Raw genomic sequence first — 144,179 nt, forward strand, 5'->3', positions numbered from 1 at the left:
AAACAATAGGTTATACACCATCGTATGTCATCTGCATATCATCTTATGTCAAGCGGTAGAGCAGAAGTAGCAGTAAAGGACACTAAACGATTGTTAATGGAAAACGTTGGTGTAAATCAGGGTTTCCCAAAGTTGGCGGTATCGTCCCACTGGGGGCGATTTATATCAGTCGGGGGGTAATAACTAGTAAAGGGGTGAAAAGGGGGCGATTTTAAATTTTTTGGCAGTCATAAAACTTTTATTTTAGCTTGCTATTTTACTAATTGTAGCTTGTTATCGAATATTTGATCCTGAGGTAAAAATCAAAACAGAAAAGTTTATTTTGTTTACGTAAAATAAATACAAAAAAAAATTTAAGCGCTTAGGACTATTATTTTCAAGTAAATTACATACTTTTATTCATATCATTTCTCATTTAACAACTAAATAGGTCATAGATGAATAGAAACTCTCTCATCATTTCATAACCTGATATATATGATATATATTTGGGATCATAAATTGTTTTTAAAAATTTTGTTATTATTATTATTATTATTATTAAGTTTATTGTCCAACGAAGGACCTAGGCAGCAAAACCTAAGCCACTTAAACTGAAAGACACTAACATAAAAAGAAAAAACAAATTACAGTGGTTAAATAAACATAAACATAAAACTTATACAAGGCAGAAACTGAATAAATTAAAACTTTCACAACCAAATATTCAACAATTCCAAAGTCACCAATCTCCAATTATACGTTCCAAAGCAACAAATCCCTGTAACAAGCATTTCTGTCAAATCTTCAGAAGCTGTCTTCATCTTGCAGAACATTCATCTCAGCTACTATTTGCCACTCGTTATGACGGCAAATACAGTCAAAAATCACTTCAAAAATTTGGCAGCAACAGTTCACAAATCTAGCTTAGGAATCAACTGAATATCCAATAATTTCAAAATCTAAAGCCCAAAGCACATTAACAACAGCCCTTCCAAAAAATCAAAGTTGAAAAGTACCTAAAATCTATAAAGGGAAGGTGTAACTTACAGATTAAACTACCAATAAACTACATACCACACACCAAATTAATGGCTAAAGAGATGAACAAAACTAATCACTTATAAATTTTACTGGTAAATATTTTATTTAAATCAAATCTTTTTAAGTTTAATCGAAAATGTTTAAGATTTTTGCACGATACTAGTTCATTTGAAAGTTTGTTCCACATTTTTACCGAACGATAGAAAAAAGATTTGTGCTAACCAACATAGTTGAAATGATATTTGCATGTATATTTTCTATTATTACCTCTGAGTGAGTAATTATTTTCATAAGGTTTAAAGAAAGTTTGAGAATCAATAGTAGTTTCATTGTTAATCAGTTTAAAAAAAGTAATTAGTGCAAATTCAAGTCTTCTGTACTCTAAAGTTTTTATATTAAGCTTTGTTAGTCTGTCTATGTAAGACGTATATGAAATGTTGCACCGATTCAAGATTAATCTCGTAAATTTTCTTTGAATAGATTCTAGTTGGTTGATGTCTTTTATAGAATATGGAGACCATAAAGGTGTGTTGTATTCCATCTTAGGACGGATGTAAACTAGGTACAGTTTCTTAAGAATTACCAAATCCGTAGATATAAAGCTTTTTAGAACTTGAAAAGATAAAATTGATGCAGTACGGTAAATAAAGTTAATATGATGGTTCCATTTTAAATTATCTGAAATATAAATTCCAAGGTCTTTAAATACCTCAGTTTTAGGTAAGATTGCATTGTTTATTTTAAAATCAAACGCTGGAATAGGTGTACTTTTGCGAATATTCAAAACATGAAATTTGCTGGGATTTAGGTTTAATCTCCTTTCTTTTAACCAATGATAGATTTTATCTAAAGATTTTTGTAAAACTAAGTTAGATTGGCTAAATATTTTTGTGTCGTCTGCAAAAAGCTTAATGTTGCTATTAGAGTCAACCTCTAAGGCTATATCATTTATACAAGTTATAAATAACAGTGGACCTATAACCCCTCCTTGCGGAACTCCACTAAAAATTGGTAAGGATTCTGAGAACGTGTTACCGATAACTACTCTTTGTGTTCTTTCCTAAAGAAATTCTTTGAACCATTCAACTAGATTTCTATTAATTTTGTATTGAGATAAAGTTTTAATTAACTTAAAATGAGAGACAGAGTCAAACGCTTTCTGAATGTCTGTATAAATTACATTGATAGATTTATTGGTAAAAAAAGATACTAACCATGAATGAAGGCAATCCAATAATTGAATACATAAAGTTCGTTTAGGAAGAAAACCAAATTATGTCGGAGAAATAAGATTATTTAAGAAAAGATGATTAAGTATTTTTAATGAAATTATATGTTCAAAAGATCTGCAAAAGCTACTAGTTAGTGAAATTGGTCTATAGTTTAATGGATTATTTTTGTTTCCTTTTTTGAATATTGGTATAATATAAGATATTTTCCATTGCCTTAGTATAAAAGATATTGCTAAAGCGCAATTAAAAATTAACGAGATTGGGAAAATGAGAGAGCTAATAGTTCGTTTTAAAAAATACGAAGGTATATTTTCTATTATATTATCTATTCTATATTATCTATTATAAACTATCACTTATGATATTTCCAATTGTTTTTTGAAAAGTCACCTAGTTAGACCAAAAAATAAAACTATACTAAAGTCATTTTTTAATAGAATAAAAAAGTTGTTGTAATTAATTAAGATATATTTTGTAAGTTATGGTTTTAAAATCAATACTTAGTTTTTGAGCTTCCACTACTAAGTTAAAAAAAGTAACTTTTGATTATCATGATATTCACATGTTAATCAAATATTTTAAGTATAGGTAGTGCGGGTAGCTGTCAAATTTTCACGAGCGTAGAAAGTTTCACGAAAATACTATTGAACGAAGACACTTTTGTACGAGCAGAAAATTTTGCACGGATATATTTTTGAACGGGTTGATTTCTTTTTCTTTTTTTTTATTAGTCTTAATTATTATTTTCTTTAATTAATTTTTTTTTTCTTTTTTTTTTCTTTTTTTTTTTGCTCTCGTGCAAAAATGTATCTTGTACAAAATTTACCATTGGTGCAAAATTTTCTTTGTCAAATATTTTGTTTCCTCGTGCAATTTTGTGCCCTCGTGCAAATTTGTCTTTATGAAAAAGCACCTTCGTGCAATTTTGTGCACTTGTGCAATTTAGTCCCCTCGTGCAATTTAGTAACCTCGTGAAATTTCGTTTTCGTACAATTTTGGCCCGTTCCCAGGTAGTGTATATGCAAATTTGTAATTATATATGTATTTGATAATCACAATAATTTAAGTATATTGTGCGGCTTAAACAAGTTACTTAGCATTAATTACTAAATGTCCAAAATTTGTTATATCAGAGGTTGTTATAATGTCAGGTTTCAGTTTAAATTTCAGATGGGTAACGTTCGTTCCAGATCCAATCAAATTTCGGCCCGCTAAGTAACTTGAAAACTACTTGTGCAAAACAAATAAAATTTAGCTTTTTGATGCTTAATATTTTTAAATACGCTTTCAATTTGGTTTTTAGTTCAAAATAGCACTTCTTAGATCACAATAATACTAGATAATTTATTAAAATTTTGCTCGAGTTTTTAAACAACGCAGCCCGCAAGTACATTTTTTTAACAAGTCGACACGATAAAGGTTTTTTTAATAAATATAATCTGCTGACAAAAAAAGTTATCAACCACTAATCTAGAGGGTTCATTAGTTTCAAAACAATTCATTTGAACATAATTGATTACAAAATATATAAGACTTTTTAATAATTAAGTATTTTTAAACACTTTACCAGGCTTATAATAAAATAACTGCAAATTATTTTCTCAAGTCCTGTAAATTACTCTGAACACAGCCCAAAAGTGCGTGCCTAAGAAGTAGCAGTCTTTACATTTCAAACACAACTTTTTTGGCTCAGAAGTCCGTACTGAAGAAAAAAATTACTGTATGAAATCATGGGGGGCAATTTTTTTCCAAATTTCAGAAAAGGGGCGATTTATTAAATGAGTTTGGGAAATCCTGGTTTAAACTTTAGTTTGTTTTAACATTTTTATTTAATTGTAAACGAAGTTAATTGTAACTTATTATTGTTTTTATTGATTTTTAGACCTAAAAACTTGGTTTAAATTATTACAAGTTGTTTTGAAATAGTTTTATTTTGCTAGGTAAATGTATCGTTTAATATGTGTTGTTTATGGGAAATATGTATAAGTATTTACCTAGTTTTAATTATATTATGTTTTATAAGCTTTATCATTCTTGTAATTAGCTCGTGAATAAAATTAACCAAGAAAGATATTTATTTCATCAAATATCTTGGTGCCTATTTATTAGTTATGTGTTTATTCTTTCAAATAATTTTTTTTATATAACTTTGATAAAAATCTATAACTAGATAAACAGTAATAAAAATTGTAAGTATGCACCATCTATATACATTGAAACATGATCTTTATCGTACGCCACACGTAAGTTTTGGCTTTGATAGACTTTTGCTCACGTTATATGCATTATCTAATAACTTAAGTCAATAAACAATTTAAAACTAAAAATTAAACGTTTATTTTTTTTTCAAATTGTACTTATACGGCTGCTTATACACTTTTCAGGTTTTTATTTTGACTAAGTGCTGTGTAATCTAAGTACTGTCTAATCAATTTTAATGTCCTGGACATGACGTTAAACTGTTCTGGTGTATTGACTCGATAACCGAAAGGTTTTTTCGTGCACCAAGTCTTTAGACCAAACTTTTTGAGAGTTTTTTGTCGTTCAATGAACAATGAACAACTAATATATATACATATATATATGTGAAGAATAATTCCTTGTCAATTTAGTTTGGTAATTTATTAACAATGTAAAATATGAAACGAAAACAAGTAAAACTATAAACACTAAAAATGAGCTATAGTCTAATTATTCTACATCCCCTCCAGCTCATTTAAGATAATTACAAGTTCAAGGCAATGACATAGTTCGTCAAGAGGGGATTTAAACAAGTAACAAAAATAGTTTACTAAGATGAAACTAAATTTTATACATTAACAAAGCTCAATTGACTTAAATAAAAAAAAAATCTTTAAACAAGGGATTTATTTGAAGAAAAACAAAACTGCAATAAAACGCAGTAAATTAATCCAAAACAATTCAAATTCATGCAATTCCACGCTGAATCCTTCCTGGCTCAGCAATCATCATAAAAAGCAGCAACTGAACACTCAGCACCAACTTTTGTATAAACAGGAACTTCACTTACGGTATTTTCTACTTTGGAGTACTCCACTTTCAAGCTTCCTTGGCGCATTGAAGTCTTTTAACCTACGCAAAGCAAGTGGCACCTTATTTTTTTGGGAACTATAGGAGCAGGAATGTACTCTTCCTCAACCTCTTCATGATCCGCTTCAACCTCACTGGTTTTACCAGTATTGGCACCGTTGGAATCTTCTGTAATCTTTACAGAAGAATCAGGACGTTGATGACTAACACTGCACTCATGTGAGCTTGGTAGATTACCGCTCCAACCATGGAAAGTTTTTCCTACAATGCTTGTTGAGGCTGGGTTGTACATCCTTAAAAACTTTCTGTTCCTCCGAGTAAGTCTCCGTAAACCATCAACTCCGACTACATACTGATCATGTGGAAGCACCTCCATTACCACTCCGCTTCTGTCCCATTTACGTGGATGAGTGCCACTCTGGTTCTGTAGTAGACACCTACTGCCAACATAGAGAGGTCGCAAATCCCTGGCTCTCTGGTTAAGTAGTTCGGAATTCTTAACAAATCTTGTACGGAGCGCCTCTTCTTTAAGCTTCCATGCTTTTCTCCACATGGGTCGCACATTAGGATTGGAGAATTTGTCAAGCTTGTTCAAAAATGAGAAACTATCTCGCTGCTGACGTCAATATATGATCTCGGCTGGAGACACTTGACAATCGCTATCAAGAGTATTTCTCAGATGCAGCATCGCACTTAAAAACTTGTCATTGTTTAGACTTCCTGATGCGTCAACATTTGATTTTAGCAACCTTTTTGCCTGTTTGACGGCTACTTCCGCTCTACCGTTTGATCTTGGATAGTAGGCTGAAGATATTTGATGCGTAACATCCCAGGTTTTAAGGAATTCCTTTGTTGCACTGGACGTAAATTCCGGTCCACCTTCACTTGATATTTCCTCGGGTACTCCAAACCTGGAAAACAAATCTCGGAGGCACTTAATCAACCCACGCGAACCTGCCTGAGAGGTTCCGCTGGGTGTGGAAAATATTTCTGACCAACCCGACAACCTGTCACCAACTACCAAAAAATTGTTTCCGGCAAACAGGAAGAAATCCGCAAACATTTTTTCAAAAGGGTTTGTAGGAGGATCAGATGCTTCTTGTGGCAATGATGGTTGAGAAGGTGAATTGCGGTTGCAGCTTTGACAATTGGCCCGAATTGATTCAATGTCTTGTGTAATACCAGGCCAGAAGACAATCTGTTGGGCACGATTATGCATTGATGTGACTCCTTGGAGCGCCGAATGTAACTTATTGAGGACCCGATATCGTAAACTGACGGAGATTACTACTCTGTCCTTATAAAGTATAACTCCATCACTTAAGTACAATACATCATCGTATCTAAAATACGCTGACAAAGGTTCATTATGTTTCAAGCTTCGACTTTCTTCAATACACCTGGATACTCTTGAAAACACTTTGTCATTTAGTGTCTCCTCTACAATTTCCTCCCAAGTGATTGCCATTGAATGGCATACTTAATTACTCAATGAAGCAATTAGAAGTGATTCGTCAGTCAAATCGCTATCATGTAAATTCACTTCATTAATCAAGCTTGGATAACGTGATGTAGCATCTGCCGCTAGATTAGCTTTACCTGGCATGTAATGCACTTGAAAAAGCCATGGCAATGTACGTTGTTTGAGCCTAAAAATGCGCGTGTTGTGAATTTCGTTTAAGGTGCGATCACCAAAAACCTTTACCAGTGGTTTATGATCCGTAACAACCACAAGGTCTTTGCAGCCCTTAGTGAAATACTTTGTCTGTTCTAATGACCAAGCAATAGCAAGCGACTCCCCTTCTATGGCAGCATAATTCTTTTCTGCCCCATTCAAAAACCTTGAACCTGCAAGCGTCACTTTCCAGCCGGTGGTGCAGCAATCTGGTAACCGGCTGTTGCATTTGCAGTGTTTCTGCATAAGGAAGTAGCCCAATCCTTGCTTTGACCAGTCTGGTATAAGACAAGTCAGTTTCCCAAGATCAAAAATTTGAACACCGCTCTTTATTGCGTCAATGATTATCTCTTTTGATTTATTAAATGATTGGTTTAATTTTTCTGTCCACATAAACTTACATTTTGGACTGAGAAAATCTCTAAACGGTGCCATGACTTTACGAAGTTTGGCATAATTTGCGACTTGATTTATCAGACCAAACCAGCTACGTATATCTGAGGCAGACTTTGGGGTTGGGAAATTTCGAATGGAATCCAGATATTTGGGCAAAGGTTCTATACGTTCATCAGAAATTCTAAATCCAGCGAAATCAACGGACTTTTGACAAAACTGGAACTTTTTGGGATTTAGAATGATGCCTGCATTGCCAACTTTTGACAGAAAATCCATTTTTCGCCACCAGTGACACTCTAATTCTGAATAAAAAAAAATAGTGTCATCAACACATCTCTCCTTTCTTTCAAAATCAGATAAAATAGCTGCAAACTGCGATTGTAACCATCACCAGATGATACAAAGCCTTGAGGAGCTCTAGTATATCGGAACCTGCCAAACGGAGTGATAAATGTAGTGAGGTGTTTATCACTTTATCTCAGTGGAACTCCATGATACCCGTTCCATGCATCTGTTAAAGTCTTGAACGTTCCCTTTGGAATTCTGCGCGCTAGTTTAAACGGAGTATCTGTAGCGCACGTCTCCCTCTTGCAATACTTGTTAAGTGGTGAGAGATCCACTGTCCTCCTAGGTGACCCATCCTGTTTCCTGGTGATCGCCATGCGGTGACACCAGCTTACAGGTTCACCAAATGGGACACGTTCCAAGACACCCAACCTCACATCTCGAATGAGATGGGCTTCAATTTGCTTCTGCCAACGAATTGGCACGTGAGCTGGTGTATGACAAGCACGTGGTTTAGCATCATTCTCCAAATGTATATTAAGTGGAGGCCAACTCATTTACTGGAGTAATTTATGTGGACATACATTAAACGTTGAAGCTGCGTACCTTTGTAAGAGCCAATCACGCATTTTGCTCACGTTTGTATTTGTTGCCTCAAACGGAAGTTTGTTTGGTCGGTCCGGCACTTTACTCCTTGGCGAGCAATCACAGGTCACATCTTTATGCGAGTCCAGTCTATTCTAATCATTTTCATATGAACTTACAGCAACTTCAGAATGCTGATGAGGCAGTTGAGACCTAATGGAGGGAAAATCCTTATTAATAATCAGGAGGTCAACCATGGTTTCATACGAGAGAAAGAATCCATTCACTGAATCGCTTACATAAACAATTCCATCACATCTGATAACCTCTTTCTTTGGAGACATTCCGCTAAAAGTAGCTTTGAAAGCCCCTAGAATGTTAATAGGAATTTTATTGGCAGCCCGAATTGTGATGGATACAGGCATTAAATCCTTCTTACAAAAACCAACCTCCTGAAAGCTTTTCCACCTCCAAAGGTTCCACTGTGCTCCAGTATCAGCTAAAGAACTTACCCATGCAAACTTGTTTGTGCCATGTCTAGCAATCTTGACTGATGCACGGGGATGATCAGTCGTTGCCTTGACTTTACGCAAAGAGTTCTTCCTGAATATGGTGTTATTCAAAATGATTCTTTTGCTTGCGTGTAGTGACATTATTTGGGTATCTTGTTGCATAAAAACAGAATTATTAGCTTGGATTTGAACAGCATTAACCTTTTTTGATTGACTACGCCAACAAGATAGACAATATCTTAAAGGCTTTTCATTTCAGTTACCTATTTCGTTGAAAGGATAGAAAAGCTTTTTATAGTTCTGGCAAGGAACATGTTAGGACTCATCTCCTATGTTGACGTTCTGACGTTTAAAGGAAGAGACTGCAGATATAGTCCGCGAATTTTCAGTTGCATGGCGTCCCATTTCTTTACTTTCAATAAAGGAAATTATATCAAATGATGACCTGGATAAGATATCTTCAGTACTAAGAACTTCTCTTCTTATGTCATCGTTCCCAACGCCAGCGAGCATCACGTCTTTTATTGCTTCTTCTGTGTAGCTCGTCACATTGCTTTTCCCACAGTCACACTCACTGACTGTAGTGAAATTGCAGGTTTCTGCTTTGCTTCGTACACGTGTGGCAAACGTTCTAAACGGTTCATCATGGTCCTGATTTAGGTTCATAAGTTCTGCTCTCTTTAACCAATAGCAACTTTTATGATTGCAATCGACTCCATCAGTTTAGGAACGTAACTTTCTGATTTGGCCATCAGTCGAGGATCACTTGCTAACATAAGATCGCCAAGCTTGTCCTGCGCACACTGAAAAAGCTGTATGCTTGCATTTTTGTTGCTTATATTTGAACCAATCTTAAATACCTCCCACCTTCGAATGAAAGCAAACCATGTCTCTTGGCTGATCCCCCGGTCAACCTTTGGTCGAATCAATTGAGGTGCATTTGGCATTACTCCATTATTGGATAACCCAGAATCTTGCTGATGCTCCACTTTGTAGAGGTTGAGAAGGCTACTCACTACATCACCGGATAGATCTGGCGTCTGGAACTCGCATCCACGGATTGGGCACTTTACAACAACCATTTTACTTTTCTCAAATTGTTAATAAGATTTTACATGAAGAATAACTCCTTGTCAATTTAGTTTAGTAATTTATTAACAATGTAAAATCTGAAAAGAAAACAAGTATAAATATAAACACTAAAAATGAGCTATAGTCTAATTATTCTACAATATGTAGCTGTAGACCTGTTAATTCACTGAGTAGACCTTACAACATAGACCTTAAAATAAAACTACTCTGACTCTAAAACTCATACTTTTTGCCTTTTCTTAGTTAATTACAAACGTATGATAGTCGCAAGAGACCGTTATATTTAAAAAAGGAAAACTTAGAGACGCTATGCTGTACGTACAGCAGAGTCTTGGTTCGTTGTCCACTCTAAAAACATGATCAAGCCAACCATGTATATAATTTTTAGACCAGTACATCTCAACTTTTAGTCGTCAATATTTTTTTATTGCAAACGATAAAAGTACGGTAGATATACATTTGTGAAAGTGGTGTTAGTTTTTTTTTTCCAAAGTATTGCTAACAAAACAAACACAGACAAATTAAGTGTTGACTTTATTAGAAAATTAGCTTTTGATTGTTATAGAGCGATGCAAACATTCCAAAAAAAAATCTAACCTTTTTAACGTTGTAAAGTTAACTTACATAACAAAAAAGACAAATTTCAAATAAATTCAAAGTTTTCTAGTTTGTTTACAATAAAAAAAATTCAACAAGGCAACTTTTTACTCCAACTTTTTGTGAGACTTTTAATTTATACATTCTTAGCGCTTTGTATAAATTTTAAGAGTTAAGCTACGTTCAAAATGTTATTGACGACTATTAAATATAAAATTTAGTTATTTTCATTTATTATATAACAAAAGTTTTTTAGTATTTCCTTCTGTTACATTAACACTGAAAGTTAGACTTGTTGTTATCTTTTAGCAATAAAATAACTTATTTATATAAAAATAGTTATTTGGCTTTAACACATGCACTTTGTTTAACTAGTTTTGATTTATAACTTTAATCGGCAGCCTGATATCTAATTTGTACAAAACAAAAAATTTAATTGGTACTACCTTACTATCATTAATAACTTATACTCTAGCCGCTTATTAGGTAAGTTAAGTTTGTTGCCAATTGTAAATTTATTTTTAAAACAGAACTTTTGTGAATAAAGCTTCAAATTTATTTTTTTAAGGTTTTACGCATAAAGGTTTAAATATAATTACTATAGTTTTTGAAACCGCTTGTATAAAATTTAAACTATTAAAACTTTGCTCAAAAGTCAGACAGAACTATTGTGTAGTTGATTTATAAAAGTACATAATTTGTTTTGATCAAGAATTGTTGACCGAGAGATAAGTTGCATATCAAAACTAAAAAAATCGGCTCGGCTTTTAGCTCTGAGTAAGTTTTCTACTTTTTTGTTCATTATTCAAAAATTAATTAGTATTCTGATGAATTATTTTATAAAACAAACTGTATAGCTTTTAAAAAAATGTTATAGATTTACTTTTTGTATATTTATTTTTCTATAAGTAAAGAGCCCTTCATATTTTAAGCATCTTTTTGAACTCAAACTAAAAGCTTTACTAATTGTTGCTCTTAAAACTAAGTAAAATAATATTTTTTCGTTTTTAATATAAATAAAGTTGTTAGTTGCAAAAGAATGTAACTTGATTTAAGATATTTTACTTATTAATGCATTTTCAAGGTTTATAATAATACTATTAATTTTGGTTTTTCTGTTAAAATATGAATCTTAAATATTTCTGAATAACTCTTGGTAAGCTAAAGTTAAGATAAATATTTGTGATAACTATGAAATTGGTGTTGCCTGATATTGTAGGTAGCTATCCGCGATTAGGCTTTAAAAACTCTTTGAATTAAAAACACGAATCGAAACCCAAAGGTTAACACATTTACAAAATTTATAGTTATAATTTTTTATAAACTTTTATGAAACGTTGTGATGCAGATCTAGTTTGGTGACCCCTGGTGTACAACAACAATAATTGTAACCAAAAATTTGAATAAAATTTAATGATTTTTCTTGATCTGTTTTCAAGACAATCAAAACTTACTGTAGTACCTGTGTAGCTGTTATTGTTATTTCTTTTTTTAGATTAAAAATGCCTTGTTCTAAAATAAAGAGCAATGAAATTGTATGTTTTTCATTGTTTTATTATCCTAAAAGATATGAACTTAAAAAAATTCCTATTGTAACCCTTTTTATTATTGCTTTGAATGTATTTGTTTTTATTAACTCACAATCTTCAATTTACTTGAGAAGAGTTTGTATTGATATAAATCAGACTTGGAATATTAATGAGTATTGGTAAGGTTTTTTAAAGTTTTTTATTTAATAAACAAAGTAATTTTAACTTTTTGACTTAATGTAAGAGTTTAAAGACTGTTTCTAATCCACACTTATTGTAAAATAATAATCAACGAATTAATAATGTTTCAACTTTGTTTACGAGAAAAATTTTAATTAGTAGAGGTGACAATAAATAACACTGTAAGGTTTGAGAAAATTTTTGAAACTACTTAAAATATTATTATTATTTGTTTAATATGTAGTTATGTTAAAACTGCTGAAAAATTAAACAATTAAGAATAAGAGATAACATTTATAAAGTTTTTTATGTTGCTATGCTCTTTAGATCTGAGTCTTGCCACTGCTCATATAGTATCTGTATAATTATCTTTTTACCATTTTAGTTTTACTTTATAGTTTTTACTTTTTTCATACTCCTTAAGGATCCTACTGAACTTTTTAACTTTGATATCCTTTTCCTTTTTTAAAAACTGTGAATATAAAAACCTTACAGTGTTAAACCTTAAAAACCTGAAAACGGAATTTTAAACATTTTTTACATATAAAGTATAAAGATTTTGATTTGACACAAAAATCTACCATATGAATAAAAAAAATTGTCATCATCAAAATTATTTTTATCAAAAAACACATTTGAAGTAGCTCTACAGTATCTTTTCAATATTTTTATACTAGTTAACACAGTTTTTTACCTTAAACTTAATATTAAACTAAAAATAGACCCAAAAACAAGTAGTACTTTTAAAAACCTGGAAGAAATTTTGAAAACTTGGAGAAAAGTTGCCATAAGTCAGTGGCAACCCTGTATACACAATAAAAAAAGGTAATTAAAAGTTACAGCTGAAGTAGCTTAAAAAATATACTTTAAAATTAAAGCTTTATAAATAATCACAAGGTTGCTACACACTCATTATACTTGACAACTCAGAGACAGTTTACAAAAACTAAGGATGACTCAAATTAGTTTGTTGTCTTTTTATAAAAAACTCCAGATAATTTTAAGATTTATTTAAAACCTGACTAGTGTTTTTTCTCAATATTAAATGAGATTTAGTTGTTCTAGTTTCAATATTATGATGTTTTATATCCAAATTTTGTTCAAAAACTTGATTTTTATTGATTTTGAAAAGTTAAAGTTTGTTATGAAATAATAGTTTAAGAATTTTTAAAGTATTTTAAAAGACTCAGGACAGTTTTAGGACACAAAAGAAAGTTTCTGGTCACTCATCATTAATAATAATTACAAGTACTTTTCATTTGAACCACTTGTAACTAATTATAAACTTTTTTAACTAAAAACGCATGGTTCTCATTGACATAGAAATACACAAAATATTTTATATTATCATCAAATTTTAATACTCCGAAAGCAAAGAATTTTTGGTTAACAGCAAGTCTTTTATTTAGTTGTTTTGTATATTGTTGCTTCTTCAATCTTTTAAATTAAAATTGTTTAATATATAATCCATTATGTCAAGTTTGTGACTAGGTGTGAGGTGTTTCTAACAAAAAGTTCTATCTAAACTAAAGTGATAAAGTTTCTTATTTGAAAAGATGTTATAAAAAAAATTAAAAACAAAACTTAAAGGTATTTTTTTTATAAACTTGCATATAAACTATAAAAAAGCCTTATGTGTTTTTATGAATTATAATGGAAAACTTTGATAATTTATTTAGTAGAAAGTATTTTTTTGCAATATACTAATCAGTAAAATATAGTTTTAAACTTTATTAACCTTTCAAACAGTTTGTTGTTATAAAAATATATAATAAAGTGATTGAATATTACATAACAAAAAAAGCAAAATCACAGCCAAGTTTTGAATAATTTTATAAATCATTAAGTCCTTAAAGTTTCAAAAAATTTAATACTTATTTATGAATTTAAACAAATTATAGTTTTGATTTCAGGAGATCAATTACATCTCAAATCCATCATATCCATGATTTTCATTTGTATTACAACATAGTGTCATTTTCATTGAAAGGGGTTAACGTAGAGAAAAAGCTGAAATCTTATTACTTTGCTTATTTACTGGCTGTTTTTGCTGTACTAACCAGCTCAGTAACTTTAGCTTTGGATGCTTTGTTCTTTCAGGCATTTGGTACCAATTACAATCAGCAGTGTGTAATTGGGTTTTCAGGTAAAGTTAAATAAATGTTTTAATATTTACTATTTATACTTTTAAAATATATAGATTTGTTTTTTTATTGGATTTTTTTTTGTATTTATTTCATACTAGTCTAATTTAATGTTATATGTTGTATAAGTTAACTTAAAATTTTTTACATAATTGTAGGGGTGGTTTGGCTTGTTTTTAAGAAATTTATCTTATTTTGTTCATCATTGCTATCAAAAACTTTTTACTGCTTAACAAAACACAAATAAAATTTTGAAGAATAAGCAATCAAAGATAGTAAGTTCAATAGACTCCTTATTGGAGGCATAAACAAAAAAGGCAATTAGAAATATAATAAAAAACTTAAAATAAATAATACAGTTTAAAAGGAATAAACTTTTAAGAAATCATCAAAAAAATATATATATAGAGATTTATTTTTGATAAATTAGTCGTGGAGGTTAAGGACGCAAAGGAGTCAAACATTTTTATAACAAAATTTAACATTGAAAAAAATAAAATGAGAAAGTTATATATTATAAGATACTTTTCACAAAAAAAAAAAGAACTTTTAGATGTAGTCAGTTGTTCAAATGTATAAACAAAGTTTATCATTGCAGATTTTCTTAGAGTTTTAAAAAATATACTAAAAATCTTACTTATCCTTCATTTTTTAATCAATAAACCTTAAAATTCTAAAAAATTAGGAAATAATTTTTATAAAATAAATCTTTTGTTTTTTTTGTTTCAAAAAAAAAAAACAATACAATTGATAAATATTAAGTGAAAACTAAACTGAGAAAGTTTACACTTACAACATTTGCTTCAATATTGTATGTGAAGATAATTCTTTATGTAAAATTATTTTTTAAATTTTTACCTAAATCATTTTATAAGGAACCTGTTCAACTCTCAGACTTTGTAACCTCATATCTCAAAAGTTAGTTTAATTATTACATAATGATAAAAAGCAACTGCTAGCAAAGTTAAATAACTTAAAAAATAAAGATTAACAAGTAAAAAGTGCCTAATTGCCTTAATTTAACTTTTATGTAAAAATGTTTGTATGAAGCTCATAAAATACAGCAAAATCAATTAAGGCCATAGGGGGGAAAGACACTTTTTTCCGCATTTAACTTTGGCTTTTATATGAAAGCTTTAAGTACAAACTACAAGCTAGTTTTTATAGAATTCAAAAATATCATTTAACTTTTGAGATATTTTATTTTTTGTAAAAAGTTTCCTATACAAACATATGGACCGCACCGCAAAAATTTTTTCTGGTCAATTTTCTCAAAAATTTTAAAAATCACTTAAAATCTATCTCTTTCTTCATTTTTCAAGCAATCTTCTTCAAATTTTCAGGAAATGTACCTTATATAAAAAGAAAAAACTCTACTTATGAATTTTTAAAATTTTTAAATTTGAAATTTTATGAAAAGAATTAAAATAAAAAGTCTTTTTTTTTCAAAAAAAAATATTTACTTGAAATATTTCAAATTTTAAAGAAATGTTTTTTGTAATTGTGTAAAGATTAGACTGTGAAAGTTTGAAGAAAATTGCCTGAAAAAATGTAGGAGGAGATAGATTTTAAATAAAATAGTCTTTTTTTGCTGTTTTAGTTTTCCCTTCCCTTAGAAAACTTATTATGCGGCTCGACTTTGACTGGTCATATCTCAAAAAGTAATTTTAATTTTTTAAAACGATAAAAAGTATTTTGAAGCTTATAATAAACTTTTTAAAATAACATCAACTTGTAAAAAACATGGCTTATCCCTCCCTATGGCCTTAAATTAAAATACAAATGTTTATGAAATGTATAAAGCAGTTATAAAGTAGTTATAGTGTGTTTGGTTACTTACTATTATTCATACAAATGACTTGAATAATTGTATTTTGATAGATTTCAAATTAAAATAATACATATTTGAGCTTAAACACAATAAAAAAATACATACAATGGTTTTTGGCACGTTTTTTACCTAAACTATTGTCTTTTATGACAAGTTATTATGGAAGGTATAATATATTTTAGGTATTATATTTGCCCTTGAAGTTTTGGCAACTGAATCAAAGACTTTCAAGACAAACAATGTTACTTTCTTAAGAACGAATGTAATTCATTCCTGTTGGCTAGAGTTGATATTAATTCAGGTGAGATTTTAAACCGTTAAACTTTGTTTGAAAAGGGTAGTTAATAAATATAGTAGATTTTAAATTGACTGAGTAATAAAATAACTTTTTTTAAGTATAAATGTAAAGCTGACAACTAGCAAACAATAAAACTATCTTACTAAACCAGTTACGATATTAGTAAGTTGTATGCTGAATTAGAAAGAGTCAACGTCTGAGCAAGTTCACTACATATTTAATAAATTTTTATTTCTATTATTTATACCCTTGAAATGCACAGTAATTTACTTTTTATTTTCCTTACAGTGATTATAAACAGTGATTGTTTTTGACAGTTATCTATAAGTGTCACAATATTATCTTCTACTTTTTCTCTTCTGTAAGGTATGAGATAAATGGATTTTTATTGTAAAGATAAGTTACTAGGTATATTTTATACTTTCAGCTCACATGATCACAATTTTTAAAAGATTAAGGTGCTTTGTATTATGTGCTTAAATTTTAAAAAGGAAGTTCTGTTAAGCGCATGAAGGATCCAACATTTTTTTTTGCATATTTTATTAATGGCTCTTAATGAAAGCCCTAAGTACTAACTTTATAATAAAAATATCAATTTTTAAGATGTAGTTATTTTTGTAAAAGATTCCGCCAAGAACTGTTATTTTTTCAGCGTCACTTTGCTTTGAAATTTTAAAATTTACCAAGTATTATCTACATTTCTATTTTTTGAACTAAAGAGCCCAAATGTTCTTGCAATATTTAGATCTTTTGGAAATCTATGGGAATAAAATTTTATGACTAAAAGATAAGATTTTTTTGATTACTTTTAAAATTATAGAATAAAATATTTTAAAATTTCAGCCAATATGTTTTTATAAAATTAGGTTGTGAAAATTTTGAAATAAATGCTTAAAAATTGAAGCAGATAAATTTTTAGTAAAACTATAACTTTCAGTTTATAACTTTGTATAACAATGTTTTTATACAAAGGCGTTGTCAATAGTATTAAAAACATTATAAAGCTAATTTTAGCAATGAAAGTAGCTTTTGTAAATAAAGAAAAATAGAGTGTTTAACAGTTGTAAAATATTTATACTTGTTAAATTGTTTGTGCTTAGTAGAATAACTTTAATGCACCTATACATGTTCACTAGGGTGTTAAAAAAGTTGAATTTTTTTAATTTTCATATCTACTACTTTCTATATTGTTGACTGTCATAAAAAATTTTCATGCAAAGTTTGAGGTGATTTTAAGAAACTTTTAGGCAGACTTTCCTAGATTTTTGAAAAACAAATCTAATATAAACTGTATGAGACCTAAAAAATGCAAACATTTAGTTTTTTATTTTGAAAAAGTTTTACATGTGGTGATAATAACAAAAACACCTCATGCAAATTTTAGACAATTAAAAAAATTCTAAAGAAAATTTATTTGATTTTCTGCAGTTTTTATTTTTTTATTTTAAGTCTAAAAAAAAGAATCTACATTTATATGTGAAAAATGTTTGAGCTAAAAACTTAAGGGTCGTATTTTTAGGCCCATACAGTTTATAGTGGGGTTGTTTTCCAAAAATCTGACCAAGTCTCCCAAAAAGCTTCTTAAAAACACCTTAATTTTGCACGTGGTGTTTTTAAGATGTTTTATGAATATACGAAATTGTAGAGCTGAAAACTTAAAAATCTGTTTTTTTTATAAGCACCCTTATGTGAACTATTTGAGAAACTTTGGTTTAAGTAAGCATTAGTGATAAATGTTTTTTACTCTGCTAATTTTACACTGTTATTTAGTATTACGCTTTATTATTTTTTTCCAAATATGTTAATATCGCAAAAGCTTGATATTTTACTAATTCATTATTCGATAAAATAATAATCACCTTTTGATTGTATCTATTTGATACATTTTTTCATAACAGCATCCTAAATCCAATATTTTGTAAAACACAGTTTTATTTTGCTCTTGAATTTTCATATGTTTTAGCTTTTTATCAAAAACACCAACGTTTTTGTTTATTTCTTTAGTTATATGTATGTATATTTAGAATTAATAACAATAAGATATCTACTTAAGATATCTTTAATTCTTAAATTTCAAAGGAAAAAAATATTTAGATACTATTCCCCCAAGTTTCACTAGCTGGTAATCTTGCTGGTATAATAGTTGGACTTGCATACACGAAAGGACTTTTGAGTATCTTGTGTAATGAATTCCAGCCATTAAGTTAGTAATGTTTCAATACTTTTTTTTTTGTAAAATTAAATTACTTAAATCAGATGTTTCAAAACTACAAACAAAAGTATAAGTAAAAAAATATTGATTAGCTGTTTAGTTAGATACATTTAATATAACAGGTTAACTTAGATACTTGTACTGATTAATATTTGTTTTTCGTAGACCAGGGTTTCCCAAGTCAGGCCAATTCACAAAATTAGGAGGCCACAAGCTGCAAAGGTCCTATGCGTATTTAAGGGTACTTTTGTAACTTATACTGTGTATTACGGGAAAATTTTAAATTTAAGGGGTTAATAGCTGTAAAAGGAGGAAAGGGGCATGAGGCCTTCATTTAAAACTTACACTAAATATTCTTGAGTTAATGATGAAGAGTAAAATAAAATAAGGTCCTAGGCGTATTAAAGACTTTTTTTAAGAAATCTTACTATAAACTTAATTAACCATAGCTTTTTTTATTGCTTCAAAGGAGGCCATGACACAAAAAAGTTTGGAAAAACCTGTCCTAGACTATTAGTATTTTTTTTTTTAATTTCTAACTCTGTGTTTTATTTAAGGTAAACTTGAGACTACAAAGATATTTCAAAGTTCTGATACAAACAATGAGTTAGTTTTTGTTTATTGTTTTAAAACTGTTTAATAATAGTTTAAACTGATGAACTTACTGTAAATGAAAATCAGAATATTTAATATCTAGAAATCATAAGTACATAAAACAAGTTAGACACAATTTTTCTTAAAAAGTTCTTTAGTGTGTTATTATAATTTTAGAATGCTTTTACTAACTTTTTTAGAATGAATAAAGTTGAGTATTTTGATCTCGAACTATAGAATTAAAACTTTAATGGTATTTATTGCAAGCTTTTTTTAGTTACGAGAGAAACTAAAGCTTCTCTTGATGGACAATCGTTTATTTAGTTTTATTGAGTTATAGTTTCAAAGATCTTTAATATCAAATTAAGTAACACCCTATTAGATCTATTTTTTTTTATATATTTACTATTTATAATTACCGAATTAGCTGCTTAAATGAAAAAAAATAAAATTAAAAGTTCATACAACAAGTTTTACCATCATCAGTGAAAATAATGATTACAATTTTTTTTTCATTAAAGACTAAACAAATTTGCTTTATAAAATTTTATTCAAGCTAAAAACTACACATAATTGACATGTTTTTCTTTATACTATACTTTTAGTGTTTAAGTTTATAGTTATACAGTTTTAAGATTATAAAAGCTTAATTGAGTCGTAGTAAAGCTATTTTCAAAGTCTAATTCTAAATTAAGTTTACCTCTTTTATGAGGCTGCTGTTTATAAATTTTTAAATAAGTATCACACTTAAAGTTTTTGCAAAACAATTAAAGCTTAAAATGTAACAAGATCGATTCTCGGTTTTACAAAAATTTTCAATTAAAAATAAAAATTGCAATTTTTATTTACACCTCCCATATCCCTTATAATGTCATAATAAGTTTGATTGTATGAAGTGTTTTGTTAATGTCTGAAAATGTGTTGTTGGTTTTTCTAATTACAGGGTTACCACTTTACCTGGAAAAATCTGGAATTTGACAATTTAGACTAAAATAACCTGGAAAAACCTGGAATTTGAGAAATTTTGAAAAAAACCTTGAAATTTGATGAAAAAACCTGGAATTTTTAATAACTTTAACATTTTCAGTTGTAAAATTTTGATTTGACACAAAAAATCTATCATTTAATTAAGATTTTTTGTCATCATCAAAAAATTTTTTTGTTAAAAAACACGTATAAAGTAACTTAACATATTTTTTCAATGCTTTTATTCTATTTAACACATTTTCTTTAATAGAAATTAACTTACAACTAAAAATAGACCCAAAAATGTGTACTTTTATAAACCTGGAAGAAATTTGGAAAACCTGGAAAAAAAAATTTGAATAAATGAGTGGCAACCCTGTTAATAGTTACTTAGTACTTTTTTAAAATTTAATTTTTATAAACTCTTATTTATCTGACTCCATTTAAAGCTTTTTATTACATTTAACTAATAAAAAAAAATTTTAATGGAAAGAGACATAACAATGGGTTTAAAATAAATTATTTTTTGATAGATTAGAAGTTATATCGAAAAAAATAATTTAATTATAATACTTTAAACATTAAAAGTTGGTACTACAATGGAATAGAATATGTTGAAGGTAAAAGTGAAGTTCTTGCATACGAGCTTGCTTCTGATGATGCTATGGGCAGAAATCAAGATTTTTACAACTAGGCTTTTTTATAACACTTAGTTTAACCATAAATGTTATAAAATTGTTTACTATATAAAAGAGGTACTTCTAATGTACAAAAATTAACTTACTATATTACTGCAGTTGTTTATAGTTAAGCATTTTAAAAGTGTACTTAAGTTTTTTTACTACCAGTTCAGATTTTTTTCAATCTTTGTCAGACAAATATTTTTTTTTTTAACTGAGTTTTAAGAAATTAATAACAAAAATGTACTTAACATATTATTTTTTCATAACATTAAAACTATTCTCTTATTTTCTTTCAACAATTTTTTTTGATTTTATACATTATACTTTAACTAAATTTCTTCAAACAAGTATAAGAAATTTTGGTAGTTGCAGATATGTCTTCTGAATTTTTTATTATTTCTTAACTATATTTCGTTTAGATAGAACTATGCGTTTATTGCACTGTGATAATTATTTTAAATTGACTTACTTGAATTTCGTTGGAATTAAAGTAAAATACAATTTCATTTTATTATGGTTTACTAGAGTTGAATAGTTTACCAAGAAAATAGACAAGTTAGCTTTCATTTAGATTTAATCGTTTTAACTATATTGTTTAGTTTATTTTTATTTTTTAATTACTTGGTTGTTCTCTTTTTTCAACTTCCAACTAGTTAAATTAAAAAGTTTGACTTCATATCCTATTATTATATCCTATCGGTCAACGTGCGATTTTTCTTTAACTTCCATTAGGTATATATAATTTTGAGTTAATATGATAGTTGATATGAGATTATATATAATTTCAATCCAAAAAAACGTTATTTAAAGTTTATTATACTTTTGTTTATGAAAATCATGATTTATATTAAACTTTATAATTTCTTTTGTAGGTTAGAAATTAAAAGCTAAAGCGTTTTCGATTTTTCGTAGTAACGGTTATTTTCGCCTATAAGTTGAAGCTAAAGAATTAACTATTATATTTCGTTTTTCATCATTTCTAACTTTTACGTTATTAACATTAGGTACAAATCTAAGTTCCAGAAATAATTTCTAAATTGAGATTTTTTTACCAGTATTTGTTTCGGCTATCATCAACAAAGGTAAGATGTTCGCTCGAGCCATCAATAAAAAATATGTTCATTGTATATTAAAATCAAGATCTAAAAGAACCAAATAATTTTATTACCTAATACAGTAACCTCTCGCTTATTTACGCACATTGTGTCCACAAAAAAAGTGCGTAAAGATACGAGAGGTACTAAATATACTTACTATAATGGATGTTTCTTGATATTGCTTCTAGCTAAAAGCAGACTGGGGACTTTTCATTTTTAACAATTTGTTTACTTTATTTATGAACATGAAAATAAAAGATAAAACTATACATATTTTAAAATATTTAAATCTATATAAAATAATAATAATTCTAAAAAGTTTACTAATTTTAATAATAAAATGATTTTATCTTTAATTGTATGTGACTTATTTGGTACTTAACATTTCTATTCTACTTAGCAAATTCAATTTGTTATTAAGCACTTGTTTACAATTAAGAAATGGTGTGGTGTCTAATTATTTTTTTTTTTTTATATAGCCTTTAAAAAAAATATGCATTTTGTGTTTTAATCTGATATACTCAGGTATAATTAAATGTTTATCAATTAGTAAAGGAACATAAGTTTACAAAGTCTAAAGATATAGAGAGGTGAGTTAGCATTTAAAAATATATTTCAAATTAAAAATATACAATAAACCAAATTTGTGCAATAAAAAAAAACTGTACTTTTTGATTTTTTTAGAATTCTAAAATGCGTAACCAAACGAGAGTGCGTAACGTCACGAGTGCGTAAAGATGCGAGAGGTAACTGTACGTAAAATTAAAAGTTAGAACGATATTGAGGAAGTAATGTATCAAGTAAAAAACTACAAGTTAGAATTTTTTGTTCCTTGCATTTAAACTTAGTCATTAATGCAAAGAATGGCAGCTCAACAACATGTTTCTTGCGGATACTTTATGAAGAATGATAAATACTTAAAAATTACGTAACTGTTTAAAGTTTTTTCCACTTCTAAAAAATTATTACGTTAAATATACTAACATCATTGCATTAAATTTGCCTTTTTATCGTAGAAAAATTTATTGTTTAGTAAAAGCTATTGATGAAAACAGATAGGAATTTATTAACCTTTTAATTGAAGAAATGAATTTTTAGATGCACAAAAAAACAGATTTCAAACAGTCTAAAAACACATTTGACGATCGATTTTGCTATTTTTTTTTGAAAGTGTTATAGTTTCTGCAACTTTGCACAACAATAGCAACTAATATGTTGAATTGCGTGACACAACTTTTTTGACAATAATCAATTGATTGTCAATATCATAAAAAATAAAGTTCCATCGAACTTGTTAACAGTTACAATTTTGTTACCAACTGAGGTAAAGTTGCAAATTTCATACTTGTACAAGCTGACCGAAGTCATAAGTGGAGATTTCAGCAAAACAAACTTGTTAGAACGCGAATCGCTTAACAGTGTCAGTAAGGTAACCGCCAAATGAAAATAGTTTGTTCTTTATTGAAACTAGTTTTTGTCATCTTCTTTGAACCATATGTTTGATCACAAATCAGCAATGTAGTCATATGCCTCAACAGTGTTTAATGATCCCCCATTATAACCACCAAAAACAACAATTCTTCCTTCAAACACTGCACATGATGGATTTAATCTTGCGTGGTTCATACTAGCAACCTCTCTCCATGTACTGCTTGTTGTATCGAACTCACCACGAGAACTTTCTAACCCTCTGAAACAGAAGACCTTACCTATAAAAGAACACGCACAAAAGTCTCTACGCTCATAATACTCATAGTAGCTACAGTATTCTATCCATTAGTGGAAATTGAATATTTTTTAACAGTTACTACTGGGTTGTATGCCACCAAATACGTAGATTTTAGCTTGTATGCAACACTTTTGGAATATCTTCTATCATGTTTAATTTGTGAAAAAGAAATTACGCTAGAAAAACTGTTGGTATTTATAGTAAACGCGTCTTTGGAAACATTATCTGTAGTTCAACCTCCGCTAAACTAAGTTCATCTTGAGCACAGTACCTACTTGTAGTTGTTGACACATAGTCTTTCTTATTTCTAACAACTTTTCGAACAACTTCAAAACATTTGTCATCCTCATTTAAAAACGACTTTTGACTAACAATATAATCTAGTACACGAACTGATAATAATGGTAAACATACCTTACTCAATAGATCTTTTGCATGCTTGCTACGTTCATTAAATTTATAACACAACCATACTTTTGCAGCATTGAATGTTTGAATTGAATCTATGAACAACACAGAGCTTGCTAATATTTTTCACGTATATTAAGTCTAGTTCTAGATGTATTTAGAATCAGGAATAATTGGGAAGCAACGCTGCTCGATAACACTAAGAGATAATTCCAAGAGCTTAAGATACTTTGTGATAAGGAATAAACCGTCGTATAATTTTTACTATTAGAATCATTCTCTACATTTTATATTATACCATTAATATTTTAAATAATAATTATTGTCTAAATATTGGATTTAAACACTAAAAAAAAACAACGTTGTAAAAAAAAATACCTGTATGAAATCTCAGTTTAAATGTTAAATTTCTACTTGTACGACCAAACTTGAATGTTGTACCTTGTATAACGTAAATGAAAAATAACTAAAATTTAACATTGCTTTAAAAAATAACCAACTTTATCTACTTTAATTATAATAAGCTTTACATTATACTTTTGTTTATAAAAGTTCGAACTATGTGATGAACATTAACCTCGTTAGCAACTGTTTATTTTTACATTAAAAAGAGTAAATAATTTAATAAATAACATTTACTCATATTAACGCCATTAAGCTACAAAGAAAGCTATACTTTTTTTTCAAGTTGTTCTGAAGATATAAAAGTTTTTCGCCAGTTTTTGAAATCGATTTCACTTTTGTTCTGCAAGTTACTAACTTATAAAAATAATCTTTCAGAATAAACAGAAGATGGTGGTACCAAAGGATACCTTCTTGCAAACCTTGCAAGATGTGTGTATTTTTTCTTTTCTGGCTCTACACACACATATGTTATTTTCTGAAAACAGTGAATTTTAAATTATCAATTTAAGCGTGTGAATGAAACAGGGTGTTGAAGAGGATTCTAAGAACAACATACAATCTTTAATGCTAAATGCATTGCCGTGCAGAAATGTTTGTCGAACAATTGCTGTCTCTTAAAGTTATAGTAACCAAATATTAAATGAGCTGTATTTGTAGAGTTTTTACACTATTTAATATAATAAATTAGAATGAAATAGTTAAATTGAAGTTTTAAAACTTTTAACAAATTGAAAAACATTAAAAATTAAATATATGTTTTAAAGTAATTATTCTAAGTTTATAAACAGAACTAAATTTTAGAGTCAGTAGAAGAATCTAATCTGCAAAAAACTATAATTTAACAATTCACTATTTTTAATATAATGATTGTAAGTACCTTTATTTTACGACAAACGATTGAATTAATCAAACTTTAATTACTCTTTTTCGCTTGACTAGTTTTGTATATATAAAATATTCAAAACACAATGTTTTAAGTTTATAAAACTGAAAGAAGCTGATCGCGGAAAACAAAGTCTTACCAAACTAACGTGAACCGAATCTCATTTAGGATCTGACCGAATCCGGACCTTTTTTAAATTTAAGACCCGGATCCGAATCGTTTTATAAATTAGGATTCGGCCGGATCCGGATCCAAGCGAAAAATTACCGTATCCGGTAGATCACTTCTATTCTAACTATTTCTATAATTTAAAGACTTTTGTGTTTAAAGTTTACCGTATTTTAAAGAACAAAAAATGTAAAAACATGATAAAAAAGTTTAAAGTAGAAAACGTTTTTACTGTTAAAAAAAGTAATACTTTTTCATTGTTAGCCTTAAAAGTATTAATGTGCTTTTAATATTGAATGTTAAACAAATTGAAATTGTAATTTACTACCTCTGTAAAAGCTGATTGTATAAACAGACTCCAAAAATTGTTTAAAGTTCATCAAAGATAATTAATTTTATTATATAAGTGTTCTATTCTTAATTTCCGACGATTTAACAAAGTACTATTTAAGTGTAAGAATTTATTTATTTTGCAGCATACATCTGTACAAAAGTTTAAATTAAGACAAGTCCGTAGCCGAGTTTAGAAATTTGTCAAAGTTATTTAAAAAAGCTCCTACTGTATCATAAAAAAAAGTTTTGAATTAATATATCCCATTTTAAAAGTTTAAGTTAACTGGTTATTTTAAAGATCGAACAAAAGCAAGCATCTGTGTATATTATGTTCTGTAAAAAACTAAAAATTAAAAACAATAACAAAATTTATATATATAAATCTACAAGACTTTAACTGCTTATAAAGTTTAGTTTTATTTTAGTTTTTTATAAATATTAAGAAATACCATGTATAAAATAACTTTGCTGCTTCAAACTTTTAGTTTATTTTTTTGATTATACACCTTACTTTGCTTTGTGTCAACAATTTGATGTGAAGTGTTTTGATTAAGTTGAAAAACAAAAATATTATCTCTAGTTTTTGTACAATCTGAATTACTACAAAGTAATTTTTTTAGAACAGTTACATATGCCGTTTTCTTTGTATTACATTCAGGAGATAAAATTTCATCTAATGAAACTTTATTGACTTTTAAACTAATTTTATGCATTTTCAATTAAATACCTGAAATTTTAGTTTGATAATTAAAAAAATGATAATGAAAACAACTTGTTCTAAAAAGTACAATTTTATTTATTTTTTAACCTATGGAAATTTTTTACAATGTTAAGAATGAAAAAATTAAACTATTTGCTTGTTGCGTGTACAAAAATAAACAAATATATTTCAACTTATCTAGAACTTTTTATTTTGTTTGTTATACTTTTTTTTCTATATTTAAAAATAAATAGTGTTTTTTCATATAAGGTTGAGTAGCTTAAAAACAACACATGGAAGTATTTTATAGAAGAAAACTTAAAAAGTGTAAGAACAAAATTATTCATAAGTAAAAAATAAGACTGGAAAAACTGAGTCTACACTTTAGATTCTTTTTTAAAATTGTGCTATTAAAATAAACTTACATTCTACTTGAAGTATAAATTAAAAACTAAATAAGTCTAAAAGTGAATAATTAATAAAAAAAAACCTACTTAATATGAAACGATAATTGGTATACCCGTTTTGAAGAGAACAATTGAATTGCTACACAATAACCAAACCACTATTTGAAACACAACTTAAGCATGATTTGTTAACTATGATTAAGAAAACTTTTAACAAGCAACTGAATATACTTAAAATGTCAAACTCGAAAAAAATAACAGTAAAATAACAGTTAATAACACAACAACTTGGTTACCTCGTATGTAAACTCTTTAGTTGAGACCTACTAAACAATAACAATTTAACAACATAGTTGAGATACTATGTTTGGTTTGCTAATTCTAAATAAAACTAAGTAATAGATTAATAAAAGTATTATATGCTTAGTATGTTAATGATTCAGTGGTAATCTACTAAACAATAACTTATTAGTAATAACAGAGTTCCGACTAAAATTTAAAAAAAAGAAAAACGCATGGAAAAATAGCAAAATTCTAGGAAATTATCAAAGTTTTTTGAGTAATAGATAGCTTAGGAGAACAACTATACTGAGCTACTCTTCATTCTACTTTTCACATATACAAAATATCAAATTCTACGTCAATACTACTGTAATTTTATCATCAAAGTTCTTAAGCTTACATTTATAGACTTAGATGTTTCACAGTTTTTATGTCTTTTTTATGTACGTTGTAGCTTAAAATAAAAAAAATGCTATGGACAGTATTAAACTACGTGCAGGAGTAGTATTCTATTAGAATTAGATTAATATTATAGTTAGAATATTAAAAGAGACATTATAAAGAGCTTTTAACAAGCCTAATTTAATTTCTAGCAAATTAAAAATCTATATACTTTTATGCAGTTTTTAGTTATTTAATTTTGTATATCAATATAGTGAAATAAAAAAAACTAACCTGCAAAGTTTCATATTTAAACAAAAAAAAAAGAGCAAGTATTAGTCATTGGTAGACTTACTAAATTATAAACACATCTATGCTAAACTTAAAAAAACTACTAATTGAGAAGTATTAACAAGTGATATCTAACTTTACTCTTGTAAACCTAAAATAATAAACTTATATACTCAAAAGTTAAAGATAGAATGCTAAACAAATAGTAGCGGATAAACCATAATAATTTAAGTTTTCTAAAAACTTCTTTTTTCCTTAACTTAAAATAAAATAAACAAATTCTAATTGACAACCTACTATAAATTTAGCATACTTTAATTTCTAGAAAAAAACGTTTTTATTTAATGTTCTAACATAAGGAGCTATCTACTGAGTAAAATTACCTCTTTTTACGTCTTAAATACTTTACAATTTGTTCTTTAAATTCTTTACCTAATATCTAAAACTAAAATAAATCTAAATAAAAATACTTTTAAATAGCCTACTTAGTTTGTTTTAATTTTAAAACTTTTCTATTTTTAAACTATAACTCTTAAAAACAAATCAAGTTTATAAAGCACAATAAAGTATCGGTTAAAAAGGTAATGTCTTTAGAGAAATCAAGGGATTTTCACAAATTTTCCACTCTTTCTAGGGAATTATAGGGATTTTTCAGATTATTGCAAATTTTTAAGGATCTCTCTAGGGAAGTGGAAACCTTGCAATGTGTTTAAGATATTACAATTGGTAAATGATAATAATAAAACACAGCCATCCAATAACCAAATAGAAACTATAACTATTTTGAGAAACACTCGCACTGTAATCAGCAAACTAGTTTATAAGTAAGGTACATACTATACTTGTTATGATTCGATTTGAACAAGATTTAGTGTTAATACTTAATGTTTTAAATTGTTTGTGTTTGGTTTGTCTTGAAATTGATTAGCGAGGATGTCCAAGAAGCTGTCAGGTAGTACAAAATGAGACTTTAAGTCATGGATCCAACTTTTTCCCAGCCATATTCAATGGACACCTTTATATTTGATCATAAATTTAAAGGAAATTTAGTTATGCTCACTCAAAAGACAAGTAATTTATAACAAACTCATATTTATAGAATGAAGTAAGCATTTACTGTTGTGTTTAGGTTTTTGTTTATTATGATACTCTATTTTAATGTTGATCAAAGTATTATGAAGTTATAAATATAATTTGTTTCAGTTACAAAGTTTCAATGTATAATTTACGACTGTTGTCATTTATTAGTTGTGTTTAATAGCAAAAAATTAAATACTATTAAATTTTTGGTTCTGTTTTTTTTTCAACTAGTGCTCCTTGTTTACTTAAAAAATTATTAAGCTTTTTTAATTTAATAACTGATTTATAGACGAGGCTGAAGTTTGATAGAAATTCATATTTACTAAATTCATACACTTTCTAATTTTTTTTTAATTATGACATCCTTTGTTGTTTACGCTATTGAAGTCGCCCTAATTAAATTAAAACAATAAAACCTTAAAATATTTGTCTATTATGCATAGAACTACAGATCCTGAAAGTCTCAACGATTAACTTAGGAAACTAAAGTAGTTATAGCGTATCGAAATTATGTATTAAAAAAATCAAAAAAATAACCAAGTTTTCGAAAAGTTCAACTACACCGATTATTCGATACGCTATTGAAGTCGCCCTAATTATTATAAACCAATGAAACCTTGAAAAATGTGTCTATTATGCGTAGAACTACAGATCCTGAAAGTCTCAACGATTAACTTTGAAAACTAAAGTAGTTATAGCGTATCGAAATTATGTATTAAAAAAATCAAAAAAATAAGCAAATTTTCGAAAAGTTCAACTACACCGATTATTCGATACGCTATTGAAGTCGCCCTAATTATTATAAACCAATGAAACCTTGAAAAATGTGTCTATTATGCGTAGAACTACAGATCCTGAAAGTCTCAACGATTAACTTTGAAAACTAAAGTAGTTATAGCGTATCGAAATTATGTATTAAAAAAATCAAAAAAATAACAAAGTTTTCGAAAAGTTCAACTACACCGATTATTCGATACGCTATTGAAGTCGCCCTAATTATTATAAACCAATGAAACCTTGAAAAATGTGTCTATTATGCGTAGAACTACTTTAGTTTTCAAAGTTAATCGTTGAGACTCTCAGGATCTGTAGTTCTACGCATAATAGACACATTTTTCAAGGTTTCATTGGTTTATAATAATTAGGGCGACTTCAATAGCGTATCGAATAATCGGTGTAGTTGAACTTTTCGAAAACTTGGTTATTTTTTTGATTTTTTTAATACATAATTTAGATACGCTATAACTACTTTAGTTTTCAAAGTTAATCGTTGAGACTTTCAGGATCTGTAGTTCTACGCATAATAGACACATTTTTCAAGGTTTCATTGGTTTATAATAATTAGGGCGACTTCAATAGCGTAGACAACAAAGGATGTCTATAATTTAAAAAAATTAGAAAGTATATGAATTTAGTAAATATGAATTTCTATCAAACTGCAGCCTCGTGATTTATAGACATTACTAGAGTGACAGTTCTACTAAATTTTTGTATCTGATTTCTTAATTATCTTAACTTTTAAATAACTTTATTTAAAACTAGACATTTTTTGATTCAGCAGTTCAAAACCTACTCAGGATAGTACAAATTTCGTTGAAAAATTCAAGCTAGTTTGGATGACTCAAATCTTTTTGTTTAAACAATGTCCTTTTGTTATTTTTTTAGTGGTTTTTACTATCTTAGCTTGATTTACAGTAATTTTGTTCAGTTTTTAACTCTTTTTTAAAAACTTTTTCTGAAAACAGTCTAGTTTTTGGTCACTGAAGCTAGCTTTTTTTTCTAAAAACTGTTCCTAAGTTTTTAATCCAAAGAAATTATTTAGGGATGTTAAAATAGACCTAAAAGCATTTGTAATGTTAAAGCCAGTATTAGTTCCTAAAAACCTCTGGCTAGTAGTTAAAAACCTAAGAATAAAACTAAATGTAGTTTTTATTTTTCCACACTATTAGTAAAATTGAGGCTGAGTTTTGCTAGCTTGAATATTATTCTTAAATCTCAGGCTATTTTTTATAACTTAAAAGTTTTTTACATATAACTATTTGTCTTTTAAAAATCAAGTCTTTTTTTAATTATAAATAGTTTTTTAAACATTTAAGCTTGATTGACTCATAATTTTCAATTTTATTTCAAATTATTTTAGGTATAATTGTCTTATAAACTGTAGCTAGTTAAAAGTAATTCAGGCTAACTAATTTGCCTCTAAGAAAGGAAACCCTGTTTATTGATAATAATGTGAATAAGAATGTGTTTATCTTTTAAAACAGGAATGTCATTACCTTATGCTAGTTTAAAGTTATAAATAACTAGGCTTATTAAATTCAATTATTTAGTTTTTATTTTTGACACTGCTGAATTTTTATTTAAATTTAAATTTTTTTTTATCTTAATGATGCTTTCTTAACTTGATTTATTTTGATAGATTCCTGCTCCATCAATAAATTTCTATTTTTTATTTTCTAATAAAACCCAATTATAAGAATAAACATATATTTTTTTGGTTGCTACTGTATATAATTTAAGCAACCTGAGCTATAATTACGTTTCTATAGTTAGCTGAATATTTGCAACCTTAAATTCATATTTATATCCTAGGGCACCAAACCTTAAATTGAGGTTGTATAGTTTAAATACTTCATATATGTGTTCTTGTAAGTCGCCTAAACCTTAACTTGAAATTATAATTGAAAAAAATAAATTTCTGAATAATTAACACTTCAAGACAAAAAACCTGTATTAACTGTCTAGTTACGTATATCCTAGTGCACCAAACCTTAAATTGAGGTTGTATAGTTTTAATACTTTATATATGTGTTCTTGTAAGTTGTCTGAACCTTAACTTGAAATTAGAATTTAAAAAAAAAGCATTTCTGACGTCATAATCGACACTAGAAGACAAAAAACCCGTAAAAACAGTCTAGTAACATACATCCTAGGGCACCAAACCTTAAATTGAGGTTGTATAGTTTTAAATACTTCATATATGTGTTCTTGTAAGTCGTCTGAACCTTAACTGTGAAATGTTTTTTTTTTAATTTAAAGTTAAGGTTTAGACGACTTACAAGAACACATATATGAAGTATTAAAACTATACAACCTCAATATAAGGTTTGGTGCCCTAGGATATAAATATGAATTTAAGGTTGCACGTATTCAGCTAACTATAGAAACGTCCTATAATTAAGCTTTGTTAATGGATAATTTAAATAAACTTCTATAGCCATGCTTTGGTATTGGTATATTCAGGGTTTGTGCGCGCCAGGCTAAGTCAGGCTAAATCAGTTTTTTTGAAAAAAGTTGAAAAACGTCAGGCTAAATCAGTTTTTTTAATTAAAAATTTGAGAATCTTAGTTTTTCTCAGTTCAAATGCTTGAAAATTTTTGATTAAAAAAAATCAGAATTCTTTTAAAGATCAAATTGAAATGTGAATTTATTTATTTATAAATAAAGATTTAGTCATTAAAGACAAAATCAGTAAGTATTTGTAAATATAAATGCTTAAGACCTGTTGTTGAATCTCTAAAAAAGTTTAAGAGTCTTCATTATTTTGTTTTGAGTAGATTATATATGTCATAATTATGAAAATTCATAAAAAAATACAATTTAAACATTACAGTTTAGTTCAACAACTTAGTTGTTTGTTTGAATTTTATACGTCAGCTATATTTTTCAGAGCTTAGTTAGTTGAACTGTATTAATTTCTAATTTAAAGGCTTTATAGCAAACACTTTTTAGATTGAAACTCTTAGCAGTTTATTCATATATTTTACTGTTTTTTTAAAGTTATTAGAGATATTCACAACACTAAAACTTAGCTTTAAGATATAAGTACTAAGTTTTGTGGGAGTACAAATTTTAGGTACAACTCATTTTTCTTTACAAGAACAAAACATTAAAGGTTTTTTTTATTTAAGTGTAAGCTTTAAATCTGATACGACGTCAACAATCACTGTACTTATTAAGAATTTAGGATTTATAATTATGGTTGAATTTTAAGTATTAGTCAAAATACAAGAATAAACCATTTTGCTTATTTTAATACTCGTGTAAACGTTTCTTTTTAAATTTTAATAAAACACAACGATTCACATCTTTTTATTTTAAAAATATGTTATAATGTTTTTACTTAGTGCTTAATTAAATTGAACAATTGTGTTTAGTAGTATATAGTAAATTTTTTCAGTAGTAATAGATTAGATATAACACTTATTTTAAAACTTATCACTGAATTTGTTATGTTAAGGGCATAGGGGGGATAAATCACCTTTTGACAATTTAGTCTTGTTTTATTGATTTGTAACTAAGCTATGAGTTGCTTTTTGCAGATTTTTAAAGCTCAAAATATTTTTGAGATAAAGCTGGTTGAAGTCGGAAACTACAATAGTACTAATTAAGACCTCCCAATACCTAATTTGACCTCTAAAGGGGATTTTCCTTACTTTGAAAAAATGTCAGGCTAAATTGTTCTCAGTCAGCCTAAATGAAAAAAATTTCGCGCACAAACCCTGTATATTTGTAATTTGATTTTGGGCTGATTGTTGGTAGTTTTACTGGGTGTGGGCAGAGGTGGCTTGGTTTTGGTTTCTTTAATTTGGGATTTGGTGTTATTGTTTTGTCTCCATTGATAATGTGGCTAAAGATAGGTTTGTTTAGTTTTTATTTTACTTAACTTAATTCTTATATCAATTCATGAGTTAGATGAATAGAGTTTTTTATTTTAAAGAGGTACAATATTATATTTAACTATCTATAATAATTCGAAATTTATTTACTTGTTAGATTATTAACATTATTAAAAAAACAGCTGATAAGTCCACCAGACAAGTAATAAAAATTTTTAAGTATGTACAGTATTATTTGATAGCATATTTATTTTTATTGTGATTTTTTTTGACTAATTTATTTTTCTCTTGACCCATAATTAAGTTTACTTTATAAGTTAAGATTACTTTTTAACTTTTTTTTATGTAAAGTTTATTAGATATTTATTAAGTTTTTTTCAAAGTCTATTTGTACATTAATAAGTATGATTTCTTTTTACGTAGATATTTACATTGCCTTAAGTTTTTACAACAATTATAGTTATGAGAATTAGCAATCATAATTGAGCTATAACATAAAGTACTAAATATTTAATTTTTTTTTAATACATTTAAGCACATACAAAGAAAATTTACAATATTTTTTTAAGTTTAGTAGGATTTACAGTTTTTGTATTATACTTATTTTTTTCAGATATATTTAGACCTTTTAATGTAATTAAGTACCATTTAACTACAAGACAAACAATTTTTTTCATTATAAACTTTATTAAAACTTAAGCGCTTTCGGAATGATCAAATTCCCTTATCAAAATACTAAACACTCTCTAGTTAAACTAACACAAAATAAATTGAGTGAAATTATATCATTTGTAAAAAACACAACTAATTAAAACGACAAGTAATTAACAAAAATGGATTTTTATAAACAATTAAAACAAAATGGATTATTTAAATACATTAATAGTTACTCTTGATCCTTTATCAGGACCAAGCTGATTATTCAAATTTGGCTGTAATTTTTTAATAAGTAGAGCTTCTGAAGATAATAATTCATTATACGAAGTGCACGTTTTAATAACTTTGAAACAATTATAAATATTTTTACAATTAGTACAAAATACACAGTTTTCAATATGTTTAAACACCGCACTGTTGGTTGGGGTCACATGTTCTTTAATTCTGACGAAAAGTTGTCTTTCTGTCTCACCGATGTACTGGTTGTTCAGATCTCCTGGACACATAAATTTATAGACAACACAACTTTGATACAAGCTACTTATTGAATCTTTTAGGGAGAAATATTTCCCTACTTTTTCTGATCTATAAGTAATGCGTACTTTTACCCCGATGCTTTCAAATACTGCTTTTATGTTCTTGGCGAATTTCTCTGACGTCTTTTTAACATATGGTATAGTAAAGAATTGTTTCTTATCATCTTTATTTTCAATTAATTCTGTCTCAAAGGTGTCTTTCTTTTGTATTTGTTCATCGATAAACTTGGCCGGAAATGAGTTTTTCATCAACAGCTCTTTTACCTTTTGCCACTCGTTATTTTGTAAATCTTTTGTAACGAGATTTTTGATTCTGTGATTCAGGTTTTTTACTAAATTTCTCTTCCACGACTGTGGTACACACGAGTTAAAATTCATGAGCACGCCCGTGTTTGTTGGTTTTCTGAATATTGATGTTATAAACTTGTTGTTTTTTATTGTCACCTGTGTATCGAGATATGGTAGTTTACCTTCTTGGCAAGTCTGGATTAATCCAGACTTGCCAAGAAGGTAAACTACCATATCTCGATACACAGGTGACAATAAAAAACAACAAGTTTATAACATCAATATTCAGAAAACCAACAAACACGGGCGTGCTCATGAATTTTAACTCGTGTGTACCACAGTCGTGGAAGAGAAATTTAGTAAAAAACCTGAATCACAGAATCAAAAATCTCGTTACAAAAGATTTACAAAATAACGAGTGGCAAAAGGTAAAAGAGCTGTTGATGAAAAACTCATTTCCGGCCAAGTTTATCGATGAACAAATACAAAAGAAAGACACCTTTGAGACAGAATTAATTGAAAATAAAGATGATAAGAAACAATTCTTTACTATACCATATGTTAAAAAGACGTCAGAGAAATTCGCCAAGAACATAAAAGCAGTATTTGAAAGCATCGGGGTAAAAGTACGCATTACTTATAGATCAGAAAAAGTAGGGAAATATTTCTCCCTAAAAGATTCAATAAGTAGCTTGTATCAAAGTTGTGTTGTCTATAAATTTATGTGTCCAGGAGATCTGAACAACCAGTACATCGGTGAGACAGAAAGACAACTTTTCGTCAGAATTAAAGAACATGTGACCCCAACCAACAGTGCGGTGTTTAAACATATTGAAAACTGTGTATTTTGTACTAATTGTAAAAATATTTATAATTGTTTCAAAGTTATTAAAACGTGCACTTCGTATAATGAATTATTATCTTCAGAAGCTCTACTTATTAAAAAATTACAGCCAAATTTGAATAATCAGCTTGGTCCTGATAAAGGATCAAGAGTAACTATTAATGTATTTAAATAATCCATTTTGTTTTAATTGTTTATAAAAATCCATTTTTGTTAATTACTTGTCGTTTTAATTAGTTGTGTTTTTTACAAATGATATAATTTCACTCAATTTATTTTGTGTTAGTTTAACTAGAGAGTGTTTAGTATTTTGATAAGGGAATTTGATCATTCCGAAAGCGCTTAAGTTTTAATAAAGTTTATAATGAAAAAAATTGTTTGTCTTGTAGTTAAATGGTACTTACTTATTTTTTTCTTATTTGTATATTGTAAGATAAGGTATATGTTTTTATTTTTCACAGCATTTTTACCACTTCTCCCTTTTTATGTTGTTATAAACTTTATGTTGCATTTTTCATGGTTGTTCTTGTAAAAAGAGCAACAAAAAAAATGTGAATGTACATGATCGTAAAATTTGAAATTTAAGGGAGGAGACGGTGTGGTGCCCATGGTATACTATGGTTTCCATTGTCAATATTGGCAGAAATGAGTATAAAAAAATATTTTGTTTTGACTTAATTTAAATAATAGTACTCATTAAAAAAATGTTAATATTGATTTTTCATTAATCTTAAATTTTTTTTATTGTTTTAATTAAAATGCTCAAAATTTTTTATAAGATGGTTGGTGTGAGGCTTGATAACCAAAAGGTCTTTCTCCACACCAATCAATTGATCATAGTTGTGAACGTTCACATTTTTCTTTCTTATAATTCTCAGTTTTAAAGTTTTTTATGGTTAAGTAAATGTTTTAAATGATAAATAAACATTAGATAAGTAAAATTATAGTAGAATTTACATATTTACTAGATATAAATGTAATCATAATTCTGAAATCTACAGCAAAAAAAATAATAATATGAGTAAATTAAAGATTGGAATAATTGGAGGTACTGGTATGTTAAAAATGAACCTGTTTCAGCTTGTAGAAGAGGTTGAGATTGAAACTCCTTTTGGTAAGCCATCAAGGTCTCTTGTTTGTGGAAAATTAGATGATGTTGACTGTGTTATATTATCTCGCCATGGAAATAACCACTCTTTAAATCCTAGTAATGTGAACTATAGAGCAAATATTTTTGCTCTCAAAAAAGTTGGCTGTGATGTTATTTTAGCCACAACTGCATGTGGTTCACTAGTTGAAGAAGCAAAGCCAGGTGATTTTGTGATTGTAGATCAGTTTATTGATCGAACTACCAAAAGAGCTTGTACTTTTTATGATGGTACTTATGAAGAAATGACAGGTGTGTGTCATATTCCCTGTAACAAACCATTTTCAGAAGTATTGATGAATATTTTACATGAGTCGTGTAACAGTACAAATGTAGTAAGTCACAATGGAGGGACTGTTATAACAATTGAAGGACCCAGGTTTTCTTCTTATGCTGAAAGTTTAATGTTTAAGTCTTGGGGAGCAAAAGTTATCAATATGACTGCTGTACCTGAAGTTGTACTAGCAAATGAAGTTGGAATACCTTATGCTTCAATTGCTATGGTGACAGATTATGATTGTTGGAGAAATGACGAGGAAGCTGTAGATGTTGCAAAAGTAATGGCAACAATGAATGCTAATAGAGAAAATGCTTTAAAAGTAATTTTAAAAGCTGTTAGTTATATAAAAGAAAAACCGGACAAAGTTTTATTAGCCATTGAAAATGCAAAGCAAGTTGCTCAGACTTCCATATTCTAAAAAACTTTAATTCTATTAGAAAAAATAAATTTAGTAAATTTGATAATGTTTTATATTGTAATGGGTTATTCTCAACATGTCTGTTGAAAATATTTTTATTTTGTGCTAGCAACTTTTTCAAAAGCTTTTTTTTTGCTTTAGACTATTATAAAGTTTAGCTTTTAATATTATAATTATATTATAAAGTTCTATTAAAACTTTTATTAAATTTAAATTAATAATAGTTGTACTTTAAAGAAAACATATGTGTTTGCTAAATAAAGATTTAAGTTCTGATGAAGAGGTCTCGTTCAAGCTATAAACCGATTCAATCTAACACAATGAACAACAAAAAACATGACCAGAAATATAAACTTTTTCTTATGTTTTCAGGTTGAATTTAGAATTTAGACTTAGTAATTATATGCCTAATATTTTTCCTCAGTTTACTTTATGCTTTCTTTTTAGTTTTTGAAACTTGTCAAAAATGTATATTATTTTAAACCAGATAATATGTTTAATTATAATTACTGAATAATAGTTACTGAATAACTAAAAATATTTCAAAAGTGTTACTGCATATTGCCATTTAAATAGTTATAAACATTTGTCTCCAACATTCAATTAATAAATGTTAAGGCCATATTGGGTAAAGCACTTTTTTACATTTTGATCTTATTTTAAAGATCTCTAACTTAGCTAGCAGTTGCTTTTTTACCATTTTGTAAGATTCAAATAAATGTTAGAGTGATGATCTTATAGCTCAATAGGTTCCTTAAGAAAGGACTAAAGTAAAATGACCAAAAAAGACTATCTCATTAAAATTCTAACTTCTAGAGGTTTTCGTTATGAAACTTTATCAGTCTAATCTTAACTTAATAATAAAAAATTGTATATGGGATGAAAAAAAAAATTGGCTAAAAATACATTTTTTATAAAATAAAAAAAATTAAATTTGTATTTTATTCATTGTTTGATATCTACAATAAGATTTTTTTCCGATTAATACGAAAAACGTTTCCTGAAAATTTAAGGATTATTATTTTTTTTAAATAAAGGAGAACAAAGATTTCAGTAAATTTTTCAAAAAGTTCTTCTTTATTATACATTTGTATCTGAAACTTTTAACACAACCGACTATATATCAAAAAATAATATATCTTTTTTATGCTGTGATTACTATCCTTAGTATATAATTTTAGTTTTAATACATAAGGCTCTATGTTAGTTTTTAGTTAAAAAAATGGTGGAGCTCCCTGTGGCAATAACTTATTTCCTAAAAATTAACAAGGTTAATAAGCTAATAAATTATTTTTTTTAGCAGGTTTACTATTGTGCATCTTATTTGCTGTGTTATTTGGAAATGTTTTTGATTTGTCATCAAAAGAAGATGAAGAAAGAACAGTTGTTGCAATTGTGACAAAGGTATGTTATGCTTTTATTTATACTTCTACTGACTGGTTTTTTCTTTGTTGCTTTTAATAACAGTGTAATTTTTTGATAAGTTAGGATGGTTAAAAGTTCTTAAAATAAATAAGCTATTGAAATAAATCTCCAATTTAATATTCTATGTTTTAGGTATTTTATTGTTTTGTGTTAGTACTCTAAGAACCTTGTTATTAAATTATTTAAATGTTTTACAAAATTTAATATTTTCTATTTTTAATTTTAAATTCTATTTTAGGAAGTATTTAGATACTAATTCAATTTATATAAAAACATAATTTATCAAAAATTAAGGTTATTTTCTATGTCTTATTGTAGTTATTTTGTTGTAGTATTTTTGAATTTTTGAGTTAAATTAAACTTATTACTAATAATTTATTTTATGTAGTAGAGTAAAAAGTTTTAATTAATTTTTTTTAAAATAGACCATAACGGGTAAGGAACTTTAACTTGTTGAGTTGATTTTATTTTGAAGATCTTTTACTTAGCAATCAGTTGCTTTTTCCAATTTGTAAAATTAAACTTATTTTGAGATATGTAGGTAAGCTAGCTCTTTACTCTATAAATTGAGCAATTTTTTACAGTCATCACAAAAGGCAAGACTCTAAGCGTAGGTTGAGATATGTAGGTAGGTACAAAGTCAAAGAGTTCAATAGGTTTCTAAAGGAAGGACCAAAAAAAACTATTTCATTAAATTTCTATTTTTTCCTACAGTTCTTAAACAGCTGTTCTCACACTTTCTTAGTCTAAGCTTAACTTACTACCAAACAATCGTGTAGTAGAATTTTTTAAATTTGAATAAAAAATTATTATTAAAACAAATATAAATGCTTATTATTTTATTTTGGACATCAAGTTCTTAAGTTTTTTTTTCAATTATTTCAATATGTTTTTTCTTTTAAATTAAGGAACATTTTCTGCAAAACTTTATATTATTTGAATAATTGTTATAAAAATTTTAGTAAACTTTTTTAAATTCTGAGAAAATTGGCAATAAAAATTACTTCTTCATAAGTTCGTATTGAAAGCTTTTTACATCATTGATTTTAATTTAAAAGCTTTTTTCTAACTGTGTGAAATTTTTTTTATAGTATATTATTTTAGCTTTTAAGGCCAATATTGACTTTCGCAAAATAAAATGTTGGAATGTTTTATGCCTAAAATTCCTAATAAAAAGGTATTGGTATAAAAACAGTGATGCAAAGCAGAAATTTCTTTATAAAAGACATGTTTTGTTACATTGTTGAAAATAGTTGTTATGTGTATGTATTCTTATATACGTAAGTCGTTAATTTTATCTTAGTTATCAAGTTTTTAAATAATTTTCAGTAAATTTATATAAAATTTATATTTTTTTAAAGGTTAGTTCGCTTTAAATGAACATTTTTTTTAAATATCCTAATCATATAAATGAATACATACACATTAAAAAAAAATTCAAAATTTTATTAGTTTTTGAGATGTTAAAGAATTTGAATTGACTGAGTTTTAAATATTATGTAATCATCTAAAATATATATTTTCTGTATAATAAATCTTTTTTTTAATATATGAATTATCGAACATATTGTAAAACTGCTCAAATAGCATAAATGACTTATAAAAAACAATCAATAAAAAAAAATTTGAGAAACTTTTGTTTCGCTAAAAAACATTTTTACGATAATATCATTCAGGGTTGCCACTTTACCTGAATCCTGGAAAAACCTGGAATTTGACAATTTAGGCAAAAATAACCTGGAAAAACCTGGATTTTAAGAAATTTTGAAAAAAACCTGGAATTTTGAACAAAAAACCCGGAAAAACCGGGAATTTTTAAGAATTTTTTGCATGTTCAGTAGTAAAATTTTGGTTTGACTCAAAAAATTTATCATATAGATAAAAAAAATTGTCATCACCAAAAATTTTTTTATTAAAAAACTTATTTTAAGTAGCTTTACAGCATCTTTTCATTCTTTTTATACTGTTTAACACTGTTTCTTACCTTAAATTTAACTTTAAACTAAAAATAAACCCAAAAATGTGTACTTTTAGAAACCTGGAAGAAATTTGAAAAACCTGGAAAAAATTTTGAAAAAATGAGTGGCAACCCTGATCATTCCAACCAAATATAAAGGTTTATATTCCTTTTAGATAATGTGGTATGATACTGCGAAACAAATAAAAAAATATTTTTTTAAAAACAACCTTTTTATACCGAACGTAGATTCAAGCAAAATTGTTTATTATTGGAAATGAAACTTCCTATTTTATTGTTTATTCATTTAAAGTAGTTATACAACAAGTGTTATTATGGTAAAAAACAGTTCTTTAAATAAACTAGGGTTTAGTAAGAATTTTAGAAATATAAAAGTTAAAATAATTTTCAATTAAGCTAAAACATCAGAATTTTTTATGAAGGTATTTTAAAAATAATATTAACAACACTCTTTATTATTCATTTGGCTTATAATACTTAGTTTATAAATATAACTAATAGAAATTTTCATGAAAAACTTATGTTGAGAAAAATATACTTGCAACATGTTATTTTAACTTATAAGCTTTTTTTTTTGGTTTTTATTAAAAGACAACTCATATTAACTGTTTTACAACGAAATACGATACTTAGAAGTTTAAAATAATTTTTATCTTAAAGTATAATATTTTTAAAGGAAAACTGGAAGGCCCAAGAGCTTTCAAATCCAAAACTACAACTGCTCAGCGATCGCATCTCAGTTGAGCGCTTAAAACAAGTTCTTGGACAAATTTTAATTCCTAGAGTTCCTGGCTCAACTAACATTACTATAGTTGCTGCTGTGAGTTTAATATTAGAAGTTTACTATTTAAGTGTTTCTAATAGTTTTAAAATTAAATTTTATTAATATGTAAACCAGTTTTTGTTTTACAGAATATAGTAAGCCATTTACAAGATCTTGGCTGGAAACTAACACAAGATAAGTTTGTTGATAATCCTCCGGCTCCATACAATCAACGAGAATTCAGAAATATAATCGCAACTCACAATCATAAATCTAGCAGAAGATTGATTCTTGCTTGTCATTATGACTCTAAAGTAAATTTTTTCCAACTTAAAAACTTTAAGTATTTAAATGTCCATCAAAATTTAAAATGCTACGAATAAAGTTTTGTTATCATGAGATTAAATAAATTAAAAAAAATATCGTCCTAAGTTTTAAAAATACTATTAAGTTTGATATTTTTTGTTTACGTCAAATAAGTTTTATTCCACACATGATTGTATTTGCCTAATTTTTATAGGTCACTCCTGAAGGATTTTTAGGTGCTACGGACTCTGCTGTTCCGTGTTCAATAATGATAGAGGTTGCTTATGCATTGAACAAGACTTTAAATTTATTGAAGCAGCAGGTTAATTTCTAGCTTTTTAATCTTTAGCAAGAAATTTATATTATAAAATATTCTCATAACTATAATTAAATGTAGTATAAAAGCTTTAGAAGAATGCGTATTATTTATTTGAACCATTACGAACTAAACCAAAATTTATTTTAGTTATCCTATCATTAGCTTGTTGATTTGTTTTAAGTTAAATGAACGTTTAGATAAATGTTTCATTAAATAAACAATAATGGTTCTAAATTTTTTAGGTTTAGTAAGAATTTTTTTTTGTCTACTAGTAAGTAGTTTTTCTAAATTGAATTATAATCAAATTGTGTATCTACTAAAAAAAGCTATTGAGATAAAATTTTTTTTTTTTGATGAGTCGTTCTAAGATTGATTTGCTACTTTGTAATATTTTAAGAATTTTTTTAGAAGTGTGTATTTTATCAAAACCAAAACCTAAAAACTGTATTTTTAAGTAAATTTTACTTTGTGACGCTAATAAAATTGACAACATTTTGCCTATATTTTAACATATTGAAGGTGTCTTTTGTTTTTTAAGCTTATATAATTTTTTTGAATAACATTGAACTTGATTTTATTATATAAATACAATACATGTTATTTAAAGTATTGCTAAATATATAAAAATAAGAAGAAGTCAAAAAACTTTTATTTTAACTTTTATTTTTTGTTTGAGGGGCTTTCAAAACCTTTGACAGCAAGCAAGTAAAATAATAAGTAAAAGAAGCTATTATATTACTTGGTTGCTGACGAAGGATTTGAAAGTATTTTAAGAAAAGATAAGTTAAACTATAAGCTTTGTTTGTTTTTTGACGTATAATTTTTATATATTTAGTAGATGATAAAGATTTTAGATACTTAAATATTGTAACATTGTTACCTTTTACTTATAGCAACAAAGCTCTAGTAAAATTCATGATATAACATTGCAACTGTTGTTTTTGGATGGAGAAGAAGCTTTTGTTAATTGGTCACCAACTGATTCATTATATGGAGCTAGACATTTAGCAGAAAAATGGCGAAGAACTAATAAACTGAAAAGTATTGTAAGGAAGTTATGAAAAATTATAATCTTATTTAAAAAGCTATTGGTTCTGTATGTATATCTAAAATATTTCTTTTTCATAACTTAAATTGACAATTTTTATCATTGTTTATTTTCTTTTAAAAACTAGTTGTAAATAAAAGTACTTGGTTTTTTACATTAAATTTACTTATCATTTCTTTAATAGTGTTAACTATTAAATTTATAGGACCTGTTCATCTTACTTGATCTTATAGGAACCTCAAATACAGTGTTTAGAGACTTTCATGCAACTAAAACAAGATGGTTCTCTCATGCAGAACAAACTGGTTTGTAAAACTTTATTATATATTTTTGTTGCATTGAGAACAATCATTTTTCGATTAATATAATTTTAACTTACTTAGTTTCTAAACCTTTCAACACGAACTAACTAGTTTTTAACTTTTATTCATTTTCAAGGATTTTATTTTTCCATGATCATAACAGGGTTGCCATAAAACCTAGAAAAATCTGTAATTTTCTAAAAAATCATGGAAAAACCTCGAGATATACAATAATAGTAAACTTTAGCATTTTTAAACTAAACTAATTGTATTTTAAAAAAAATTCTTGTAGGTATGACATAAATTTTTGTTGATTTTGTGTGTGACTGGAAAAGTACCGGAGTAAACAAGAGAGTCGTCATTTTTGGTTTTGTATTTTTTTACCACTTAAAATTAAAAGAAAAAAAGATAATGTTCGAAAACACACTTAGAGAAATAAACAAATTACTATGTTGTACTTGTAATATATACATTAAATACCACAAAGTAAGTTATGTAATGAACATTAAACACAAAACTCTACACAGTTTTAACACAACAACTTTATAATAGAAGACAATCTCAATTATCTATTGTAAAACAGTTATTACAACATTTTTTAATATCCATAAGAATTTTTAGATAGTAAACTGTTGTTTTACGGCTTGCACAACTAATCACCAATAGTCTACAGAAAGACCAGCTCTGTGTAGTGGGTTTGAAGAATAGAAATTTTTAAATATAAATTTAACTTATATGTTACGCAAAGGTCTTAAAACCCACTAATATACTTAATTCTTCTTTAAAAAATATGTATTTAAATATATATTAGTTATTGTAAATTTTAAATTTTTTTAAAATTAAGTAGCTTAATAACTATGAAAACAAAAATAACAAATTAAAACTAACAAAAATTTTAATTAAATTTTATAGCTGTTTGTATTATAATAATAACAAATTATACAGTATCCTTCTTTTATTACACTGACATATGTTTCTGTGTGTTAAACGAGTCTATACACTTCAACTGAGCTCTGTAGAAAATAAATACTGTAAGAAAAGAATATAAGCTAAAGTAGGTATAAACAGGTGTCCATTGAAATGAAATAATTGCTACAGATTTTTATAGGTTAAAAGTTGATTGAATACTTAATGTTAAAACCGACTGTTATAAAACTATATAATGTTTATAATTATTAAGCCTAAATTAAATAAATTGAAGTAAAAATACAAAATAAGATAACGAATCATAATACAAACTACTTACATGAGATTGAAGGAAGTACTAGTTCTAAATATTTACCGGAAACTAATCATTGAAAAAAATGTATCTAATAATAACGTCACAATATATATGAACATTAGGACTAGCTAGTTATTTTATATTACAAGATTAAATAATTTATTCCTTATGATTGGAAAAAGTAGTAGAGCGCTTCAATTAAAAAAAGTAATATGTAATCTATAGTGAATAAAAAGTAAAACAACAAGCATTAATTATTGAATTAATATATAAACAACAGTAAAGGCAATAAAAGCCACTCAAACTTGGTATAATGTATATTTTATTTATTGAATGTTTATAATGGTTAAATCTAAATTATAACAAAACTAAAGTTAGATACAATTAAAAAGCAGATTGAGTTTAAATAAAAAAGTTAAAAAAGTTTAAAGTTAGCCGATAAATATTTAGAATAAGTACTTCCTTCAATCTCATGTAAGTAGTTTATATTATTATTTGTTATCTTATTTTGTATTTTCACTTTAATTTATTTAATTTAGACTTAATGATTAAAATATTATATAGTTTTATAACAGTCGGTTTTAACACTAAGTTTTTTATCTATAATTAACTTATAAAAATCTATAGCAATTACTTTATAATTAATGGACATATGTATATACAGTGCTTATTCACTTATCCGGACGTTCACTTATCCGGACAGTTTCGGTCAGAAGAAAATTCAAAAAAGTTTCAGTAGTAAACACAAAAATTAATTCAAAAAGTTTCACAAATTTTTAAATTCCATAAGTTTTCTGCTGAAAAATGTGAAAAAACTATAAAACAAACTTCTATTTTGTCTTATTTTAGTTAAACTTCCAAATAAAAACTAGTTTGTTAGGAGTGCTATGTTTCCGTTAAATTGACTTTAAACTTAATCAAAGTATCTCGTTTTTTTTTTTTTAATTTAAAGAGTTATGTTTACATTATTTTTTGATTTAAAAGATAATTTTAATCTATATTTTCTCTTAAACAAAAATTGATCTTTTTTAAAAACTAATAGTTAGGGCAGGTGGAATTACAAATGATGAATTTTACTTGTTTGACTCTAAAAAAACGTATATAGTTGCAGAGGATTAGTAAGTCTGATGTTTTTCTACCTTAGAAAAAAATAATTAACCTTAAGTTTAGCTTTTATTATTTATCAATTTGTTATATATTACTCACAATTACTATGTATTTGTTTCTACCATAGCATTTTTATTATGCATTGCATTATATGCAGGAGTTCTATTATTATATGAAAAAATGTTTTTTTGGTACGGAATTTTAGTTATCTGGACATGTTTACAGAAAAATCTTGCCCAATGTGTCCGGATAAGTGAATAAGCACTGTACCTTCTTTAGCTTCTATTCTTTCCTTACAGTATTTATTTTTTACAGAGCTCAGTTGAAGTGTGTTGTCTCGTTTAACACACAGAAACATATGTCAGTGTAATAAAAGAAGGATACTGTATATTTTGTTTTTATTATATATTCCAGTGAACTTGTTTCGCTCGGATCTTTTTTAACAAACGCTTAATTTATATTTTGAATCATTGTTTATAATGTATTAATATTAGGCTTATAAACTAGTGTAAGATTGTTTTTGAAAAATATGATTTAGATTGTTAATACAGGCTGCATTAAAAAAAAAATTCAAATAAGTTTATAAATATTATTGTTTTATCAAAAAAAAATCTTTAAAATATTAACTTACAACTAAAAATGTTAAAAAAAGTATGTACTTTCAAAAACCTGGAGAAAATCTAAAAGATGTGGAATAAATCCAAAAAACCTAAAAATAAACTCAGAAAACCTATGGCAAACCGGTAAAAAGAAAAACTAGATGATATATAAGTAAAGAATATTTTATTTAAAATATGTTTAAGGGTAACAGTTTAGTCCTAAAACCAGGTTGTTAAACATTTTATAGAAAATATAAAATTATTTTACACATGAATATCAAGAAGTACAAAATGATATTTAACTTAAACTAACAATTTTTTTTTTGAAATAAAAATTATATTAAATTTAAGTCATAAATACATACCCCTCCATGCCTTACAATAATATTAATAAATTTTATACAGAAAAAAGAATGACAAATGCAGGAATATTAAAAAAGCATGATGCTTTGTTCAAATCAGACACGAGATATAACTGGTATCAAATTGAAGATGATCATATTCCATTTTTAAAACAAGGTGAACTTTTTTGTTTAGTTTCAATATCCTTAGTTTTTATTGTTAAAAACATAACATGATGTTTTGCTATAAATAAATAAGCAACAGCAAGGAATGTTTCTGTTTATTAAAGTTTTAATTTTAAAATATTAATCTGTTAGTAAAGGTGTTTTGACAAACTTTAAAAAAATTTATGAATTGTTCTAATTCATATTATTTTATTCGTCTTAAAAATTTAAGTAAATGACAGTTCAAATTCTGACAATTCTAATTTTAATAATAAGTATTTTAGAGACCATATCTCAAAACATAATATTTATTTGTAAAATAAAGTTTATTTTTATGTAGGTCTTACTAATGTCTATTTTTTTATTTTTTGCAGAACTTTAGAAATTTTTTTGTTCTAATATTAGTATATTTTATTTTTGAGTTAAAATTGTTATCGTAATCAATGCTTATATAAATTTATAAACATTAAGTTATGTTATTTGTTTTACTAAAGTAAAATACTTTAAATAAAGTAGTAATTATTTTATATTTGGCTTTAAATACTACATATTGTATATAAAATAAAAGCTTGTTAAATATAACAATTATATCTTTTTATAATGTAGAAATTTAAAAAGTAATAATGTATCTAGATATTTTTGCTAAATTTTTAGTTTATTAAACTGTCTTATGTTGTTTTAAACTCAATTTATAAAATATATATATAGATAAAGAAGTTGAAAGTTTAGTAAAACTATAACTTTTTTTATAGTGTTTATAGATTTGAAGAAAGTGCTGTCAATTTTAAGGTTATTCTGTTATAATTAAAAATGTAGTATATTATTAAGTTTGTCAAGTTGAAGTAAATCAGAAAAGTTATTTATTATTATCTTTAAACAAAACTTAAAATATCTACAAATTAAAGTTGGTCGAGCATATTTAATTAAACTTTATCTTGAATATTTCTTGAGTTATTTAAGAATAATGACTTTAATTAGATGTTCTTACATTGATAATTTAGTACATGTGTATCACTACTCAACAGTTTTCGCCAACTAAATTTTATTTACACTCATAATTTGTTTACCTTGAATTTTAAAGTTCTTTTGACATAAAAATTTGACGTTTTTTAGTTGTTTGCAAACAGAAAATGTGAAACAAAGGTATGTCTGTAAGTCATTTACGAAGTATAGTAGATTAACATCAGGTCCAATATAGTAATAAATATCGCTGGAGGCCCAAGTTTTACAGCTTTAATCGTTATTAATGCTAATTTTTAGAAGTTATTGCTTTAAATTACAAATGTTTATTTGTTTAGAATTGGCTACTTGTCAGTAATGTATTACTATAAAAATATAAGCTACTAAAAAATAATTTAACTTTTTTGTTTAATTTTTTTTAATACGATTTAAGACTATAAAGTATACTTTAAGTTAGGAATTACTAAATGTTCTGCATTTAGTTTTTTTTATCTTCTATAAAAATAACTACAAACAACTAGATAAAATATACTATACACAAATTAAATTTCGTAATAAAATTAACCAAAAGCAAAATGTTTACAATGTTTTGCTAATATTATTTTTACTATGTTTTCAAGAAAAAAAATCTCTATCACCAAAATTTTTTACCTAAAATCTACTATTTTCTATTAGTTTTTTAAATAACGTTTCAATATAAAGTGCTGTTAAAATTGCTATTTTCAGATAACGAATATACATTTGTTTAACATTTTTTTTAATATACAATATACATACTACTTGTAATAAAATAAATTTGTTTTACCTTAAATTCAAGTATTTCAGTATCATGTGTTTTAATTCGTTTTAGTAAACTATACATAACAAGAACTTTTTAAGTTTACTTAGATGACAAGCAGATAATAATGACGATTATAAGTACATTAAATAAAGTTGTAATACTTAAAAAAAATTACTGTAAAATAACCATTTAACAGGTGTACCAATATTTCACATGATAAGCGTTCCATTTTCAAGAGTGTGGCATACAATGGATGACAACTATGATGCGCTCGATTTCGATAGAATTGAGCTTACAACTAAAATAGTTACTAACTTTGTAGCTGAGTATTTGCATCTTTCCTCTTACATATAGAGGTATGCAGTTTTAATTATAAATTTTATTGTTGTTTGGTGTATACCTGTTGAATATTTCTTTACCCATCTGGTGTTACAAATTGTACAGCATTGATGTACTTTATTTCGATAAAACTTTATTTTCTTAAAACTTTTTCAGTTTTAGAACTTTATGAAATTGTTTAGTAAAAACTAATTATTTTAAATTAACTTACTTAATTGCTTTTTTAAATAAAAATATTATCTTACAAGAATACAGAAATCGATCAAAAATTATCCATGTAAGCCAAAACAATTTAGACTAAGTAAATTGAACTGTTTTTATAAAATTTAAAAAGTTGATGTCCGAAAAACATTTTTTAAATTTATTTATAAATGTGCAAGAAAACTTAAATAATAAGATATATACCTATCAGTTATATAACAAAAATAAAAATTAGAATACAATTACCGTTTACATAAGTATTTATAAATTGTTAAAAGGAAAATTACATAACTAGTCGAAAATTCTTAGGTGTGGGTAATACCGGGTATTACAACTAACTAAACCGGGTATTACCCACACGCTAAGAATTTTAGACTAGTTATGTATATTTTCCTTTTAACTTATGTAAGCGGTAATTGTATTCTAATTTTTAATTTTGTTTTATAACTGATAGGTATATAATCTTTATAAATATTTTAAATTTAAAATTTAGAATAAACTACTAATGGTTTTAATTTAGTAAAAAGTAAATGTTGTGATGCTGTTCTGATAAGAATAAATTGAATTAATTCAATTCTACAAATTTATCTAATTGACTTTTGTACTTTTCTCAATGTATTGGTTTTTGATTTGATTTTATAATTTTAAGTAGTATTGTACTCAATCGGTACTATTATATTCCTTTTGGTAAATAGTTTTTGCTGAATAATAGCACAAGATTACAAAAAAGTCTATGAACGTATATTTTAATAGTTACGTAAAAAAAATATTCTAGTTATTTTTATAAATCATTCCCGAAATAATTTTTTAGCTTGCCAAATAGTTTGCTTCTATTTATTAATATCGTAAAAGGATTATACATAGAGGTTAGATAGCAATACTTTTAAAAGGTGCATTTTGGTACCTTTTGAGTAAGGTGTGAATTGTATGCTTTATACTAACTTAAAAAGTAATAGCTTTCTTACTATGTCCTATAAAGTACTAAAAAAGTGTTTTGATTTAAGTATTTTTAGATATATAGAGTGTTTCTGTAGTTAAAAAATTGTAATCATATATATTCGTAGTATTCTCATCAACGTATAAAAATTATTTAAATAGTATATATTTAAAAAACTTGTAGTATATTAGTTGTAGTATTTTTCTCTTATCTTCGAAAGTCTTATTTGCACATTTTTATCTATAAATAGTAATAATCATACAGTAAGAAACTTATTATTCTACATTAAAACATGTAAAACCTTTAAACATTAACATTTTCAAGCGAAGTATTTATTTTATCTTCAGTATCATTCGTATAAATGTTGTTATATTTAACTGTTATGTGCAATTATTAAACTTTAGCAAAATGCCTTTGTTGTTTTTATTTTATTTAGTGAAATTTATTATGTTAATCAAAAAAGTTTAAAACTCAGCACTAAATTTGTTGTAGCGTTTAAATGAATTCGGTAAATTCAGACATATTAAAACCGAAGTAACTCTATCTAGTTTTTTAGCTGACTTTTCTACGCATAATACAAAACAATCCTAAATTAAAAGTTATATTAAATACAGTTTTTTGTGCTAACTACAGCAAACTTTAAAAAAATGCAGGTTAATACTTTTGATATGTTAATATACATTAAAACAGCAGTATCTAGTTTAGTAATAAAAAAATAATCATAATTTCACTACTAAACAATTTTTTTATGAATTATACTTTAAGAACAAAGACTTCATCAGTTTTTAATTAGAAAAAAATGCAGTTTAATTATCGAAAAACTGTTTAATTGAGTTTACATAAAAGTTCATTAATCCCTGTATTGCTGTAATTATTTTTGAAGATTTCCTGTTTGATAGAACTTAATTATAAATAATGAGTTTGAATTAAACTAAAGGTCAATTCGTAATGCTTATTAAAAGTCAAATTAACTTGAGTAAAACTTGAGGAAATTACTAAATTATGGTTTTAATCATGCAGTACATCTAAGGATACAACTAACTTAAAGTGATGGTTTGTATTATTTTGTTTATAAGAGCGGGGATTTTTTTTGTCGGTGGGCTTAATTTTAAAAAATAAGCTGTTTGCGGGCCGAGTGTATTTTAAAAAGGTGCCGCCTAATTGAAAGCAAGGCTGAAAAAATAATAATAATATGATCTTTTAATCTCCACTACTGTATAAAGAAAAAAATAAGAGCAGATTCCGAACTAGTTGTTATAAAAATCTTAAGTTTATTTACTTTTGTAAGTTCTATCTAAAACATACTTTGTTTGCTAGAAATTTCTGCTTAGTAATTTAACGCTTGCCCACTATACTACTACTACGATTGACTACTGTTTAAATTACTAAAAATATATATTTCATGCACCACTTAAGTAGCTCAATATGAGCTTATTTTTAATACACAAAAAATTAAGACCATCTTAGCTTTTTTTAGATCGGACTTAATATTTTTATTGCCCACCTGGCACGCCCTCTTTTATTAGTTATCGCATTTTTAGAAGTTAATTATCCCATTTAGTTTTTCACTTTTAATTATTTATTTTTTTAGCAAAAGGGGCAATATTGTCCTGGTTTATACCAATGGTTTTCAAATATTTCAAAAATTGTTCAAAGTAAATTACTTTAAAAAAGTTCTGCTCACTACACGGGATAAATTTACATATTATTATTAAAGTTTATTGACAAACGAAGGACCTAGGCATTAAAACCTAAGTCACTTAAACTGAAAGACACTAACTTAAAAAGAAAGAAAAAAAAAAACAAATTACAGTGATTAAATAAACATATAACTTATACAAGGCACAAACTTAATAAACTAAAACTTTCACAACCAAAATATTCAACGATTCCAAAAGCACCAATCTCCAAAAATACATTCCAAAGCAACAAATCCCTGAAACAAGCATCTCCTGTCAAAATTCTTCAGAACTGGCTCGAAACTATATAAAAACACTATTTTTATTCTTTGAGTGTTTTAATTGTTTGAACGGGTTAAAAATGTAAACTTATGCTATAACTAGTTTTTATAAAAAAAACGTTATTTACAAAAAAAAATAACCTTAATAAATGTTTTGTGAGCAGTAAGTAATTTATATGCACACTAATGTGTGGAGGTACACACTGTGAAAAAAACCACTAGTTTAGATACCTTAAAAATTCAACTCTTTTTTTAAGCTTTTTATGAATAAATGGTAACAATTATTTTAAATTTTCATTTAGCTTTGAGAAGCCCTCTCGAACATTCAAAAAAGACAAATATAATTTGATATAGGGGTCAGCGGGTATTTGGTGACGGTGGGCCAAATTTCGAAAATAAAATATTTGCGGGCCGCAGTTTTAGGTTTTACTCGTCATAACAGACCCGAAATATCTAATGTAAGTATAAAACTTGTACCGAAGACATTTTTTTGGTTTTCCATTTAAAACCTTAAATACTAATGTAAGTTTCAAAATATATTTTCGCGGGCCAAACTTGCATGTTCACGGGCTGCAGGTTTTACCATCACGGGCCGCATTTAAAACAAAAACATGTTTGCGATGTCTTGTGCAATTAAAGCATATTACACAGCAGTATAAATTTTTGTTCTTTAAAAAGTTACTTTCGTGCTTTTCCTGAACTCTATTTCTATAGATAGAACTAAATTTTCTTTTCTAACAAATAGATTTAGTTCTCTTTTTTTGGCTATCAACATAAATTTTAAAGAGTGTCCGGTATAAACTTAATAAAAAAAAATTTACCTAAAAATCAAATAAGTAAGCTATAAAAACTATTCGATGCTTTTTTTCTAAGAATTCAACTATTTCGTATTACTAAAAGTTTGTACCTACTAAAACAAAAAAAAATTAATTTAATTAAAACGTTTTTTATATTATGCACATAAGAGTATCATTAAACAAACTTTTTACACCTTAAGTTGTTCTTACTATGTTTTAGAAACTTGTTTTAACATATGTTAACCTAACACAGCGCTTTTTTTTCGTTCAATAAACATGAAGTACTTGCGAAAAATCGAACTAAAATGTATGATACTGATATTTTGATATTAAAAACTGATATTAAAACCTTTACGGTTATTTTTTTTCTACAGAATATTAAACTACTTTATAGTTATTACTCTTGTTTTTGCAAAATCTAATTTTAGTAGCTTCTTTGTTACTATTTAAAAAAAATTATGTGTTTTTTTTTTCATAGTTATCAAAATTTTTAACATAACATATATACTAACAAATAAAAATTAACTTTAACAATGAAATATTTTAAGTAACATAATTTTTTCCTCTACAAGTTAGTACCAGTGAACAAAACTTTTTAATGGTTTACTATGTACAGCTCTTGTAAAGTTTTTGAGCTATATTGATTTAAATTCTGCTAACAACTAGAGATGCAGAACATTCATAGTTTCTATATACAAAGAAAAGATAGTTGATCCATAATAGTTGATTTATGAAAATTTAATCTTTAATTTAGAAACTATAACTACTTAATACATGATCATGATAAAATATCCTTTTTTGTCGAAAGAAACCGGAAAAAACTACATATTTAAGATATGTTGTATTAAGGCTTTAAATTCTAAAAATCTAAACAAACAGTGCTTTAGAAAAGCAAAGCAGCTGTTTTTTTAATTTTGTTTAATTAATAACGTTTGCAGCGCATAAAATGTGAACAGCTCTACGAATTCTGTAATAAAACTGCAACGCATATTACAAAAAGGTGAACAATAGTAGTTGATTTAAATTCTAAAAATAACACCCAATTAAAATATTTTTAGTAGTAAAGGTTTATGAAAACATAAGTATAATAAAAATATAAATAAATAAAGTATTTGAAATATCATATTGTAAAGTATCAACATTTTAAGGAATAATTTTAAAATACTGAAAATATGACAAAAATATTGTACACAGCAATTAGTTCATTATACTAGAATACCCGAGGAAATTTTTTAATAAGACTTTACAAACAATAGGATGAGGCAAATTAGTACTGTGTGAAAATAAATAATATAAGCTAAACTTTAGATTACAAAGTAAGGTTCCGAACACAGCTTAGAGTCGTTTAACAGGAGAATGACTTTAGGATATGTTTGACACCAATAAAATTTTAAAGATCATCAAAAAAAAAACTGTTTGTTTTTCATATTACGTGAGAAGTTTTTTTTAAGGTATGGGAAAACGGATTTTAGTATAGTTTGTTAAAATCTAACACATCACAAGTAGTGCATAAGTAAATTGTCAATTGTGTATTATAAAAATATGAAGTTACAGAGAAAATAAAGTTTTACTATTTATAACAAATGAAGAAACTTTTTAGAAGAAAAAACGGTTCCTTTTTGACAAAAGCATGATTTGTATAAGCTTTTATTAAATTGTACACAGTTTAATAGACAACAGATACAATTAAACTTAAAATATTGTATATTTTACATTATATAAAATCTTTAGTGTGCATATGTTGTGATTTTAAATTTAGTTTATTGTGGTTTTATTTTAAATCTACGTAAAAGTTTGAACCAAAAACAAATACAGTATGCGTTCTTTAATGTAAAAGGTTTTTTAATGGCTGTTCAACTAATCATGACAACTTAAATTTTTAGTATTTTTACTGTAAATAAGTTACAGTATATATATTTAATTGTGTTATATAAATAAAACAAATAGTTTTTATAATTTAAAATTTATTAAGGTATCCCTCATGTTCAGTTTTTTTAATTAATAAAAAACTATAAGCGTAAAATAGAGGTCGGCAGCCTTTTTTAAGATGCGGGCTGATTTTCTGTAAAATTTTGCTCACCAGCTGTAGTCTATACAAAAAGTCATATAATCAAACCTATAATTTTTAAAAGCACACAAACTTTATAAAACAATAACAATAAACAAAAGGTTCCTTTGTACACCAGGTCCTTAGACCAAACTATTTGAGAGCTTTTTTCTTTCATCGTTCAATAAACAATAAAGCACTAGCAAATAGGATTCGTACTAATTATAGCCTAATTGTTAATTTTTAGCGCTAAAGCTTTTTTCGACTAAAATAGCTATAAAGTATCTAGCGGGTAAATTAATTAAAAAAAGTTTAGTTTTATGACATGACTTTGTTGCTGTATAGTTTGTTTATTCTAAAGGTTGTAATAAATCTTTTGTTTGTAATACTTTAATAACAGTAATAGTAGTCCTAAGACTTACTTTTATTTACTTAATTTACATTATTTTCTTAGTAAATGCTTAGTTACTGATTTTTAATTGGTTTTGAATTACAAACCATATAAAGTATTAGTAAGTTTTTAAGTCGACGATTCAGATTTATTCAAAAAAGTCTTTCGCGGGACTATGCTTTTTAAAGAAGTCTTTGCAGGTTTTGTTTTTTTTTTAATAATTAAGTTCCTTACAGGTGAGTTTGAAATGATCATTAAATGCAATAATTCGTTCTAAAAATAAAATTTAAGGGTGTTTTTAAAATATTTATTAAAAAAACTGATTTGTTCTGCAAAAGCTGTTTTTAAGCTAAAATATGTCACTGCAATTCGCTTACCCCTAACTTAGACAATTTTATAAACAATTATTTTACACAATTTTTTTTGCATGCTTTTTTATAATCTCTTTTAAAATATTCATAGACTACATAAAATTTTTTATACTTTATTTGGAACGAAACGTTTTTAGTTAAATTAAGTATAGTTTGAACTTTATTATTTAAAGACATTATTTTTTAATCTGACAACTAAACATTTACCACAAAGCTGAGTTTTATTACTAACATTTTGAGGATTATACTTACAGTTTATAATCAGTCTCCTTACTTTCATCTTTTTTTAATGAATAAAGCAAAAAATGATGCAGTTTATAAATTCTAAATATATTTAGACGAAATGTCAAAATTATTTGCTATCTAAAACGTAGGTTTTAAATTTAGTTTTTGTTGTTATAGAACACTGTTTGTATGGGTGGAAAATATTTCACTTTCTTTTGTTATCTTCGTAGTAAAACTTCACTACATTGTAAAACAAAACTACTTTGTATAGCAAAGGTTTATAAAGGTCAAGATTTACATAATGGAATTTTTATCTATAGCTTTTTTCATTTTTATTAAAAACGATTAATTACTTTGTAAAAAATATAAAACTTTTGAACTTAAATTTATTACCTTATTATTATATACTTATCTATAAATAAAATTCAAAAGTAATTATACTTTTTACAATGTGAGTAATAAATATATAATTTTTTACTGTTATTTAATTATTTATAATAATTTTGGCTTATATTTCAGTAAATATACATATTCATTTTCTTATCTTATCTTAAATTTCTGTGCCGTATTTAGTTTTTTACAAAACTCCGTGGAACTGTGTTTATTGTTTTACAGAAAGAAACATGTAATATTTAAATAAAGAAAAGTAAAAGTTGTCGTTATTAATATAGGGATAGATTCACTAGTTTAAATTTTAGACAATTCTAAAACAACTTTAAACAAAAATTTAAAACAGACTTGTTTTTGAAACACAACTATAAATAACTGGTATACTATCAAAATCCGTCCGCGTTCAAAAACTACTCATTTTTTCTTTACTTATAAATCTATTTTATATTTTTACTCAATTTTTATATTTATTTTACACTATCACTGTTACCCCTAACCCTTGGTCGGTAAGCGGTTCTCGAAATTGACTGGGTGGATTTTGAAGGTGTCCCAAATAACCATACTTATATCAAATACTATTTTTATAATTTGAAAATTTTTATTTATTGAGACACATGTAGTAATGAAAAAATTAGGTAGTAAAATTGTCTTCTCAATCACATATTCACCTTTAAACTAAACATTAAAACTAATAACCATAAAAAATATAAACAATTAAAAGTACTGCAGAGTACAAACTCTAACATAATACAAAAAAAATAAACTATTTTTTTCGCTTCATTTGTAGAAATTATATTGAAGAATTTTTTTAAATAAACAAATATAACAACTGCTTTGTTTTATAAAATAAATAAACTGTTACAAAAATTGATTTGGATTAGCCTTGGGATCTTTTTGGTTCCTGAATCTAACTGCCAACCAAACTCCTAGCATCTGAGAAAAATAAATTAAGTAAAGTAAATCATTTTTTGTATTACGAACTTAGTAACAAAACTTATTAAAAATTTAATTAAGATTAGCCATTAAACAACTTTTGTAGACTAGCTGAACGAATCTAGCCTTTACTTAATGTTTCGAAGTCTTTACAAACGATGCATAAAGAATTATATGCATAAAATATATCAAAAATAAATTCGTCATTAATGTCAACTAGTTATCAAGTTAAATTACCAATGTCTATTATACTTGTAAACCAACAGTCAAGTAAAATTGCAACAACAAGAGATTGTTAGGTATTATTCTCTTAAGTCAAGAAAAACTGTTATATACAAATTTAGGGAGAATAAACATATTTTTAAATTCTAAGACTACTCGCCTTACATTGGAAAACCAAGTACTGAATATAAAAAGAAACTAGAAAAACTATTAAACAATTATATTGAAGACTTCAAAGTTATTTAAGACTTAATTCTAAAAGTGTGTTATCAATTTGTAAAGATCTATTTAGTAATTGTGATAGTTTTTATTCGAAGGTAATGTAAACATTTATTAAAAAGAAAGAAAAATGCGTTTCACCTATAAAGGTAAAAACTAAATTTTGCATTATAATTAAAAGAGAGAACATAACTAAGTTCATTTTTGCTTAAGGTTTTTGATTAAAAATTATAGTTATTAATTATCAAGTTTTATATGTTACTTTAATACTTTTAAATTTATTAGTTTGTAAATAGTGAACTACAAAAAACTTTCTACTGCATTTTCAATTCTGTGCATTGAATGCTAATTCTAAATAAACTTAAATTTTTATTTATTTCAAGAGAAATTGTATGCTTTTAGTTAGTACTTCACTAACTAAATATTAATGCTTATAGGTTCTTTTAAATTTTTTAGTTTTGTTAGTTTGCAAATTGTGAACAATTAATAAATATATTTTTTAATTTTGAATATTGAAACTAATTTTGATTTAACTTCATTTTTTTGTTTGTAGTAAAAGTTAGTTGTTTCAGATAAATGTTTCTTGACACTATATATAAATTTTAAAAGGTTATTTTACATTTTTTAATAATTTTAGTTTGCAAGTTAAGACATGTTATACAAATTTTTCTCTTATTGCAAATTATCTACATTAAAATCTTAGTCTGACTAAACTTTGCTTTTTAGTTTTTTATAAGTAATTGATAATATTTAGATATTTTAAAAGACCTTTACATTTTTTATACAAGGTTTTTTCATACTAGATTTTATTACTTTTAGGATGCTTTAAATTTTTTTTATTAAGTCTGAATAAACATTACGTTTTACTTTGCTATTTATATAAAAGGTTTTAAATGTTTTACATAAGTATTTTTTTAAATAGATTTTAATAAACTCGTTATTTATTATTAAATTACTTGCACAAAGTATTTTTTTCATAAAAAAAAAAGTTTTTTATTACTAGTTAGTTAAATGTTAATTTTAAGTTAGTAAAATTATTTTTGAGCAAATACAAAAACTATCTTGGATTCTAAACCTAAAAAAAGTAGCTAAAGTTGTAAAGAAAGAGTTATGATATATACAATTATAAGATATTGTTTTTTAAATATAATTATTTTATTATAATTGATTTAAGATTTATTTAAACTAATTTATCAATATTTTCTTCTTAAAATTAGCCTATTTCTTCATATTACCTTTATGATTTTTTATCTAAAGTTTCAAACAAGGGAGTTTGTTAACTTGATAATGTCAATCTGCAGCACACCCTAACAAAAAGACCACACGACGCCACTGACTAATATTAGTTAGATTTTAAACTAAAAGTTTTAACAGTACAGAGGGTTGCCAAATGTTTTTTGAAATTTCCTTCAGGTTATTAAAAGTACCCATTTTCGGGTCTATTTTTAGTTTAAAGTGAAGTTTAAGGTAAGAAACTGTGTTAATAAGTATAAAAACATTGAAAAGATACTGTAAAGCTTATTAAAATGTGTGTTTTAATAAAAAAAATTTGATGATGACATAAAAATATATCTATATGATATCACAGATGTTCTTGTGCTAAAACTTTATTTCAACTAACGGCGTTTCACTGCTCTCAAATAAATTTAAGAACAGATCTACGGAGTCTATAAAATGTTAACACACATTAGAAAAAAAGCAGAAAAAAGCATGTATAAAAAATGTAAAGGTCTTTTAAAATATCTAAATATTATCAATTACTTATAAAAAACTAAAAAGCAAAGTTTAGTCAGACTAAGATTTTAATGTAGATAATTTGCAATAAGAGAAAAATTTGTATAACATGTCTTAACTTGCAAACTAAAATTATTAAAAAATGTAAAATAACCTTTTAAAATTTATATATAGTGTCAAGAAACATTTATCTGAAACAACTAACTTTTACTACAAACAAAAAAATGAAGTTAAATCAAAATTAGTTTCAATATTCAAAATTAAAAAATATATTTATTAATTGTTCACAATTTGCAAACTAACAAAACTAAAAAATGTAAAAGAACCTATAAGCATTAATATTTAGTTAGTGAAGTACTAACTAAAAGCATACAATTTCTCTTGAAATAAATAAAAATTTAAGATTTAGTATCCTAAGCTACTCGTAGTTAAGTCACGCAAGTCATTTTAAGACCAAAGTATTTAAGGCCATAGGGGGTAAGCCTTGCTTTTTACAAGTTAATCTTATTTTATAGACAGGGTTGCCACTCATCTTTTCAAATTTTTTTCAGGGTTTTCCAAATTTCTTCCAGGTTTTTAAAAGTACAGTGCTTCCTCGCTAATCCGGCCAAGTTTGGCAAGATTTTTTTGAAAATACGGCCGGATTTGCCTTTGGCCGGATAAGAACAAAATATCGCAAAAATACGTTCCTGACGAAACCAAATGTAAAGGGCGCTGTCTAGCTTGTCAAAGACGCCTCCCTCTACTTTTTTTTGCCGTTTTAACAGCTCCAATTAGTCCCAGCTCCTCCTTTTCGGCTTTAAACTTTTTGAACTTTTCTTCGCCTCTCAAAATGTCATTTAAAGTTGACTTACCAATGTTAAACTGGGTCATTATAACAGCTTTAGGCACATTATTGTTTGCCATTTCGCAAGCTTCTAACTTGTTTTCAATTGTTAGTTGAACGTGTTTTTGTTTCTTTGCTGTCTTATCCATTTTTTAACCAGATATTTTGATTGTAGTATATTAAAGTGCAACTTGCATAGCAAAGACAGAAAACTTGCAAATGAATAATAAACAAGTTTGTTACAACTGAGCGGGAAAGGTATGAAAAAATACTTAAGGTTATACAAATGATACTTTATTATGACGAAACAATATATTGCTTGCATACTTATATAAAGTAAATTGAATACTTTTTCGAAGTAAAATGAAATTAAACGCTAAAAACGCTAAAGTAAATAAGTCGACTTCTCGACTAAAACCGGCCGGATTAGCGAGGAACCGGATAAGCGAGGACCGGATTAGCGAGGAAGCACTGTACATATTTTTGGGTCTATTTTTAGTTTTAAGTTAATTCCTATTTGAGAAACTGCGTTAAATAATGTAAAAATATTTAAAAGATGCAAATTATTAAAAATTCCAGGTTTTTCCAGGTTTTTTCAAAATTTCTCAAATTCCAGGTTTCCAGGTAAAATGGCAACCCTGTATAGAGTTTTTTCTAAGCTTCAAGATGATTTTTATCGTTTTAAAAAATTGGAATTACTTTTTTAGATATGTCCAGTCAAAGTCGGGTCGCATAATAGGTTCTTTATGGGAAGGGAAAACTAAAACAGCAAAAAAAAAGACTTTTTTTCTAAATCTATCTCCTCCTACATTTTTCAAGCAATCTTCTTTAAACTTTCTCAGTCTAATCTTTATACATTAAGAAAAAAACGTTACTTTGGACTTTAAAAAAATTTCAGTAAATTTTTTTTTTTTGATAAAACAAAAGATTAAAAAAGACTTTTATTTTTTTCATAAAGTTTTTATTTTTTTTAACTATTAAAATTCATAATAACGTTTTTTTATTTAAAATAAGGAATATTTTCAAAAATTTAAAGAAGATTGCTTGAAAAATAAAGAAGGAGATAGATTTTTAGTGATTTTTAAAATTTCTGAGAAAATTGACCTCAAAAAATTTTCAGTCCATACGTTTATATCGGAAACTTTTTAGAAAAAATAAAATATCTCAAAAGTTAAATGATACTTTTGAATTCTATAAAAACTGGCTTGTAGTTTGTACTTAAAGCTTTCATATAAAGGCCAAAGTCAATTTTTGTAAAAAAAAGTGTTTTACCCCCCATGGCCTTAAGCAGTATTCTCCTAATAATACCCCTGTAAGCAACACACCCGCGTGTTCTACAACCAGACAAGGGTAAAGTAAAATCTAAGTGTTGTTATTAGTCAACCGGATTTAACTAAAAATTAACAAAATCTAAATCAACTATTTTCAACCATTTAAAATTGAGACAAGAAAAATAGTTTACTTAAACAATATTAAAAAACTTAAATAGAAAAGAGGTTTTAAAAATTTGCTATTTGTAGCTAAAAAATCTTAAGTAAATAGATTTGAATTTAAAAAAGATAAATAGTTTTACCTCAGTAAAGCTGAAAAATAGACCAATTCCACCAGTAGTTTCTAAAACACTACTGCTGACTGCAGGAACGACATCAGAACAGTAACTGCAAGTTTTATGAATCGGTGACATTGTAGTTGAGTTTGCAGTTTGTAATGGTGGAAAGCAGTCGTTGTTCTTAAAAAATATTAGCATTTGAACCGGATGAAACATAAATTTATAAACAACTAGTGAGTATTAAAATTAAGCTAACAAAAATAACTGTTAAAGCATACTGTTTATTATTATTATCACTATTTACAAAAAGAAATTCTAATTAAAATACAGTTGTACAAATAAAACTATAATAAAAAAAACGTTTGGTTGATATTAATTTTTAACTATTACTCCGCTAACTTATAGATTTTTAATAAAAACATTAAATTCTACCTCAGCATTTAAAAATAATAAAATAAATTAAAAGAAAAAAAATCAAGCACTGATAAGTTTTAAGTAATTAAAAACTCAAACAAAGTACTTTAATTAATTGTTACTTTAAAAAATGCAAAAAATACTTTATTTAATGACACAAAAAATAATTATTTCAAAAAAAATTCATGCAAGCTAACAAAAACTTACAGTCAAGCATAAGTTATAATTTGCATGTGCGTTTTCTGAAGAGTTGACAGATTTGAAATCCCAGCCACAGCACTTAAAATTTGATTCAGCATTTTTGAGAATTGTTGAGTACGATGATTTATTTTGTTCAATGTTCCATTGAGTTTTTATGGCAGTGTTCTGAAAAGCATATTAATGGTTTAAAAACATTTATATATTTAATAAAAAATATATTACTGCTCTTGAACTGTAACTTTAAAAATACTTACTTTTAATAAAATTTTCTTTGCTGAAAAACTATTTAAATATCATAGATTTAGGTGCTTATAAATATGGAAACCTTTGAGTTTTCAGCAAATTTTTTAATTTAATTTGGCAAGTTTAACAAAAATACCCTGAGCAAAATTTTAGATGATTTGAAGAAACTTTCACCTTGGCAGCACTCAATTTACTGAAAACCACCCAAATGCAAACTGTATGGGACCGAAAAATGCAAGCTTAGACTTTTTAGCTGGACTATTTTACACGTGGCAATTATCACAAAAACACATTGTGCACAACTTAAGACAATTTAAAGAAAGTTTTATGAAAGCACTTCTGGTTTTAATTTAATTTTTATCACTTCTTGTAGTTTTATTAAATTCCCAGTTTTTTTAATCAAGAAGTTCTTTAATAAAACTTTCTTTATTTTTTTTCTTAAATTGTGCACAATATGTTTTTGTGATAATTGCCACATGTAAAAATCCAGCTAAATACTTTAGGTAATACTTTTTGAGTCCCATACAGTTTGCATTTGAGTGGTTTTCAGAAAATTAAATGGTGCCAAGGTGAAATTTTCTTCAAATATTTTAAAATTTTGCACAGAGTATTTTTGTGATATATGCAAATTGTAAAAAAAAAGTTGAAAACTAAAAGGTTGCCATATTTATAAGCACCCTATTACATATACAAAAGTAGTATAATATTTGAATTGTATATCAAAAACTGGAAAAATACAACTATTATAAAACATAAATATTTTCAAAAATGCAACTAACAACTTGTTCTTCAGTGACAGAGAGACATGCAATAGAGACGCAAAACTGAATAATGAAGAGAAGAAAGAGAATAACGATGTACTAATGCCAGAACACAAAGTTAAGGAAATTATATGTAAATAAATTATTTATAATTTGTTATAAATATTAATAATTATAACTTAAAATCATAAACAAAAAAAAAATATTTTTCAAAATAATATAACAAATAATAAATAAAAGCTTTTCATGATTTTATTTCAAAATTTTATTTAATAAATATATAGTCTAGTATACCATCAATTACAGGCTAATGTAAAAAAAGGCTATGACTGTTTTTACCATATTGTATGCTAATTGTTTAGCATACATAACAATGTATTTATAGATATAAATTTGTCCTTGATACCAATAGAATGTAGTTGTTTCACATTACTTTTAGAATACTAAGAAATTTAAAGTATAAATTAAGTTTCATTATAATAAACACTAAATAATAGATTTCATTAATTATTACAATAAAATATACAATTTCTAAATATTTCATAAAACTACATATTGCTGTTATATTTAAGGGCATAGGGGGTCCGACATTTTTTTACTAAAAATAACATTGAATTATATATAAAAGCTTGAAGTAAAAACTACAAATCTCATTTAACTTTAAACAATAACCTGAGATATTGTATTTTTCATAAAAAGTTTCCGATACAAAATTTTCTTGGAAATTTGAAAAATTACTAAAAATATATCTTCTCCTTCATTTTTCAGCTAAAGAGCTTGAAATTTCAGGAAACGTTTCTCTTATAGTTTAATTATTTTATAAGACTTTAAATGTTGTCATTTAAAAAAAATATTTAAAAATTTTAGACAAAAAAAAATAGTTGTTTTTTTTAATAAAAATATTATCTTTGAAAATAAAAACAAACTTCCTGCATTAATTTTTTTTTAAATCTAATCATATACTTTCTGTGAAAATTTAAAGAAGATTGGTTAAAAAATGACGGAGTAAATATATTTTCAGTAAAATGGTCTTTTTTTTTGCGTTTTTGGTTTGCACCTTCCATTATGAACCTTGAGGTCACCAACTTTGATGACTTATATCTCAAAATTTACTTTGAACTTTTTTAAAAATAAGCTGTTAAAAATTTCTGATAGCTTAGATAAAACTCTATAAAATAAGATCAACTTGTAAAAATCAAGGTGAACCCCCCCTTTGGATTTAAACAATATGTGCAAATTGTAAACTTAGTTATTACTTGAGCATGAAAACACCTGGTAAATTTTTAATAAACTAAATTTTATCTAACTCAAATAATTAATAAGTTTCTTTAGTACACTGGTAATAGTTTGATTTTTTTAATACAAACATTTCTAAATTAACTATCAAAAGGATACGAAAAACAGCAGGACTTGATGATGTTTTATAGCTGCAAATATTCCCAAAAAGGAGATCAAGAGCAAAAAAAGGCCAGAAGCAATGATACCTGAAAACATAAAATAACTTGTTTGTGTAAAAAGTACTACTTTAGGAAGTTATAAAAAGACAGTAACTTTGTGTACTAGTAGCATAAATATTACTACAACAGTTTTAATTTATTTTTTAAGTTAAGTAACATATGTACTATTTAAATTTTTTTACAGTTAATGCAATTGTTAAAAATAAAGGTTCAAAGTCTTTAAATTTTCCTTTTTTGCAATTTAATTATTTTAAATACTAATCTCACACTTTTAAAACAACTATCTGGCAGATTCATTTTATCAACACAAGGTATGAAATCTTCCAAAAATACAAACATAAAAAAATATTAACATATTTCATACTTAGATTTTAAAATTTTTAAACTCATTTATCTTTACAAACTCAGCTGACCTTTAACTATTTTAACTACTATAAATAACTTGAAAATAAAAAGTATGCGTTAATGAGATTAAAAAACTAGTCAAAAATGTTTGCAATTCGTGCTTATATTATTTAGCTTTTTGTTAATTTAATTAATAATTTTATTTTCTGTAATCAATTTATTATAATATTTAACTACTAAATACAACTTGAAACAAAAAAACTTGCACAACAAAATTTACAACCCAGGCAAAATATTTGTAAATCTTTCTTGTGTTATACTTCCTACTTACTAATAACAAAAAAAAATTACAAGAGCTTACTAAGAAATTAATGATTTTAACAGATTTATATAGATATAGATAGCATTTAAATATAGGTTGGTGTCACGTTTGCACAAAAGGTCATTTTTGCACAACGAAACTTTTGAATGAGTTGTTACTTCTAAACGAGTTGTCCTATTAGCACAAATTTTCATTTTAGCACAAGCACACAGTGGGCTGAAAACAGGATTCACACGGCCATTAATTATGATAAAATAATTTTGCTGAGGAGAAAATTATATTAAGTTTTACACATAGTAGACAAAACTTTATTTCTTTGTTTCAAAATTGGTTCTGTTATTTTCTGCTTCAAGTATTTAAGAAGTTATGTAAGTTTAAAGGCAACCAATTTTGCCTTTTACAGTTTAAAAAATATTCCAATTTTTTTCATAGTTTTTGTCAAAAATTACTTGCATAAAGTTACAGAAAAAAACCTGTAAGGCTTGTTTAGATAAACTTTTTTATTACTATTTGGTGTAACTTAAATTGAAAAATACAATAAGTTATTTAAAAACTAAAAAAAAATTAAAACTTTATTTTGTTTTTAAAAATATATGTTTTTTTTCATAAAAAAGCAAATAGGCATCAGAATATTGCTTGTATAAATCTAAAAAGTATTATATTTCTAAATAACTTTTTAGGGGTACAAAATTTAAATAATAAATGGCAACAAATACACTGCGTTTTTTTATTAAGCATAAAAATTTCAAAACACAATTATCAACTACTGTTGAGTTTAACAAAGCTATAAAATATAATATTAATTAATAACTATTAACATGTATAAAAGCTATATAATGGATACGTCATAATGAGTTTAAATAAAAAATGTAGAATAAGTTTAGATAAGAATTTAGTAAAAATTAGATACTAAAACTTTTAAACATTAGTAAGTAAAAGAAAACTTTTTATTTAAGTTTTCTAACTTACTTATGCTTAAAAGTCTTGTGTTTATATTTAATACTGTTCACTGTGAAGCAGTCTATTTGCAGGTATTCATTTCGATCCTAACCATAACTTTAATCCTAATCCAAATTCTAGCCCTGACCCTAACTCTAAGCCTAACCCTAACACAAAAATGACCCGTTCTATTGAAGTATAGCTACAAACGAGAAATAACTTAGGCAAACCATTGGCTAAAGTAAACTTTTCTATCTTAGTAATTTGACTGCACTATTTAGCTTTAAATTAGTTAATCTGCAGCTTATGTATAGTATGACTTATGTATTTACATAAAAATTGTAAATTATTTTATAAGTATTCTTTATAAAGTAAAAATATAATACAATAATCACTAATCAAATTTTTATAATTATACTGAGACGCAATAATTAACTCAAAGCATCAAACTTGCTGTAGATTACTGAAATGGCATTCATCAATTGAAATCTATTTAAAACTACTAGCTCAGCTATTGTCAAGTGAAGAAAAAGAGAGTATTCTAAGAACAAAAAAAGGTTAAATAAAAATTAAAAATAACAACTCATTAACAACTAAAAAATAAACGAAATAAGATTATTTAAAGTTTAGATCTTTAAAATTGACTGATTACTGACTTAGTATAAACACTTATTTTCTTTCATAATATACAGGGTTGCTAAATGTATTTGGCAAATTTTCTCCAGGTATTCAAAATTTCCTCCAGGTTTTTAAAAGTGCACAGTTTTGGGTCTATTTTTAGTTTAAAATTAAGTTTAAGTTAACAAACTATGTTAAATAGTATAAAAACATAGAAAAGATCCTCTAAAGCTACTTTAAATGTGTATAAAAAAAATTGATGACAACAAAAAAAAAAAAATTTATATGATAGATTTTTGAGTCAAATTGAAGTTTTACTACTTAACATGTTAAAATTGTTAAAAATTCCAGATTTATCAGGTTTTTTTTCAAAACTTCTCAAATTCCAGGTTTTTCCAGGTTTAAGGTTTTTTGGCAACCCAGTATATAAGATAAAACTTGCAGATCTTAAGCATATCACTTAAAAAAAACTCACATCTCTACTCATTTACTACATCTATATAATTGAATATTGTTCTTTGACTTTGGTGACTAAAAATAAAAATTAATTCCAATTTTGTACCCATTATCAAAACTTGTAACGAAAAAAAATGTTTTAATTTTTTTAAATTATTTCAAACACACTGTTTTAATTACAATAAAAAATGTGTTTAGTTTACACTAAAACAACAATTATAGCAAAATATATACAATTAAATGAAGGAAAACTTTAAGAACTTTTATGGCAATTGGTTTTTTTAGTTAGTAAAATGATAAAACTACAAAGGAAACCTATACACCATTTTTAATTCATCTGTAATTACACTTTGTGAACCTTAACATAAACATCTTTTATATTGCAACTTATTAAAAATATTTAAAAAGAAATGAACTGGTATACCTCCTGCTATTTCAAATGACGTTATAACAGCTGAAGCTTTGGCATAAGCAGATATTCCAATTAAAAGTACTGCAACAAGCTGTAAAACGAATTTTATAAATGACAATCCTAAATAAAATCATTCTCTTTCATTACAAATTTAAAACAGTCAGTAAACTTTTTATAAGCCATGAAATGGTATTATTTTGTAATTAATAAAACAATCAACTTTATTTGAACTACTTTTTTTTAATGAAAGCTGGTAAACAAAACATTTTAAAGATATATTTCAATAGTGTTTTATAAACAATAAGGACATAGCAGTTTGTGCTCTTTTTTTTACAAAAAATAACATAAGGTTTTATATGAAACCTCAAAATATAAAACAAAATTATTTCGGCTTTAGTTTAAAAATTATAATATAATTAATTTATTGTTAATCATAGTAACTAAGTTGTATTGCAAAAATTTTGTTATAAACCAGGCATCAATATCAAACTGAAAATATATTATCTTTGACGTCTTTTTTAACTATAATTATATGCTAGACATATTATGTAAGTTTTAAGCCTAATATGTTTAATCTTATAAGATACTTTGTTTTAAACAAGCTATATATACAACAAATATATAGTAAGAATTAATTTTATTTATGATAAACTTAAATATTAAATCGACTTAATTTTACAATATAGTAATCAATACAAATTATTGTATTGATATAATTGCTTTATGTTGTCAAATAACAGCGATTAAATATTTAAGTTTTATTAATTTATGATAAATAAGTTAAATTTTATTTAAGTATTTATAAAATAGAAATTTTTAGCTGAAATTTATGATTTAAAATGACATTGAATATAACATATTTTCAGTTTGATATTGGTGCAACATAATGCTAGGTAAATACCTAAATGTGTTATTTAAATTTAGTGTGTACCTTATGACTAAATAGATGTATTTATTTTGTTATAAGCACATTTTCTTAAATTATAGTTTAGAGGATAAATTAAATTAATGTAGTTTCAGTTTAACATTAGTGCAACATCATCCTAGTTAATTACCAATATTTTTATAATATTTAATGAGTTTTAAAATTCTAATAGCTAAAATTTATGATAAAAATATTTAATTTAAATATGATTTGAACTAATCAAATTAAAAGTAAAGTTTAAACTTACTAAGTATGTTACATTTAGAAGCTGCAGTGAAATTTTAGAACAATGAAAACCTCCACACATTTTGTTTTGAAAGCAATAAAACCCAAAACGTTAAGCAATTTTTTTATTAGTTTTAGTTATAATTTCTGAAAACAATAACTACTAATTTTATTTAATTAAATTTGAGATAAGAATTGCTTTGATAATGTTTTCCAAACACTTTGGATATTATTGTACAAAACTTTACTTAACGGAAAGAAAAGGTTCTTACATTTTTTAGTAAAAAATATATGAATAAATTCAAAGTTATCATTAATCATCTGATCAAACTTAATGCTGTCCATTGAATACTGCTGGGGAAAGATTGGATCCATGATGTGTTGTTTCATTTTGTGCTGCCTGACAGTTTCTTGGACATCCCTGCTACTCATAATAAACAAAGATAACATTATTTTTATACAAAACTAAAATGTTATAATTTACTTTTAGTTATAGTTTATCTTGGGAGGCTTAGACTCTATTATCTGTTGGACTGTTAAGAAAGAAAATATTATTGTAAAATTGTTAAGTAAACAGGGTGGTCAATATTTTTTGAATAAATTTCTAATTTTTTTTTAATAAGTTTTTAGAACTAGAAGTTTTCTTGTCAATTTTAGTGTAAAGTCAATTTTTAGGTAAGCCTGTTTTAACTTTAAGTAGTATAAAAATATTGTTTAGATAATGTATTGCTAAAAATTTAAAAAAGTCCCTAATACAAAAACAGCTGTTGAACTTATTTTAAAATACAAAATAATACAAAATAGGTGTTTCTTTAAGTTTCTTAACAGCTTTGAAATATAATTTATAGCTTCTAAGTTCAAAATAAATTAATGATACATTTAGATTATACATTAAGATTTTTTAGTATTTACTCTTACTTGAATACTTAAAATGTGTAATATTCATTTTTAACGAAACTAAAATTTGCAATTATAACTTCAGATTAAACTAGTTTTTCAAAACGGTTTTTTAAAAATCAATCGAACAGTAAACATTAAGTAATTGATTTTTACGTAATAAAAAGCTTAACATTTATATAGCTTTAAAACTTGCTTTTTTTGTAATTACGGCCGGAATCACCTTAGCCGGATAAGAACAAAACATCGTTTAACCTATAAATAATATGCCATTTTTATAGTATTCAATTAATATTTAAATTCAGACTAAATTTTCAATTATTACTATTTGTTTTCACTTTTCCAACAAACAAAACAACCAAGACAGAAATGAAATAACAAAACTTTGAAAAAATTTAATTTAACTTTGTAATAACATAAAATGCCGTAATCAATTTAAATTTTATTAGGTTTAAGTTTAGGCAAAAAATAACTAAATCTAGTTCTTGGCTAAAATCTGCCAGATTAGAGAAAAACCGAATTAGAATAAAACTATTTATTCGATTAATACTATAACTTGATATTAAATAGTCTATTATTATTTCATGACTAAAGTGTTAAAACGATTTTATTAAGACTACTAGTTTAGTTATCTAAAGAAGTCTATTTTCATGCTTTTATTTAACATAGAAAAGTCTAAAGAAAATTTTACACATTAAATAATTAACATTAAATTATCATCAACGTTACTTTTATTGTAGAAGCGTGACACATTTTTTTTACATTAGCTAAGAAAAAAACAAAAGATTTTTTGAAAAAAAAAAGTATTTTGTCTACTACGCTAAATATTACGCAAATAAATTAATGGTAGTTTGTAAGTTAAAAGTTGTAAAAATGTTAATATTATCCTTTACATATAATAAAACAGTTTCTTAAACTTTTAATTTTATGATTGCTTAAATAATCAACTACGTAAATAACAAAACTTCCGATTAAGAAATAAAAATCACTAAATAAGAACAAATAAAGTTTAAGTTCTGCTTATTAATACGTTTATATCTATATATACATGCTTTTTTTTTACACTGTTTAGTATTATAATTATAATAGCTTTGAATAGTGAGTTTAGAAATGTGTAAGATAGTTTTATCAAAATTTTGTCTAAATATACCATTAGTGGACAAAACTATCAACTAAAACATTATACAGTCAATTATTTGAATGGTATAATGGACCAAGGCAATATTAATGAAAAAACATTCTCCAATAATTGTACAATTAAACCAGAATCTATAAAAGATAAAATTATAGTCAGCAATGAGCAAATAGAAAATCCGCTTGAGGTAATGGTAGAAGACCAGACTAAAGAAGCACCATTAACAAGCTCAATAGTTTCATCTAACAACAAAGTCTTGCATTGTTCAGACTATGAAGATGGACAAAAAAGTCTAGTAAAATTTGAATCGAAAAGTCCTAGCAAGCATTTAAAAGTTTCTGTAAATGAAGAAGAGAATATGGTTAATCAAAAGCAACAAGATAGTTATTTTAATGATGTTAAGTCTTTTACTGGTTCAAATAAGTACAAAACAAAAAGTCGAAAAAGTGAGTTCTGTTTATTTTAATTTAAAAAAAAAATATTGTTTGATGTTATTTTTATATTTAAAAAATTAATGTTCATGATTTAAATTTTTATGCACATAATTAAAAATGTGTGATTTTCAAAATAAATGAATTAAGATAGTGCTTGTAGTTTTACTATATTTTAAAAACCTGTTTGTTAGTCTTGTATAGTTTTTTATTACTTATAAAGTTATACAAAAATAAATAAAATTATATATAGCATCATTAACTTACTAAATGTTACTTTCAAATAAAACTAAGCTATAAATATATGTTATAAAGAATCTTTTATTTTATTTTCTGTTATACTTTTTCATCAGTTATTTTTATTAGTCAACAGAGTATCTACAAGAACTGAATTTTCATCAGTTTGCTACACTTAAATATTCTTTTTTTGAAATATTTTATTTTTGTATAAAGATTTTCTTACTTTAAGTGTTTGACTAAGACTTTTCTTTCTGAAAAAATGTGTTAAAATATTTTGAATAGTTTTAAAAATATTCAGGGAACTATCTGAAACTTACTGAAACCTAAATAAAAACTTCTCAATATATAGTCAAATTGACAAGGCTGAAGTTTTATAGACATTATTATTCAAGAAATTATAACACATTCTTATTTTTTACTTACAGTCATTATCACACTTCAAAACCGCCCATAGTCACATTAGAGCAGGGGTTGGCAAACTGAGACCTGCGAGCTAAAAGCATACTTTTAAAAAAACATGAATATAAAAGGTTTTAAGACAAAAACTTACAACTAGGCTTTTATTTTAATAAATACTGTTTAAAAGTGCTATTTTACTGCTTATTTTGTTATATTTTTAGTTTAAATTAGTATTCTTCTGGTAAATACTGTAACTATTTTAAAATAACTGCAGCTCTCAAAGAATTTTTTCTAAATAGTACAGCCAGCAAGTAATTTTTTATGAGAAAATTGGCCCATGGGTAGAAAAAGGCTGCTGACCCCTGCATTAGAGCAATGAAACTCCAGAATCTTGTTCCATGTGCATAGAACCTTATACAAAACAAGATTTGACTTTCAACTTTAAAAAAATAAAATAGTTACAGTAGCCTGAAAATTACCAAAAAAATCATGAAAAAATAGAAGAAGCCTAGTAAACCCACTTTGAAATGTCTCGTAGTCACATTAATACTAAGAAAATCCAGAATCTTTTTCCATGTGGGTAGAACTAATTACAAAACAAAATTTAATTTTCCATCTAAAAGATAAAATAGATATGGTACCTTGTCAAAAAAGATTTATACAAAAAAAAAAAACTCTAGTAAAAACCGTCCTTAGTCACATTAGAACAATGAAACTCCAGAACCTTTTTCCATGTGTGTAGAACTATATACAAAACAATATTTAAGTTTCTACTTTTTAATTAAAATAGTCTCGGTACCTCGAAAATAACCAAAAAAATAATGAAAAAATAGAAGAAACCTAGTAAACATACTTTAAAACCACTCGTAGTCACATTAATGCTATGAAACACCAGAACCTTGTTCCATGATTGTATAACTATATACAAAACAAAATTTTACTTTCTATTTTAAAAGATAGTTACGGTACCTCAAATTATACAAAAAAGTTCTACGTAACATGGAACAAGGTTCTGGAGTTTCATAGCGTCAATGTGACTACAAGCGGTTTTAAAACGGGTTTACTAGGTTTCTTCTAATTTTTCATTATTTTTTTGATAATTTTTGAGATACCAAGACTATTTTATTTAAAAAGTAGAAACTTAAATCTTGTTTTGTCTATAGTCCTACGCACATGGAACAACCTTCTTGAGTTTTATTGCTCTAATGTGACTACGGGGGGCTTTGAAGTGCAGTAATGACTATAAGTAAAAAATGAGAATGTGTTATAATTTCTTAAATTTAAGCTTCTATAAAACTTCAGCCTTGTGTCAAATTGCTAAAAAAAGATGTATATTTGATTTTATTTTCTTAGACTTTTTGTTTAAAGAATTAGTAACTTTTAAAGCCAAAACTTTCTTTAAACTCTTTTAAAAAGACAAATTTGAAAAAAAAAATCTTTTACCACTAGGAATTGAACCTGTGACTTTCAGATTATAACCAACAATTATTTTCTAAATTAAAAGAAATCTATTTTCCTCAAATCTTTAAAAAAATAAAAAGTTTTTAAGACTAAGGAAAACTCTATTAAGGAACTAGATAAAATTATATGCAAATTTGCTTTTAAATGTTTTGGAAAAAACACAGTAAAGCAACTTTGATATTTATTGTCAAGTATGGTGATTCTTTTTACATGAAAAAACTTTATATTTATTAAAGTTAAATATTAATGTTAAAAAAGTAAGAGTTTGAATTTTAGATTTGATGTTTTCAAAATAAATATTAATATAAAGTCTATCAAGAATATTAGCTTTCAAAGACAAGTTCTTTCATCATTAAACCGTGATAGTGTTTAATAAACAATTAATTAAAAATTAAAGTTGCCTATTAAAGTTTGCAAGAAGGACTTCTTATTGTTTAAATGTTTTTAGATTTAAATACTTTTAGATACTTAGTCTTTTTATGAAAAGTTTATACTTTAGCGCATAGGGGGGCACTCTACAAAATAAGATCAAGTTGTGAAAAAAGTGTTTTACCCCTCAATGCCCTTAATGAAAATTAATGTACACTAGTACTCCATGTGCTCAGTACGTTCCATCAAACTTTCAGTTATTGTAAAAATTTTGAACTAGTCTTTTTTAAGTATTGCATAAACAAATTATTTGAGATATTTTATTCATGTAATAGTTTAAAAAAAAAATTGGAAAAAAGTTTAAATTTTTTTTTTGAGTATATGATGTATAATGTTTATTACACTAATAAATATATAACTTCCAAAAGAAAGTTTTAAATTAATTTTTCTAAAATATTAAATTTTTATAAAGACTACACTTGAAATTTTAGTGTGAACCATGTTTTTGTTATCTAAAAATTATAGCTATTTTAATTAAAATTAAAAAAACAGAAAGATTTTCTGCAACTAACTGCTTTACTTGTGATTCTGCTTTAGATCCACCCTTCATCATATGTAGAGAATGTGAAAATTGTGCAATATGTGTTGAGGTTAGATATGCAATACATAATATACTGATCATAACTTACTCAGAGTTTGATTTGATTAAATAACTTCAAATAAAAATCAAATTAAAAAACTTTGTTTAAGCCTATTACTGATTTTTATTTGCGTAATTATAACTAAGTACCATAGTAAAAAAATTGGGATTTTTGTTTATATTTTTTTGCAATATGCATACTCCGTAAGGAAGATGTTCTGGCTTATAGTTTGTACCACACTGATTTCAATTTATTTAAGTTGCAATAAAAAAATTGTTTGTATTATTCTAGTGTTTTCAAAATGGAAAAGAAAATGGCTGTCATTTTAGAAATCATAAATATTCTATAATGGTTAGTTAAACACTATTATATTTGTTAAAAATCTTAGTGGCATTTTTACATTTTGTTTGATTAAGTTAATGAATTGTTTTTGATTTAAGTAACTAATGCTTAAACTTTTTATAATGATTTTATTAAGAATTAAATTAACTTCTGTTGAAAAAATTAGTATTTAAAACAAATAACATTAAAAAACAAGTGTAAACCATTTATTGTCTTAATATTTTCCTGACAATGGTAGTAAATAAATAATATTTTAAATCAAAAAGTATCTTAAATAATGAAATTGACAATAAAACTCTATAAAACAGTATAAAGAAGCTGCTTGCTAAGTTAAATATTTTTAAAGTATATCAAATGGTAATAAAAAAGTGCTCGACGCCCTATAGTCTTATAAATTAATAATGGCCTTACTGTAAAAATTTAAGGAAGTTTTAGCAAAAAATTGGAGTCTGATTTTTAGTGACATAGTTTTTTATGCTTTTTTTGTTTGAGGCTTCCCTTAAGAGTTAATTGAAGTTACAAACTATGATAGTTGACATTCAATATTTACTTAAATTTTTTTTGTTGTTATTAAAATATCTGATAACTAAGATACAACTTACTAAAATAAATTTTTCTAATACATATTAAAAAAAGTTAAACTTCTATTAGGTTATAAAAACTACTACACTTAATCTATTTAAGATTGAAAAAGGAAAAGCTGTAAAAGTTTAAAAAAGAGTTAAGTCAAAAAATCATAAGATAGATTTTATTCAAAATTGAATTTTCTTTTCTGTTTAGGTTGCACCTTCCGTATGAAGCCTAACAAATTTACCTACTTTGGTTCCTCTATCTTAAAAACAACTATGAATTTTGTTAAGTACTTAAAAAATCTAATCTAACCGCAGAAATAAAAGCTTACAAAATAAAACAAACTTGTAAAAAACAAAATCGACCCCAAATAACCTCAATATATAATTCAATTTCACTTTTTTTAGTATAAAATACTTAATAACTTTATACCTGAAAGTACTTAGAAATTAAAGTAACCGCTTAGGTATCTTTTAATTAGGACTCTAAGTAAAGCTTAATTGTTTTAGGTATATATTATGAAGTACATAAAAAATTGAATTTTAATTATTACTTTATACAAATACGTTTGTTGTCTAGTTTATAATAAAATATGTTAGGACAATACTTTTGATTTACTGGTGGAAGGTTGGAGCTGTTCTGATGAAAAAGAAATTTCTTCTTCTTACAATTTGCTAACTGAAACTTATACACTAAATGATAAATCTCAAAATGAATGTACTGATCATTACAACAATGTCTACGTGAACAATCCTACAAAATACGGACTTGAAAGTAAAGCTTTGAAATGAAATGATATATTTTGTTTGTTTTGTCTTTGATATTGTTTTAAATAGAAGTTGTTGTTTTAATAAAATAGATTATTATACGTGTATATATGTTTTTTTAATTATAACCTATGACGCAGAAATTATCATTGATGATAGAGAGAAAGCGCCAGATGCATCAACAATTAAATATTGGCAGTTTGGAGAAAGCAATTCTAATCCATTCCGACCTGGCCACAACAAAATTGAGTCTGAGTATAAATATATGAATGGAATGTCCCAGTATGTTTTTTTATTTAACACTTTTAAAGTGTTGCTTTAAGCTTTTGAGCAATGTAGTTTTAAAATTTTATTTAACAAACTAACTTGTGTTATTATTTTTTCACCTTAGTTGTCATTGTAAAAAGATAAAAATACTTTAGGTTTCACTTTGTTATTGATTTTTAAGGTAATTTAGTTATCTGTAATTTATTTAAAAGGTTTATTTATAAAACCAAATGAGTTAACTATAAAAATTACTCAACATCTTTTGAAATACATTTTTTGGAAAAAGTGGTTGTAAAATTTGTTATGCTTTAAATCTTAAATTTCTCTGTATGTAGTATACATTTGTATCAATCAAACTTAAGTTTAAAGAAAAGTAAATCTAATCAGAACTTTATTTTACTTCATTTCACACAAAATTTGTTCCTCAGAGTTGCTACTAAGTGAAATCAAACAGATCAAGTTACTATTAAACAAAAACGGTTACCCACAAGAGTTAGTTAACGTCTAAACAATTAATTTACATTTGAAAAACTCGGATAGAATTAAAACAATAGGACCGGAAAAATGTTTAGTTACTTTAAAAATTCCATTCTTTAATAAAAGCTCAGAAAAGTTAGAAAAGAAAATTTGACAATTAATAAAAAATACTTATTAAGCAGCAAACCTTAGAATTGTCTTCACCTCTAAGACATTATTATTAACACCAGGTGGTAAAAATCTAACATCAAACTTAAATATAAATATGGCAATATACCAATACAGCTGCTATGTAAAGCAAGCTATATTTGATAAACAACAAAACATCTAAGGAAGAGGATAAAAAAATATGTACGAAAGAGTGTAGAGAGTTTTGGCTTTTCAGATAAGAAAGATAATATACAGGTCACGGTTTTAAATGCATCTAAAAGTTCATCTATTGCAGAACATTTGGTTAATAATTCAACTTGTGCAAACAGTTATAATCTAAATAGATTTAAAATTATTAAAAGTTGTAGTAATGTTTAGAAGCCATTTGTGTTTTGTTAAGGAAACCTGTTTTATGTAAGCAAAAATATTTTGACTATAGTATACTGTTCTTTATTTTCGTAATAATTTATACGGGTTGTTTTCATTTTATTGTTGTTTAGTTTTACTGTAGATCAATTATAACGTAAGTAAGCTTAATGATTTTGACTATAACTAATTGCTTTTGTCTTTTATTAATCTCTTGATAACTTTATGATTACTTGGTTACTGTTTAAGTTTGTAAAATCTTATTACTAGTTAGCTTTCTACTCTACTGATGAGAATTGCTCGAAATATATTTAGTTTTATTGAAATTGCTTGTCTTGTATATCTTATTGTATAAATATATTGTATATAAAAAAAAAACAACTATTATAAGTAGGAATTTAAGTTTACTATATTATCTATGCTCCATATAGTTTTGATTTAAATATTTTATACATCATTAGTTATCATGCGAGTAGAGGAGAATTCGGAAAGGAAGAGCAAAAACTTGATGAAAAAATCCTAAGTCAAAAGTTTATGGCCAATTTAAACACAAGTGACGATGAATGGCTGAAAATCGACAAACGATACAACAGAGCATTGCTTAAGCAGTATACCCTTTTGTAAGTATTTTGAAATGTTTTTTAGTTTTCATTATTCTCCATTAAGTAATTACAGGTTAATTTTTTTATAAAATAAAGTAGCAGTAACATTTGTTTAAAAAATATTTATTAAAACACAGTGGAATATATTCATCAGTATTTATATTTGGAGTTAAAAACTAGTATTTTGTTTGAGTAATTTATTATTATAATGCTATAATAATTTACGTTTTAAACATCAATAATAGCCGTAATAAAACAAAAAAAAAAACTTAAAAATCTAAATAATTTAAGTAGATTACATTAGTATGATAAGTAGATATAAAAAATAACCAAAGTATTATTTATAAAGTTCTTAAAAGTTTTTCTGTTTGTGTATATTAATTAAATAAAAAAATCCAAAATGTATATGTTGTAATACTTCAAAAAGGTTGCGAATTTCTATACTACAAAAAACTTTAAAAGTAGTCCAACTTTAATGAATAAATGTTAAAAAAGTTGAAAAATTTTTGTTTATAAAAAAATTTCAAGTCAAATAACTTATTAAATAATAGATCACAAGAGTACTCATCAATAATACGCTTTCTGACTCTTTAACAATCTACAGTAGAGTACCACAAGGTGGTGTAGTTAGTCCCTTTCTCTTTTTAATTTATATTAATGATATTGGTTCAAATATTGATATTAAAAGTGAGTTAAGCTTATTTGCAGATGATGCCAAAATCTTTAGTCAGTCAAATACTTCATTACAACTATCTTTAGATAATATTTACATATGGTTAAAAACACGAAAACTAAACTTAAATCCTAGCAAATGTAAAATTCTAACCATTAACAAAAAAGAATCTTCTCCAACTGACCTCTTAATCAATAATATCAGGTTACCAGAAATTAAAGTTTTTAAAGATTTAGGAATTTATATTTCCAAAGATTTGAAATGGAATGAACATATCAACTATTTATATAAGATTGCAAAGACTACATGTTATCAAATATTGAAAAGTTTTAAAACTAATTCTGCTTCAATTCTGACAAAACTATTTAAAACATACGTTCGCCCTAAACTTGAGTTTAGTACCCAAATTTGGTCACCCCATTTAAAAAAGGATATTAACAAAATTGAATCTGTGCAAAGGAGTTTTACCCGTCATATTTGTAGTCGTTGCAACATATCATACACGTCATATAATGATAGAATGATTAAATTTGGCTTGAAATCACTGGAATATAGAAGATGGGAATTTGATTTATTAATTCTTTACAAAATTATCAATGGCAAATATAAAAGTTTTTTTAACCAGTTTTTTAATTTTTCCCAAAATAAATATCAACTAAGAGGAAATAATTTGAAAATAAAATGTAAACATGATTTTCAAAACAGTCAGTGGCAAGGCGCATTTTTTCACAGAGCAAAAGCTATGTGGAACAGACTACCTCAGGATATAGTATCTTGTGAGAGGGTAGAACAATTTCGTTTAAAGCTAAAAAGATTTGATTTAAATACGATAAATACCAGTAAAATTCATTAATTTTCCACTGTAACAAAAGAAAAAATATTCGTTTCCCTACGCCTCCCCCCTACAAACTATTAGTTTACTTATATATTTTGTAGTTATGAATTTTGTTTTATAAGCCATGATTTTAGACAAACTTCTTTACTGTGTGTACTAAGTAATATATAAATTTGAATTTTTTGAACTGAATTTTCAATTTAGATCATTTGTTTATCATATTATGTTTAACTTTGTGTTTTCATTTAAATTATGTTTGTATATATATATATAATTTATCTTAAAGTTTTGAATATAAGTTTATTTTCATTTTCTTTTTCTCTTTTTGTGTGTCCTGTTTAAGTGGCTCAGGTTTTGATGCCCGAGTCCAACATTGCACAATAAACAATATAATAATAATAAATAAATTTACATTCATTTACAAATTTTGATAAATGTTATATAAGTGTAAATTATACCATAATATTTTATTGTTAAACTTGTCTTCATTTTTTCAGCATTTTACCTTTTACAACCTAAAAATTGATAAACCAGATAACTAAGTTTAAACTTCGAAATATAAAAAAAACTAATTGAAGTTTTTACTACTTCTTATTTTTTAGTGAAATACGCCTTCTAGTTGTAAGCCCCTTTTAAGTTTTTAAGTGCATTCTAAGGTATTAAAGATTGTCAGTTTTTTCGTGTCTTGTTATGGCATTTAAACATAAAAAAGTATTTATTGTTTTTATGTATAAAAAACTCAGTATTGTAATTTACATTTACTACAAGCTTAAATAATAAGTTTTTATTTTTAAAATATTTAAACATCTAAGTCTGAGAAAAGATAAAAATATTATTTTTATGATATTTAGAAGTATTTAAAACTTTTGTTATTATTTTTTTCTGAATTTTTATAACATTGTCAAATTTTTTTATGACTGTTGAAGTATTGTACTGAGTATGTTAACTACTCAACTACAACAAAAAATGGTAGATTGGAGATTGTAATAACTAAAAAGTTTCATGTAGACATTTTTAAATAACACTTTTAATTATTTTAAGTACTTTTAAAAAGTTTTTAATGATTTAATGTTTAGGTTAGATGAAAGAGAAGAGTCAAAAACTTTTTACAAAAAGTTTGATGTGCTTGATTTACATAGAAGATGTAAGTTTTCTTGTTAATGATTAAAGTAACATTTTTTTACTGCCTTGTATAGATCTATATTTCTAAACATTATGAAGAAGTTGAATAGTTCTATTATTTTAAAGAAAATTTATTTTACTTTGGTTAGTTTCTATTATAACTTTTGTTATTATTATTTTAAAAAATATAGTCTAGAAAATAAAAGTAACAACATAAATTTATTTTAATTAAGTAAATAACTTAAATATCATAGGTAAGTTCATTTCACAATTAAATGAAGTAGAACAGTTAGTTGAAATGAAAATACAACCAACTATGCAACTACATAATAGTATTGATGATTACGAAATAACCCGGAGAATAATGACACAGATGGCTCAGATTCAGGATAAAATTAAGATGTTGCAACATTATAGAGATATGGGGATCACAACTTTTCAAGGTCTAGTTTTTATAAAAAATTTTAAATATTGTTTTTATTGATAAGGTTTTATAGCTTTCTTCATTTCGCACATGTAAAAAAAATAATATAAAAAAAAGAATACTTGTAGCATTTAGGTTTTAATATTTAAGATTCTTTAAAAATCAGAGAATTTAAGTTTTACCGTTAAAATTTTATCGTTTTATCTTGAAAAATTTTAAGATGCTATTCAGGTAAAATTTTAGTAAATTGTTTTGCTCTACATTCTACAATAAACTAAATATTAAAATTAAGATCTTTTTCTTAATTGGCATGAATTTAAAGTATTTGATTATTTTTATTTATAGAAGCAAAAGCATATGATATGCTGCTAAATACAAGGTTGGTAGCACAAAGACTCTACAATAAAAATCAGACACCGTCTATCAAGACAACTAAGGCTGTTAGAACTTATGGAGTAAGTTGATTATAAGATATTTAAATTGATATATTTTAAAGCTTATAATGACTTTTAAAAGTTTTATTGAGGAGTATATATATAACACCATACAATGTTTTATATTAATGTGTACTGTAGATGTTTTCAATTAACATTATTAAGAAAAATTTAATGCCTTTAGTTTATCAAACTTTTTTATTCTTATTGATTTTTCGTGCAATATTTGTATATTGACATATAAATTCTTTTAAAGGTTGGACGTAGAAAACGTGGATCATCTCTTTTAAATTCCCCAAGAAGAAAGTATAGCCATGGAAATTCTTCTTCCACTAACAGGCTAGCTTTCAATAATTTTATAATAATTTTAGTTTGTTATTAAAACATAAAACATCCGTTTGAAAAGACGTCTGACTTACTTTAAGTTTGTGATATCAAAAAAAAACCTCTAAATATTTTAAATTAAATCTAAAGGTGACATTAGCTTTCATTATATAGAAAAAGTTGACTCATTCAAGTAATGTGATCAGTCTTTCTGGATGTAAAATAACTAACCTACAATGGTTAAACAACATACCAAAACAATCATACGTTAATTATATAAAGGTAGAAAAACTTGTGCTAACTGAAGCTAATGTGATATTTTAGATAAAATCAGTCTATTTTTTAAAAATAATCGAGGTTGATTTTCTATGGTTTTTAATATTGTGTTTATTTTTGATTAAGGTCATGTAAGTTTGGGGAGTAAAGTTTCAAAAATTCTGTTGTCTAAAACTGAGACCGTGTAAAAGGACGGTCGGTGTATAACTGACACCTACACCATAATGTTATAAATATTTCTATAATGTTTTTCATTCAAATATCTAGATTTTTTTTTAAATAAAAAGTTGGTTAAAAAAAGCTATGGATAGTAATGAATTTAACTTTAAAAATGTTGAATTAAATTGTTTATTACTGATTGTTTTGTTTTTATTGTATACTGTATATATAATAATTACTTTTTGAAGTAAAATTTGAAACTTAAAAAACTTGTTTATGTAAAAATGTGTATTAGTAAGTGGTGAATTTTTATATCTATAGTTTATGATTTAGTATATGAAAATAAAAAGAGACTGATTTTTTATAGTACTTAAATAACTTTTGTCAATTAATTTGTCGTATTAGTTTTTGTTTAGTGTCTTATCTTTTTAGTGTATTAAAAATTTTCAATAACTATTAAAACTACAGAATAAAATAAGAATTTTTTTAAATTGAAGCAATAATAGTTTTAATTTCCTAATATAAAATAGATTTGGAAGATCTATACAACCACCAGTTTTACATAAAGACTATGCTACAAATAGTAATTTTAGTAATCATCAAAATGATTCAGACTGGGATAATTCAGAAAATCTTTCTATGAAAAATAAATCTCTCAATACTCCTACAAGAGGAAAAACGAAAGCATCTTCTTCTTTAATAAACTACATGGTTTTTTTTAATTTATTACTTTTTGTCTGTTGTAATTTACACATACATATTTAAAGTAATTATTTTTTAACAATAATATGAAAAGTTTTATGATTTTCGACTAATATTTAAGAAAATCGGGTAATTAATTAAAAAATTTTTTGTTTAAAATTTTGAATAATTATACTTTTTCTAAATTTAAACTTTAAAACAATATAAATTTTTGAACTTATTTTAAGGATAATATAAACAGGGCTCAAGCAGAAAGAGAGTAAGAAAGTCGTCAATAAATGAAGTCTTAACTCCTACTCCTAAACCCAAGAAGAAGAAGCTTCCACCTGGAAGTTGTAATGTTTATATAGTAAAAAAGAAAATAGATATTACTGTTTTAGACAGCTTTAATGATCTTTCTGAAGTTGAGCAAAATGTTTGTTTCTGTTATTTATTTTGGTTATTTTTTTACACTACTTATCTGATCTATGTACTGCACGTGTCAGATTCAGGTTTTATTCTTTGGTGTTACTAAAGTTTTCAATTCTAGTTATAGTAACTTTTACTAATAACAAATAAGACATATTTATTGTTTTTTTATGTTAGATAGGTTTAAGTTTTCTACTGTGATATTTTTATTTGATGTTATTAAAATAAGTTGCACTTCTACATAATAAAGATGAGATTTTATTTAGTAAAAAAAGGTTTAAGTCAACAATTTTAAACAAAATAGATGCAAAGAATATGTAAAAAAAAATAAGTAAATATATATAATCAGAAACTACTTCAATGTTTAAATAATCTAAACCTAAAAGTATTGTATGAAAAAGTATATATATTATGTTAAAGTAAATAAAGTTGTTTTCTTTAAATTGTAAAAGTTAAGTAGTTTTAAACAAGTTAACAAATGGTAAGTCAAAAAATACTTAGAGCAAATATACCTTTTTAAATTTGCAATTGCTTTTCATTACCCTTTTGTAATTAAAAAAGTACTTAAACATTATTTTAAATTGGTGTTATTTATTTGTATTTTTTTAGTTCTGTTTGGAGTACACGTTTCGTCCTGATTTATTTTTAACTTGGAAGGACACATTACTTAAAGTGCAGGAGCAAAAAGGAGGTGAATTAAAGTTAAACGATGCAAGAACAAGCTTAAGAATAGACAAGAGAAAAATATCAGTTGTTTACTGGCACTTAGTTGAACAAAAGTTAATAATAGTACCCGAGAGATCAAAATTATTTGGTAGAAAAAGAAAAACTTCACCTGTGGAAACTGTTGACAATCTTTAAATTGAGGATTGCAACTGCCAAACCTTTTTTTATAACTCAGTTTGTTTATAATATTTCAAGTTGTTTTCATTTTATTGAAGTTTTTTCTATGTCAAATGATATGAAGTCACATTTTTAATGTATGGTTTAGTAGTTACAAATTTAATTACAGCCTGCTAACTATAACAGCTAAATGAGTATGCTGCTTATAAAACTGATAAAATTATGTTTATTTTCCTTTTTTTATGTTTTTTAGATATACCATGTTAATTGTATTAAAGTTGGTAAACATTATAAATCTTTTTTAACTTATACTAAATATATTTAAAAGGCTAGTATTTTGTGTAGTAATCCTGCTACAATTACTATTTTTTTAAACTAAAGTAAATATTTTTTTGGTAAAGTTCTTACAAGTAAGCTTTGTTTCATCAGAAAAAAAACTTTTTTACATACATTACTTTCATTTTTTAAATTTGATGTTTATGTTTGTTTAGATTTTAATTAATCTGTGATAAAGTCAAAAGCTTTTAAATTGCTTTAAGTGTTTGATACTAATATTTTTTATGCTTTTTTAATTGAAATAAAAGTGTATTGTGTCTATTTAACAAAGAATTATTGTATAAATTAATTGTAGTGTACGTAGAAATAACTTTTTATCTATATACTTTTTCCTAGACTTTGATTTTTATTTTTTGTCCATTTTTTAAATTGTAGATTAATATAGAATAAATCTAATATTGAGTTTTACGAATAAAAATGAAATTGCGATTGCACTTAAGTGAAGATCATCAAGTAGATTGGATCATTCCTCAAAAGTACGATATAAAGTTTCAAGATGTTCTCGACGTAATTGAACAGGTTATTGACAAATAAATTAGCTTTTAAAAACAATTACTATCTACAGTTTTAAATATAAAGTAATCGTCTAATCTTGCTCAACTAGTTTGTTTATAATTTTAAGTATTAAATTTGATTTTAAACGATAGCTTTTTTTCTAGTTTAAATTCACTTCTTTTAATAATTGAGTTAGTATACTTAGTTATGAACTTTTAGAAGTATTTAAAAAATTGTTTAATTAAAAACTCATAAAAATAGTTAAAACAGTTTAGTTTATTACAAGACAATACGTCACGTAACAAGACAAATAATATAAGCTTCTGTCACCACATTTTATCAGTTTTATTTTCGTATAAAAAACCTGTAAATATTAAACTTACTAATGTTGTTTATAGAGTATAAATGAACTTATACTTTATATTTTGTTGATTATTTTTAATTGTTTTAAAAAACTTGCTGATAAATTATTTTTGTGTTTTATTAGTTATTTTTAATATACTTTAATATCATAATAGTTTTTAAAAATATTTTAAAAATTTAAAGTTTTGCATCGCATTATTGCTGTTAAAACTTGAGTATCAAACTGAATGTTAAATGTTTATTCTATCTAGTTTTATTATAAAATCTTTTAAGGGTAGTACTAAGTTATATTTGGGTGAAGTAGACAAAGTTAAGTTTCCTTTTATTTGTAATGCTGTATTTTGGTCTTTTTAAGATTATGAAAAATATATTTGTTGGTTTGCACCAAAAAGAAAACTAGAAAAGGTTCATTTTACCCTTACATTTTATCGCGTCTTTGAATTTTTAAATTCAGTTGGTTATAGACCACCTACAAAAAAGCGTTAGTTCTCTTTTCTTGCCAATCGTAAGCTCAACAGTTTAAATACTGTATTAGTTTTAACATGTTTGTTTAATTTGCTGATACTTTTTCCTGAATTTGTTGTACATTTAAGTTTATGGATACAAATTGTAAAGTGATCCAACAGAGAATATTTTGCAATGAACAGGGTTACAAAAAAAAACTTGGATTTCTGGAAAAACCTGGAACTTGAAAATTTAGACTATAACCTTGATTTTGATAAGTTTTGAAAAAAACCTGAAGTTTCGAACAAAAATCACTAGAAAACCTTTAATATTCTACATGTGAAGTAACGAAATTTCTATTATATGCAAAAAAATTATCTTAAAGAGTAAAAAGTTTTTTGTATCATTTAAGTTTTTGTATCATTAAAAAGCACATTTAGAATAGCTTTACAGTATATTTTCAATTTTGCTATGCTATTGAAGACTTTTTTTTAACTTAAGTTTAATTTTTTACTAAAAATGGACCAAAAAGTTAGTTTTTCAAAAACCGGAAAGAAATTTACTAAAAACTTTTGGCAACCTTGACTGAAACTAAATGACTTTTAATTACAGATACCTTTATAAATACATTTGTAATTGTCATAAATTTTTTTTTTAATCTGAGTTATGTTACGTGATTTTATCTTTTATATCGTAAATAATACATGGCTTGTATTTAGTTTGATTAATTAAAGAAACATTATGTATTAAAAAAAATTGAGTAAATTTGATTAGGCAAACAGTTTTAATAATATTCCTAAACTTTATATTACGAGTTTAACCTTTTCAATTTACAAAATTTTTATAAAATTTATAGTTTTTACTTGTATTTAAGTAAATTTACACATTTTAATATTATTTATTACGATTTGGCTGCTTCAATTTTTCGGAATTTACTCACAAACGGTCGTTTCAGTGCATATGCATTTAACCCCGCTTGGTTTAGATCTCAACAGCGGTTTCTTACGACTATGCCTGCATAATGAGTCCTAATCAGGACGAAACCGGTCGTAGGTTGTCTCGGATACTGTTGTTGTTGGTCGTGTGGTAAAGTTCATTATTTAACATTGATGGAGCGAAGCATCACCACTTTGTTGATGATGGCTGTAATAAATACTTGTTAAGTATTATTTATTGAAATAGGCTTCGGATTACAAGCTGCAAGTCTTAGCGTTTGAGTACCGAGACGAAGATGGAGATTTAGTTACAGTGCGGACTGACCAAGAACTTCACGCCATGCTGAACTGTTATGTAACGATGACAGCCAACGGTGAAGAGTTTCACGTCTTTCCTAAAATAGTTGATCACATGAACACATTCAAGCTAAAAGTAGCCATTGGTCCAACACTGTCATCAGAGATATTAAACCAAACTAACTACACAGAAGTCCCTCTTACGCATGAAGTTTGACAAATAATTTTAAATTATTTTAAAATATAATACTGAGATTTTACTTTAATTTTAGACAGTTTTTTAAGTTTTTGTATTAATAATCTGCATCGAATTTTACTTGAAGTAATATATGATACTGAAGTTAAAAATTAATGTTATAGAAGAAGCAAAAAATTATATAAAAATGTTTTAATAATATTAAACTATAAAATAAACCACAATTTATACGTTCAATTCTACTTTTACTTTTTATTAAATGTATTATTTTTAAAGCTTTAAAGTATGTTTATGGGTAAACTTGATGTTTTTAACTACTTTTTGAACTGTTTTATTTTGCTAATATTTGATTTCTCTTGGTTTTTACTTGCTAAGTTTTTCAAAAAATTATTACTATCATTTATTAATATAACCCAAAAATTATTCTAGGAAGTAAAACCTCGCTCAAAACAAGTTCAAAATCAACAGCAACTATCGCAATTTATACCTGATCATCAAAATAATCCGCTGAGTCAAAGTCATTCTCTGTTTTCTTCATCATATTTAGGATCTAACAACTCCCCTCTAAAAGCTCAAGGAATTTTCAATCCGGAAAACCTTCAAACAGAAGAAGTGATAGGAAAAGGCAACAGTGGAGTAGTGAAAAAAGCAGTGAATTTAAAAACTGGTCAATTGTGCGCTATCAAATCAATTGCCCTTGATTTGACTGGTAATTTTTTTTTGTAATGCTTACGTAAATATTTATTTACTTTTAGTTTTCCAAATTACAAAGACAAAAACTTATTCTGTCATTTTAATGTAACAACTTGGTGGTAGTGAGAAAAATGATTCAAACAGGAGAAGAACAAAAAAGGATATTATTAGAATTAGACATACTGCAGCTGTGCGATGGTTCTCCTAATATAATTAGCTTCTACGGTGCTTTCTTTTACGAAAATCAGGTAATGCTTTGTACAGAGTACATGGATGCTGGGTCGCTAGATAAGTACGCTTGTTTTCCATACCAAGTACTGGTTAAGGTTGCTAGGTTTGTATAGTTTCAACATATTTGGTTCTTGAATAATGTATTGTAAAAGAAGTAGAGAAATAAATTATCATTGCAATTATAATTATTAAATATTTTAATTTTGTAATTAATGTCAACTTTTTTTACCAATTTTTTTTGCTCATTTTCAAGTAGCTAATTTTAAGTATATCAGTATTCCTGCATTATGGTGGATTAAAAAAAGCTTAATAAACCATCCCTACGACAGCATTTAGATCTGACTTAACTAGACGAATAGTTTTTTTTATATATATGAAGGGAACAATTTTTTTTGTTGATTTAGGTATAGTTAACTGTTTGGACAAATCACTTTGTCTTGCCTCTAAAAATTTTCGATGATGAACAAGTTTTTTTTGATATAACATTTATTTAGAAAAATATATTTTTGTCGAAGAGATTTTTATTCTTTGTTTATGTACTGTATAATAATTTAGTTATGATAAATCCAGCTCAATAGCAAATGGATTGTCAGAACTTTCCAAACTCAAAATACTACACCGTGATGTCAAGCCTTCAAATATGCTCGTCAATACTAAAGGACAAGTAAAGCTGTGTGATTTTGGGGTTTGTCATTAAACCTTAAAAGAAAAAATATTTTTAAAATACTTTATAAATATCTAAACAAAGAAAGTAATTTGAATTACTTATATTAATTTTTTCTATAAATTATCAATCTTAGTTTATTCAATTTAGTTTATTTGAGATGAATTTGTAATATTGAACTGATAGCTGCAAAATAAGTTGTCCAAAACTATGTATAAGTTTAATTCTACTTTTTCCTGTCTTCTAGGTATCAACGCTTTTGATAAATAGCATAGCTCGTACATACGTGGGTACAAATGCTTACATGGCACCAGAGAGAGTAGTAGGTGAACCTTACACTATTAAATCAGATATTTGGTCTTTTGGAATAGCTCTTCTCGAGCTTGCTATTGGAGAGTTTCCATATAAGCAACTCGCACCAAAAATTTTAGGTTTGTTTTCATCATTTTACGAATAATATCATTGCTGTTCTGGTTTTCATATTTAATATATCAATATTTTTTTTTTTTTTATTGAATTAGAAGTTTAAGTTTTTTTACATAGGTAGGTACTAACTTATTTTTTGTCATAGTAGTTTCTATATTAAACTTAATAACAATCCTAATAATTGCGACTTAATGACAAATTGCAAAAAAGCTAGGTCTCAGACTACCAGAAACTTAATTCAAGACGTAAGGTCAGGGCTTGTTAATCAAAAATTAAATAAGTCTACTAATTAAAAATAAATAAAGTTAATGTCAAGGTGTTGCTAACTGAGGTATGCGCCACTTATATATAATACTGGCTTGGTTTACTAACACAACGTATGCTTTAACTTATATAACAGGCATTCCTAAGATAATGCTTAAATTACTTGCCATTTACTAAAAGATTCAATACATAAATTACTTTTATTACTCTTAAACGTAATTCGAGTCTTTGGAGATGAAATGTGTATTTACTGGAATGAAATGCGAAAAGAAATCATAATACAATACTATACAACATAATATATCAATTAATCAAATGATTACTTGAAACAAAGAAGCTGAATACTTTAGTTCTTTAAAATTAACTCATCGAACACAATAAAGCGAACTAATCATTCGCTTGTACGAGATCGTAACTATTCACAAACTAAATGCGGCAAAAAGCCGCCAAAAAAGTCAATGGCTATTAGTTAACTGTAAAACAGCAACAACTAAAAAAGCCCAACTAAAGCGAAACTAGCGATTTTAAGCAAAATCATAAACGCTTGACTAATTAATGTTCTCTCAAAAAGGAGAAATTGTAAAAAAGCATTACAGAGGTGCATGAAAGTTAATGTATCGGCCATGACGACTCTTGCTACTTATTTTATTCAAGTACAATTAAATTCAAAGTTCATTAAATAAGGTGTAAGAATGTCACATATTAAAAAAAATATTGTTGATCTTTTAAACTGTCGAATACAAACATTTTAGGTTCGCGTGGTGTTCTTCCAATGGAGCTGATGCAGTGTATTGTTGAAGAAGATCCGCCCAATCTGCCGCCCTCTTACACATCAAAATGTTCCTCTTCCGAATCACTTCACCATTTTATTGCCTGTTGTCTGAGGAAAAACCCTCAACTACGCATATTACCCGCTCAGCTTTGTCAGCATCCCCTTGTGAGGGAAAACGATGATGACTGTTCCGTGGTCGTTAGGTGGCTCGCCTCAGCAGTCAGAAGATCGTAATTGTTGGTTTATTGAATTTAAGAACAACTAGAGATTTTTTTTCCATTAGTAGCTAGCTCTGTGAGTCTAGTAGATGATTAGTATGTTTAATTTATAGGACGATTCTGCTTATTTATTCTTTTACTAAACTAATGTGAACTAATTTAGTATTTTAATCTTTTATTTTCATCATACAATAATGAATTTAAAAATATTAAATGTTAACATACTATATATATTAATATTATTTTAAGTACTTTAAAAAGTAATCTGATAAAGGAAATTACTTAAGGCTTTTACAACTATTTAGTTTAGCTGCCATAGTAAAATTTTTACAACTTTAGTTTGATTACACGCTGTGTGTTTCTCTCATTCATATTTTTGATCATCTTTTTTTTGTAATTTTCATACACAAATAAAAAATGCAAATTTAAATTTAATTCAATATTAAAACATTTTTTATAATAATTTATAATGATCACTTGAAATATTTGCAGTTAGTGATAAAAGCCCTTTAATTAAATTTTACATAGTTAAATCCGAGCATTTATTTTGTTATTTTTAATCCAAGTAATGGTAGTTTTATAATTTTTTAAATGAACCTCACATTTTTATGTTTGTTAAAGCATTCATTTAACTTTTATATTTTAGTGGAAAATCATTTTATGAATAATTAAAATCAATGCTATCAATTACTTAAGTTTGAAGGTTGTAGAGTATTTGTATATACAATAATAAAATATGCTTCAAGATTTTTTGTGTTTTTGTATTAGTTTTATACACAAAAGTTTTAGTGCCTTTGTACTATGTAATGAAATTACGCTAATGTTTTTGATAAACTTTTTAATGCTTATAAATTTTGATTAATAAGATATATTTACTGTTTTAATGTTTGATATGTTTCTGTTTATATAAAATATCAGAGTTTTATTAATTTGTTGCAATAGATTTGAAAAAGCATCGGAAAGTTTTATAAATATATAAGTTTTAGATTAAAGATTGATTACTTTGAAGATGAATTATTGTTATTTTTAGAGTAAAAACATTGTTTATTTTCTATACAATTTTATGTTAGAAATTTTTTCAGTTTTCACTAGAACTATCTTAGCTATTTAAGTTTAAAATGTGCGTCATGTATATCTTAAATTTTTAAGTCATTTTCCTTTTTTAGTTTGCTTGATTACATAGAAGTCTAAAAATTTAATGACTTGTTTTGACCTCAATCTGATTTTGTTTATAATTCTACACTAAGCTGAACTCTCTCTACTCAGGTCACGTTTTTTTAAAGAAAATAAATATTAGTAATCTGTATAAAATCCAGTTCCTCGTCTTATTACATTATAATGCATTTTTTCACCCTAAGCAGTCATTTTTAAGTAATTTAGTTTGTTCTACTGACCTTTTTACTTTCATCCTTAATGACGCTGTTATAAATTTTACATAAGTTTTTTTTTTTAAATTTATATTGATATATGGTTTTAATGACTACTATGCAACAAATGATGTTTTAATGAAACTGGTTGGTAATTAATCAACAAATGTATTCTTGATTCTGTAAGATTTAAAGTATAATTTTGAAAAATTTATTCTTCTGTTGTTCTAAGTTTTAAATAAAGTAGTAACAAGTTGCTATCAACTTTACAAGTGTTTACTAAAAGGTGGTGAGGTTACAGTTTTTAAGTGTTTTGTCTTTTTACACTTTAAATTATACTCTTACATAAAGTATATTTATTGACTTGTTTTAAAAAACTTCCTAAAACTATTACATGAAAAAATTATTGTTTTTAAAACTATTTGTTATTTTATCGTAGTAAAACAAAGTCAAACTTTAATTTATTAATATTAGATAACAATCAGAATATAACATCTTATAAAAATTATAATAATTTTGCTTTTTAGACTCTAATTATATAATATAAAAAAAAGTTGTTATGATGTTCTCAACTAGCAAAGAACATCTTCGTAAGGAAGCTTTTATTTACACAAATTTAAACGTGGTTCTATATGCGCTGTGCTTTTGGATACAAATTGGCACTTTACCAGTTAGTTTATCATATTACTCTACTTAAATTAAAATATGTTTTTAGGTCCATAGTATTTTTAGGCTCAATGCATATATATATAATATCAATGAAGCAAGCTATGCAATAATTTGAATAACTACTTAAACTTAGTTTTTATACTTATTTACAATACAAAATTAAATTGTGTTTTTTTTTTTGATAACTTATTATTCTAAATATAAAAGAATTCAAAATAGATAAAGAGCTAGTTTCCTATTAAAATTAACTATATAATAAGTAACTGTTAAACTTTTTTATTATCTTTTTTTTTGCTGCAGAAAATTTTTTTTTTTATAAATAAAACAAAATTTTGGTAGTGTTCATAGTTTTCTAACCTTGTAAAATGATTATTTTTACTAAAGTTACTAAATTAAAAAATAAAACACAAATATTTTTCACATATACTCTTTTTACTTTATTTAAATTTCTATCCTATTCTTTAAAATTTTATTTGTAATCATTTAGTTAGGCTTTATTTTCATCCAAAAATAAAACATCTTCCGTTTGTATGTTTCAGATGCTAAATTATATTAGCAGGGATTCACATTTTATCTTAACTTAATGTATGTTTCTATTGCAAAAGATGTTAGCATTTATATTAGAAACTTTTAACTAAACTTACTGAACATCTTTTTCATTCTCGACTTAACATCTGTAGAGTTAGTTATGTAGCTCATTATATTTTATTTCATCAGCAATTGTTCTATTTGCAGATTGTTCACTACTTAAAAGTAAATAAACTTGACAAATTAACTAAGGAGTTATTTTTCATGAACGAACTTTTATTGTTTTAATAATAATGAACAAATTTACATTAAATATAGTGAAGGAAAGGATAAAGACTGCCTATTTAATTTCCTGTTGTGCAGGACAACGAAATCCCCCTCAGTTTTATTGCACCTGATTTTCCTGGAGCTTGTGGTCTTGAGAGCAAATGTACAATGACCAACGCACTTAAAATTTTGAAGCTATAAGATGATGTTGTACACATTCCAACTAAGGATGAAGACTGGAAAAATGAGGTATATTGTCACTAAAGCCAAACAAAACAACAACTCATTCATTTCATATGTTCTCCAAGGTTTAAAGGTGTTATAAGTACAACACATTTACTAAGAGTTAACAAAAAGATCAGTCAAGAGACATGGCTAATGTTTATTAGAAAGGGAGAGGCTTTTAAGTTGTAGTATAACCTTCTGAACTGACGAAGGAATTAGCAATTCAAATGTACGCAAGACAAGCTACGTAATCTTGTTGTCGCCATCGATTACTGACAAAATTTGAAAACTGGCTAGCTGAATTGATGAAATTAATGTAACCAAAATTGTATTTTTGTTATTAAAATCTCCGCCAGGTGGCGCGAGAGGGTCAATATTAACTTGGCCACGTAATCTTTTACTAAAAATGTAAACAAATTTTAAAATGCACTTCACTTCTAATTTTCTAGTTGTCATAATAACACATATTTTTGTCATCAGAATTTATTTGTTTGTTATCGTTTATTCGCAGTTTTGTCTATTCACTATTACAGATTTAGCTGTGTTCTTTAACTTGAATAAATTCACATCACATTTAAACTATATTAATTAAGTTCATTAATAGTTTCATTAAAGTTATAATTAACGATATGAGTTCAGGAAACTCAGGAAACCCATTCCCTAATATTGTAAGTAACTTACTGACACCAGGTTTAAAAAGGTCCAAACGCTTAGCAGAAAAAAGAGACGCAGGCAGAGCATCTTCTTTACCTAGTAGCTCCCACATGGAACCTACAAGTTCTAACTCACTTCCCCCTAACTTAGACGCGCAACCCCCCGTAGATATTAACAGTAGCTCCTATAGGCCCTCTAGGACTACATTAATAGCTGTAATAAAAATCCAATGGTCAACAAGAAAAATCCACCGATCAATGTGGAACATCTAATCAACGTTGAACATACAGTCAATTCGAGATATCCAGTAATAACTTGTAATAAATTAGGAGTAGTTCTGCAGCCTCTTATGGGCTAAACTTTTAAGTGGTAAAATCTACATCTAGATGTATCTGGTGACCAATCGTCTACTTAGTTTAAAATTTCTAAAGAACTATATATGTTTGAATAAAAAGTTGGGTTGTAGATAAAATTTTAACGTCAGTTTCCAATGGTAGTGATTTAACTTCCTTTATAGTTAGTATTTAGGCCTTAATTTTGGGTTCAAATCTGTTTTTTAAGCGGAAAATGAAGCTTCCTTAATTCTGAACTTTTCCACCTTATTAAATATTACATGGTGCTTATAAGTACAAACATACGAAAACAAAACCAGTTGAAACTTCTAAACTAACAAAAAACTCAAACTATGTAGTCTCACTTGAGTTAATGATAACATATATCTCTATTAAGGCCGTGGGGGGTTTAAACAGTTTTTTTTTTCTGATTTAATCTTATTTCTAAATTAATTAGATAAGCTAGATGTAACTTTTTATCGTTTTTTGAAATTAAAAGTAACTTTTAATATATAATCGATAGATAAGTGTTAGATCGAAGTTAGAGTGTTCAGTAGGTTTTTTATGGGATGCGGAAACTAAAAGGGCAAAAATACACTATTACGCTAAAATCTATCTTCTCCTTCAGTTTTTGGGCAATTGTTTTAAAACTTTTTTAGATTAATCATTGATAAATTTTCAACACCTTTAGGAAGCTGATTTTTTATTTTATAAAAGTTAAACAAAAATAAATGTTTTTTATTTGTCATAATTTTTTTTATCGCCTTTTTCTAAATCCGCTTGCTTACAAGTTGTTTTTAATATTGAAAAGTACGTTTCCTGAAATTTTAAATTAAATTGCTTTTTAAATTAAGGAGGAGATAGATTTATAGCAATTTTTCAACATCGGAAAAAAATTGACCTTGAAAATTTTTGATTCCATACGGTTGTATCAGAATTTTTTTACAAAACTTGATATATCTCAAAAGTTAATTGAGTTTTTTGTTCTATAAAAAGTATCCTCTATATATACTCTCAGCTTTGAAATAAAAGCCAATATTAATTTTTCTAAAAAAAATGCTGGATCCCTCCATATGCCTTTAAATCTAATAAAGCATAGACAGAAACTGAAATGACTAAGTTAGATAATCTCATGTTCCAATTTTCTGAAAAGTTATTAAACAGTAAGTGAATCAGTCAAGATTTGAATGTTACTTCTGCAGCTAAATACTTAATGAAAATTAGTGTTTGTTATGTAGATAAAACTTAGATTTTAAGGTAAGTAATATTTAGTTTTAAAAATTTCGCTATTCTGGTAAAAAAAATTTTTGTTTTAAAATTAGTTCTAGATAATTATGTACTAGTTTCAACACAGAAAAACTTTGTGCTTTCTTTACTTTGAAAGAAGGAAACAAGTATTGTGGTAGAAAACTGAATTTATAAAATAGTTAAAAGTAATAAAATTCTAAAAACAAATTTTGAGACAAAATATTTTGTTTTAAGTTTAATATTAAGTTTAATTTAATATTAAGTTTAAATAGTTTATATTTTAAAAGAATAATTTAATAAATTTGCAGTTCATAACGAAAAGTCTGGGAGTAAACTCAGTAACATTTGGATATTTACAAACTGTGTTTGCTGTAGTTCAACTTGCTGGAGGACCAGTTTTCGGAAGGTTATTTTTATGAATTTATATCTTTTATATTTTTGTCTACATAAACAAAAAAATTTATTTATAATTTTTTCAAAGAAAGCAAAAGTCTCTAAGAGCCAAAGCCTAGACTTTTTTGTGCCATGAGACAGGCTTAAGTTAACATAATCTTTGATCATTCCATTTCGAAGTTGTGTGATTGAGAGTTTATATTTATAATTTATTGTATCCAATTGCAACAAACGCAGCATTAAAAAAAAGGAACAATTAGAATTTTTTACGCTTGTTGCAAAACTCAGACTAGTTTAGAGTTCTACCTAAATCCCATGCTAGTTTTAAAAACTTTAAAATTAGTTTTATTTGTTAATTGGTTTTTCTAGATTAGACTATTCCTAATTTTTGAAATTTAGCTTATAAACTCAGGCTAGTTTTTGTTCACTCAGCCTAGCTTTTTGCTTTTAAAAAGGACAACCCTGATAATGGGTGGGTGTCAGAATGACACAGCGACAAAATGACACGGTGCGTCACTTTGGCACGGTGCGTCACTTTGACACGGAGGGTTACTTTGGCACGGCGACAAAATGACACGGTGCGTCACTTTGGCATAGCGACAAAATGACACGGTGCGTCACTTTGGCACAGCGATAAAATGACACGGTGCGTTCTTTTGGCACAGAGGGTCACTTTGGCACAGCGACAAAACGACACGGTGCGTCACTTAGGCACGGTGCGTCTGGCACAGCGACAAAATGACAAGATACGTCACTTTGACACAGCGACAAACTTATAAGCAAAACTAAACTTCTTCAGTAATATAACTTCTAATTGTAAAATTTTGATAGGAATTAGTTAAACAAAAAATTTATTATATTTTTTCCAAACTATAGTAGCTTGATACATTCGAAACTATATATGATACAATGCTTTAAAGTTTAAGTCATAGTATAAAAACAAAAATGTTCTTAAGTTTTATTTTTTACGTTTCACGACTTTTCATGTTTGTGTAATGAGTAAAATTTAGTACTTTTTGTTGAACGTTTAATTAATTAGTATCAGGAATTGTTATAAAAATTAACTAAGATTTAATTTAATACAGAGTTATTTCGTTGTAAGAATAAGTCATGCGTGTTTTAACTCTAATTTTTAAAAATAAAAAGTTAAGCTGGTTTTGTAGTAACTAGCCAGTTATATTAAATATGTTTAATATTTTAACCAGTAGTTTGTTTAAACATAAAACTTTTTCTATTACTGTTTTTTAAACGACAAAAGGTTATTGCTCGAAAAGTTATACCAAAGAACATTTCAGTTATCGAGTCGTAAATTACATGCTTTAACAATCTATTACGAGCAGTTAAAAATGTTTAATGTAAAGTCCTAAATTTCCAAAAACATACAAAAAAATATTCAAAAAAAGTTAATAAGTTAGGATGTTTATTTAAAACTCTGTATTGAAAATATATAATAAACTTGTCTAAAAGCAAATAATTAAAATAAACAGTCCTAAATTTAAAAATAGACCTAAAATGCGTACTTTTAAAAACCTGGAAGAAATTAGGAAAACCTGGAAAAAATTTGGAAATTAATTCATGATTAGTTCCTATCAAGCATAATTTTAAATTTCTTATTTTAGTTTACTTGTTTTATTTTGCTTTTAAGTCAAGTTCACAATGATTTTTTGAAGATTTTGCTACTAACGTAAATCGTCAGGGAACGCAGTATTTTAGTTTAAAATTGCAACCTATTAAGTCGCCAAAAGAGCGCAAGTATTACTTTTTTTAAGCATAAAAACGTAAAATAAGAACCGCATTAGAATTTAGAATTACAACAGCAGAAAAGTTGTTTTCGATAACGTCTGAGTTTTAGTTTTTAAAACAAATTTTACTCTGTGTTTACATCTACTAGTTTATTGTTTTGATGTGCTGAATGATTGATCTTAAATGTAGATTGTATTTTCTAAATCAGAATGTTGCTAAAGTTTAAAAAATATGTTTATATGAATTTTTATCTTTTTAGTCGTAAAATGGCAAGTCGTTTTCTAATTTTTATTACTCGTTTCAAGTTCTAGTACAAAACTGTGTTTAAGTTTTTCCATTCGAAAGAAATCAAAAATAAATTCCTTTAATTTTAGCAGTCGTATTTTGTTTAAAAAGTTGCTGCTTTTGCATCTTTGTGAACGTTGTTTGATATAAATAATTATATTTCGTTTATTAAACACAGCTTTTAAGCACACCTAACACATTGCTACTGCTTAAAAATGAGTATATTTTTTATAAGTACGACGATGGACAATAAAATGTATAAACATTAAGTGTTTCACTTTATTTTATATAGTCACAATCAAAAATTCCTGCGGTCTTTGTTTTTAAAGTTAATCAATAAGATTGTTGCTGATTCTACAAAACCGGTTAGAAGACAGGAAACCGAAAAGTTTTCAGAAAAATAAGATCGTTGTCCATACCAATGAAGATTGAAGATTCACAACAAATCGTTCCCTCCCTTATTAACCACCGTGTCATTTTGTCGCTGTGCTAAAGTGGCCCTCCGTGTCATTTTGTCGCTGCGCCAAAGTGACGCACCGTGTCGTTTTGTCGCTGTGCCAAAGTGACCCTCCGTGCCAAAGTGACGCACCGTGTCATTTTGTCGCTGCGCCAAAGTGACGCACCGTGTCGTTTTGTCGCTGTGCCAAAGTGACCCTCCGTGCCAAAGTGACGCACCGTGTCGTTTTGTCGCTGTGCCAAAGTGACCCTCTGTGCCAAAGTGACGCACCGTGCCAGAGTGACCCACCGTGTCATTTTGTCGCTGTCCCAAAATGACCCTCCGTGCCAAAGTGACGCACTGTGTCATTTTGTCGCCGTGCCAAAGTGACGCACCGTGTCATTTTGTCGCTGTGTCATTCTGACCCGCTCCCCTGATAATCTAGTTAAGTTGTTTTAGCTCATGTTGAGCTGTTACAAGAACATGTGATATGCAGTTTTGTTTTTTAATGTATTTTTTACAGTACTTTTATTTCAGTTCACTTTATTAGTTTGTGGTATGTTTTTTAATGTTAAGCTCTAAAAAATAAGGTTTTTATTTCCTCTGTAAACTTTTTTTTAATTTTCAATGGCAACTGTTTACTTCTCTGACAATTTTTTCAGGTTCAGTTTTAAATATTTTAGAAGAAAGCTATAGTAATAAATTATGTTTATTCCACCAGATTTTTTCCACTAATCAGTATGTTAAATAATTTTTTAATATAGCTAAACAAATTAAAACTAAATTTATAATAATTTACAATATTAACTTTTACACATGTACAACTTTAAACATTAAAAAAAATATTTAAAGACTACAACTTTATAATTGTTTCTGTGAAATTTTTTCTAATAGATAATTAGAAAAACAATTTATTTAAGGCTTGGAGATTTATTTGGAAGTAGAAATGCAATGATGCTTTCCTTTTTATCAGCTTTTTTCAGTTATTTACTGCTTGGTTCAGCTAAAACTGTGACAATTGTTTTTCTTTCAAGATTACCTTCAATTTTTATGCATTCTATGCAAGGTAAGTTTTTTTTTTTTAAATAAGTTAATTGTGTACTTTGCCAATTGCAGTTTTTCTAGTCAAAATGGTATTAAATAAAAAACAAAGTAAATTTGCTCATCTAAAGACATTGAGATAACTACTATAGACCTCATTTACAATTTATTGTGCATTACAAACATTTAGTACAGAAAAAGTACTACATTAAAGTTCTAACCTTTATAGATGTTTTTTTTTTAAGTTTTGATGCGTTTGCTAATAGTTTGTAGTAATTGAAGTTTAGTTCTTAGATTTTAGAAAATAAAACCTACTCTTGAACTTCTATGACGGGTTCTAGTTTTGACAATAAAGTAAAAAAAAGTATAAATTTTGTTTTTGTCTTGTAAGAACTTGATGAATATAAATAATAGTTTTTCTGACCAAAGTATGGAAAGTTGAGATAAAGTATTAATGAATTTATTTTTTAATGTTCTTTAATTTTTTATTTTAAAAAATGAACATTTAATTAACTAAACTGTTTTATTTTTTTGAATAAAACTGTTTCATAAAAGTGAAAAATATGAACTGATTGCCATTTTGATAAACAACAAGTTTATATAACTAGAGAGTTTAGAACAAATAAATAAGACACAGTAATCTATCCACTAATAGGAGATTGATAATTAATAATTTATTATTTTTGAGAATAAACAATTACTCAGTTTCACCGCAGAGCGGATTTTCAAATTGCAAATCTGTAGTAAAATAATAATATTAAAAATGACAAATACTTAAAAATTGGTTTGAGTTAAGCTTATATAAAAAAATTAAAAAAAAAAATTAAAAAAATTAAGAATTATATTAATGTAGAACAACCTTTAATTTCAAAACTATCACATTATAGTCTACAAACAATACAATTAAACCATAGTATACTGTGGGGTATTGTTATCTAATGGATTTAAAGAGATAAAAACTTTTACAGAGTTAGAAGATATGGAGTAGTATATACATATTATGCACACAGTTCTAATAATAAATTAATAAAAATGTTCAAAATAAATCCAGGGAGTAAGCATTAAAAAATTTTTTGAAAGCATTGTTGTTGTTATTGTTAACAGAGTTGTATTATGATGACAAAGTATAAAATGGCTTTTTGTGAAAAATTTTAGATAAGCGAAAAATAGAATGAGGGTTAGATTTCAGATGTAAAATTTAAAAAATAAGATAAAAAATTGCATATTTTTAGTTGAGAGATAATTAAAGAGAGTATAAACTACTAATAATTCAACTCAAGAAGAAAAAAAAATATATATATACTAATTTTCCAATAATTATGATTTACAACTGGAAATGGGTATATCATAATGTATGCACAATTTATCTTATATCTTAATAAAATATATTTAACTAATCAACAGACTTGAGAAAAAAAAATAAAAATAAAATAAATAAATAAAAAATAAAATAGTTTTAACAGTTTAAGACTGAGAATGGGAATAATATTATAATACATGCACAAATAATAAAATATTTTTAAAAATATTTTTATTTTTATAAAATTGATACCTATGTGAGATATAAATTATAAATATTCATTTAAGTAATGTGGGCATTGGGTTATCAGTTCGTTTCTCTTGTTTAAGGTTTTTCTTTTGTCTGCTAGGGCTATATGGAGTCTTTCTAGGTTACATAAAGTGCACATGTTAGTATGGTTTGTGTTAGATTTTACTGATTCTACTATTTTCCATTCAATTGAGTATTTTATATGGTTACTGTATAGATCCCATAGGTGATTTGCAAGTTGGGTACAATTTTTGGGTTTGCTTTTAAAAGGTTTTGGGAAAGAGGTTTTGTGTTCATTATATCTAGACTTAAATGTTCTTTTGGTTGAACCAATATAAATTTTGTGGTCGTTTACGGATGTGGAGACTTTAGCTTGATATATTACATTACTTAGGCAACACTTGTTATCAACGGGGCAGTTTGTTTTTATTCTACAATTACAAAGTTTTTCGTTTTTATCTGATTTTTTCGTGAGTTTTTTGTTGTGGGAATTTATAAGGGCCATAATATTAGGAGTGCAGCAGTATGATATCTTTATAGAATTTCTATTGATTATTTTGTGATAGGTGGTGTCTTTCTTAAAATGTTTATCTACTAAATCCAGGAAAAGTTTGCCAATTTTAGTCTGTACAGATTTACAAAAGGGGGGATTGTAATAAATGCAATTTCTTTTTCTAATTTTGTTAATGTTTGTACTATTAAATTGTTTGTAGGTTAAATTATATTTAAAATTACTTTTATTTAATGCGTTTTGGTATAAGCCTTTGATGTTATTAAAAACTTCTTCATTTTTAGATAGTTTGCATAATCTTTTTTCAATCATTTTTGGTATATTGTTACGTATATTTTTAGGGTGGTTGGAATTGTTGTTGATGTAGCTAGTTTTGGAATTAGGTTTACGGTAGGGACTGTAGGTGTTTAGGGATAGGTCCAGGGAGACGTCAAGAAATTCTGTACTAGTGTTGCCAATATCTATTGTAATTTCAAAACCTATTGAAGACATTTTTTTTATAAGGGACTTTTTAATTTTTTCAAGTGTGGTTCCAGAGGATTGTTTTATAATTGCAAGACCATCATCTCTATATAAGCCTATATTTGATGGGCCTGTGATTGGGGATATTTCGCTTAGGATGTATAATCCTATTAAGTCGCAGACCTCGGCGCCCTGGAATGAACCCATAGCTATATCAAAGTTATTGTTATTTGTTTTTTTGGTCCAGATTCTGTTGTCATAAAATATAATGGTTTGGCAAGTGTGCATAAGGGTGTCTATTTCTTGTTTGTTGAAGGATGTGTATTTTTCTGCAAATTTAATAGCTTTGGTGAGGTGTTCTTTTTTTATTGAAGGATAAAAATTTTTTATATCAAAATTAATGAAGCATTTATGGGATTTATCATTGAAATTATTGAACCACTTTATAACTTCTTCAGAATTTAACCATTGGGTAAGATTTGATTTTGATCTTATTTTGTCAATGTGGGTTTGTAAATTTATTTTAGCAATTTTACCAAGAAAAGATTTTGATGGGTTGATTGTTCTGCAACTAATGTTATGGGGGAAATTAGGTTTGTGGTCCTTGACAGTTATGAATGCTTCAGCTTTGAGGAACTTGGGAATCTTTCTATTTTTTGTATTATAGTTGGATAATATTTTAGTAGCTTCTTCATTAATTTTAATTGTTGGATCATTAGGCTTTATTGAATATTCATCATCCTTCAAAATACACATCCTTCAACAAACAAGAAATAGACACCCTTATGCACACTTGCCAAACCATTATATTTTATGACAACAGAATCTGGACCAAAAAAACAAATAACAATAACTTTGATATAGCTATGGGTTCATTCCAGGGCGCCGAGGTCTGCGACTTAATAGGATTATACATCCTAAGCGAAATATCCCCAATCACAGGCCCATCAAATATAGGCTTATATAGAGATGATGGTCTTGCAATTATAAAACAATCCTCTGGAACCACACTTGAAAAAATTAAAAAGTCCCTTATAAAAAAAATGTCTTCAATAGGTTTTGAAATTACAATAGATATTGGCAACACTAGTACAGAATTTCTTGACGTCTCCCTGGACCTATCCCTAAACACCTACAGTCCCTACCGTAAACCTAATTCCAAAACTAGCTACATCAACAACAATTCCAACCACCCTAAAAATATACGTAACAATATACCAAAAATGATTGAAAAAAGATTATGCAAACTATCTAAAAATGAAGAAGTTTTTAATAACATCAAAGGCTTATACCAAAACGCATTAAATAAAAGTAATTTTAAATATAATTTAACCTACAAACAATTTAATAGTACAAACATTAACAAAATTAGAAAAAGAAATTGCATTTATTACAATCCCCCCTTTTGTAAATCTGTACAGACTAAAATTGGCAAACTTTTCCTGGATTTAGTAGATAAACATTTTAAGAAAGACACCACCTATCACAAAATAATCAATAGAAATTCTATAAAGATATCATACTGCTGCACTCCTAATATTATGGCCCTTATAAATTCCCACAACAAAAAACTCACGAAAAAATCAGATAAAAACGAAAAACTTTGTAATTGTAGAATAAAAACAAACTGCCCCGTTGATAACAAGTGTTGCCTAAGTAATGTAATATATCAAGCTAAAGTCTCCACATCCGTAAACGACCACAAAATTTATATTGGTTCAACCAAAAGAACATTTAAGTCTAGATATAATGAACACAAAACCTCTTTCCCAAAACCTTTTAAAAGCAAACCCAAAAATTGTACCCAACTTGCAAATCACCTATGGGATCTATACAGTAACCATATAAAATACTCAATTGAATGGAAAATAGTAGAATCAGTAAAATCTAACACAAACCATACTAACATGTGCACTTTATGTAACCTAGAAAGACTCCATATAGCCCTAGCAGACAAAAGAAAAACCTTAAACAAGAGAAACGAACTGATAACCCAATGCCCACATTACTTAAATGAATATTTATAATTTATATCTCACATAGGTATCAATTTTATAAAAATAAAAATATTTTTAAAAATATTTTATTATTTGTGCATGTATTATAATATTATTCCCATTCTCAGTCTTAAACTGTTAAAACTATTTTATTTTTTATTTATTTATTTTATTTTTATTTTTTTTTCTCAAGTCTGTTGATTAGTTAAATATATTTTATTAAGATATAAGATAAATTGTGCATACATTATGATATACCCATTTCCAGTTGTAAATCATAATTATTGGAAAATTAGTATATATATATATTTTTTTCTTCTTGAGTTGAATTATTAGTAGTTTATACTCTCTTTAATTATCTCTCAACTAAAAATATGCAATTTTTTATCTTATTTTTTAAATTTTACATCTGAAATCTAACCCTCATTCTATTTTTCGCTTATCTAAAATTTTTCACAAAAAGCCATTTTATACTTTGTCATCATAATACAACTCTGTTAACAATAACAACAACAATGCTTTCAAAAAATTTTTTAATGCTTACTCCCTGGATTTATTTTGAACATTTTTATTAATTTATTATTAGAACTGTGTGCATAATATGTATATACTACTCCATATCTTCTAACTCTGTAAAAGTTTTTATCTCTTTAAATCCATTAGATAACAATACCCCACAGTATACTATGGTTTAATTGTATTGTTTGTAGACTATAATGTGATAGTTTTGAAATTAAAGGTTGTTCTACATTAATATAATTCTTAATTTTTTTAATTTTTTTTTTTAAATTTTTTTATATAAGCTTAACTCAAACCAATTTTTAAGTATTTGTCATTTTTAATATTATTATTTTACTACAGATTTGCAATTTGAAAATCCGCTCTGCGGTGAAACTGAGTAATTGTTTATTCTCAAAAATAATAAATTATTAACAAGTTTATATGCCACATGTGTATATTATAAAGCTACAACTGTAAAATTATATACAAAAATTTAACCCTTTGTGCTGTGAAGTATATTTACGTAGTTAAAAAAAAAAGTCTATAAAATTTTCAGCTGCACAAATGGTAATTACGGACATCACAAGCTACGACCAGAGGTCTACTAGTTTAGGTAGATTGAGTATATCTTATGGTTTGGGAATGGTGATAGGGCCAGTTGTTGGTGGGTTCTGTGTGAAACACGCAAGTGAGCAAGCTGCTGCCTATGTTGCTGCTTTCGGTAGTTTAGCCAGCGTTGTAATCTCTTATTTTTGCATTCCTAAAGATACTAAAGTTTTAAAAGTTAGTTTAGTGTTCCAAAGTAACTTATAATTATCTTATAAGTATTATGTTTTATAATATAAAAGTTTGAAATGTGTATTATTTTTGATTGTCATAATTTTCCAGTTCTAAAATGATTAGTTCAAAGCTTAAAAAAAATGTAAAAGCATATTAATTCTTCAATTATTTTTAAGGTAAAAAAAGAAGATTGTTCAACTGATAGTGAAAATAAATTTAAGCAGGACAAACAATCATTTTTTAATTTGGCTTTGTTTCAACGTGTAGTTTTGAAAAATCAGCAAGTTCGAAATATCATGTTGGTTAAATTAGTGTCTGGGCTTCCTATCGGAGTTTTTCACTCTATGTTCAGCTTGATTATGATGGAACATTTCACTTTGTCTGCTGATCTCAACGGCTATGTGCTATCTTTCATAGGAGTTGTTACTATGGTTATTTGTTTTGATTAAATAGAATATAAACTAAAAATTTAGTAATGTTTTAACAAAACCAGTTGTTTAGTATGGTTTTTACATCTAAGTTTTAGGAATATTTTAGACTATGTAAATGTAAGATATTAATCTTGAATAGATATAAATATTTTTGAATTAGACTTATATCAATACATGTTCTCTTATTTTTAAATTCAAATATGCTACTTACTTCTATAAAAAATATTCTTTTGCAAATTGCTACAGTATAGTTTTTATAAGTTGTAAAAAATGTCTATGATATCAATATATTTTCTACTCTTAACGTGAATAGCTTTTCTATTTTATCAAAATATAATCCAGAGAGCTTTGGTTTATATGATTTAAATGTATAATTTAATTTTGAAGATCTCAAATTATATCCATAATGCTTATCACAAAGATAATACTTGTAACTTAAGAAAAAACTACAGTTTTAATGTTTTGATGATGCTGCTATAAAAGATTAACGTTTGTTAGATTGATAATAAAGTATTATTATTTTTGTCTCATATAAAAAAAAATAAAAGTACATCACTTATGGTAAACAATAATACTTGTGATAAGTTAGATTTATTTTTTATTTAAAAAATAGGTAAATAATTTTTTTCCCATTTTCAAATAATAGCATTGCATATCTTTTTTTATTACAGAAACCGTAATATTTTGTATTCAATAATCTATTTTAAAAACATTATTTGAAACAAACAACTTTTGTAAGCTATCTTTATTGCTATAAGTTTTTTAGAGGATTAGATTGTTAACTTTCTGTGATTTTACAAAGTCATACACCATTACAAAGTTGTTTTATAATTTTTTTTAGAAGTTTAATGTTATGTTTAACTTACCATTTCATGCAACTTATAGCTAACTCAAGGATTTGTTCTCAATTGGATCAAAAAACAAGGCTATAGTGATGTCATTATGGTAAAAACGTCTGTAGTAGTTTTAACTGCATCGTATGCTTTACTAGCATTTGTAGCTGGTAAGAGCATCTTATTGTTCTGTATAGTAACGCTTCCCATGGTAATGTCAGGTGCAGTTTATACTACAGCTACACAGACGCTACTTACTAAACATGTTTCAAGCGCTGATACGGGTTAGCTGCTAGTTTTTAAACGTTTGTTTTTCTTTAAGTTACTCAATTTTTATGGAGTGATGAAGCTATGAAGTTTATTAATAAAATATTATGTATTTGATTAATAGCTTTCGTTAGTGTATATCTTTAATCGATAATTTTAAGGGCATATGGGGGTAAGGGTAAGTTTTTTAGAAAAATTTGCATTGGCTCATATGAAATTTCAAAGTATAAACTATATATTTTTTTTTAATAAAAAATTTCAATTTATTTTGACTTGAGATATAACAATTTTTTTAACAATTTTTCTATACAAACGAACGGATCGAAATTTTTTCATGGTCAATTTACTGGAAAATTTAAAGATTTTATAAAATTTATCTTTTCCTTTATTTTTAAACTCAAATTTTTAAGAGTTGTTTTTTGATTAAAAGAATAAATTCGATGATATTAAGTATATATTATGAACAGTATGATATTAAGTACAGTAAAGTTATTTCACTAGGATCTTTTGTTAGCAAACGATTATTTTGAACAGTTAAATTCGATGATAACGATTTAAAAAATGAATATTTAAAATTTAAAAATAATCGTTCGCTAAAAGAGACCCTAGCGAAGCAAGTTCACTTGAATGTATAATATTAACAAATTTTATTCAAATTCACAGTACTCTTTTTTTTTCAAACTAACATGTATACTTTCATAGCTCCGTTGAAGTGTGTTAATTTGTTTAAAAACAGAAACATATTTTAGTTTAATAAAGAAATAAAACTGTGAAATTTATTATGATTAAAAAAATAAAAGTTTTATGATCAAAAGTAGATAGAAAAAAAATCACTCAAAATTTTATAAATTCCTTCAGTAGAATTGTTTATTTTTAAATATAGATTATATTCAAAAAGTTTGAGAAAGATTGCTTAAAAACTGTAGGAGAAGATTGATTTAAAAAAAAATTGCCTTTTTAACTAGGCCCTTCCATAAGGATCCTATTGAACTCTCCTACATTATTCTTTCATATCTCAGAGACTAAGTTTCATATTAAAAGAAAAACATAAAAAGCAACTGATCGCTAAGTTAAAGATCTTTAAAATAAGATCAACATGTAAATAAAGCCTTACCCCCTTTGCTCTTAACTATATTTTTAAGATAATTTTCCTAAATTATTTTTAAAGTAATATTTTTTTTTTTAAATGGTTATGACTATACTTAAAAATATTCAGATATATAAATGTTTAAATGATTTTTATTTATTTTTATTAGAGTAATGTATAAAGGAAATGCTATCAAACATCGTATTCACCTTTGTAATGCCATAAAATTTATTAATATTGAAATTACTAGATTTTTTTTTTTTTAAGATGAATATGTTTTAATTTTTTTAAATACTTATTGTATTTTTACTTGTTTCTAGTTTCCAACTTAAAAAGTAAATCATAAATATCCAATGTATAGAATACAGATAAAAAGTAAGAAAATATAAAGAAAATATTATTAGAACAAAATGTAGTGTTTCATATTGCAATCAATAAGTTATTTTATAACCTATATGCTGTTAAACCTTGTTTATTGGTGTTTGATTTTGTAAATTTTAGATTCATAAAACTAAAGTAAATTTTACTTGAATGATAACAATTGTGTTTGTTTCTGTTAATTTTACACTTAAATAAGGTATTATTTGCTTTCACTACAATTTGTAATTCAATTGATTAGTATATAAGTAATCAAAATTTAGCAAAAAATAAAACATAAATAAAAGTATAAAATTATCTTCCTGAAAAAATCTAGCTTAATTTGAATTACTCCTGAGATTTTATTCAACTAAAGTCTATAACTTTACTAATTAACTATCTGGATGAAGTAGTTTATAGTCTTTAAAAATAAAAAAATAGTTTTATACCTTTTAAATAACCTCAAAAAAACTATTTAAAAAATATATTATTAAAGTTTTGTATTTATTTTAGAGTTGAAATAGAATAAGTAAACTTTTTATCCTTATTTTATGTATAACTAAAAATATTATTAAATTTTTATAAGCTTTAGTCAACAACTAAACAGTAGAACTTTTATTGACAGGATCTATGCTTGGATTTAGTATGGCAACTAATTCATTAATAAGGAGCATTTCACCATTTATAGGTGGATACATGTTTCAGAGTATTGGATTTTCATCTTTTGGCTGCCTCGGATTTATTTGTAATGGGCTTTTGTCTTTCTATTTATTAAAGATAAATACAAGCTTTTTGTAAGAAAACTTAATATTGAATTAATCGATGGTATTTAAAAAGTAAAATTGCTAGGCATACGTTTTTTGTTAAACTAAAGTATCAAAATTAAACGGTATCACTAGGAATTTTTATACCTCACTTTTATTAATAGTTTTGAATTAAGTATTCAATTTATCTATTAATAACTTTTATTTTCTAATTCTCTTTTTTACATTGGATAAAAAGTTTTCGTTGAGTTTTACTATAAAAATACTTTACGAATAATATGGTAAAACTTCTAGTTTAATTTATTAAAGGAATAGGGTAAATAATTTTGTACAAAACTTAACATTGAAATTTGTGATGTATGAACTGTATTTTTCTAGTCAATTTTTCTAGAACATAATTTTTTTTCACTTTTGAGATATAGAAGTTTTTGTAAAAAAAATTGATATAAAATGTAAAAAATAAATTATCTTCAATTTTCTCAGAAATTAAAAGTTTACTTGAAGATTTTCTTCCTCACTTTATGAGCTATTAACCTCAAGTTTTCAGAAAATATAATTTGAAAAATTTCAAGTGTTAAAAATTTTTGAATGTTGAAAAATATAAAATTTATATAAAAATAACAAAAGCAAATGCATTTAAACTTTTTATTTCAAAATTAAGTGTAGTTCTACATTAAACAGGATTAGATATTATTTAGACTGACTATAAAAATTTGAGAAAAAAATTGTCAAAAAAAGAAGGAGAAAATAGGTTTTAAGTGAAACAGTCTATTTTCGCCTTTTTAGTTAATACTGTAAACTTTACAGTGTAAAGTGATATTAAAAACAACTATGTGATTTATGAGATAAATTGGCTATAAATTTGGTGTAATTTTTTAAATATTTTTTTATTATTACTATAAGCAAAAACAATAAAGGTTTTTATCAATCAAAACTTTGAAAATTTTCAAATTAGTTTAAAAACCTTTTTACAGCTAGTACTTTTTATAATATTATTCTTTAATAGAGATTTAGAAGTATAAGTAATTTGATTTAGTTGTATCGGCAAGTTAAAATTTGATTTACATCAGTTTACATCAATAAAGGTTTTAAAATTTTAATTTATTGGTGATTTTTTTTCTCTGTATGTGTGCCTTTTACGAGCTTACATCCTTAAAAAAATTTGGTGTAATTTCTGATTGTTTTGAATGTGCAATATAATAATATGCAACTGCGATTCTACATTAAATATAACTATTTTCTAATTTTTTATTTCTGTTTAATAAATATTTTTCTAACACTAATTTAGATTTTAATTGTAATGGAATTTTTGTTATATACAAATATTACTTAGACTTTTATCTTTACCAGTAGAGTAAATTTATTTATTTACTTTTGCAAAACATTGGTATTGAATTATTGTAGACTTAATTTTTTGTTGACGTATGTAGTAGATAAAAAAAAATTCTATAGCACACCTAGTCATTTCTGATATAAACAGCATTTATACAACTTCTTATAGCAATGTTCACATATTTTTCCTTAGCTGTTCCTATTAAAATTATGTGATTTGAAACATGTTCTTCTAATTAGTATTTCTTCTTTATTAGATTTATTAATTCAAGGCTTGTGTCATCTTTATGTCAGTATAAACATGTTTTAAATAAACATAGCTTGTAGTTCTTATATTATTTATAACTGCAATGTCATAATATTTGCATTGTTTTGATTTAAATAAATAGTTTCCTCTTTAATATTTTATGATTTTTTAGTTTTTTTTTTTCTTTTTACTCGATAAATTTATAATTTTCTGTTTTAACTGCATAGATTTGTTCCCATAAGTTTTCATGATTTTTAAAATTAATTACAGAGTTTCTTATATATACACATAGAAGACTTTATTTTCAAAAATTATTCTGTTTTCAAAAAACAAGGTTGCCATAAAACCTGAAATCTTGGAATAACCTGGAATAAGACAATTTAGGCAAAAAAAGGAAAATCTGGAATTTGAGAAGTTAAAAAAAAAATTGAAAAACCTGGAATTTTGAACAATATTTACATATAAAACAGTTAAATTATGATTAGATACAAAATTTCTATCCTATACAACATTTTTGTATCATTTACATTTCATTTATTATAACTTTACGGTTTTTTTTATATCAATATACTATGTAACACAGTTTTTTACCTTAAATTTTATTTTATGCTAAAATTGGACAAAAAAACTTGTATTTTTACAAACCTGAAAAAAAATTCAAAAAGCTCAGATAAAATATCCAAAAAACCTTTGGCGACCCTGGAAAATCAAGGGAAATACTGGCATAGTGTATGTAAGTAATAATTCAACTTTAAATTAGAAATGTCTTTAAATTATTTGTTGAATTAACAAGGAGACCTGAAATAGTCACTATAAAAGATATCAAGAATAACTTGACCGCATTGATTTTCCCTGAGATTAATAGTATAAAGAAAGCTATCACCACAACAATCTTTTGCAGCCTTCCTTTATAACAAAAATATGTGAAGCATAGTATTTTTCTCGATCATACGTTTTTAATAATGTATTTAAGTTCTATAATCCATCACAGAATATTTGAGTATGAAAAAATTGATAAAGTTTTAACACATTCGTATAGGTGACAGTCTCTTCAAGTAAAGGGTCTCTATTAAAAAAAAATTGTAAACTTATAACCTAAAAATACTATTATACTGTTTCGACTAGTAGAAAACACTTTTTAATGCCGTAATTTATTAATTGGTAAAGTTCTTAGTTTTATCTTTTGTTACTATCTTAAGAAAATATGTTTACTATTTATTATAAACTGCATATTTACTAATTTTTTCGTCTTGTTCAAAGTATTCAGATAAGTTTGTTGCTATAAAACACAAGAACTAGTGTATTAATAAACACCTTTGCAAACAAACTTAATTATAAAACCTTAATTAAAATTTGTGAAACATAGTTAAATGACTAGTTCATTTAAGTAAACGTACTTTAATTTATAATCGCTGAATGCAAGGTAACAACTGTTTTGTTATGTAAAATATATTTTTAGATCATAGAAGTAGGTCATTTAAATCGTGGTCATGTCACTTGCGTTTATAAAACTTTTTTTTATATCTAGGGTATTAAAGTAGCCTAGAAATAAAACCGTTTTAAACAATATATTTTAAGTACTAGTATCTAAATAAATTAATCATAATTTAAATTTATAAACTTTTTCAAAACATTCTTCATAAATTAAGATTAAATCGCATATCTTAGCATCTGGACCTAATTTGAAACGAAGAAGACAGCAGCAGAGTAATGATTTTTAGGATTACACAAAACTTAGAACCTGTTTTCTGTAGCAAAAATTTTTTTTTTGTATCAAATATATACTAACTATAGGCAGTAAATTGACAACATAAATCAATATTTTTTTAAGCACAGAAAAGTAATTTAAACTGTTGCTATTTTTCAGGCTTGCAAAATTTCTGGAACTTGAAAAAAAAAAAATTTGAAAGAAATTTTGAAAAAAACCCTAGAGGTTTTAACAATTTTGTTTTTATAAAGATGAAATTTTTATTAGATACAAAAAAATAGGTAGCAGTCAAATTTGCACGAGCTTTAAATAGATAGACTTTAAATTAAAAATAGATTTAAAAACGTTTACTTTCAAAAACCTGAAAAAATTGAGAAAACTTGGAAGAAATTTCTCCAAAACCAGTGGCCACCCTGGATAAAGCATTCTTATAACAATTAAATCATTTTTTGACATGTTTCGGTAAAAATTCTAACGGTTGTAAACAAACGAAGAATCTATATAAGTTTGATCATTTTTATAACTATAAAGAGGTACAGTAAATGAATAATTATATTTTTTTATTTATATGAATATTTGTCTTTTCCATAAAATATTGCTCAATTTACTAAGTAAAGAGTATATTCAAATAAACAATTTATAAATATAACAACAAATATTTTATGCTTAAGTTACAAAGAATTTAAGCAAATACCAGAGAGCTTTAAAACAGACTGTTTAATTCAGCTTTTTAATGAAACTATCTGCTAATTTGAAGTATTAGTAGTTTTCTTTATTTAGTTTTAGATAGAGGTACACAAACTATAACTGTATAATATTCCAACAGATCAGTTGCAACAGTTGAAAGAAACTACCATTTAATTTGCCTAGGTTACAGCCTATTTATATTAAAGAGATAAAAGAGAATTCTTTTTTTTTTTGTTATTGTTGTCATGTTAAACATTAACTTTTAATTTTTTTTTCTTTTTTTTTAAACTGTGATTTTTATTTTGTTTTATAAGTTTAAATCTGCAACACAGATGTTTCTAGCTATTAATTTTTTTCTTAGTAAAACAAACACTTGAGTCAAGTGACTTCACGTTTTTTTGATAATAGATTCTAACTTATATTTTTTTGTTTTTTTGGTTGTTATTTATTGCTTAGATTTATTTTCTATTTTTCGATACAAATGGTTTTGGTTTTTTAAATAAAATACTTATTGAAATAAACTGTTGAAATACGTAAAACTTATTTTTAATAGAGTAACTTTTTCTGTTTCAAAAATGTATTAGTTAAGATAATTTCATTTTTAATTATGTTTTTGTATTTAAAATGAATTTAAACTCTTGAAGTATTAGTTAAATTGTCCTGGACATGACTTTAAACTGTATCCTGGTGTATGACTTAATAACAGAAAGGTTTTTTCGTACACCAGGTCCTAAGACTAATTATTTGAGCGTTTTTTTTTTCTTCCAATAATTAATTTATATATGTATATGTGTTTTATATATAATATTAGTAACTAAGTTTAGTTTGTAACTGCAAAATCAGCGACTGTTAAACTTTAAAAAACTTTATACATAGAGTCAATTGTTAAAATATAAAGTCTGAAGCACTAGGTATACAAGTTTTAACTATATGAATTTTACTTAATAACGGCATTTAAAAATAAAAAATAAAAATTTAAAAACAAAATTCTAAATTGCAAAACTACAGACTTTGAGAAAGACGCCCATAGTATAAAATGGGCCCAGTACCATTGAAAATCTTTTTGATATTTTTAGAAGTGCTCGCTGATACAAGATAATAAAGGCAAAAAATTATTTTTCAAACATCATTTTTGGTAAAAAAATTAAAAATAAAAGATTTAATTGCAAAACTAAAGAGTTAAAGACTTTTAGGAAGACGTACATACTATTTTAAAGACCAACTTTGACTCATTATAAGAGAACTCGCTGATAAAAGATTACATCGAAAATTTGGCGTATAAAACACTAAATGGTGTAGGCTGCAAATTTAAGGCGTTTCTGATAAGTTATGGTTTCAATTATTTTTTTAAAGGTTAAAAAATTATAATACAAAAAAGCTAAAAAATAGCCCTTAAATAGCTGTCTAATGAAACAATAACCAAAACACTTTAGTTGCAAAGCTTTCGTCCTTTTTGTATAGCTTTTTGTAAGTATAGCTTTATCTGAAACAATAGTTAATTGGAGTTGTTTTTGGACCCTGGAGTACGGCTTACCTGTTTTCTTAAAAAATTATATCTTTTTTTTATTTTTGTAATGTGAGTTAGGGTATTGATTAAAATTTTTTGGTAAGGTGGGTTAGGGATAAAGTAAAGTATAGGTTTTCTTAATATACTGCTGTATTATCACTTAACCTCATTTTTATAGTGTTATATCTAGTGATGTACCGGACCCAGATTCGGACTTTTCTTTTCATATTAGGATCCGGCCGGACCCGGATCCGGGCTTTTTTTTTTCAAAATAGAATCCGGCCGGAACCGAGTCCGGTTTTTTTTTAAATTAAGATCCGACCATAACCGGACCCCGATATTTTTTTCAAATTAATATCTGGCCGGATCCGGAACCGGATTCTTAATACTCTAAGCTATTTGTAATGTAATTAGTATAAAAACTTCTATGTACGATAATGCAATTTTATATAACTAACTACTAACTAAGTATAATTGTGTGAAGTTTTTTTTTTGTGTTATATCTAACTATATACTTTTGAATTTTAAAAAATTATTGTTTAAAAAAAATTTAGACTAAAAAGTATTAATGTGCTGCTAAAATAATTAAATAATAAGAAAGTTTATGATACGTTATTAAGGTCTAGTTAAGATTAACAGTTAGAAATATTAGCTGGTATGTTTGCTAATTTTCTGAACAATATTTACATTTAAATTTTATTAAAATTGAAAGAACAAAAGAAAAACTTGAAATTGAAAGAACAGTAAAAAAAAATTCAAATTAAAAGAACAATAAAAAACACTAAAATACATTTTTTGCTAAGATTATAAACTTTCCATGATTTTTGGTTAACAGAATATCACCTAATTTTAGCTAATATCTGGGTTGCCACTCTTTGATTCAAAAAAATTAACCTGAGTGATTATGAGCTTTCCTGAGTCAGAATGAGGTTTTGGAAAACCAAAAAAATAATTACTTTAAGCTAATAATCAGTAGAACAGCTAGCCACAAGTTGAACATTTTAAGTAATGCTTACAATTAAGGCTAAAGGGGGTTAAACGCTTTTTTACAAGTTGACCTTATTTAATAAAATACTATCTTAGCTACCAGATTCTTTTTATAACTTTACAAAATTCAAATTATTTTTCGAGATATAAGCGGTCAAAGCCGGAAGTTCCATAGGGACCTAATGGAAGGCGCAAGCTAAAAACGCGGAAATGTCCATTTCACTAAAAATCTATTTCCTCCTAGGTTTTATAAGCTAGGTACCTCAAATTTTCAAAAAAATATTCCTTACACAGTTTAAAAGCTTTTGAGTGTTGGAATTTCAAATAATTGAATTTTACAAATTTAAGGTCTAAAATCCAAAAAATAAACACCTTTTTTTGAAAAAGGGAACTTTTTCTCAAAATAAAAAAATTTCTTACATTCAAATAATTTAAAATTTAGTAAAGAGTAAGCTGTGAAAATTTGAATAAGATTGCTTAAAAACTGTAGGAGGAGATAGATTTTAATAACATGGTTTTTTTTCGCCTTTTTAGTTTGCACCTTCTATAAGGAAGCTATTGAGCTGGCCGGCTTTGACCCCTTGTATCTCGAAAACTACTTTGAATTTTGTTAAGCTGTAAAAAGTATCTGGTAGCTAAGATTAAAATCTATCAAATAAGATCAACTTGTAAAAATCAAGGTTGACCCCCCTATAGCCTTACCAATCTAAAATCAATTAAAATCAAGTTTTTCAACAAAACTAACTAGAAAATCACAAAATTTTGAAAACTGGATCATCTCAAACTCATTCAAAATCTAAAAAAAACTAGCCTGAGTTTTTCAAAAAATCTTAAAACTAGCCTGAGTTTTTATAAAATACTAAACTAGCCTGAGGCAGCCTTAGATTTTCAAAAACGCCCAAAAGTTTTCAAACTAGCAGGGTTTAAAAAAAACTAGCTAGATTGAGTATAAACTAGCCTGAGTCTAAAATTACTTTAATCTAGTAATCAGTAGAATAGCTAGCCATAAGGTTGACAATTTGGTAGTATAGTTTTCATTTTTACAACATAGGTAAAGAGTTGCATTTCTGAAATGTTTGTTTCATAGTTTAAATGTAAATAAATGTAAATTAGTCACGTGTACAAAGTGAGCCAATCACGGTAGGTGTTTAGTTTTCAAACGTATTTTCTGACGAAAATGACTCTTTTTAATTTACACAGGGTTTGTTATTTAAAAAATACTTTTCTGTATGCTCTTTTTTACTAACTAGATCCGAATCGGCCGGATCTCTGTTAGGATCCGGCCAGACCCGGATCCGGACTTTCTTTTCAATTTAGAATCCGGCCGGAACCGAATCCGGATTTTTTTTTTATATCAAGATCCGGCCAGATCCGGATATCAGACAAAAATTGCAATATCCGGCCGGATCCGCACCCGGATAGTGAGTCCGGTACATCACTAGTTATAATTGAAATAATTATCAAAATCTTACAGCCGCATTACTAAATGCTGCCATTTTTGTTTTCAATTGTGTGATTTCAGTCTTTGTTTTGTATAAGGGAAACCCCATAAAATAAGTCTCAAATGCTTAACTATTAAATTAATTGTGAAATTATGAGAAAATGTATGAAGTCATAAGTAACATCCTATAAACTGCACTGAAAGCAGTCAAAAGCAAAATGGATCAATAAAGTGTGACATTATGTGTTTTTTGCAATCATTCAACAAGCAACAGACTGCACTATTAACAAAAGTCCTTTAAACATTCTGTGACCTGGTTTTGTCATCATTACAACTCATTTGGCAAACACAGTTGTTATAAATTATTGTACCGTCAAACCAAACTGCTTAAATAATTTTACGCTCAAGTGTTTTTGGGTACAGTACAGTCAAAAAATTAGATTAAATTAATAGTTCATAAGTCAACATCTACGACCTTGTCAGTTTTAAGTTTTTTAACTGTACTCACAAACAAGTGCTTTTGTGATAAATTAGCAGGTTTGATTTTTTTTTGTAGATGGTGCAGTTTGGTTATTAAATTGATGCAAAAATCATCTCAGCTTTGCTAAATAAAGCCAAACTAGTAATGAACTAATAATTAGATTTGCACATTAGTTACATATGTTTTAGACTTTGCAAATTTTTATAACATTTTTTTTAAATTTATGGTAACTTAACCTGCAACTGTTTTTAAGTTTCTGTAATTTAAAGAGTTAACTTTTATAATCTTTTTTTTATTATACTTACATTTTTTACCCATAAGCCTAGTTTGAAACTAATAATTACACTTAAATTATCATTTGTATTCTTTTTGTTAAAATAGTGTATAATATTTTTGTATATATATTAAGAATTTACAGTATTTTATATATTACTACTGCATATTATATAGCATTGAACACTTGATTAGGTAAATAAATTAAAATTTTGTCATGAATAAGCGTAAAATAAAAACTAAGACTGGTGAATTTTTTTTTTGCAAAACTCAGGCTAGTTTGCAAACTTTTTTCTAAATTTAAGTCTAATTTTTATGATTTGAATTTTTTTTCTTAAAAGTTATGTTTTTATTTTGTCATTTTGATTTTCTTTTTTGGTATTTTTAGATATTTAAGCTTCATTATACATTAATTTTAAATTGTTGGTTAATATTCATTTTAAAATCTTCTCTTATAAGCTCAGGATAGCCTCATCTTACTCTTGCTAATTTTTGTTCAATCATCCTGCTTTTTTTTACCTTTAGGGTTGCACGGTGGTCATTTTACCTAGAAACTTTAAAATTTTGACTAAATATTTATAACCTGGAATTTTGAATATAAATCATGAAAAATTTGGAATATCTTGATTTCTTAACAATTTAAAACATTAATTTTGCAAATTTTATCAAAAAAAAAATATTACATTTAAAAAAGTAGCAATACAGTATCTGTTCTCTAGATTTAAATTATACTAACATTTTTTACCTAAAGCTTTATTCTCTATGTAAAAAGAAAACAAAGAAAATTTTTAAAAAACCTGCAGCTGTGTTAAGAATGACAGCCCTGTTTTTGTCAAAAAAGGGGTAAAAAACTGCATAAAAATACATGCAACTTTTGTATAATGTCTATTGAAAACTAAAGTACGTTATTTTAAATTTTAAAATCTTTTTTTTTTTAATGGCTTAAGTTGCTACTTTTCTAAAAAAAAATCATAAGTAGGCTTCAAAATGTTGCTTACAAAATATTTAAAAATATTTTAACCACAAAACAAAATTGTAACTAAATTTATTTTAAGGTTGAAAAGAAAAGTATAAGGATGTTTACTTCAAGACTTTTGAGCTACATGACACTAACAGGGAACTAAACCTGGATTAAAAAAGCCTTGAATTTTAAACAAAAATCACTAAAAACCTGAAAAAATTTTTTGTGTAAAATTATAAAATTTAATATTTCTTACAGAAAATTTAAAATATACAATATAATTTTTTGTACCATTAAGAATTTTTTTAATCCATATTTTGTTGTCAAATGATATAGTTGTCTTACAGGTGTGTTTGATTAAACTTATATATTTATCTTCTATATTAGTGTATGCTCTTGCAAAGCTTATGGCTTTTATCAAGTGCTCTTCTTTTATACTTGGGTAAAAACTAACTATGTCAAAATTAACAAAGCATTTAGTACTTTTATTTTTAATGTTATTGAACCATGTTATAACATCTTGTGAATTTTTCCATTGTATTAGGTAATTTTTGGTTCTAATTTCATTTACTGCTTTTTCTAAAATTGTTTAATCAAACACACCTGTAAGACAATTATAACAATTAACAAAAAAACATGGATTAAAAAAAAAACAACAACACATTTTTTGATGTACCAATGGAATCATTTTTGGTGCAGAAATCTGTGACCTTATAGGCCTTTACGCCCTAAACCACCTTAAATTCCTCTATAGAAATAATGAAATTGGTTTGTATAGAGACAACGGCCTAGCTATCATTGAGCAAAAAAAAAAAAAAAAAACTTTAGAAAATACTAAAAAAAAAGACAATCAAACTATTTAACAAAATCAAATTTGAAATAATTATTGATATCAGCACAATCACATGCTACTTTCTAGGCACAACTCTAAACCTCACTGACGACGAAAACAAACCATACTGTGAAGCAAACACAGATGTTAGATATATCAACAAAAAATCTAACCACCTAACAATTATAAAAAAATAACCTTCCAGAAATGATTGAAAAAAGGATTAACAGACTCTCCAAAAGTGAACAAATATTTAAAAACTCTGCACCCACATACCAAAATGCTCTGAATGATTCAAATTTTAAACACATGCTAAAATATTAAGATAAAAAAACCCTCAAACTAAAAAGAAAAGAAACCGATCAAGAAAAATAATTTAATTTAACCCACCCTTCTGTCAATTCGTTAAAACATATTTAGGGAAAATATTCTTCTAACTCATCAATAACCATTTTAAAAACAATAAAGTCCTAAACAAAATTATAAACAAAAGTAATTGCAAGATTTCATACAGCTGTATGAATAATATCAAAGTTATAGTACAAAAACATAAAAATAAGACTCTAAATAACATTTCCAATAAAGAAAAAAGTAAAATCAATGACACCCCAACTTGTAATTGCTGTTCTAAAAACTCCTGTCCCTTAAACAACAAATGCCTTATAAAAAATGTTATTTACAAGGCTACTGTAATATCAAACAACGAAACAAAAGAATTCATTGGGAGCACTGGTAATAATTTCAAAAACAGATGGTACAACATAATCACAGTTTTAACATCTAAAAAGAAAACAGCACAAAACTAGCTAAATATATCTGGTTTTTATATAACAACAATATTAAGTATGATATTAAATGGAATATCATTCACCACATTGGAGAGGTAAGAAAAATCCACAGTGTATGTAGCACTTGCAGCCTAGAAAAGCTAGAAATAGCCAGAGCCAATAAATGAAACAACTTAAACAAAAGACATAAACTGTTTGCTTATTGTCCACATTTAAAAAAACTTCATTATAAGACTTAAGCACTTGCTAGCTAGTTTTGCATGTCATTTTATTTACTTACATTCATTCCCATTTATAGCCAAAAAGTGTTTTTCATCCTACTTAATTAACTTAATAAAACTCCAGCTTTAAACTTAAAAATATAAATGCTAGCATTAACTTAGTTCAAATAATATATTAGTTAGGTCACAATGATAGCAGCAATATTATTCAAAAGTTTTCAATTAGTTTGGTTTCACTTCAGTTAACTAGTAGCCTATCAAGTTATAAATCTAAATCCCTTTGTGTATGGTGATATGTAAGTTATTTAGTTTATTTATTCACTTTAAGAGCTACTTGTGTTTTTAAATCTAGTAGTTTCATGTTCAATAGATAAGTTAAAGTTTTCATTTTAAAGGCTCAAAACTTTTTATCTATTACAGTACCTAAGTTATTTACACAGTTTTTTAATTCTATGCCACTATTTTTTTCAGTTAACAGCTTATTTTTTAAAATCATATATTGTATATATTGCAAGTAGCTTGTTTTATTCCTTAATTTTGAGCCACTAATGTTTTTTTTTTCATTCAACCTAGCAGCTTCACGTTCAGCTTTTAAGAGCCTAAACCCATATGTTTTTTTAGTATTTAATTCAAACTCTTGATTAATTTTATAACTAGCATAATTTACAAATTTCTAATTTATTTGCTTTGTTTTGCTATATAGTATCTTCCATGTTTTGTTTAACTTATATTTTTCAGATTTAAATTGTAACTGAAGATCCCTTAAAGGGTGAAACTTAGTTTTGCAAATAAAAATCTTGAATAATTAATGTTGTACATTTTTAAATGTGAAATAGTAAAGTAAAATAGATATTATAGACAAAATAAATGTATATTGTTTAGAATTTTATATTATAAAATACATTTAAGGTATAATTACAATATCTTTCAAGTAATTTTATATTATTAAATATACTGTTTAACCTTAAACTTAACTTTATAATAGAAGGAAACAAGAAAACTTGTATTTTAAAAACCCAATAGAAAATAAATAAAACCTGGAAGAATTTTTCTTTAAAACTAATGGCCAACCTTAACCCCCAGACTTTTGACTACAAATAAATTTGATTGTAAGTTGTAGTTTCAAGAATATTTTTTTTTGTTCAAAAGTCCAAGTTATTTCAGGGTTGCCATTATTCACTCAAACTAGTCAATAAACTTTTTTTTAAACTCAAACTACTTAAAATTGTTTTAGTCAAGATGGCTCTGGCTTATTTTGACATTTTTGGAAGTTTCAGGATATTTTTGGTTAATTTAACTTTTTTTACAATTTATGTTTTTCTCACTAAAGTTTAACATTCTGTTGTCTGTAAAAACTTTCTTTAATTAAAGTTTAGCTAAAAGTAGAAGTTTTTTTGTATCACTTATTAAAAATAAATTTCTAAATTTAATTATATTTTAAATACTCAATGTGAATCAGGCTAGTTTATGGTGATTTTTTTAGCTTCTCTTCTAAGAAATACAACTTTCTTTTAAGATAAAGATTTAAACTAACATAATCTGTAACCAATATTATATAGTTAATTCTTTTAGATGTTTAAAACTAAATATAAATCGATAGTAAAATGTTTACAAAGCTACAAGTCGTTTGAATTAGTCCCCAAATTTTCAACCAAATCCAATGTAAATATATTTGATAAAAAAACAAAAAAAATACATAGAAAGTTTGCTGCTTACCAAAGTTACGAATATGATTATGTTAAAAACTGGGTAAGTGAAAAAATATATAGTAAGTTTATTTGCTTTAAAGCTAGGACTCAACTTTTTTAGTTAGCTTTTCTTAAAATATTTCTAAAGTTTTCATTTAGAATACTTATAAATATAAAAGATCTAATTCTCTTAAACTAGAAAAGAGTAAGAATAAAGCCATAGTATTGGTCTAAATATTTTTTTACATAAACAAGAATAAAACAAGATAATCATAACTGTAAAAAATAAAAAGTTCTCTTCTGGCTTAAAATGTTTTAAACTCAAATTAATTTATAACAAGTTTAGAAAAAAGCTGCAAAATTTTATTTTCATTTAGCTGTAAAACATGTTACTAGCTAGGTTTAAAGTCTGAAGCATAAGGTTAAGTTGTAACGAAAAGTAGGCTTACATAATACCACTTAATCATTTATATACTGTCTTATGACATGTTTTGCTGAAAAAAAGAAATGCTTGTTGTAGATGGTTAAATAAATTTTGAACTGATTAAAATATACTCGTTTTATGAAGTTGTCATTGAAACTAGTAATGTTGTTTTTACTTTGTTATTAAGTAGCTAGAAACAGTTCAAAATAAAAGGTTTAGTTGAACAGACTACTCAACATCGATAGCTGTTTTTTACAACTATTTTCTAAATTATGTATATTGATAAATTACAACCTATACTAATATTATAAAAATTGTTCTATTTGTGTTACAAATCTAATATTTTAGACAGCTACTGGATTAAGTGATAGAATGGAGGATTTTGATCAAAATAGAAAGTTTTCATGTGCACTTGATCTAGGAAGTGCAAAAGGACATATGGCCTACTACCTGAGAGAAAATGTACTCTTTTTTTCATTTACTTAAGTATATAATAATGTTTGTAATAATATACTGTATAGTATACATCTATAAGCTATAGCAATTAGGTAACCTTTATAAAAAATTTATAATTAAAATTAGAAAGTAAATACTGTTAATATTCTGTATAACTTAAAGAATTTATTGAGGTTTTCAAGTTAAGAAAATATTAACTTACAGCTACATTAACTATTTTTTGTCAATGTATAAATAAGTTGACTTTTACTCTCTTCTCGTGTATTTTAATTTTCATATTCTGTTTAACAACACTACTGTATTTAAAAATCAAATGTTATTTTAGAAAAGGGTTCAACATGTCACTCAGTATGATATATGTGAAGAGTATCTAAAATTCTACCAGCAAGAAAATGTTTCTTCTATAAATGGAGATTGTGAAATTTTACCATTTAAAGATAACAGTTTTGATCTTATTACAAGTAACTTGTTGTTAGTTTGTTACCTTTTTAATACCTTTATCTAAGCCAGCATGTTTTTATAAATACAGTGTAGTATATGTAAAAAAGTAACTTGAAATGCACAGTGGGCCAACAGTTTTAAATATGAAAATTTAGTTTTAGAATCTTTTAGAGAATTGGTTATAGAAAATGATCAGAAATCCAGGATTCTAATTGTCCTATACATTTAAACTAAATAAAAAAACTTGATTTAAAACTTAAATTATGGAATCGAGAAATATATTTAAAATGTTTTTTGCTCAAATCAAATTTTGTCAACACTGAAATTAGAAAACCAACAAAAAATAAAATATAAAAATTACCATTAAATTATTTTTTGGTTTTTTAGTCATAGTTTTGAAAGGGGATTTCTAAACTTCGTTTATTAGGTTTACATAGCAATTTGGGACACATTCAAAATCCACCCGTGATCAAAATCTACCCACGTTCAAAATCCACCTGATCAAAGTCCACCCAGTCAAATTCGAGAAGCGCTTACCGATTGAGGGTAAGGGTTAGGGGTAACAGTGATAGCTAAAAATAAATAAAAAATAAATAAAAAAAAGCAAAAAAATATATAAAATAAAGTAATAAATAAAGAAAGTAAAAAATAAAGAAAGTATAATAAAAGTTGGATGATTTTGATCGGGTGGATTTTGATAGTATATCAGCAATTCAATGCAAAGTTTAGTTTCAAAAAAATAGTTTTTTTCTCTTTACTTAATAAACCTTCAAAAATTGTGAAAACTTTATTAATAAAATCATATGATCTAGTTTATTTAGATTAAATTAACAGTTGATAAGGCACAATTTCGGTTAATTAATTATAATTGGTGAAATAATATATAATAAATTAGGATAGAATATAAATTAAATACAGTAACTTTCATCTTTAAATACAAAATTTTTACTTAAACTTAGAAACAAAAAGTTTATTTTTTTAAGTTTACTTTAAAAACTCTAAAAATAAAAAAATTAAATCAACAAAAAAGTTTTTTTTGTATTTAATGAAATTAAACTTGAAATAAAAGGAAAACATACAAAATAAACTAACAAACAACCAGTAGATTCCTTAAAAATCTACAAAACTAAAGAAAAGTGTAGTTTACATCGAAATATCTCATTATTGAAATGTAGTTAATATTTTTTTTACTTAAAAATGTTAGTCATGAATTATTAAATCCATACACATTGTTTTTTTCTAACTAACTTAATCTAAAAGTTAAGTTGCAATTACTCTTGTTCTAATTACAATAAACATTACATATTTAAGTATTAAAATTATGTAATTTAATACTATTGTGTCTATAATTTTATAAGTATTTATACGTTTTCAAAGCTTTCTCATTAGTTTTTTATAATGCTTGTTTATTTATAGCTTACATTGGGAGAACAAACTACCTGAAATTTTTAAAGAGGTAAGGGTGTTTGAAATACTACTTTATAATACTATTATAACTAGAATGCAACTTATTCTGACGAGTTTGAAATTTAAGAAAAGCTAAGGCATGTTCGAATATTTTTTGAATATAGCCTAGTTTGGTTGCAGGACTGTTAAAATTTCGACAAATATTTTTTTATTAGTAATAAGTTATTGTTAAATATCTCTTTTAATATATAATAAAAACAGCAATATTTTAATATCATATTCTTGTTTAATTAGACCTACATGAGCACTTTTTTCTAAAAATTTAAACTGTTTCTGGATATGGCTAAAGTTAGTTATAAAATTTATTGTGTGATATCGTATTTTTTACATTTTTTATTTTATAAATATTTTTTTTTCGTTTCTTTTTACCTTCAAAATCTTAATATTTTGGTCTGAAAGATTTTTTTTTAATTTTTTCAAATGTATATCACTTTTTAAGATATAGTACCTTTTAAAGGGTTTAAATTTTCAGAAATAGAATTGTCATGTAACCTCTAGTTAATTTTTCAATTTTAGTTACATTGAGTTACATTCAATTGAAGATTATCTTATGTACCTTGATTACTTATTAATTTTTTATACTTTGAAGCTTATTTATTAGTTCATTCTTCAATCTTGTGGTTACTACTTATAGAAATAATTTATTTTACTATTTTTTATGTATTAAGTATGTTATGTACTTAACTAAAGTTATATAAACTCGTATAATCTGCTGAAATTATAGCTTAATTGGGAATATAGTACTATCAACTAGCTATTTTTAGTTTTTAGTCAGATTAATATGATAAAATAAGCTATCTAAAACAAAGTTGTACTGAAACAATCATTGGATAAAAACTACTGTGTACTAACATTAAATTAAGAGCAAACTTGCAGATACTTATTATAAAATGCGTTTGCAGAAGTTGTTTTAAACTAAAAATAACTTGGGGGTGTAGTTTTTAACCTTTTAGATTAACTCAGACTGATTAGTTATTTGTGATAAAACTGTTCATTTTGCTTTGAAAAATGAAAACTATTTTTAACATCGTATAAAAAGTTATATAATTAAAAAAATATTTTTTAATATTAAACTGAATATATAACAAAAAACAGTTTTAATTGATAAACAATAAAAGCTTCAACTTTAACCTTAAAAAGATAAAACGAGTTCTCCGCCCTGACGGTTGCTTACTGGCTTCAATGCACGGTTTCGGCACATTAGATGAACTGAGATGCTCACTTCAACTAGCCGAGCAAGAAAGAGAAGGAGTTAGTGTTTAATAAAATTAACCATTTTAAACTAAGTTTCTTTTGTTTTATCTGATTTAGATACATACTAACATTAAAAAACTGCTGTTAAAGTTTAATTTTTTTATTTTAATTGTCACTTTAAAAAGTTTTGTAGATTTTTGCTGTTTGTTTGAAGCGAAGTTAGATTTTTTGCATAACTACGACCTAGACAATTTTTAAATTATTTCGTAATTTTTTTTAGTATTTGTGTAGTTTGCTTATTCCTGTACTATATATTTGATTGTTAATTTTTAATTCGAATAGCACATCTGATCGTTGTGGCAAAAAGCTGCATGAAACATATGTACTTTTTATTTCAATATAGATTATTTAGATTCTTTTTTAAGCGGGCTCAGTGAAAATAGATTTTTTATTTAATCTTATTCTATTCTATAATGTTAATCTGACCATATAAAAATAAAAACAAACGCTGTTTTATATATTTCAAGTATACTGTTTTAACATCAGGCTATCTTAGAAATAATGATGAGTCAATGCGAATTAATGTATTCCTAAAGATTATTTGATGTTTAAGCGTTAAACTTCAAAATATAATAATAACAATAATTATTTATATAAACTTGGCTTTGTTTTATTTATTAAGCATCGAGCACTACAAAACCAAACTTGAATAATATAATTTGATATCTAAAAATGGAAGTATTTAAAATTTGTGCAAGGATTTATTACTTAGTTCAACAGACTTCATTATATTGCTATTGCTTAATTATTTGTTGAGCTAAAAATTAATAGAGTTCTTTGTTTTATGAAAACAGGGAATGGCAGTTCATATTTCCCCATTTGTGCAAGGTGCAGATTTATCTGACCTATTGTTTAAAGCTGGGTTGTCAATGGTTACCGTTGTAAGTTTTTTATGTCACTTTATCTTTCATTTAGAAAAGTAATACAACTAAGAACCACCAAAAATGTTTTAGCATCTGTAAAACCAGTAAAGTTAAGTTTTATTTTTATTGTTATGGAAATAGTTATCAATCTATAACAAAAAAAATTGTTTTTAACATGTGGTTTGTGACTACGTTAGTAGATTTTTCTCTCTTCTAAAACTACTTAAAAGTTTATAAAATTTATTATAGATAATATTATTTGTTTGAATTATAATTTTTTTTTAACCTTTATTTTAAAGCTAGTAAATTTTACTACGTTAAAATTTATTATTATGAGCAGTTTTACAAAACATAAATGCTCTTAAACCTTATTGTATATGTTCTTTTAACTTTATATCTAAAAAAAATGTTTTTTAACTTTAATACATATATATGTATATATACTATATTTTGCCATGCTGTAATAATGTTATTTTTAAAGTTTATACATTACAAGAATTGTTAATTATATTTTTTAGGTTTTATATTCTTTATTGTGAAGTAAGTGTTTTTAGAGTAAATATTTGTTTTAAATTGAGTTACATTTACAGCACAAAACTTAATATAAAAGATTTATCTTGACATTTAAAACGATTATGTTATAAATTATTTGAATTTTTAATACTGCAACAAAATCTTTATAAATAGTACTTTATTTAAAACAGCTAATATGTTAATAAAAGTGTACTGCTACCAATATTTTGAGACCGTTTTAAGCCCAAAGAGCCTTGATATTTTTTTAACAAAACTTAAAATTGATTCATTTATGAAGATTTTAACTATAAATTATTTCATACAAAATAATTAATAAACTTATGAGATGTAGTTAATTTTGTAAAAAGTTTTTTAAGTTTACAAGTATCAAAATTTAAGTTTCTGTTTTAAAAATTAGTTGAAGTTACCCTAAGGAAACTTAAAACAAAAAAATATATTAAAAGCGAACGTTTTTTTTTTAAATAGTAAATAATTTATGTTTAAAGACTTCTATGAACTGCTACTACAAATAAATTATTAAAATATGAGTTAAATTTATGTCTTGTTAATTCAAAAAATAATTTTTCTATTCTTAAAAGATATCTAACAAAAAAGTCCCAAAAAGTTTTTACTTAAAATGATAATTTTTGCACAAAAAATTTTTAAGGTTTAGTTTGAATAACTATTTTGATAAATCTTTGACAACCTAATAATTTTTATCTGAAATAATATGAAAATGATGATTTTTTATTAAATTTCAAGTTCATATTCAATTTCAGCGCGATTTTGTTCCTATGAACCCCTATTGTCTATGAATTAATTTATTAAGTTTAGAATTTTTTTTTTTTGCCTTGTGTTTATCATTAACAAATTAGTTTTAGTTACTTTATCTAACATACTCTGTTGTTTTAACAAATGTAGAAGTATTCTATGTGTTCTACATATTGTCAACCAAGTTACAGCAACTAAGAAATATATCAACATAAGTTTCACATTTTCTGTTAGTTATTATTTTTTACTCTACTACTGTTATTTTGTTGAAACTGACAGGATTCAGACAAGATAAATGTAAATTATCCAAGCATGTTCGAAGTAATGCGTGATTTGCAAGGAATGGGGGAAAATAACTCAGTTTACTCGAGAAAAATGCTACATCGAGACACGCTAGTTGCTGCTGCATCTATATATCAAAGTAGAAAATTTATAATTAAATCTATAAGCAATTATTTATATCGAAACCTTTCTTATCCTATTTTTTAGTATTAAAAAAAATTGTCAGCTTTTGTTTAGTCTGTTACAGATTGATTCATCTATCTCTTAAAATTATACTTTTGCAGTTAAAGTTTTCTATTCTGTTGTAATTTAAATTATGTCAACAGCTATTTATGGATCCGAAGATCATGTGCCATCAACATATTACGCACTTTACATGATCGGCTGGAAGCCCGATCCTAACAATCCCGAAACAAAACTGAAACCCGGCTCCACGCCAAAAGGAATAAGCGTAAAAATGCAAACTTAAAATTAGTTTGAAGATAGATTTTAAAAAAGGGGAATGCGCGGCGGCTAAATTTTATGATGTTTTTATTATGAAGTTGAACAATTTATTTATATTAATATAAAAGTGATTTTTTTTTTTTATTACCTCTGTTGTTTTGTTTATAATATATAGTTAGTATTTTTTGAAGTGTATCGAGATTTTGTAAATAGTATAACGTAGTTGTTATTTTTAGTATAATTTTTAGTAATCAGATGTTAATGCAATGTCAATGATAATAAATGGTTTGATGATAACAAGTATATATTTACTTTAAGTAATTAAAATTGAGTTGATAATTGTGTTTGAAAATTTTATGATATAATAAGTTTATTAAATGTCAATATTTCAGTTAAAATTCATAATATTATACTGCATTGTTGCCACATAATTAGGCTAGTTTAAATTAATGTATTAGTTTTTTGACTAATAAAAAGTGTAAACGCTTTAAAAGTTCGTGAATTTTTTTTTAGAAAAACTATTAACTAGCTAAGTTGTCATTGTGATGTTTTGTTTTTAAAAAATATGTTAGTTATTTTTTACAATAAGGTGTTTTATTAACGTTTTCCAATTAACAAATTATAAGCTATTTTTATTAAAATTGAAAATAAAATATGTACTTAACTAGGAGAAACTATATAAGCTACATAATTTTTTTTAAATTTCTCCTTTGGTTTAAATGTGTTTTTAATAATCGTAGAAGTATAATTTTTTTTATCTGTTTAGAATATATTCTAAAATCTTCTCATAAGTACAAATATGTGTTATCAAAGAGTTTTTTTTTTAATGACTTTAGCTATTATATAAGCATTAATCTACCAAATCCAGCATTTTCTTGCTCAGATTGGGATCTCTACTTCAAAAAGTATTTTATTCAGTTAGTAGGATAGAGAATGGTTCAAGATTTATTTTAGAAACAAAACGTCTAAAATTTTAAAATTAGCCACACTAAAGTTATAACGAAAAACCTCCAGAAAATACACAAGCTTTAAGTAAACCATCAAGCACTAAAAATTTATTTTTACTAATATAAAGTGAGAAATGTGTATCTATCATTAACCATTAATCTAAAATAATGTATAGTATTTATTCTTTTTTGTTAAACACATATATACACCTACTTTAATTTCTATTTTTCCCTACAGTATTTATTTTTACAGAGCTCTGTTGAAGTGTGTTAAATTATTAACACACAGAAACACGTGTTAATAAAATTAAGAAAGAGTACTGTTTAAGTTTGTTATTATTATATATTCCAATGAACTTGTTTCGCTAGAATCTTTATTACTAAACGATAAAATTTAAATGCTGAATAGTGAAGATTTTACCTAAAGTTTACAAATATTAAAAAAAAAATTTGTTGTAGAAGTTATAAAAGCATTTATTGTATAATCATAAAGTATTTAGTTGGTACCACATACTGTTTTTTAACTGGAAAAAAATATTATTAATTCAAAGTCATTTCGCCACACATTTACCTGACACAACAATACCTATTTTTGTTCTCTTTAAAATTAAGTATATTTCAAATTGTTATACAAATGAGCTCTTGTACGCTTTATTCAATATTATATAAAAACAGTTCAAGCCTTTTTTAAACACATGTTGTACAATAAAATCGTTTGCCTTTTAGATTTGTTAAAATTAATACTCGCAGGCTTCCGTAATTTTGTAAAACTTTACTAAAAATAATGTTTAAAGGCAAATTGAAAAGTTATATTCGTTAAATAACTTAATTGCTTACTAAAAAAAAATTAAAAGCATATTAGTAAATGTTTTGCATAAAAAAAATTAGTTTTGGTTTATTTTTACAGAGTTGCCACAAGGTCAGGAGAAACTAAAAAAATACAAAAGTCAGAAAAAAATGGGTGTTTTTGAAAAAAGTCAGGAAATTTGACAAAATTTAAGAAAAAAGTCAGATCTTGTCAGTTTAAATTTATAAAATTCCTTATCTTCCAAGGACTTCCAATAATAAAAAAATAATTAAAAATCCTTTAAAATCAGATAAAAGTTGCAAAATTTTCCTATAAATTACAAAATTATTTAATTTCCAATGCTTCATCTGGAATAATTTAATAAATTATCCTTTATAAAACTGCAACATTTGTCTATTATCATATTGAACAAGTACCCTACTTGAACAAGCAGTTTTTGTAAACTTTTTAATATTGATGATCTGTAGCAAGGACACTTCCATAGTGAAACTGTGATATATATACAAAAGTTTATCTTGCTTAATTTAAGAATCAAAGTGCTTTTTTTAAAGTAAATAAATAAGTTCTTTATAACTAAGCAGTTAGTTTAGTATTTTATATAACCAAATTGATGTGTGTACTTTACCTCTTTATTTGTAAAATAAGTTATAAGAGAGGTCTGTTTCTATGTTTAAGTTTAGTTATTATTATAAAAGTTCCTTATATGTCGTTTCGTTTATTTAGATACATTTATGTTAAGAAATGCTAAAAAATTGTGTTATTTTTCAGACAAACTGTGTTTATAAGAATTAAAAGGATTTTGCTGATAGAGCTGTTTATTGCAAATACGTCAATCATACACAGATGGTTCAAGTGATGTAATGAACATTTGATGATTGAATTTAGCAAAAAAATTGTTGTTTTAACCTGTATTAAAACTAGATTGAAAGCTTTATATAGTTTCAAATGTTAGATTATGTATTTTAGAATAAGTTTAAATTAAGAGTTGGATTTAAAAAAGTCAGGAAAACTCAATAAAAAGTCATGAAATTATTTTAGCTTAATCTGTGGAAACCCTGTTTTTACCAGTTTCTTTAACAAAAAACACGTTAAATCTGCATGGTAGGCTGCAGTATGTTGACCCCTGTTCTACAAAAACATTAATTAAATTGAAAATTAATAAATGTTAAGTTTAATTTCCGGCCCCAGTTACATCCATTATAAAAAAATATTCGTGCCCTAGTTTGCGAATTCAGTAGAAAGTTTTTATGAGCAAGTTGAATTAAAGGAAAAAAAAATTTATTTATTAAAAAAAGTTATGATAAAATTCATTCCATGAACTCGTTTATTTAGTGATTAACATTAGACAACAATGAACTGCTTTTTAACTCTTAGAAAAAGAATTAGTTTTTTTAGTTAACGATACAAAAATTTTAAAAAATGTATACATTTTTGATAAGTCTTATATAGGTATATTATTTTTGGATTATAGCTTTTTGTTAATGTCTGAAACTTGCTAACAAAAAATTCAATGTAATTATTTTTTTGACAAAATTCAACTCAAAAATTTTATTAGTATTTTCTAAATTTCTTTATAGATACTTTTTAAGGTTTAGTATATAAAAGCTATATTTAATTTATGACGGTTATACTGTAAGACAAAAGCAAGACTTATATGCCGTGAGAACATATTCAAATCTTATTTGTTGTTAAAATTTTTGGTCACATCAGCAACAGGCTTTCTAGTTTTGCTTGTGATAAACTGACGAGTTTTAAAGGGAACAGATCTAAGTCTACTTAAGGTGTTTATTTTAATTCTTTTTAATTTTTAAAAGTTTTAAATTGAAAAAATAGATGTAAATCAAGATAATCATGGGTTTATACAATTTCTTTAAGGATTTTAAGTAGTACAGCGGTCGGAAAACTGTGGCCCGCGATCTATTTTTTAGTTAAAAACATACTTTTTATAACAAATATTTTTAGTGTGTTTCTAGTGCTTATTTTAGCACATTTTTAATGAGTCTTTTTTGAGATTGTCACAGCTATTACAAATAACTGCAGCCCACGAACAAGTTTTTTGATATAAACTTACCCGCGACTTATAAAACGCTGCCGAAGCCTGAAGTAGTATAAAATCATAAAAATAAGATATAAAGTAAAATTTTTAATATTTTTTTTTCAAATTTAACCACAAAAATGTGTATATAATATTTAAGGAAGTCTAAAGAATTTTCGTAAAGCAAAAAAAGTATTAGTCATTTTTTCAAAGAAAACATCGGCAAAAGTCTATCAGAGACAAAGCGTGGACTAACAAAAATTTGATCAAATATTATTGTTTTATTAAGTATTCAATTCGATTAATCATTATCCACTTTCATTGGCTTTCAATTGCTTTATAGAATTAGCTGAAGTGCCAAAACAATTGAAAAACGTCTTTTGTCGTTCCAGTTCATAAGAAAGGTAACAAACACAACGCGTTAAACTGTAGGCCAATTTCTTTAACTAGTGGGTTTTATCGAAATTTTGAACACATTATATCTATAAAAGTTTTAGATCACCTTTTTGACTATAATTTACTATCTGATAAACAATTTGTTTTTGTCCCTAAGCGCTCGTCAAACATTCAACTATTAACATGCATACATTGATGGATAGTTCCTTATCTCAATAAAGAATATATTAAAGTAGTTTACACTGATATCAAAAAAGCATTCGATTCAGTATCACACAAACGATTATTAAAAACATTGAGTCAGTATGGACTACATGAATCCTTACTTAAGTGGTTCAATAACTTTTTAGTTGGGAGATCCGCAGAGTGGTCATTAATGATACGCTGTCAGACCCTTTATCTATATACAGTGGAGTACCACAAGGTGGTGTAACTGGTCCCCTCCTTTTTTAACTTACATTAACGAAAGTAGTTCAAACATTGATATTAAAAGTGATATGAGTTTACTTGCAGATGAAGCAAAAAATTTTAGTGAGTCAAATATCTCTTTACAATCTACTCTAGATAATATATACAAATGGTTAAAAACAAGAAAACTCGATTTAAATCTTATTATTGTAAAATTCTAGCAATTAAGAAAAACAAACCGTTTGACCCGATTGACCTATTTATCAATAAAACTAAGATACCAACAGTTAAAGTTTTTAAGGATTTAGAAATATATATCTCTGAAAATTTAAAACTAGTTCAGCTACTATTCTGACAAAACTATTTAAAATATGCGTTCGTTCAAAGCTTAAATACAATACACCCTTTTTGAAAGAAGACATTAACGAAATTGAGTTTGTGCAAAGAAGTTTTACCCGGTTGATATGTATTCGTTGTAACATATGCCATTCATCGTATAATGACAGATTTTTTAAACTTGAATTGAGGTCTCTAAAGTATATAAAATTGAAATTTGATTTATTTATGCTTTATGAAATTATTAAAGGCAAATATAAGGTTTTTTTTAGTCAACTTTTTAGTTTTTCCAATAATAAATATCAATTAAGTTGAAATAAATAAATTAAAAAAAATGTAAAAAATATTTTAACAACAGTCAGTGGCAAGGTTCATTTTTTCAAAGAGCAAAGACTAAGTGGAACAAATTACCACAGGATGTAGTATCGTGTGAGAGGGTGGAACATTTTGTTTTTAACTAAAAAGATTTAATTTAAATAGTATAAATATCAATAAAAATTCAGTAACTTTACACAAAAACAAAACAGAAAAACAAATAAATAAAGATTTGTATAATATTTTTCTCATCTAAATTAGCTACCGATTTCTTAATTTTTCTATTTGTAATATTGATTAGTTTTATTTCCCTATGCCTCCGCCTAACACCATATTAATTTAATTTTATTAATTTTCTACAAATAGTTTTGTAAGTTTTAATTTATCGCATTTGATATCAATCAAATAAGTTTTTATAATTTTAATTATGTTTGATGTTTTGTTTGTGCTTATTTTTTGTTGAATATAAATTGTTTTATTTTCATCTTTCTTATTGTGTGTCTTGCTTAAGTGGCTCAGGTTTTAATGCCTGAGTCCAACATTGCACAATAAATAACATATTAAAAATAAATCTTTTTCCTTTACATTGAAACTCGCTTATTAAATTGCAACCGAATTAACCTGCAGTTTTTGATCTACAAACGTTTTGACATGTTTTGGTATATAAGATAGTTATTTATTGCTGGTATGTTCAGTGACGCCCGTCTTGTCTTATTGCTGTGCTACGTTTAATGAGTTGTCCACTTGGCAAGACAGCTGGTACGCTTGTTTTGTTTGGACTAAAAAAAAAATCAGCGAAAAAATGTTAAAACTGAAGCCTGGACTTACGTGTGCTGTGAGACAAACTCAAATAGACATAAAGGTTTGATCACAACACTTCAATCTTCAGATCGTTTCTTAATTATTTTTTTAAGTATTTTCCATCTGTTTGCAATTCGTTTAAATAAATATTTTTAACAGTAAAAACATAAAAGCGTTTTTTTTGTTCATATGCTCTTTTAAATTAATTAAAATAGTTAGAACAAAATTTATAGATAAAATTTCCACTTTATTACGTCTAAAACTTTTTTCAGATTTTAAGTACAACTGCTTTTTTTAATAACCGGGTAACAAGTTACTTCAAAAAATTAAATTAAGATCTTTATTAAGTAGTTTACTTGTACTCATTTACACTGCATATTTGATTGAATTAAAATATTGTTTTACTACAGACAGCTGTTGCTTTTTTGTATTACATCGACAAAATTTTTACCTTTCTAATTATGAAAGATAAACCGGACCAGCTAAATATAAATATAGACTAGACTAGGTTACTACTTGCGTTGACTTACATTCAAATTGAAAAAAATATATATAAACAGTCAGAATTTATCTTTAAATCAAGTGGTGCTTATAGACCATCATTAGATTTTCTAACAAACAGCAAAAATAACTAAATAGTTTATACTACAGCTTTAAAAAACTTTTGACAATTCAATAAAACTCTTTTAAACTTTAAACAAAAATAAAAATAGTGTATTACTACTTTGTTAAACTTTTTTTTTTTACTTAATATTTCATGTTGAAGAAATAAAAACTAAGCATGAGTACTGAGCATAAAAATCAAGTAAGTAATCTTCATACTTCTTGCTTGTTAGACCTTCGTCTAATAAATCGTAAATTAAAGCCATATCGATTTTTTAGCTAGTTTTTACTTCGACAACAACCGCATTACATGCTTTTACAATTTAAAACATTTTTTATAACTTATGCTCAAATTAAAATAATACTCTATACTATTTTACAAAAAAAATATTAAAATAAGCTTATATAGTCAGGTTGTTTACATTGTATTATCTACTGCATTAAAATAGCATGCAGCTTTATAATCTTTTCAGAGAAAGGTGTTTGATGTGTAAAGTTTTGTATCGTGTTTTAAAGTATATGATTAAAAACTAGTTTTTTAAAACTTAGCTTTGTATTTAAAATATGGTATTTTATACACTTAATTATATTTTTTATGTTAACTTTAACTTGTTGTAAAAACAGTATATATATATAATTTTACTAGCATTCGTTATAGTTCATGAAATTTAGTCTTTTTAGTTTGTCAATACTGATCATTTGTGTTCTAAGTTTGAAAAATGTGAAGTTTCGCAGATATTTGAAATCAGATATTTGTGAAATTGAACACTTTTTCGCAACAAACACGTTTTCTTAAAAATATAATTGAGCTACAATTTTTATTCAACTTGCAATTTTAAAAAATACCAGGACAATCCTTATGCTCTTTAGTTATCTAAATAAGTATTTATTTTTTTAATTAAAAACCTTAAGTACGTTTTTTACATTTCAAATTAAGCTAAGTTTAAGTTGTTTTTTTTGTAAAAGTACACGCATTTTTCTAATGCGCTTCTACTACTACAAATATTATTTATTTGCAATAAAATCAACAAATGTTATTCTCTGTATATCAATTATTAGATATTACTTTTGTTTTAAAACACGTAATACCTTCTTTAATTTAATTTTACGTTGCAAAATACATTACTGATCATTTATTTTTATTTTAAAAATAAGTCAAGTAACGCAGTAGACTTTGCGGTTTTTTGACTAAAACAAACTTAAAGTTTAATGTAATTACTACCAGTGTACTACTTGTGATTAGATTAAGAAAGTAATTTAGTAAGAATGGCAAAAACAAAACGTCGTGATACATCCTGTCTTTATAAAGACAAAAAAACTTGCAAGTATTTTAATTAGACAAAGAGGTTGTCTAAATGTATAAAAGTTGTAAAAAGTTAAATGTAAAATTAAAACATATTCAAGTTATTAGAACAGCTTGTCTTACTAATAGAGATGGCATAAAAGATGTGCATGAGACGGAGCTAAAAGTTTTACTTGTTTTATCTATGTGAAACTGCTTTTTTAAATTGAAAAGAAGTGTTTAAAGAATGAGGTACACATTTAAAATTACGTTAAAAGAATATCGTAACTTACCTCGATTTAAGACAACCAATAAAAAGTATCTGCTCTTTCAATTCAAGACTTAAAACCTAAAAACTTTAATATACATAAAAAATTTAAAAAGTTTTATTTAACAACGACTGTTCAACAGAAAAGTTATTAAATGTCGTTTTGTGCTCATCTTTTACTAAGTTAGTTTCTATAAAATTGCGATTTTGAATATTAAATTTTTTTGTTGATGTTTTATAATACAAGAGTAACTTTGAAAACAATTGGTATGTAGATTGTTGACCAAAAGGTCTTTCTATGCACCAGGTCCTTTGAACAAAATTTTTAAGCATTGATTTCTTTATTACATTTTAATAAACTCCGATGCCCTAAATAAAAAAATAATTTTTAGTAAAATTTAATCGAGTACTTTTTTGTTTGTTTGTAGTAAAAACTAACTAAACTACTAAATCAAGTTTTCATTTGTTTATTTGAATAAAAATAAATAAAGACCTAAAATTATAATAATAAGTAAAATTCGATCTTTTCAAAGAAAAAAAGTTTTTAATTTAGAGTCAGCTGTGAAATAACAAGCTTTAAAACAGATTTTAAAAAGTTATTGATGCATACTAAACATACAAAGTTAGAGCTAATATGTATTAAAAGTGAACGGGTCATTTTTGCACGAGGCTACACTTTTACTAAAAGACACTTTTGCACGAGGGGACACTTTTGCACAGCGACTCTTTTGCATGAGAGTCACTTTAGCACGAGGGAACATTTTTGCACGGTATCACTTTTGCACGTGAGGACACTTTTGCACGGCAACTCTTTTGCACGAGCGTCACTTTACCACGAGGGAACACATTTACACGAACGGTCACTTTTGCATGCAGACCGATTAAATGTTTTTTTAGCTAGTACAAAATCTGTAACATAAAAAAAATAACTGAAAACTAAAATAACATTTAATTTCAGACTCGAATTGAAGGCAAAAAATCTAATATTTAAAATCTTAAACAGTAAAAATAAATGTTAGTAACAAACTAACTATAAGATAAAAAAATTTTTTTAACTCATACTAGGGACAAAAAAATTAATGTTTTTAGAAACTAAGATAAAAAATATACTTTAAATAAAAGTAAAATGTTCTAGTTATTTTTTAATTATAATATATTAATTAATAACTACTCCTTTTTATATATTTAACTTTACGATTACAAATTTATTGTCCATATGATAGACATAGGCATCAAAACCTAAAACCTAGACCACTTAAATCGAAAGACACATAAAGAAAAAAATTAAAATAACACAAAACGTTTATTTATTAAAACAAAAATAAAAACATATTTTGATATAAAATTAATAGGTTAACATAAAAAGTAAAATGTTTAACCTCAAATTTATACTTATTTACGCTTTGATAAAGAACGATCAACATCAAATATCTAAATGCATTGACTAACAACATAAATAAAAACCTAAAGCCCCAAGCACATTAAAATAGACTGGCCAGATAAATAATCATTAAACATATTGAAAAATGACTCATCATTAATAGAGTAAATGTGTTGCTGATAAATTTGAACTATAAACTAAGCTAAGTTTTAAGATTAAATCAACGGTTGGTTAAAATGATTTAAAATTTTACTAACAAAAATCTAATTCAAATCTACCTTTTTTAACTTTAATCGAATTTTTTTAAATATTTTGCAAGAAACTAATTCATTTGGAATTCTGTTCTATATTTTAACTGACCGATATAAAAATAAGTTATGCCTAGAAATAATGTTTTCATGTAAATTTTTTGCTATTCTCTCTCTTCAAGTAATTAGTTCTACAAGATTCAAAAATTGTAGTTTCACCATAACTAGTTCAAAAAAAGTTCTGAGGTCATATTCAAGTTTCTGGTATTTTAATGATTTGGTTTAAAGTTTAGTTAGTCTATCAAGGTAAGAAATGTAAGAAGTATTTCAGCGGTTGAAGATTAATCTAATGTTTTTTCTTTGAACAGATTATATATGGTTAATATAAAGAGTTCAAACTTCTAAATGTTACTTTCTCTCATTGGCTTATTTCATTACCATGCAACAGTATAGTAATGAAATGATCCAAGTTTTAGTCATTAAAAATGCGCTATTTTACTGCTCTTTTTATTCTCATGTAAAATTTTAAAAAAACTTTCGATATAACTAAAAAATAAACATCATGTAAAATCTGAAAAACCTTTACACTTCATAAATTAATTAAATATTTTTTTTTAATTAGTTGTTTAAAATTAAAATAAAATTAAATTTCTTATAATAGTATTTAATGCTAATTTTAACATCAAAAGAATATAGATAAAAATCATTCTCAAGATTCGTGTTTAAAAGCCCTACTAAATTAAGTTTATATTTTTGTTTAAAAATTAACGAAATTCAAATTATTTTTAATTAAAGTATTCAAAATTGTTAAATTTAAAATAAATAAATGAATTATACTATCAAATTTATTTATATTTAGATTTAAAATATGATTAAAGTGAATTGTAATACGTTATTATATTGTTCTATGTAAAACTTCAAATAAAAATTTTACATTAAAATTTCGTTAAAAAACTATTACACTTTATTCATTCAAAATAGTTCCGTAAAAATTTAACGCCATGCAAAAGTGATGCTTTGCAAAAATGTCGCGATGCAAATGTAACGTCGTGCAAAAATTTCGACGTGTAAAAATGTCGCCATGCAAAAGTAACCATGCGTGCTAAAGAGTCGCCATGCAAAAATGTCCCCTCGTGCAAAAGTGTCACCTCGTGCAAAAGTGACACCCACCCGTATTAAAAATAACAGTTTGAATAATACTTTTAATAATTGATTACTTGTTTGGAAAAAACTATTCCACTCTAACGTAATAGAATTTGATATTTATATACAGAGGAAATTGAAGTTACAAGTTAGTTTGTATGTGTTACATAAACATTACTAATTGTTATACGATACCATAAAAGCACAAAGCAATGTATACAGTAACAGCTCAAAAAATAAATAAAAAGTACACAAAAAAAACTTAATTAGAGTTATGTATGTGTTACAGATAAAGAACAACAATATAACTAACACCTTTTTACATATCTCAGCTATTAAAGTAGTATCTATCAATTAAAAACATTTGTTATATTAAAAGCTTTACACTTTTCTTATAGCAAAAAACTTAAATTACTGACTAACTTTCAATAAATTAAATTGTATTTACTGTGTTTAGAACGATTAAAACCTTAATTAAATACAACTGTTTTCATGACTAAAACAAATGTTTAATAATCCTTTTTTACCATGCTTTTTATTTTAAGACTTCTTTTATTATTACAGTTTTTAATAAATCAACACATATAATACTTATCTAATACTTCGAACTTGATTAATTAATGAATACAATCTTTGAAACTATAAGTGCCACAACAATTTATTAAGTACAAAAATAAAATTACAAACAATTAGTAGACATCGAGTTTATAAAAGTGTATGCTTGCACTTTAAAACATATCTTACAGTATTTTGTTTGATTAAAAATTGTGTTAACTATTGGTAGAAGATGAAACAATGAAAATGTTGCATTTAATCGCGATAAAGGTATACCAAAAAAAAGTCGATTCGTACGAAAGAATTTGGAGGGCAATGGAAATGTTTGCAGATGAGTCAATACAAAAAGAAAGAGTTGCATACATGGAGACCACCAAATTCATGGTAAGTGATGTTTTATACCATTAGTTGACTTTGAAGTATATTTTTTAGTATTAAAAACACACCTTTTTTAAATTTTATCGCTCATAAGAATATAAATGGACACTGATTACAGCTGACCTACCCAGAGAGGAACATAGATACTGAATTTTATACAATGCAAGAATGGCATGGGCAGTTCATGCGAGTTGTAATGTATGGACGCAGTGATCAAAGACATAGGATAGACTATCATTTTGTATACTTCGACAATACCAGGGGCGACGCAGTGAACTGCTTCAGAAGTTTTGCAATGTATAATGCACTAAGGCGAACCAATTTTAATAACAATGAGTTCCAGTTTCTTGATACTGCCAAAGAAAGTAAGTAAAATTTTATAAAGTATAAACTAGCATTTTCAAAAATTCAATTGTTAGAGATTGAAAATCATAAAGCAGTGAGTACTTAAATTTTTTTTTTCTGAAGCACTACTATGTATTAAAACTTTACATTAAAATTAAAAAAGCTTTCACACCAAGCAGAACATTTTGATTTAAGAGAACTTATAAGTTTACTAAACAAGGACCATAAATGAATAATCGAAATGTTTTAAATGGTAAATAATTGAATATCAGGTTTTTAACTAAACATGCAATATGTATAAAAACTCGATAGCTGGTCAGAACACTAACTTTGTAAATTTTTTAGATTCCGACCGAAGAAGTGGAGTGTAGAATATCGTGGATGATTTTCATGTGAATCCTGTTCGACTTTTCATGAAGGATGCTGATACATATTTAGATCAATTACAACTGAGTGCATATGAAGGTGATTAACTTATTGTTTGTCTTGGTTGAATGCGAACTACTGCGTTTTATTAAACAAAACCATATTTTGTTGTGTGAATATAACACTATTAAGATCTGATTTTTGTACCAATTTTATCGTATATAAGTTACATATATGTTTAGTTAATCTAAATATTCATTGATTGTATAATTTCGTTTCAATATTCTGCTCACCTTTGTTTTTTACTTGCATAAATAGAATAATGAAATAACTGTTCAAATTGTTATTTGTGTAAATTTAATTTGTACATTCGAGTTCATTAACGTTTGAAGTTTATAAGTTATTTGCTTAAGTTAAGTAGATGTCTGAATGAAATTTAAAAACAAATAAAAGATTAAGAGACAAATTAATTAAGAATCATGTTGAACCACATAATGGCAACTGAAATAGTTTTAAAAGTTATGATTTATATGTAACTTTGAGTTAATCTTTATTTATGTCTATAAATGTACTGAATAATTCTGAGCAGTAAAGAATTTGAATTAGTTAAATTAATTTAAGTTTATAATAATAAGATTGTATTAAAACTGTTATGAAATCAAACAGCTTTTATTCAAAGCTGTTCATTTCAATGATGATTAAATCTTTTTCTTAGTTTTAAAACTACCTTTAAAGTTACTACTAAAGTAATCTATTGTCAACATACATTTAAAAAGTCTACTAACCTTGTTATTAATTAGTTCAATCTTAAATACTTCCTTGAAGTAGAAAAATTATATCAAAGCATAACTATCAAGCTTATATCTATACTATTACTTTAAAAGTTTTATAAGTACTTTTTGATATTTTTGTTTAATTTTAAAAATGTCATATAAAGCAACGCAAATCGTTTGAGATGTGTTTTTAATTTGAAATTCAAAGTTTTGTTAAACAGCTTCATTATTTTTTTACAAAAATGTTGTTTCTTGCGAATAAGTGTTCAAAATACACGAATTTCTTATTTTAAATATCTGTGAAACTTCAGCTTATAGTAAATTTGTATCAATTAAAGCTGAACATTGAATTTAAAATTGGTTTAGTTAAAAAAGCCTAAGTTAGCTGTTAAGATTTTTTTTTCTAACGTATGTCTTTGTATTATAAGGAGATTTAAACATGCAAAGTTACACAGCAAATAACTGTATTTATTTCTTCACTTGCAGTATAATTTTATAAAAATATTTTAATATTTTAAATCACAAATCGTCCTTAGGTATGTCAATTATTTTTTGTGATTTTTTGTCTTAATCTCAATGCATCCAGTTTATATTCAACTTTTCTTGCTGAAATAGCTTCTGAAAGTACTCCAGACAATATGAGTATAAAATAAAAACTTTGTAGGTTCTTTTGAAGTATAATTGTTTTTATATACAGTATAATTCAGTAGCTTTAAATTATAAACTTTTAATTGT

The 144,179-nt window shown here is 25.8% G+C and overlaps 9 protein-coding genes across 12 annotated transcripts; 7 read left to right on the forward strand and 2 right to left on the reverse strand.

Annotated features, from left to right (window-relative positions):
• Window positions 1-10,160: 10,160 nt before the first annotated feature.
• LOC145833425 (rhomboid-related protein 4-like) lies at window positions 10,161-20,896 on the forward strand. The gene is made up of 7 exons (XM_082940603.1): window positions 10,161-10,185; window positions 12,844-12,982; window positions 14,071-14,303; window positions 16,315-16,433; window positions 18,525-18,633; window positions 19,200-19,248; window positions 20,791-20,896. The coding sequence occupies exons 1-7, from the start codon at window positions 10,161-10,163 to the stop codon at window positions 20,894-20,896; spliced, it is 780 nt and encodes a 259-aa protein (XP_082796729.1).
• A 2,589-nt stretch (window positions 20,897-23,485) lies between these two features.
• On the reverse strand, window positions 23,486-35,383 carry LOC145833426 (uncharacterized). The gene is made up of 2 exons (XM_082940604.1): window positions 34,798-35,383; window positions 23,486-23,691 (listed from the first exon to the last, which is right to left on the reverse strand). Exons 1-2 carry the CDS (start codon window positions 35,381-35,383, stop codon window positions 23,486-23,488), a joined length of 792 nt encoding a protein of 263 aa, XP_082796730.1.
• A 1,615-nt stretch (window positions 35,384-36,998) lies between these two features.
• Window positions 36,999-38,079, forward strand: LOC145835085 (S-methyl-5'-thioadenosine phosphorylase-like). The gene has a single exon (XM_082942629.1). It carries the CDS (start codon window positions 37,011-37,013, stop codon window positions 37,836-37,838), a length of 828 nt encoding a protein of 275 aa, XP_082798755.1. The 5' UTR covers window positions 36,999-37,010; the 3' UTR covers window positions 37,839-38,079.
• LOC145835084 (glutaminyl-peptide cyclotransferase-like) lies at window positions 38,074-50,967 on the forward strand. Of its 2 annotated transcripts, none has more exons than XM_082942627.1 (9): window positions 38,074-38,210; window positions 39,139-39,242; window positions 41,918-42,061; window positions 42,154-42,318; window positions 42,525-42,632; window positions 43,523-43,675; window positions 43,883-43,982; window positions 47,313-47,426; window positions 49,351-50,967. In XM_082942627.1, exons 1-9 carry the CDS (start codon window positions 38,114-38,116, stop codon window positions 49,506-49,508), a joined length of 1,143 nt encoding a protein of 380 aa, XP_082798753.1. In that variant the 5' UTR covers window positions 38,074-38,113; the 3' UTR covers window positions 49,509-50,967. The 2 variants fall into 2 exon arrangements, with proteins under 2 accessions (XP_082798753.1, XP_082798754.1); XM_082942628.1 differs by having other exon boundaries at window positions 39,142-39,242.
• Window positions 50,968-57,399: 6,432 nt separating this feature from the next.
• LOC145834652 (tetraspanin-13-like) lies at window positions 57,400-69,771 on the reverse strand. The gene is made up of 7 exons (XM_082942135.1): window positions 69,636-69,771; window positions 68,476-68,554; window positions 65,310-65,398; window positions 63,933-64,013; window positions 62,917-63,075; window positions 62,320-62,475; window positions 57,400-57,745 (listed from the first exon to the last, which is right to left on the reverse strand). Exons 1-7 carry the CDS (start codon window positions 69,693-69,695, stop codon window positions 57,671-57,673), a joined length of 699 nt encoding a protein of 232 aa, XP_082798261.1. The 5' UTR covers window positions 69,696-69,771; the 3' UTR covers window positions 57,400-57,670.
• A 1,923-nt stretch (window positions 69,772-71,694) lies between these two features.
• Window positions 71,695-85,163, forward strand: LOC145834579 (uncharacterized). Of its 2 annotated transcripts, none has more exons than XM_082942039.1 (13): window positions 71,695-72,091; window positions 75,098-75,195; window positions 75,478-75,537; window positions 76,698-76,872; window positions 77,006-77,147; window positions 78,587-78,745; window positions 81,312-81,379; window positions 81,612-81,800; window positions 82,127-82,236; window positions 82,472-82,554; window positions 83,505-83,685; window positions 83,918-84,091; window positions 84,694-85,163. In XM_082942039.1, exons 1-13 carry the CDS (start codon window positions 71,719-71,721, stop codon window positions 84,943-84,945), a joined length of 2,064 nt encoding a protein of 687 aa, XP_082798165.1. In that variant the 5' UTR covers window positions 71,695-71,718; the 3' UTR covers window positions 84,946-85,163. The 2 variants fall into 2 exon arrangements, with proteins under 2 accessions (XP_082798165.1, XP_082798166.1); XM_082942040.1 differs by having other exon boundaries at window positions 75,143-75,195.
• A 481-nt stretch (window positions 85,164-85,644) lies between these two features.
• Window positions 85,645-91,792, forward strand: LOC145833732 (dual specificity mitogen-activated protein kinase kinase 5-like). Of its 2 annotated transcripts, none has more exons than XM_082940889.1 (7): window positions 85,645-85,782; window positions 87,748-88,008; window positions 88,423-88,702; window positions 88,831-89,020; window positions 89,488-89,602; window positions 89,829-90,012; window positions 91,024-91,792. In XM_082940889.1, exons 1-7 carry the CDS (start codon window positions 85,681-85,683, stop codon window positions 91,275-91,277), a joined length of 1,386 nt encoding a protein of 461 aa, XP_082797015.1. In that variant the 5' UTR covers window positions 85,645-85,680; the 3' UTR covers window positions 91,278-91,792. The 2 variants fall into 2 exon arrangements, with proteins under 2 accessions (XP_082797015.1, XP_082797016.1); XM_082940890.1 differs by having other exon boundaries at window positions 88,462-88,702.
• A 1,367-nt stretch (window positions 91,793-93,159) lies between these two features.
• On the forward strand, window positions 93,160-110,134 carry LOC145834158 (solute carrier family 22 member 18-like). Its single transcript, XM_082941521.1, has 7 exons — window positions 93,160-93,298; window positions 96,860-96,957; window positions 100,329-100,474; window positions 106,026-106,252; window positions 106,426-106,680; window positions 107,566-107,797; window positions 109,850-110,134. Exons 1-7 carry the CDS (start codon window positions 93,188-93,190, stop codon window positions 110,020-110,022), a joined length of 1,242 nt encoding a protein of 413 aa, XP_082797647.1. The 5' UTR covers window positions 93,160-93,187; the 3' UTR covers window positions 110,023-110,134.
• A 12,895-nt stretch (window positions 110,135-123,029) lies between these two features.
• On the forward strand, window positions 123,030-130,505 carry LOC145834373 (arginine-hydroxylase NDUFAF5, mitochondrial-like). Its single transcript, XM_082941788.1, has 8 exons — window positions 123,030-123,202; window positions 123,914-124,027; window positions 124,347-124,492; window positions 125,879-125,918; window positions 127,070-127,180; window positions 127,978-128,064; window positions 129,610-129,751; window positions 129,939-130,505. Exons 2-8 carry the CDS (start codon window positions 123,938-123,940, stop codon window positions 130,079-130,081), a joined length of 759 nt encoding a protein of 252 aa, XP_082797914.1. The 5' UTR covers window positions 123,030-123,202; window positions 123,914-123,937; the 3' UTR covers window positions 130,082-130,505.
• The last annotated feature ends 13,674 nt before the right edge of the window (window positions 130,506-144,179 follow it).

The sequence above is a fragment of the Thalia democratica genome, chromosome 4 (assembly GCF_965202585.1).
Source record: "Thalia democratica chromosome 4, ktThaDemo2.hap1.1, whole genome shotgun sequence".
NCBI lineage: Eukaryota > Metazoa > Chordata > Thaliacea > Salpida > Salpidae > Thalia > Thalia democratica.

What these genes read in the sequence shown, in the direction of transcription:
- LOC145833425 (XM_082940603.1), top strand. Translation starts at nt 10,161, where the DNA reads ATGCTGTACGTACAGCAGAGTCTTG. An exon ending in TGTATACACAATAAAAAAAG is followed by an intron (nt 12,983 to 14,070) that starts GTAATTAAAAGT and finishes TTTTGATTTCAG; the next exon opens with GAGATCAATTACATCTCAAA. An exon ending in AGTTCTGATACAAACAATGA is followed by an intron (nt 19,249 to 20,790) that starts GTTAGTTTTTGT and finishes AAACATTAAAAG; the next exon opens with TTGGTACTACAATGGAATAG.
- LOC145833426 (XM_082940604.1), bottom strand. Translation starts at nt 35,383, where the DNA reads ATGGTAGTTTACCTTCTTGGCAAGTCTGGATTAATCCAGACTTGCCAA. An exon ending in TCTGAACAACCAGTACATCG is followed by an intron (nt 23,692 to 34,797) that starts GTGAGACAGAAA and finishes GTTCTTTTATAG; the next exon opens with GTAAGGTCTTCTGTTTCAGA.
- LOC145835085 (XM_082942629.1), top strand. Translation starts at nt 37,011, where the DNA reads ATGAGTAAATTAAAGATTGGAATAATTGGAGGTACTGGTATGTTAAAA.
- LOC145835084 (XM_082942627.1), top strand. Translation starts at nt 38,114, where the DNA reads ATGAAGAGGTCTCGTTCAAGCTATAAACCGATTCAATCTAACACAATG. An exon ending in ACATTACTATAGTTGCTGCT is followed by an intron (nt 42,062 to 42,153) that starts GTGAGTTTAATA and finishes TTTGTTTTACAG; the next exon opens with AATATAGTAAGCCATTTACA. An exon ending in TATTCCATTTTTAAAACAAG is followed by an intron (nt 47,427 to 49,350) that starts GTGAACTTTTTT and finishes ACCATTTAACAG; the next exon opens with GTGTACCAATATTTCACATG.
- LOC145834652 (XM_082942135.1), bottom strand. Translation starts at nt 69,695, where the DNA reads ATGTGTGGAGGTTTTCATTGTTCTAAAATTTCACTGCAGCTTCTAAAT. An exon ending in GTCATTTGAAATAGCAGGAG is followed by an intron (nt 65,399 to 68,475) that starts GTATACCAGTTC and finishes TTATGTTTTCAG; the next exon opens with GTATCATTGCTTCTGGCCTT. An exon ending in TATTTTTCAGCTTTACTGAG is followed by an intron (nt 57,746 to 62,319) that starts GTAAAACTATTT and finishes TATTTTTCTCAG; the next exon opens with ATGCTAGGAGTTTGGTTGGC.
- LOC145834579 (XM_082942039.1), top strand. Translation starts at nt 71,719, where the DNA reads ATGGACCAAGGCAATATTAATGAAAAAACATTCTCCAATAATTGTACA. An exon ending in ATCATAAATATTCTATAATG is followed by an intron (nt 75,538 to 76,697) that starts GTTAGTTAAACA and finishes AAAATATGTTAG; the next exon opens with GACAATACTTTTGATTTACT. An exon ending in AGGCTGTTAGAACTTATGGA is followed by an intron (nt 82,237 to 82,471) that starts GTAAGTTGATTA and finishes ATTCTTTTAAAG; the next exon opens with GTTGGACGTAGAAAACGTGG.
- LOC145833732 (XM_082940889.1), top strand. Translation starts at nt 85,681, where the DNA reads ATGAAATTGCGATTGCACTTAAGTGAAGATCATCAAGTAGATTGGATC. An exon ending in GTACTGGTTAAGGTTGCTAG is followed by an intron (nt 89,021 to 89,487) that starts GTTTGTATAGTT and finishes TGATAAATCCAG; the next exon opens with CTCAATAGCAAATGGATTGT. An exon ending in TAAAGCTGTGTGATTTTGGG is followed by an intron (nt 89,603 to 89,828) that starts GTTTGTCATTAA and finishes CCTGTCTTCTAG; the next exon opens with GTATCAACGCTTTTGATAAA.
- LOC145834158 (XM_082941521.1), top strand. Translation starts at nt 93,188, where the DNA reads ATGATGTTCTCAACTAGCAAAGAACATCTTCGTAAGGAAGCTTTTATT. An exon ending in TTTTATGCATTCTATGCAAG is followed by an intron (nt 100,475 to 106,025) that starts GTAAGTTTTTTT and finishes TAAAATTTTCAG; the next exon opens with CTGCACAAATGGTAATTACG. An exon ending in AAGATACTAAAGTTTTAAAA is followed by an intron (nt 106,253 to 106,425) that starts GTTAGTTTAGTG and finishes ATTATTTTTAAG; the next exon opens with GTAAAAAAAGAAGATTGTTC.
- LOC145834373 (XM_082941788.1), top strand. Translation starts at nt 123,938, where the DNA reads ATGGAGGATTTTGATCAAAATAGAAAGTTTTCATGTGCACTTGATCTA. An exon ending in CCTACTACCTGAGAGAAAAT is followed by an intron (nt 124,028 to 124,346) that starts GTACTCTTTTTT and finishes ATGTTATTTTAG; the next exon opens with AAAAGGGTTCAACATGTCAC. An exon ending in TACCTGAAATTTTTAAAGAG is followed by an intron (nt 125,919 to 127,069) that starts GTAAGGGTGTTT and finishes AACCTTAAAAAG; the next exon opens with ATAAAACGAGTTCTCCGCCC.